The 133,072-nt window shown below is 44.3% G+C and overlaps 1 protein-coding gene across 6 annotated transcripts; it reads right to left on the bottom strand.

The window, feature by feature from the left end:
* Window positions 1-34,623: 34,623 nt before the first annotated feature.
* LOC115093880 (STE20-related kinase adapter protein beta-like) lies at window positions 34,624-114,462 on the bottom strand. Of its 6 annotated transcripts, XM_029606268.1 has the most exons (13): window positions 114,178-114,462; window positions 109,545-109,601; window positions 91,407-91,487; window positions 87,411-87,513; window positions 85,538-85,640; window positions 66,807-66,928; window positions 64,504-64,612; window positions 61,050-61,173; window positions 55,779-55,950; window positions 52,025-52,129; window positions 48,732-48,970; window positions 44,822-44,864; window positions 34,624-34,899 (listed from the first exon to the last, which is right to left on the bottom strand). In XM_029606268.1, the coding sequence occupies exons 4-13, from the start codon at window positions 87,462-87,464 to the stop codon at window positions 34,756-34,758; spliced, it is 1,215 nt and encodes a 404-aa protein (XP_029462128.1). In that variant the 5' UTR covers window positions 87,465-87,513; window positions 91,407-91,487; window positions 109,545-109,601; window positions 114,178-114,462; the 3' UTR covers window positions 34,624-34,755. The 6 variants fall into 6 exon arrangements, with proteins under 6 accessions (XP_029462128.1, XP_029462124.1, XP_029462125.1 ...); XM_029606264.1 differs by lacking the exon at window positions 87,411-87,513 and having other exon boundaries at window positions 114,145-114,462; XM_029606265.1 differs by lacking the exon at window positions 87,411-87,513 and having other exon boundaries at window positions 114,284-114,462.
* Window positions 114,463-133,072: the final 18,610 nt, after the last annotated feature.

Here is a 133,072-nt window from a genome sequence, read left to right as displayed (position 1 = left end):
ATTTTTCACTTTTATATACCGAGGTTCCTGTATGGGATACAGATCATCCCGGTTTACAATAAACTGCAACTTCGCACAAAGGCAGTACATAAAACAAGTGAATACAAGAACTGGTAAATAAAGCAGGAGCTGGTACAAAAACATAACCAAAACATAGAACAAGTGAATACAAGAACCGGTACATGGTACTTAAAATTGAATGATCTTTCATATGAACCGGTCCAGGAGACTGCAACAGTGGAATTAATGGGAGAGTTTATATAATCGAAAGTAAAACTGGTGTCGTATGCGGGTAAAAAGTTAGGTGCGTGAGTTATAGGATGAGAAAATATACTGGGTGAGTGTACATAGGAAACTGGATGAGACTGTATTAAGCCAAAGTCAAAGTTAAGTGAAAGTACATTAGGAAATGGACAAGACTGTTATTAAACCAGGGCCCAGGTTAAGTGTCAGGGAAGGCTTGGATGAAAAGCCAAGTCTTTAGGTTTTTTTTGAAAGCCGAGGGGCATGGTGGCTATATAACAAGAGCCTGTTTGCATTGGGCACAACAAGTGCCTGTGGGTATGTCGGACTAGACACTCAGAGGGAGAAGAGGAATGGCTGAGGCTGGTCTCACCCTCTTGCCAGATTTGTTTTATGACTCAATTAGGACTTCAGCTTGGGGCATAGTCGCTTCTGTGTCTGTGAGATGCCTGCTAGGGTTATATGATTGGTCAGTGGATGTGTGGTCTAATGTGAGGTTATGGGAGCTACCCTTTAAGGGGAGGACTTCTCTTTGGTGAGGTTTTGGTGAAGCATTACAGGGATTTCCAGGTCACTTAAGCTGACAGAGGATAGGCCTAGATATTCTCTTAAGGCATTCCCAGTAGACTGAAGTTCAGAGAGGATTGCCACTATTGGCTGGAGAAATAGTTTCCGTCATTTATGGCTTCTTTTCTGTAGTAACAGTTTGGGCATAAACTGCAGTCCTTTCACTTGGGCTGCAAGGGTGCCAGAGATGATGTCAGCAGGAGCTTGGGAGGAAGTAAAGTTGTGCAATGAAAGTGTGACACCGTGCACAATCTTTGGACAGATTCAGTCTGGACTCGAGCTATTCTTTTGCAGTTTTTATTAATTACAATCAAAAATTAACAAAACACAAACTTGCTTACCTCAGCAAAGCTGTAAAAAGAAATGCAGCAGTTTATTCACACAAGTCGTTAACAAAGTTCCTGCTTTCTCCTAGTCTCATCTCGTCTGGGGCCTCCCTTTCCCTCTGGGCCCAGTTATCTTATCCCTCTGCCTAGGGCAAATATCCTGCAAGCAGGATTCCCTAATGGCTGTCTTAAGGTGGACCAGGCTAAATGCCTGGTCCTAGACCTTTAAGGATTGTCTAATGTACACTTCTGTACAGAGTGTCTCTGGGTCCACTCTCTGCCATCAAGGAGAAGGCTTGGTTCTCCCAATTTTACAAAGAGTGGACACATATTGTGCAGACCAGTGAGTTCTATCAATTATAAAAAAAAAAGCTTTGCATTAGTGTTTGCTTGTATAACGGGTGGCTGCGTTCATAGTTTCCCCTCTGCTTCCATCACAAAGAGGGAAGCGGTGTGGGTGACTTGGAACTGTCTTCTCCAACTGGCAGTGGTCATTCCAATGCCCAGAAGTGCATGGGGTCAGGCTTGCTACTCCTATTTCATGGTTCCAATGAAGGGAGGCGCCTTTAGACCCATTCTGGACTTGAAGAAAGTGAATGCATGTTTAAAGATTCCTCATTTTCAAATAGAAACTCTGTGTTTGGTCATTGTAGTGGTTCAGAAAGGAGAATTTCCTTATGTTATTAGATCTCTCTGTAGCATACCTTCACATTTCCATATAGGTAGACTACCAGAGATTTCTGAGTTTTGCCGTACTGGGATGCCTTTTTCAGTTTCAGGCTCTATCTTTTGAATTCACAACTGCTTCTTGAACCTTCTCCAAGGTAATGGTGGTGGTAGCAGCAGTGCTCTGAAAGGCAGGGATTCCCTGTACGTACCTGGATCAGTCCAGACCGTGGGTTATGTCCCCAATCCAGCAGATGGAGTCAGCCCAAAACTTCGAGGGGGTGTCACCATAAGTACTACTACCCCCTCTGCAGGAGTTCAGTATCTTCTGACTCCAGCAGATGCGAGTAGGGGAATCTGGGCTTGCTCCCGATTTCCTGTAACCTATTCTGTTTTTTTCCCTTAGTTGGAATTTTTCTTCTCTGTCTTGTCTTGGATCAAGTTGTGCTTTATTTAAAAAAAAAAAAAAAAAAAAAATTAACTAATTAATTGGGGAGGCGGGGCTCCTTCCTTGTGCTGGCTCTCTGTCTCCTTTGTTTCCTCAGCACGGCCTGTGTTCTTGCCGGGGTAAGTTGTTTTTCTTGCTTTGCTGGGCTGTAGTTTTATTTTCAGCTAGCTGAATTACGACTGCCGGTGTGACCGGCCTACCAGCAATTTTCCTCGCTCCCGCGGCCATCTTGTGCGCTCCTCGTGGGCTGCAGGGAGCAGGGTGCTCGTCTTCAGCGGGTTGCGAGGCCAGGACAGGCCCCCCCCGCGGCGCCGCTTGTTTTCTCCGCGGGTTGTGCAGGCCGTCCGGGCCCCCCCGCAGCGGCGCACCGTCTCGCGGCCCCCCCCCCCCTCCCGTCCGGAGACTCACCGAGGGACTTTAGTATCCGGGGGTGGTTCCTCTGAACGCCGGATATGCCGCGGCCGTCGCGTTGCTCGGCCTGCGGCGAGCCCGGCTCGCGCATCTCCAGGGAGGGCATCTGTGCCAGGTGCCTCCCAGGGGGGGAAGGCACGTCCGGGCCCCGCACTCGGTTTCCATTGTCAGCTTTGCCCGGGCGCCGTGGGCCGGCCCCTCCCCCATTCTTGGCGGGAACGGCGGCCATTTTGCACGCGCTGCGACGCGAGGAAGATCGGACAGCGCTGGGGGATGGGGAGGCTTCAGGGGATTCTCCCCCGAACCTGCTTCCGGAGGAAGATCCGGAGCTGGACTCACAGGAGCAGGGCCCCCCGGGTTTTTCCCCCACGGAGATTCCCCCGAGTAGGCCGGGGTTCTCCCCAGAGTTTATTCGTCTGATGCACACAGCGTACCTGCAGGAGCTGGCAGCTCCCACGGGGCCTCCGCCCCCCAAACTACCGCGCCCTTCGTCCCTCTCCTCGGCCCCCCCCCCTCCGGGGGGCGTGGGGGCCCCACAGCTCCCCGCAAACGTCCGGCTTCCTGTGGGCTCGGGGGGGGCTGGCTCGGACCCAGTCTCCCCAGGATCGGACCCCGCCGGTTCGGGACAAGGGGAGTCGACCTCGGAGGGAGAGGATCCACGCACGCTGCGACTATTTCAGCGGGAAGAGCTGGATGACCTAATCCCACAAATCATTCAGGGGTTGGATCTCGATCCCCCGCCGGACCCGCCAGCTCCAGTCGCGCCCTCGGTTGTCACTTCTTCGAAGAAGGGGGACCCGGTCCTGGCGGCTCTTCGTCCGCGGGCGCGGGCTTTTCCCATCCACGAGTCGTTCCTGCAACTTCTCACTCGGGAATGGGATTCCCCGGAAGCTGCGCTAAAGGGCAGCAGAGCCATGGAGAGGCTGTACCCGCTGCCGGAAGATTTTCTGGATCTCATCAAGGTACCCAGGGTGGACTCCGCGGTGACGGCGGTCACGAAAAGGACGACCATTCCGGTGACGGGTGGAGCGGCGCTGCGGGATACGCAGGATCGCAAGTTGGAAGTATTCCTCAAGCGGGTCTTCGAAGTCTCCGCAGTGGGACTGCGGGCAGCGATGTGTAGCTCTCTTGCCCAGCGAGCCAGCCTTCTCTGGGTAAAGCTACTGCTCACTTCCCAGGTGCTGCCTCCCGGGGAGGCCGCCCAGGCGGATCGGCTCGAAGCCGCAGTGGCATACGGGGCCGATGCCTCCTACGATCTATTCCGAATCCTTGCACGCTCCATGGCCTCGGTAGTGGCGGCGCGCCGACTCCTCTGGCTCCGCAACTGGGCAGCGGACACGTCCTCCAAGTCGAGCCTGGGTTCCCTGCCCTTCAGGGGTAAGTTCCTGTTCGGAGAGGAGCTGGACCAGATCATCAAGTCGCTGGGGGAAAACGCGGTCCATCGCCTGCCGGAAGACAGATATCGCTCTACCAGGTCGTTCCCGTCCTCCCGGACCAGAGCGAGGGCGCAAAGACGCTACAGGAGTTACAGGCCGGCGGTCTCCCGGCCCCCTCCCTCCAGGGCTCAGCCATGGTCCCGTTCCTTTCGCGGGCGCCGCCCAGCGCGGGCCGCGCCCACGGCGGGACAGCCCTTGCCCAAATCCTCTCAATGATGTTCAGCTCGCCCACTCCGCCGTTCCCAAGATCGGGGGACGGCTGGCATTCTTTTACGAGGAGTGGGCACGGATCACCTCGGATCAGTGTGTTCTGGACACCATAGGACACGGCTACGCGTTGGAATTTGCCCGCCCTCCGAAGGGACGGTTCATCTTTTCTCCCTGCGGGTCGGCCATCAAGCGACGGGCGGTGCAGCTGACCCTGGACAGATTGTGGGAGATAGGTGCCATTACGCCCGTACCCTCCGGAGAGGTGGGCTCGGGCCATTATTCCATCTACTTCGTCGTACCGAAGAAAGACGGTTCCTTCCGCCCCATCCTGGACCTGAAGGAAGTCAACAGATCCCTTCGGGTGGCCCGGTTCCGCATGGAAACGCTACGTTCGGTGATCGCGGCGGTTCATCAAGGGGAGTTTCTGGCCTCCTTGGACCTGACGGAGGCCTACCTTCACATTCCCATTCGCCAGGAGCATCATTGCCTACTACGGTTCAAGATCCTGGATCAGCATTTCCAGTTTGTGGCTCTTCCGTTCGGATTGGCAACGGCCCCGCGCACCTTTACCAAGATCATGATAGTGGTGGCGGCTGCCCTCCGGAAGGAGGGGATTCTAGTTCATCCTTATCTGGACAATTGGCTCATCCGAGCGAAGTCCTTTCGACATGGACAGGCGGCGGTGGCCAGGGTGATAGAGTTTCTGCAGTCCCTAGGATGGGTGGTGAACTTCTCCAAGAGTTCCCTCGTGCCCTCGCAGCGCTTGGATTTCTTGGGGGCGACCTTCGACACCCGACTGGGAGCGGTTTTCCTACGGCAGGACAAGGCGCACGCCCTACGGGAACATATACAGCGATTCTCTGCATTACCAGCTCCCACCTCCTGGGACTATCTTCAGCTCCTGGGGGTGATGGGCTCCACCATCGACATGGTTCCTTGGGCTTTTGCGCACCTCCGTCCTCTACAAAGAGCTCTCCTGTCCCGTTGGAAACCGCTCTCGCAGGACTACCAGGTGATTCTTCCGCTGCCCCAGTTCACCAGGAACAGCCTGAACTGGTGGATGGTACCGGGGAATCTGGCTCGCGGCGTGTCCCTCGACCTACCAAATTGGGTGGTGGTGACCACCGACGCCAGCCTCGTCGGCTGGGGAGCCGTCTGCGACCGAAGCGCCACGCAGGGGACGTGGTCCGCGGAGGAATCAAAGTGGTCCATCAATCGCCTGGAGACCAGAGCGGTCAGATTGGCGCTCCTCCATTTCCTGCCACTCCTTCGGAATCAGGAAGTCAGAATCTTATCGGACAACGCGACCACGGTGGCTTACATCAACCGTCAGGGCGGCACTCGCAGTCCGCAGGTCGCGCTAGAGGCAGCGATGCTGATGCAGTGGGCGGAACGGAATCTGCGCCGCCTCGCGGCCTCACACATCGCGGGCGTGGACAACGTCCAGGCCAACTTCCTCAGTCGCCAGCTCCTGGACCCCGGAGAGTGGTCGCTCTCCGACACGGCCATGCAACTACTCGTCCGGCGGTGGGGCTCCCCCCACCTGGATCTCATGGCGTCCGCACAGAACACCAAGGCGCCTCGCTTCTTCAGTCGCCGGAGAGAAAGGGGAGCGGAGGGCGTAGATGCTCTCGTGCTCCCGTGGCCGGCCAATCTGCTCCTATATGCGTTCCCACCGTGGCCGCTGGTGGGAAGAGTACTCCGACGAATAGAAGTTCATCAGGGGACGGTGATCTTCGTCGCACCAGAGTGGCCAAGACGACCTTGGTTTGCGGATCTCCTCCACCTGGTAATCGATGGACCCATCCGGCTGGGACATCTTCCCCGCCTCCTACACCAGGGACCGGTATTTTTCGACCAGGCAGAACTCTTCTGTCTTGCGGCCTGGCTTTTGAGAGGCGCCGCCTCCGCCGACGAGGGTACCCAGAGGCGGTAGTGTCAACTCTGCTGCGGTCTCGGAAGACTTCGACGTCGGTGGCCTACGTGCGGGTCTGGAAGGTGTTCGAACTGTGGTGTACCGACTGGAACACAAGACCCACGGAGGCGTCTGTCCCGCAGATCCTCCAGTTCCTACAGGCGGGAGTGGAAAAGGGGCTCGCTTACAACTCCCTTAGGGTTCAAGTGGCCGCCCTTGGCTCCCTCCTGCGGGGAGGGGGATCTTTGTTACACCATCCGGACATCCTCCGTTTTCTCAAGGGCGTCAAGCACTTGCGGCCTCCATTGCGGGATCCTTGTCCCTCTTGGAGCCTCAATTTGGTCCTACGTTCCATGTCCGGACCTCCGTTCGAACCACTGAGGAGTGCGACGATCAAGGACCTCACTCTCAAGACGGTGTTCCTGGTGGCCATATGTTCCGCTCGGCGTATTTCGGAACTGCAGGCTCTGTCCTGTCGAGAGCCTTATCTACGGTTCACCGATTCGGGCGTTTCACTTCGGACTGTGCCCTCCTTCCTCCCGAAGGTGGTGTCCGCCTTCCATGTGAATCAGACGGTGGAACTGCCCTCCTTCTCCTCGTCTGAGCCACGGACTCTTCGTCTCCTCGACGTCAAGCGCACTCTGCGGATCTACCTGGAGGCCACGAATGACTTTCGGACTTCTGACCATCTCTTCGTCCTTTGGTCTGGTCCCCGGAAGGGATCCCAGGCCTCGAAGACTACGATTGCCCGATGGCTGAAGGCCGGCATTGCCGCCTCCTACATCGGGACGGGGCGGACTCCTCCACCCGGTATTGTGGCGCATTCTACACGCTCTCAGGCGGCCTCCTGGGCGGAGAGCCGATCGGTGTCTTCGCAGGAAATCTGTAGAGCGGCCACCTGGAAATCGTTACACACGTTCTCGAGACACTACAGACTACACCTCGCCTCGTCTGTCCATGGACACTTTGGCGAACAGGTTCTACGAGCAGGCCTCGCAGAATCCCACCCGGGTTAGGGAAGCTTGGGTACATCCCACGGTCTGGACTGATCCAGGTACGTACAGGGAAAAGAAAATTATTACTTACCTGCTAATTTTCGTTCCTGTAGTACCATGGATCAGTCCAGACGCCCACCGCTTTTGGGTTCTACTCCTGCTCGGCTGTCTTGGGGTCTGACTTGACTCAGCTGTTATACAGTAGTGTCTTCTTGTCTTCTCTTACTATCTTCTCTCACGTGTTCCCCGTTTCACTATTTGTGATTGTTCTTTCCTTGGGGATCGACACGAGTTGTGACCTCCCATCCGTTGGTGGGATGGTACAGTTTCTCTGTTTTAAATTCAGCGGCTCATTATTGCCGTCTTGTTTTAACTTGATCCAATTCAGGGGGTTTCTGATTACTCGGGCTTTGATATTCTCGATACTGAACTCCTGCAGAGGGGGTAGTAGTACTTATGGTGACGCCCCCTCGAAGTTTTGGGCTGACTCCATCTGCTGGATTGGGGACATAACCCACGGTCTGGACTGATCCATGGTACTACAGGAACGAAAATTAGCAGGTAAGTAATAATTTTCTTTTATAGTTCACCTGTGCCTGGTGGATTCAGGCCAAGTCAGAGGATGAAGGATGTTGGGACACCTCCAGGGTGATTCGGCTGTTGCAGGACTTAGATTGGGTAATGAGCTTTCAGAAAAGTAAGCTACAGCCAACTCAAGTTCTAGAATATTTAGGAGCCTAGTTCGACAGTGAGCACGAGAAGATGTTCCTCATGACTGATATGATAAACAAGCTTCAGATGCTGGTGAGACAATTTAACAAATTGGAGATTACCAGGGAATAGGATTCTCTTCAGGTTCTGGATTTGATGGCTTCAACCCTGGGCTTGGTCACTTGTGGTGGCTCATATGCACTGTTGTCATAATGGAACCATCAGTCTCAGGAGTATGAGATTAGATTACCACTTCTTCCGATGACCAAGCACAGTCTGACGTGGTGGTTCTCAACAATCGAGCTATCCAGAGGAACGGAACTGGAAATTCCGGATTGGATGATTATGACATGTGCAAGTCTCAGTGGCTGGGGAGCGCAGTGTCAGCAGCACACATCACAGAGCCTCTGGAATGTGGCAGAGAAGTATTGTCTGCAGACCAGTGCGATCATAAGAGCTTTTGAGATTTCCTGCCTTTGGTTTAAGGGGAGGCAGCGAGAGTGTTTTCGGGTAGCTCGATGATGATGGCAAGCAGATCCAGGAATACAACAGATTGCCAGGCAGACAATGCTGAGGTGGCTTATCAGAGCAGACACATGGTGGATCCTGGAGAATGGACGTTGTTGGACATGGCATTCTCTCAAATTCTAGTCATGTAGGGTGTTCCTCTATTCCAGTGCTTCCCAACCCAGTCCTCGGGGCACACCTTGCCCGCCATGTTTTAAGGATACTCACAATGAATAGGCATATGAGAGATTTTACCATTGCCGGCCCCTCCCTATGGAACTCTCTATCCATGTCTCTTCGCCTTGATCCCTCTTTACCCAACTTCAAAAAAGGCATCAAAACCTGGCTTTTCTTGCAAGCCTACCCTGACTCCAATCAGACCTAAACCCCTTTTACTGCTGCCTCTCTATCCCCCACCACCTGCTAATCTTTTGATGCATCTTACGGAAATGTTGATTTTGTAAATTTGTAAATTGTCATGATATATCAGTTGTTAACACAGTTCCTATATTTTCTCTCTCCCATTACACTTTACTACCTTTTTCCTTCCCGCAACTTGTGCGCTTGCTGTCACCTGGCCCCCATTCTCTCCTTTTTCCAATCCTGCTCCCCCTCCCTATTATTTGTAATTTCTCTTTCACTCCTTCAATGTTGATTGTAAACCGGCATGATATGTCCTATGAATGTCGGTATATTTTAAAAGCATTTAAATAAATAAATAAATAAATAAATAAATAAATAAATTTGCATACAGTGGAAGCAGTGCATGCAAATCTCTCATATGCATATTCATTGTATATATATATCCTGAAAACCTGACTTGTTAGGTGTGCCTTGAGGGCTGGGTTGAGAAGCACTACTCTGTTTGACTAAGCGGAGACCCAATTAATGTATTTGTCTTTTTAAATCTACCTCCAAGAAAGGGGGGCTATCCCAGAGAACACTGTCAGCGAAATTCTGTATATAAGACTGTAATGTGTAACTAAGAAACTGAGAAGACTTTGATATGTCATCATTAGACGCTATAAGTCACTCCCAGGAAAACTGTATCTTTCCTGTATTTCCTATTCTGACTTTACTTTGCTTGCTATAATAAATAGTATTAATTGAGAAATACTAAGACTGTGAGTGTTTTCTATAACAAGGTATTAAATTAAGGTTTTAAGTGGTTAATGATCTATGAAGTGCTGGCCTTCTCTTTGAACTCTCTGGGTAGGCAGCCCCAGATAAATGAACAATAATCAATACAATAACACATTCCTAAAAATTGTAAATATTCAATAATGCAATACACTAAATAGTTGTTGCTTAGAACAGTTACTATACATCTACAGTATGTAACCAATTAAGCCTATATCATTACTAATGATCATTTAAAAATCTATGTGGTTCAGATATTGATTTGATGTAGCAAAAATGACATGAGGCGGGTAGCACCTTATAGACTAACCAATTTATTGAGGCATGAGATTTTGAGGGCAGAGTCCACTTCATAATCTATAAGGTGCCACCCGCTTCATGTCATTTTAAAAATCTGTTACAAAATAATATACTAAAATGTTCCCCTACTTGCCTCTGTAGTACATGCAACTTCTCATAGGGCTAATAAAGACAAAAACACTTTTCTTTCTCCATTATAAAATGTTATCCTCCTATACCTTCCACTGTCTAAAAAAAAAAAAAGCCTTTCCCTGATAAACAGCTATGTTTCAATAATGTCTTCATTAGTCTTACTTTCAGAAATGCTGGCACCTGCAAACTCCTGTGTTAGGCCTAGATTCATCAAACTATCACATGCGATAGGAAGAGGGGCGTGTTTTATGGTAAAAGCATACTTTGCGATAAATAAGCTATCATAGCTTATATCATAGGTATTAGCGCAGAGTGCAATAACTTTTCACACTTTGCGGTAAGTGCCACAACAGCTGTAATTCCTACCTATAACCACTGGGGGGGGGGGGGGGGGGGGGAGAGAGAGAGAGCGCCTAGCCATAATGCCCTCATACTAGGTAGGTATTTATACCTCTATATGAGGTCCACCTAGTTACGTGAGGTGAGGTTTAGGGGCCACTTTGACATTCAGAGTGAGAAATATGAACAGAACAGTGCTCTCTTGTGAAGATTTGATGACCTTCGGAGTGAGGAAACTCACCTAAAGATGAGATTTGTGCAATGTTCTCTCAACCTAGCTTGATATTACCCAGGTAGAGAGGCCCATAACGCAGCTTGGAAAATAACCCCCAAATTTGCTAAAAATACAATTAATAGGAACATTAGAATTGACAAAACTGGGCTGCACAAAAAGTCATTTTGGTCACAAATCCTGTCTCCAAGAGTAGCAAGAAGCAGATGCACAGAGCAAATGCAGAAAAATAGGATATGCCTAGAGTTGTCCAGCCACTGCCCTATCTTTCCAGCTACTAGAAGTCATGAAATAGGCATGAGTTGAACCTGGGGTTATGTTCCTGAATGTTATATCAGTAACCTATGATTGATTTGTTTTTCATCGATAAATTCTAGGCCCCTTTAACTGTAGATATATTTGTCTCCAAAACATCCTGTGGCAGCAAGTTCCACAGGAACTGTGTTATGTGAAGAATGTCCTTTTAATTGTTAGAAAACTGTCATCTGAAAGTTTCATCAGGTGCCCTCTAGTTCCTATATTAATCAGACATGGGCTGCATTAAGCAGTTGCTCTCAACAGGTGTATCGCAAGGTCATGGAAGGTGTGTCATAGAGCCAGCAGAAGGCTATTCTTTCCTCATCAGTCTGGACAGGAGTTGGCTGATTTCTCCTTTATTGGGTATGAGAGGAAGCTGCTCTTGCTTCCTTCTCCTCTTCCTGGCTCAGTGGAAGGTTATTCCCTTCTCTTTCACCCAGATCAGAGCGAGATATCACCAACTCTTGTTCATATGGGCCTGGCAGGACACCAACTTACCTCTGCCTGGGCTGCCAGTGAGGCTGCTGCTGCTCTCTTCACCCCATGGGGCCTCGACATGAAAGCAGGAGCATGAGGAAGAGAGGTATGTGCTTTATAGATCCGCTGCTGCGGCCTCGTCTTCCTCTCCTTTATTTATTTATTTATTTTTAACTTTTATATACCGACATTCCTGTATAAAATACAAATCACACCGGTTTACAATAAAACCATAACTTCGCCTGTGAGCGTTACATAGAACAATTAAATTATATTAAAAGCATACATTACCTTTGTCAGAAATGTAAAACAATTATAAAGTAGAAATTGTTAACAAGGGAATAAAGATAACAAGGGGAATATTAAAACTAGGGGATGCACAAACGCCTGCTGGCTTGGCGCTTTTAACGGATCAGTTCTGTGAGCAATGACATCGGGGGAGGGGTGGGTCCCTCAGACCTTTTATTCTTTTCAAATTCATCATCTCTTCCCAGTTTCAGTGCTGTTCTTTTCTTTTTTTCAATTTTTTTTTGTCTTTTTTACCTCAGATGTGAACAGGTGATTTCCAGATAATGGCCAGCTCTTCTGCTGCTGGTAAAGCAGGAGGGAGGACTCTGGATTGGACTGAAGGCTTATGCTGAACCAGAGCCCATTTTAATACCAAAATATGCAGGCAACATGAGGTTTGTAAATATATTATAAAACAAGCCACATCCTGGTTTCTTCAATTTAATCTCCCCTCTTCAGTGCAGTGGAAGTGTCAGAGGCTGTTTGTGCTAAAGAAGATGACTTTTCTTTAAAAAAATAAAATAAAATAAAATACTGGAGCGATAAAAACAGTTGATATAAACTTTTACAATCAACAGTTGATCGATCTTGAGATTTACTTACTGTAAGTCTTCCTGGATCCTCAAGTTGAACATGGGTGTTGTCTCATGGTAAGGAAAGGGGCTGGCAGTGATCAGCACAGCCTGACCAAGTTTCCTAGAGCAGGAATGGCCAACTCCCATCCTCAAGAGCCACAAACAGGTTTAATTTCAGGATATCTACAATGCATACGCATGAGATTGTCTACATTGTATGCAAATCTATTTCATGCATATTCACTGTAGATATCCTGAAAACTAGACCTGTTTGTGGCTCTTGAGGACCAGAGTTGGCCAGCCCTTCCATAAACCTTAGGCAGGTGTATAGAACAGTTTGAATACGGCACGTCTGCCAAACTTATTTGAGTGCTGGCTCAGGAAACAGTGATGTCATTATTTAACACTATGCAGAAATATTCATTACATAAAATATAATCAACATAATATAATGAAGTTTATGAGTCCAATATTCAGTTGGCCATTTAGTGGACAAGTTATCTGGTTAGAGTTAGCTGGATAACTTGTCCTGGATATTTAGTGGGGTAACTGTCCCACTGAATTTCCCAGATTAAAGCTGTACAGCTAGTAGCAGCCGATAACTTTAAACATAACCAACTATATTCAAAAGAATATCCAGTTATCTATAATGTTATCCAGCCTTGTGTGGCTGGATAACCAGCCACTTAACCATTTATCTTCAAAAGATAGCTGATTAAGTGGCAAACCAAGGGGGGGGGGGAGGGGAATGGCAATGGCAGGCCTATGGGTCTTGACTAGAATTCCCCTCCCCTTCCTCTTTCAACCCAAATTCCATGGATTGACTTTGCTGCTTTCCCCCAAAGAGCCAGGTTGCCCAAATCAGAATTTTTAAAAAATAAATATGGGCTGGGCTTGATGCCAGCCTCTCCCCCACACCCCCCACTTAAGTTCCAGATTTAAAATCTTTAAATCTGTGGGCCCCCTCCTTTCCCCCACCCTAACCCTTACCTGCCCTGTACCTTATATTTTGATTTCTCTTCAGGCCGGATCGCGGTAGCCTCCTACCCAGTGCATCTGGTGTAACTAAGGAACTGCATTGAAAGTGCAAGCTTCCACCGTAGCACTCAAAGGAGCTGCGTTGGAAGCGCATGCTTCATATGTAGCTCCATAGTGACACCAGATGCGCCAGGCCCAGGTCACGGTATGAAAACGGTGGACTACATATGTGTTATGATACCCCTTTCTTCTCCTTGAATAATAACGCAAATTCTGATCCTCTCGCCATCTAATATATGGACCCCATGTTTTATGGAATCTGGGGAGAGTATCATAATTCTGAGCAGTTAATCTATACATAGTATGTAAAGTAGCTAGTCTGAGTTGAACATTGAGTTTTTGAAGGACTCCCGGTTTATGCCACCAAACAGCTAATTCACATCTTGCTGCTACAATTATAAATTGAATCAAGTGGCAAAACCTCTCATCCACTGTGTCAAGATCTATAAACAGTAGTAATAATCTGGGATTTCGTTCAGTCCTACATCCTGTAAACTCAGAAATTAAGTCTAACACCAAGGACCATTAAGCGATAACTTTTGGGCATTCCCACCAGCTATGATAGAAGTGACCTTGTTCCCCACACTTGCACCAGCACCTGTCAGTCAATCCCAGAAACAGGTTCAGGTACCAGTGATATAATAATTTGTAACCCTTCTCTATTACTCCTGAGGACACCAGACCCTTCCCAGTCATTAGATAACACAGTTCCCAATCAGAAAGCTCAAGGTGCACATTCATATCCTTTACCCATGCTAGCACATGTTTGGGTTTTATAGCAACCTCTCCCATCAGTAACACATATATTTTAGAAATAGCTTTATGCACTATGGCCGCTTTAGAACAGTATTCTTCGAACTGTGATTTATTCCTTCTACAGTTGCAGGAAGGCAAATCTATCCTTTTCTGTAAGTGGGTATAATTGAGATAACGCTTCAAAAAAAGAGTACACCGAGCTCCCATCCCATAACTGTTCTATCCGAAAAATCCCCTTACTCCTCCAAAATTGTATAGTTGATTTCTCCATCCCAGGTGGAAACAATGAGTTAAGTAAAAATTATGAGCAGGATCAAAGAAAATGATCCCCTACTAGTTGTTTCCTATACTACTCCTAAGTGGCAAGCGTGAGCTGAGAAAAAGGTGAAGCACACAACAAGAGTGCGTTGGTGCTATTATGAGACCAGATTAAATATTCCATTGAAGGTAATCCCACAAATTCCTGCTTCATCACGGTCCACAATTTGTGTGCAGACTGACTATGCCATTCAAAAATGGCTTGCAGCTGAGAAGCAGCATAATAAAGGGCAAGGTTAGGGACCCTCAAGTCCCCTTGATGCTTAGACTGATAGAGCACTATTCTCGCCACTCTTGGTAGTCTTCTCTTCCAAATAAATCGAAAAAGCTTTTGCTGCCAGCCCTGAAGGAGTCTGGGTGATATAGCTATCGGGAGTGTCTGAAAGAAGTAACAAAACCTGGGCAGGATGTTCATTTTAATAATGTGGACTCTATCCAGCCAGGAGAACTGTAATCTGTCCCATTTGTCCAGGTCAGCAAATATACCCTTCAATAAAGGACCATAATTGAGATCAAATAACTTCAGCAAATCTGTACCAGCCTCACCCCTAAGAATTTAACACTCCCACCTGCCCACTTGAAGGGTAAAATTCTCTTCAAGTCGGCTGTATTTCCTATCGTCAGATTTAAAATTTCAGATTTATCTTCGTTAACCTTAAATCCCAAGACTTCCCATAATTCCTCATTTCTCCTAATAATATAGGAAGCAATATCTCAGGATCACTGATTGTAAATAATAAATCATCCATAAATAAGGATATCTTATAGGAGTACTCCCCAATGTGAACTCCTGCAATTCTGTCATTGGACCTTATCTGGATAGGAAAGGGCTCCAGCAAGAGAGCAAACAACAAGGGAGAAAGCGGACACCCCTGCCTAGTGCTACACTCCTCCTCAGAAAAGTCTGAATATCCTCCATTAATCTGATTGCTCGCTTTTGGGTGATGATATAAAGCATTAACCCAAGTCAGAAATCCCGACCCCAACCCAACTGATGGAGTACTTGAAACAGGTAAGGCCAATGCATCCTGTCGAATGCTTTCTCAGTGTCTACCGCCAACAGTATAGCAGGGATATGCTGACGCTGAGCCCACCACCTTATATTTAACATCCTACGAACATTGTCAGCGCCCAGTCTACTGGGGACAAAACCAGATTGATCCCCATGAATATGGAGAGAATCTTCAGATCAAGATTTATTAGAGAGATATGGGTCTATATGACCCATAAAGTGTAGGGTCTTGCTCCCCCCCCCCCCCCCCCCAGCAATGACAGTGATCCCAGCCATGTTTGCTCCCTGCAGTAACTGGTCTCCTCCTCTCAAAAAATTTAACATTGCCATGAGGGGTTGAACCAGGGCCTGTTTGCAGGATTTATAAAACCTGGCCATGTACCCATTAAGCCCCGGCACCTTCCCTACCTTTAGCTCCACTGTTACCTCCTCTTCCCTAATCTTGGCATTTAAATGTTCCCTTGCTTCCTCCAGTAAACAGGATAGTGATATATCGTTAAGGTAATTCACAATATCAAATTCTTTATTGGTGGTGCCTGATGAGTACAACTCAGCATAGCATTGGGCAAATCTGTTAGATATTTGTGTGCTATCATATATAAAAGTCCCTTCCCTATTTTTAATTTTAAGAATCTGGTTAAGCAATTGCTGTTCCTTTAGGCACTTAGCTAATAATTGGCTGGCCTTATTACCAAATTCAAAGTATTTCTGCTTCGTTTGTTCTAATTTATACGCTAACTCAGCTGCATCCAGAACTTTTAAGTCTTGGTGGGTAGCCTCAAATATTATCACCACACCTCTTATGTTTAATCTCTAACTTCCCAGGATGGGTTAACAGCTGAATCCTGGCCCTGTCTCTCTTTTTTTCAAGTAAGTGACCCTAGAAATCAGTTTATCCCTAATAACCACTTTTATCCCTTCCCAAACTACTGCGGGGCTCACATCTCCTGTCTCATTAAGCTTCAAATAGTCCTCTATGGCATCAAGGAGGGTGACAATGAAGGACTTATCAGCAACTAAATCTTCATTGAGCCTCCACGACTGTTTTGACAGCTCTCTACCCACCCGTAGGCATAAACACACTGAAGCGTGGTCTGTCCAAGTTATATTGCCAATATCTGTCTGTTCGAGCTTCTCCGCTAACCTTTTATCTAATAGAAAATAGTCAATTCTATAATAGGACATATGGGATTTAGAATAAAAAGTATAATCCCTCGCTGTTGGATTTCTCAATTGCCACATATCCATCAAGCCCCAGTTGGCTATCAGGTTCTTTAACTTTTGTCTTTGCAACCTTGAAGTAGCTTGGCCCCCTCCCGAATTATCTAGATAGGGATAATAGTGGGTCATATTAAAGTCTCCACCCAATATGATATACCCTTCTGCCCAACCACAGCATAGTAGATAGTGCATCTAGATAAGAACCCTGGCTAGAATTAGGTGCATACACATTAACCAACGTAAACAGTTCCCCATGAATCAATACTTTCAGAATCAAAAATCTACCCTTCGAATCCCAAAGCATTGATTTAACATCCACTAACAAATTGTGGGCAAACAAGATAGCCACACCTCTGTACTTAATTCTCCTTAGATGCTGCAGCAATGTATTGTATTGGGAATTTTTTTTAGAGTACATGAGAGAACAGTGTTGCGCCTTAAGATGAGTTTCCTGACAAAATTACATTAGCCTTCAAAGTATCCATGTCCTTAAACAATAGTTTCCTTTTCCCCAACATATTCAACTCCCTTTGTGTCAATTGATACTATGTTGCTCACCCCCATGGTATCAAGTAAGGTACAAGATACCCCAACGTGCTGTCACACGTACACTTTTTTGTTGGAAAACAAAAGTAATCAGCAACCAAGAAAATCTATAGCTCCTACCCACTCCTCCCAACCCCCAACCTTGCCACCAACCCATTCCCCCAGTTGCACCGAAACACCCTTCAGATAATAGAAACATAGAAACATAGAAATGACGGCAGAAGAAGACCAAATGGCCCATCCAGCTTGCCCAGCAAGCTTCACACATTTTTTTCTCTCCTACTTATCTGTTTCTCTTAGCTCTTGGTTCTATTTCCCTTGCACCCCCACCATTAATGTAGAGAGCGGTGATGGAGCTGCATCCAAGTGAAATATCTAGCTTGATTAGTTAGAGGTAGTAGGGGTAGTAACCGCTGCAATAAGCAAGCTACACCCATGCTTATTTGTTTTTACCCAGATTATGTTATACAGCCCTTATTGGTTGTTTATCTTCTCCCCTGCCGTTGAAGCAGGGAGCCATGCTGGATATGCATCGAAAGTGAAGTATCAGGCACATTTGGTTTGGGGTAGTAACAGCCGTAACAAGCCAGCTACGCCCCGCTTTGTGAGTGTGAATCCTTTTTCCTTCTCCCCTGCCGTTGAAGTTATGCTGGATATGCGTGAAGTATCAGTTTTTCTTTTCCCCTGCCGTTGAAGCAGAGAGCTATGCTGGAAATTCGTGATGTATCAGTCTTTCTCCCATGCCGTTGAAGCAGAGAGCCATGCTGGATATGCGTCGAGAGTGAAGTATCAGGTACATTTGGTTTGGGGTAGTAACCGCCGTAACAAGCCAGCTACTCCCCGCTTTGTGAGTGCGAACCCTTTTTTCTTCTCCCCTGCCGTTGAAGCAGAGAGCTCTGCTGGATGTGTGAAGTAACAGTTTTTCTTCTCCCCTGCCGTTGAAGCAGAGAACTATGCTGGATATGCATTGAAAGTGAAGTATAAGAATGGAGTGATCAAGCTAGTTGAAAGGCATCAGGAATAGAGGAAGGTGGAGGTAGTAATTTGGTTATTTGGTTTGGGGTAGTAACCGCCGTAACAAGCCAGCTACTCCCGTCTTTGTGAGTGTAAATCCTTTTTTCCACATTTCCTCTTGCTGTTGAAGCTTAGAGTGATGTTGGAGTCACAGTAACCATGTGTATGTTTATTGAATAAGGGTATTGTCTCCAGGCAGTAGCCATCATTCTGGCGAGTCACCTACTCTTCATTGGCGGCCTCTTGACTTTATGGATCCACAGTGTTTATCCCACACCCCTTTGAAGTCCTTCACAGTTCTGGTCTTCACCACTTCCTCCGGAAGGGCATTCCAGGCATCCACCACCCTCTCCATGAAGAAATACTTCCTGACATTGGTTCTGAATCTTCCTCCCTGGAACTTCAAATCGTGACCCCTGGTTCTGCTGATTTTTTTCTTATGGTAAAGGTTTGTCGTTGCCTTTGGATCATTAAAACCTTTCAAGTATCTGAAAGTCTGTATCATATCACCTCTGATCCTCCTTTCCTCCAGGGTGTACATATTTAGATTCTTCAATCTCTCCTCGTACGTCATCCGATGAAGATCCTCCACCTTCCTGGTCGCCCTTCTCTGTACCGCTTCCATCTTGTCTTTGTCTTTTTGTAGATACAGTCTCCAGAACTGAACACAGTACTCCAGGTGAGGCCTCACCAAGGACCTGTACAAGGGAATAATCACTTCCCTTTTCTTACTCGATATTCCTCTCTCTATGCAGCCCAGCATTCTTCTGGCTTTTGCTATCGCCTTGTCGCATTGTTTCGCAGACTTCATATCATTAGACACTATCACCCCAAGGTCCCTCTCCTGCTCCGTGCACATCAGCCTTTCCCCCCCTATCGAATACAGTTCATTCGGATTTCCACTCCCCATATGCATGACTTTGCACTTCTTGGCATTGAATCTCAGCTGCCATATCTTCGACCACTCTTCCAGTTTCCTTAGATCCCGTCTCATTCTCTCCACTCCTTCCGGCGTGTCCACTCTGTTGCAGATCTTAGTGTCATCCGCAAAAAGACAAACCTTACCTTCTATCCCGTCCGCAATGTCACTCACAAAGATATTGAACAGGACCGGTCCCAACACCGATCCTTGCGGTACACCAATAGGTACCTCGTTGTGGAGGACTGATCTTATCCAAGTACAGAAACTATCACCCCATTCCCCTCCACAACAGAAAATGTGGCCTCATCGCAATTACACAAACGCTAGCCCCTAATTATCCAAAAGATTGCAAATACAAATAATGGCAATTCACTGAAAAGGAGAACAAATTAGTATTGTTATAAAATAAAGATAGGTCCCAAAAAGCGAGCTTCTCACCCACTCACTGTTCCAGGTGACAAAGGGCTATTCGAGTATCTCCGCAGTCTGTGTCCTGATCCAGATTCTCTCTGCCAGCGGGCCTGGTCCTCTCTCCGTTTGGCTCTTCAATTACACTTGAGCTTTTCTGCAGGAGATGGTCTTAAGCTGCTGCCACTGTCTTAACCTTAGTGTACTTGCCTTGGACAGAAATTTGCAAACCAAAAGGAAATAACCAGTGCTATTTGATGCTTGCCTTCCTCAGAGTAGTCAGAACTCCACAAAATTCTCTTTGCTTTCTGATAGTGATCGCAGATAGGTCTTGAAATACTTCAACTTTTTGGCCTGCCACATTACACAGCCCGCTTTTCTTGCCAGCTGTGCCACTCTTTAACAAAACTGTTAAAACAAGCCACAATGTCTCTCGGTAGGTTAACTCTCAGACTCCCTAATGCTCTATGAGCTCTGTCCAGTTTAATCTCAGGGGTCTGCGCTGCTTCTTCACCACCCTCCAAAATTACTGAACAGATGCTAGTTACTGTTTGGAAGCAATCAACAAATTCAGGAAGCTCCTGCACACCCCAAAAACGTAAATTAGCCTGCCGGAGCCTGTTTTCAAGATCAAGTTTGTCCTCTTAATTCCTGCATCATGGTCAACCGAGCAAGCCCCTCCTGTCGGGACTTAAGATCTGGGGCCTGCTCATCCAAACAGGTTTTCACTTCCTCTACACTATTCCCCAGAGCTACAACATCCTCTTACACCTCAGATAGCACCACTCCGAATTCCAAGTGGAGGGATGGCATATATTGTCTTAAGTCGGCAAATCAACAGAACTCTGCCCACGAGGGTAAGCTCTCATTGTCATCCCTCAACGGTCTCATGGTTGCGGTTTGCATCCATTGGCATATGCCCTGGGGCCTCCTCTCCCTTTAGGCCCAGCATACCGATTACCTCCCTGCTGGTGAAGGAGAAATGCTTGAGGTCTGTTGATTTTTTTTTATGCAGCACCATCTTGGTATCTTGCCGTGACCGAGAGAAACAAGCTGGTCTCAGGGGCCGTTAGTGCCGCAATTGCGGCCAATTAAAAGCAGAGAGACGGGAGCTCGGGGATCAAGCAACCATATTGGTTGAGTGACATAACTTCTTCTAATCATATCTTTGATCAAATATCTGGAGGAGAGAAGGAGCAGGGGTGATATCATACAGACTTTCAGATGCTTGAAAGGTTTTAATGATCCATGGTCAACAACAAACCTTTTCCATTAGAAAAAAAATCAGTAGAACAAGGGGTCACGATTTGAAGCTCCAGGGCAGAAGACTCAGAACCAATGTCAGGAAGTATTTCTTCAAGAAGAGGGTGGTGGATGCCTGGAATGCCCTTCCGGAGGAAGTGGTGAAGACTAAAACTGTGCAGGATTTCAAAGGGGCATGGGATAAACACTGTGGATCCATAAAGGCTAGAGGATGGGAATGAAAAGAAGAGCCATGGAGGTGGAGTACTGGAGTGGAGGCTACTACCTGATGATTACTACCCTTACTCAATAAGCCTTCACAACTCCAACATTGCTCTCTGCTTCAACGGCAAGGGGAAATGTGGAAAAGAGGATTTGCATTCAGATAACAACCAACAAGGACTGATCTTCACAATCTGGGTAAACAAATAAGCATGGGGGTAGCTTGCTTAATACAGCAGTTACTACCCTAAACCAATTAAGCCTGATACATCACTTTGAATGCATATACAGAGTCGCTCTCTGCTTCTACGGCAGGGGGAAATGGGGAAAACAGGATTTGCATTCAGACAACCACCAACGAGGACTGAACTTCACAATCTGGGTAAACAAATAAGCATGGGGGTAGCTTGCTTAATACAGCAGTTACTACCCTCGCTGTCCAGGTCGGCCCTCTCCGCACTCTCTGCGCTGACCCGTCGAGGTCAGGGGAGGTGGACCTGAGGCAGGGAAGGCAATCGTGACTGGAGCCCTCCCCGAACGGGACCGCCCCGGACCGAGACGCTTAAAACTGAAAAAAATAAGAAAAACAAAACAAGAGCGCGGTAAGCCCACCCACACCAACCCGACGTCAGCCAAAGCGACCCGGAGCCCTTTAAAGGGCACTCGATGGCTATAGGCGTCGCGCGCCTAAGGAGCATGACAAAGGGGCCTGCCCCTTTGTGCGCTCCAGAACGCGGATAAGCCAGCCTTTCTTCCCCCTAGCATCCTGAATCCCTCTCAAACTCAAGCGTTCTGGAAGAAGGACCCCCAACACTATCAAGCAGCTTCCAACTCACAAACAGCTCGCCAGCAGACGAACGCTCTCTAAGATCCCATCTTTTTCCAGCATTCAATCCAGCTTCCTCCAGCATTCATCCAGCTCCCTCCAGCACCGTAGTGCAATCTTAGATGCGACCGGGTTAGCAGACACTATCCCTTAAGCAACTATATTGTGGCAGCAGTAGCATCGATCTGGGCCCAGGCCCTCAACACACCATCGGCTCTCCCAGCACAGGCCTGTATCCTACACTAATGTCTGCTTACAGGATATCTCCAGGGCCTCTACGTCAACCTACCTATCCCTACTATATAAAGATGCACACCTTCCCCATCATCAATAACCTCTTCAGAAACCGCACTAAATCCAACACCTTTCACACCATCCAACAGAAGAGGCTGATTCCCATTATGACATCTCCACTCACAGAACTCCTTGGCCTCTCTTTTTTCACTAACCCTGTTCAATGCCCAATCTCTCACGAAAAAAACCCATATCATCAACGATTATCTACTGGATGCCAAACCTGACATATGCACAATTACAGAATCGTGGCTGAAACCCACCGTCACAGCTTTAACCAACCAACTTCCCACACAGTTATATTTATTTTTAATTTTTATATCGATCCCCAGACCTAAAAAAAAAGGGGGGGCGGCCTACTCCTAGTTGCCAAGAAAGATCTAAGATTAACCCTCCATCTTTCAAATTCAGCATCTAAACTTGAATTCTCTGTCTTCAAATCCAAACACCTTCAAATATGTCTAATCTACACCCCTCCGGGGCTCCTAGATTCAGACCCTTCTCACCTTACTGAACGTATTGCAAAACACATCAACACCGATGCCCCAGCTATAATCCTGGGAGACTTCAACTTACACGTCGACGCTACTCCTCAATCCCCCAACTGTGAAACACTACTCTCCACCCTTAGTTACATGGGCTTCAAACAAATCATCAATAGTCCCACGCGCAAAGCAGGACACACTCTGGACTTAATCGCCTCCAAGCCTATAATGCTCACCTGTCCCTTGGTCCGACCACTGAATGATCCCTACAGTCCTCGATCATCGAGCTCCCAGCCCTTTCTTTCCCAAAAACAACAGTCCAACTCAGGAAACCCTGTACCACGGAAAACCTCAGCTCCCACCTCTCCAAAGAACTAGCACAGTTTGATCTCTCTGATGCAGCTGCAGCCACTACTCCTGGTTCAATATCACCAATAAAGTGGCAGAGCAAACCTGCCCCATAACTACAAAAGTACTACACCGCAACCCTGACAAAAGGAAACCCTGGTTCACACCAGAATTGAAGACTCTCAAACAAGAATTAAGAAGCAAAGAACACAGATGGTGAAAAAAAACTCTATCCTCAGAACAAAGAGAGATTTCTTCGCCCAAAAAATCCATCACTTTATCTTTGACTCTAAAGCCCTATTCTCATACGTCTTGGCTCTCACTAAACTTCCAACCTTCAGGAAAAGACTGAAAACATGGCTGTTCATGAAAGCATTTCCGGACCCTTAAAGATTCACTACCATCAAATGCAGCATTACTGAACATTTCCTATTAAACTGAAAAAGTCACTATCTACCAATCATTACAATGTTTTACTTCTTGTTAAACTTTTTATCTTTCCTCTAACTCTAATCCCAGTTAGAATGACCCCCGTTTTATTGTAACTTTTTCTTCCATGCACTTGTTTTACTTTTTAATGTATACTCTTATGTTGTTAGTTATTTACGTTATAATGTATTTCTCACCCCTTGTTTTATGTAAACTGACATGATACGAACTCCGTGAATGCCGGTAAAGAAAAATACAAATAAATAAAAAATAAATAAATAAATAAACTGTCTCAATCAACTATCCCTGATGATCAAGCACTAAGCAAAGCTGCAGAACTTGCCATTTACTTCGAGAGAAAAATTACCAACCTGATAGCCCCACTCATCTCGACCAATCGCCAGCCCCCCCCCCCCCCCTCTTCTATCCATCAAGATTCAATATTTGAAACTTTTGAGCTGTCATCTCTGGAGATAGAAAAGATTCTCAAGAAGCTCAAACCATCTTCCCACCCATCAGACCCAATACCGTCAAATCTACTCATATCCATCCCTAAAACCATTGCTGAAATCATAAATTGCTCCCTATCACAAGGTCTAGTACCAGACTCTCTAAAGCTTGCCATTCTCAAACCCCTTTTAAAAAAACCAAACCTGTTGGCAGTTGATCCTGCAAACTTCCGCCCTATGGCTAACTTACCATTTATTGCCAAACTCCTGGAAAAAAATAGTCAACAAGCAACTCACAGAATACCTCGACCAACACAAGATCCTCGCCCCTTCTCAGTTCGGTTTCCACAAATCGTTGAATATCGAATCCCTCTTAATCTCGCTATCAGATACCATCCTCCTGAGCCTAGAAAATAGACAACCTTATCTTCTCGTTCTCTTAGATTTATCTGCGGCCTTTGACACAGTGAACCACTCAATACTCCTAGATCATCTAGCAGAAATAGGCATCACTGGATCTGTACTCAACTGGTTTAAATCATTCCTAAGCAACAGGTCATTCAAGGTCAGAATTAACAACAAAGAATCCCACCCAGTCAGCTCCACCCTCGGAATCCCTCAAGGATCATCTCTCTCCCCAACTCTTTTCAACATCTACCTTCTCCCGCTCTGTAATTTACTTGCAAATCTAAAGCTAACTCACTATATCTATGCCGACGACGTTCAAATACTCATCCCGATCACGGAGTCCCTTACCAAGACCCTCAGCTTCTGGAATAGCTGCCTTGAGTCAATCAACCAATTTCTCTCCAGCCTCAACTTATTTCTAAACACCAACAAGACAGAGATCCTCATCATCTCCCAGGACGACAACTACAGGCCAACCCACATTCCACCCACATCACAATTAAGTTTCTCCCACCAAGTGAGACACCTGGGTGTTATCCTGGACAACCAACTAAACCAGAGCTTTCCAAACTGTGTGTCGGGACACGTTAGTGTGTCGCCTGCAGTGTGCAGGTGTGTCGCGCAAGCCCGGTCAACTCTGATGCGAGTTTGGGCTTTTTTTTTTCTAGAGATTCACTTTTTTTTTTCAGTTTATGGGTTGCTTATTATTGGGTGATTTTTGCTGTCAATCGCGTTTTTTTGGGGGGCTTGGTGGGTGGAACGAGCCCAGCCATCCTTGCATTGGCTGCTGCTGCCGATGAGGCCTGGCCATGAGGAGTACTGACTGCAAGCAGCAGTGTCTGGTGATCATGGAAGGGAGTGAAGCACTTAACTGGCAACAATCAAAAAGACGAGGTACATGAGTGTGGGGGCCAGACATGTGCTGGGGGGAGAGAGATGAGTGAGTGGGGGGCAAACGTGCTGGGGGGACAGACATGTGCTTGAGGGGGAGAGATATGAGTGTGTGGGGAGGAGAGAGATGAGTGTGTGGGGGACAGACAATTTGTTTTATTATTGTTTCTCATAAATTATAACAATAACATGAATCTTGGAATATATATTTTTAATATAAATTTAAGGTTTTCATTAGATAGGTTGTGTCGTGAAACATTTTATTTATGTATATATTTAAGGAAACATACATAAATTGTCGAAATATGTTTCGTTCGTTTAACCTTTAACCTCTGGTTTGCTAGTAGACTGAATTACTGTGTCGTGAAATTATGTTTGTCTAAAAAGTGTGTCACCAACATGAAAAGTTTGGAAAGCTCTGAACTAAACCTTAAAAAATTTGTCAACACCACCACAAAGGAATGCTTCTTTAAATTACAAGTCCTAAAAAAGTTGAGACCCCTCCTCCACTTTCAGGATTACCGTACGGTACTTCATTTCATCATCTTTTCAAAAATCGACTATTGCAACTCCCTCCTTCTCGGACTCCCAGCTAACAACATCAGACCCCTGCAGATGGTACAGAACTCTGCTGCAAGGATTCTGACCAACACCAACAAAAGAGATCACATTACCCCTATCCTTCGAAACCTTCATTGGCTACCCATCAAATTCAGAATTCTCTACATAGTCCTAACGATAATTCACAAAGCCTTTCACAATCTCTCCCCACTCAATCTAAGTATCCCCCTTCGGCCCCACTCTTCATCCAGACCTGTTAGAAGTTTCTACAAAGGCACTCTTTACGCCCCCCCCCCCCCAGCCAAGACCTCCTTGAGGAAACGCGCTCTATCACCTGCTGGTCCCCCACAATGGAATGCTCTCCCCCCTGACCTCCGTCAAGAACCTTGCCCACTGACCTTCAAAAAAAAAGCTCAAAACATGGCTATTCAGTCAAGCATTTCCCTAATCTGACTATCGTTACCACATACAAAGACTGAAACATTTTGGCTACTCCAATGAGCTTCACTCCTTTATGGATATTTGTTCTTCTTTCCCGTATTGGACGATCGTTCTCCTTTCTCATAACAGGACACTTGTAATAAATCCCCCCCCTTCTCACCCCGGTTCCCCTTTTGGTCAGTCTCCCCCTCATACCACTGTCATAACTTCGAGATTTGTCATCTTGACTACAGTTCAATGTATGCTCTGTAGTTTAATTATTTGTTCTTTATTTCATATTAAGTTTTAATTTAATATTTATTGGTAACTTTAATATTTGTTAACTTTTAATTCAATTTATTGTTGGTGCTATACTCGAATATCATATTAGCAGTTTGTATTTAACCCCAGGTATTTATCTTCATGGATCACAATTCCGCGTAACCCCTGTTCTATGTAATGCTATTATGCATCCACTGTTTCAAGGTAAACCAATGTGATCTGTATTTGATACATGAACGCCGGTATAGAAAAATTCAAAATAAATAAATACATCACTTTGAATACATATACAGCACTGCTCTTTGTTTCAACAGTAGGGGGAAATGTGGAAAACAGGTTTTACATTCAGACAACATCCAACAAGGCATTGATCTGTGCAGTCTGGGAAACCAAGCATCGGGGTAACTTGCTTGATGCGGCGGTTACTTAACCCTTATGCTCACCTTTGATGCAACTCCAACATTACTCTCTGCATCAATGACAGGGGATGGCAGGAAATTTGAATCAAAGTTACCAAAAAGGGCCCTGAACTTGGTGGTTGATGAAACAGATAAGTGTGCGAAAATAAATGTGGGAGCTTGCTGGGCAGACTGGATGGACCGATTGGCTTTTTTCTGCTGTCATTTCTATGTTTTGAAGATATATGGTTAAGTGGCTGGTTATCTGGCCACAGAAGGCTGAATAACTTTAGACCTGCTCAGAAGCAGGTCTAAAGTTATCCGGCTGACCCAGTCAGATATACCTAATATTTGGCTAGGTTAGCTGGATATCTCAGCCCCTCCCTGGAATGCTCTCAAAACATCTTTTTTTAATCCAGCTAAAAATTCTAGTTACCTGGCTAGAATTTAGACTTGATAAGGGCTGAATATAGCCAGCTATGCCATTTAGACAGATAACTGTTAGGCTATCCATCTAAATGGCTTTTGAATATGGACCCCTATATCTTTAAAATCTCAAAGTGGAAGATGTGAGCAACTGGCTCATTCCAGAAGTGGGTGGTTTTCCTCTTATTTTCTGCAGTTGTGTACTGGTCAACTTATTGTATAATCACATGGAAAACAGTCAAAACATGTAGTTGCTTTATTTCCAAACTACTTTCTACCTCAGGGCTTACCAAACCAATTCTGGGGACCCAATATCCAGTGGTGTTTCAGGAAATCCACAATGAATTTTCATAACATAAATTTACAAATATTGGAAATGCAGTTTATGCTAATTTCTCATGCATATTCATTGTAGATATCATGAAATCCAATTGGCTGTGGAGGCCCCAGGTCAGATTTGAGAAGCCCTGATCCACCTGCCCTTCAAAACTCTAATGCTAGGGTTGCCAGCTGGCTCCAGATTTTTAGGACAGGCTGATCTGGTCCTGGTTTTATCCCATTGCATGTAAGGACTTGTAGTTCTGTCTTTCCTATTGCATGTCCTTAGAAGAGCAAGACTACAAGTCCCTGCATGCAATGGGGTAAAATTATGACTAGATCAACCTGCCCTGAAAATCTGGAGCCAGTTGGCAATCCTAAACAATGCCCATCGTACAAACTATTGCACAAAGGCTATGAAAAATTCACACAGACCCATGTAAAAACATATCCCTACAAGCATTGGTAAACGTTACATATTTAAGGCATCAATTGATAATAACAAAGAAAGACAACCTTTCAATTGACAATAAATCAGACAACCATGTCAATTGAAAGGTTGCCATTCCTTTGTTATAATTAGTTTATGGTGACCATTTGTACACTTCTCTGTGTACTTAAAATATCAATTGATGACATACCTGTTTTAATAATGTGATATGACCTCACAATGTAGTTCTACAACACCAAAAGTGAAACAAACTCGAAAGACAACAGTTGCCTATACTGAAAAAAGGCATTACAAACATTTTTTATTCTGTTTAATAAGTTTAGTATATTGCATCTGTGGCAATATTAGTTTCACAACATTCTAGAAGTGCAATAACACACTCAAAGGTTTGTTAGTTTCACAATAATCACAGTTTTTGGAAGACAAACGTATCAAGAGGCAATGGTAAGATTCCATTCCTGTTTATAGCAGTACAATTTATGGGCAAGACATCACCATATACCCCAAACCGAGAAAATCAAGTCAAAACAGTTAACTATAATAAAAGGATTATGTCTAACACTTCTAATATGAAAAGCTAGCTACACATCTTTGGTACTTGTAGTTCAATTTATAAGCAAATTAAGGAAAGCAAGGCTTAAGCCATTTTGCTGCATCCATCACATTGAATAGAAACATTTTTTACATAGAAACTAAAAGTGAATCCCAACCTTAGAATGGGAAGCAAAGTATATTTACAGAATTGCAGAAACAATGCCCAGTAATCTTCAAATACTGTGGAAACAAATGATTTTTATGCTGCTACATCCCAAAAAGTTTGAATGCATGAATAATTCAGTTGTAGGACACCACCTTGTATGCTACACTAAGGCACTAGTCACAGCATTCCCTGCTTTCCTAAGCATTTTTCTTACACCTGTTTGGTGTGTACCTTAAAGCAGTAGTATAAGCAACACTTTTGCAGAATTCATTTGGCAGTTGAAATCAGTCTCTTTAAATTCTGGCTTCTAATTTAAGATATTCAGGTTTAAAGCTCCTCCTTCATAGCTGCACCCAGCATTGTTAAAGTAAATTGACACTATTGACCCTCATCAGAAACCTCCTGCAGTTATCATACAGATTCATATAAAGCAGGAACAGCTGAACAATATATGTAGGATAGGACATTTTGAAAAATGAGATGTGGCCATCAGTAAAAGTTGTGCAAGGATGTTGTGTAATCTTCATAGCACTGGATGGCTGAGTGGATTAGTACAGGGAGCATTGGTTGAAAGCCAATTCAACTCAGAACCCTGGTGCCTGAAAATATTTTATCTGAAGATCATTTAGAGGGGTATTGGAAATGTTATGACTTCAGTTCAGTTTCCAGTGGATAGGCATCACCCAAAAGCAATATGCACTTTTGCTGGCAGTCGTAGCAGCCAGGTTAAATATTGAATGGGCATAGAGAATAGATTACTCTCATTTTCAGAGGTGATCTGTCAAGGTACAGGCTGAAGGACACACTGGAAGAGAAGTATGGGGGAGCTTGTTTACACTAAATTTCTCACACAAGTCAATATTACAGGCATGCTAAAATCTTAAATGCCAGATTGCTGTGGTAACGGTATTGCAGCCCAGTGACTTGGCTTGCTTGGCATGGAGAGAGAAATGAGACACAGAAAGGTAAAATGAAAGAAAAACGAGAAGAGTCAGAAGATGAGCAAGGCAGAGAGAAAAGCACCAGGAAAATGTAGACAACATATAAAAAAGATTTTCAATGTATTGGATTTTTTTTTTAACTTTTGACAGTTTTAAAATTGTTCCCAAAATGGTGTGAAATTACAGATGTAGCACTGCTCTAATCTGATTAGGTTTATTTTATTAAATGTAATATTTATAAATGTTTCAAATTCTATGTTGGTTATTTTTGAGGGGAGGGGGATTGAAGTTGGCAGAATGTAGGAGGTATTGGGTGAAGTGAGTGAGTGACCAAGAGACAGGCACAAGGAAGAGGAGATAGAGTTATAGAGGACAAGAATAGGTTGAAGGAAAACAAAATGCATAAAAGGGAGAGGAGATGGTTGGAATGACTGAGTGACAGGAAGAGGGAACAGAGGAGAGCAACTGGGAATGAAGGCTTTTTTTCTTCTATTTACAGGAGGAAAGAAGTGGGGAAGGAATGAGCCTGGAGAAGATTATACAGGCCGATACAGTAAAACCCGCGGGAGAGCCGGCGCTCCGAGGCGAGCACCCGCTCTCTCGAAACATGCCCAGGCCACTCTCCTGGGCGCGTGATCAAGTATTTAAATGAGGGCCCGCGGTAAAAGGAGGAGCTAGGGACACTAGCGCATCCCTAGCGCCGCCTTTTTGACGGAAGCAGCGGCTGTCAGTGGATTTGACAGCCGACGCTCAATTTTACCGGCGTCTGTTCTCAAACCTGCTGACAGCCACGGGATCGGAAAATGGACGCCGGCTAAATTGAGCGTCCGTCTTCAGATACGTGGGCCGATTTTTAATTTTTAAAAATTTTTTTTTAACTTTTGGGGCCTCTGACTTAATATCACTATGAATCGCGCGGGAATAACTAATAGGTCCATCAACAGGCATTTGCATGTTTCGGGGGAGGGGGGGGGGGGAGGTTGGCCGTGTGTTTGACGCGCTATTACCCCTTACTGTATAAGGGGTAAAAATAGCACATCGAAAACACACGGCCAAACCGGGGCTAAAGGGGCGCTTGGCTGAGCGCACCATACTGTATCAGCCTGATAGAGATCAGCCACTCTGCTCCCCCCCCCTCCCCTCCTGTTGTGTAGGGAACAGGAGAGGATGTGATCCTGAAGCAGACACTGCAGAGCAAAGCACAGATGCAAAAAGAGGTTGAATTAGCACAAGTTTGAAACTTGTGAGCAGTATTGCCAACTGTCAAGGCTTCAACCCTAGTTCTGATGAACAGCATTGCTGCTGCTTATCAAACTGGCTTCCTTGGCTCTGTGGTCTTTGCCCCTAGTCATCACTCTGGAAGAAGGGGAAGGGGCAAGAGAGTGAGGGGTTTGGGGGGGGTGGAGGAGAGTTATTGATCAAAGGGAGGCAAAGGAGACTGAGGGGATATGGGGGAGGTTAGAGGGTGAGTGAGCAGGAATGTGAGGTCAAAAGAGTGGGTGAACAGATTGGCAGGTCTGCAAGTTCTGTGGAAGAGAGTGATAAGGGAATTGAAGGTGCTGAAGGGTGTGAGAGATGATCAAAGTTCGTGGGGGAGTAGTCTGTTAATGAGGTGTTTGGAGGGTTGGGGAAAGAATGAATTGAGGGGAGGGGATAGAAGAGGGTGAATGAGGAGAACATGCAGTGCTGCTCCCTTACTTTCTCCCCAAGGAGTCAAACAGTAGGCCATGCTTTTGAATTTTAGGCTGCCCCAGTCCTAGGGAGAGTGGGCAGTACATGCTAGTCTGCCCTCACTCCCACAGGAATACTGAAGGGGGCACAAGGACAACAGGGGAATTTGTGGAAGGGGTGTGTGAATGGGGGAGCTGGATTCCCAGAGCAGAGAGGAGGAGGGAAAAGAGAAAGGGCTCCATTCTCTACCCTTCTCCTTACCCCAATGATCCTTCAGCTGTCGTTTGCCCAAAAATACTTATCAAGTGAAGAGTGGCTGGGGGTGGAGGATCACTAGGATAAAGAGGAACAGTGGGAAAAGTGTATTCACATATGTGTTTGGGAGAAAGACAAAGCTCCCATCCTCCTCCTCCTCACACAGTTCCACTTCTTCTTTTTCTACAAATTAAGCCACTCCTTTATGCCACTGTCCAGCTGCCTTTGCAAGGCAGAGCTCATCCAGCTGGTTTCTAAGAATTTGACATGGCTATGAACAAACTTTCAGCCCGCTTTCAGCATCCTCCCTCTTCTGCATTAGAGAGGTAAAAGTTCTGTCAGCTTTTGAAGAGACTGAGACATGACAGGCCATATAGACACTTGGGCCTCAATATTCAAAGCTGGCTGTCTAAGTAAGTTAGCCAGATAAGACTTATCCAGTTAACTTACATGGCTGTGTTGCTGAATATTCCATAAGAAATCGCTACTAAGCCAGACAATTTAAATATGGCTAAGTTAGACCTACTCTATAGCAACCCCGCCCCGATCTGTCCATTGCCCAACTGCAAGATATCCAGCTATTTACTTATCTGGCTAAGTGGCTGCCCCCGAACATAGCCACATATTTAGCGGCTATTGTTTAGCCAGAAAAGTCTCTATTTATCCAGTTAAGTAGCACTAAATATTGACTTTCCTGAGTCTAACCTAGCTTTTATGGAAAGTAATATGATAAGATGATTCTTAAACTAAACTAAACACTCATTGTTGAAGTGCCCCTCTTCACTGTGGTTTGACAGCTATATTTAAGTTATTCCTGGGCAACAAGACACTGCCCACTAGTAAAACTTCTCAACTAAATAGAGATTAATATAGCAGTTATTGCTCCGTGAGGTGGAGCCCAGCTATACATCAGTCAGTGGCAGCAGGCTCCAGCATTAAGCATTAAGCAGAAGCTTCTGCTTTCCTTCTCTGGCACTGTGCGATCAGCACTGGAGAGGAGACAAAACCAACATGGGATGCTAAAACTTGGTACTGGCTGCAACTATGATTGACAATTAGCCAAACCCCACAAAATATATCGTTGCCATGTGTTATCTTTCTGAGAAATTTATTTTGGGGTGAAATTAAAATGTATTACTTGGCAGCATCTGGCTATCAAGTAACAAGTTGCAAAGGGCTGTGAAAACCATGTTAATGACAATAAAAATAATGTAGAAATACTGCTAGACATTTACAGAGCATACAGCCAACACCTGGCAGATCACTAATGAACCAAAGGACATGTTTCATTAATTGAGTCTTTCCCCATCCCTGCCTTATTAAATCATAATGATGGTTGACAGTCTACTGACTTGTGCAATGCTTCATGATTTTCTTCTGTTAATTCACCTAACAAGTTCTATACCAGGCTTTCCCTTGAAGCCTTGAAAATATGAAGCAAAGACGTGAGGAAGATGAAATACAAAATCTGTTTGGCTCATCTCTAGGGCTTTCTTGAGGTTCCTTGCTTCTTTGCATCAACAAAATGCTCATTGGTACCAAATTGCATTGGTGGATCTTCGTGATGAGGAAACCTAGCCACCGGAAACTGAACTGAGCAAACCAACTCATTTCACATAGGCTAGCAAGTGGCTTTTAGATCATAACAGCATTCAGTCCCTACTGATCTTGGCCAGATTTGGACTGGTAACCTAAATATGAAAAGCTTTGTAACTCTCTGCCAATTGCGCCATCCAGTCCTCCAATTACAACATAATTTTGACTCCCTCACCAGAATATTTGTGGGCTAAAATATTGTGTTTGGCACAAGCTCTCAAATCTTCAATTTGAAACTTTGATGAAACTAATAAGCATAATAGTAAGATATGAGACCTGCTATAATCCAGAGGGGGAGCAAGAATGGCAATTATCACCTTTTGCAGTGAACCCTTTAAATCTTCTAGTTAAGTAAATATGACCTATTAAGCGGATCAGTGATAAATACTGCAGGCTGCGATTAGAACATGAGCTCTGCAGAATTATTAATGAACTCCAAGGTAACTCATGCACTTGGGCCCATCTGCAGTCATTTCAGGATTTCCAGTTCTAATTCCAATTGTTTTAAGCAAAAGCAGTGCTACAAATCTTAAAATGCACAGAGGTAGGAATTAAAATCTAGCATTGACTCCCAAGTTCTCTCTAGGGCTTGAAGCCTTTCTGCAGATTTGTTTGTCACACTACACGAGACCCTCTTATTTCTGTAAGGGAAATTATATCATGATGGGATACCAGGTGTACAAAATGATAATGTATTCTGTAGCTGGAAGAATATTCCATTTGCTAATAATGTGAATTAAAACCTTGTTTATGAGTATGTATGTTCTCTCTCTATTCAATTAAAAAAAACAAAAAAAGTTGGTTCTCACATGGAAAAGATACATGTAAGCCCACTGACCTAAGTATAAGACGACCCATGTGATGCCATTAACACATGTTACTACAAGGCTGTGGAAATCCCAGGCACCAGACTGCACTGATGATTAGAATTTTTAGCCTGACAACTGGTGCTCCTGGTCCTGAAGCTGCTCCTCTTCTCCCTCACCCAGTGCTCACTTCCTTTCTTGTTTGTTTAAATAAATGTATTTAGAAGTAAGGCACTACAGGCATGCACGTCCTTTGTACACAGGAAGTGGCTACCAGGGAGGACAAAGAATAGCTGCAAGGACCAAGAGTGATGCTCTTGTGTCTCCATGCTCCAGTGACCAGATTCCTTCCCTGCGTCTGGATCAGCACCAGTGTGGAGAGAAAAGAGGGGCCAGCAGGCTGGCCAGTCGATAGAAGAGGAGAAGGAGGAACCAGCAGGAGAAGCCAATCGCTGGTCTTTTAGCCACCTGCAAATTTGGCTTGGCTCCTAGATTTAAATACAATTTTAGCAGCCATTTTTTATGGCATTTCCAGTTCAGAGAATTTCACAGGAAACAATTAGAATTAAAAGTGGTCAGTTACTGCAAGTGGTAGGTCCACTGCATAAAATTTGGTAATTTGGTTGAACAAGGAAGAAAATCTTTGAAACACAGTCTCTGCTCTGCAGTGAATCTCAGAACTTCTACAGTAGTTGCACTCTGACAGTGCCTCCTTCTTTGACCCAGAGATGGTTCTTAAAAAGTCTAACAGAAATGTTCTCCAGTGCTTTAGTTGTATATTCAAGCACACCTCTGGTGTATACTCATCTAGTATAGTACAGGGAAATCAAGTGAGGAGCTGCCACTGCATTAGTACATAGGAGGTAAAATGGTTTGAAATATTCCTCTAAAATTCCCAGTCCATATGCTCTTCACCGGGAGCAGTGCTGCCCGACTCCTTCCAAGGGACCTCTCCCAGAATCTGTGTTTCCTTCTGCAGAATGGTAAGAGGCAACAGTGAGAGGAAGGAGCCCGTTGTTTGCTCTGTTACCTAAGAAAGAAGAAAGGAAACCACGTAAATGAGTATTTCCAAGAGGGCTTGCGAGATTGAATTCTATCACATTTCACTAAACTCAAAACTTCAGCACCCTTGTTAACAAAAGTGAGTTAAGCATTAACACACCAAAATATGCACTATTTACCACAGGCCCCATTATTTTCGGTGGAGCCTGTTTATGGATAACTCACATTTTGGTGCATTAATGCACCTTTGTGAATACAGATGTACGTTACTAAAGTAAAACTACTGTGTCATTAAGTTGCAAGTCTTTAGGCAAAAAGGAGACCAGACCTTTCACATCATATCTGGTCAGCACATCAGTAAAAAGTATGAATTTTAACTGGTCTCAAACTACAACTACTATATGCTGATGTTCGGTTTCATGCCTGTATCAAGTTGACTAACATAGTAACTGCATTACTTTTATTCCCCTATCATAAAACAGAGTCCAGTAAGATTGTAACTGTGGGGTGCTTGCTGTCAGAGATTATGTATGAAAGAAAGAACAATTTGGCTCTGCAGCAGTGAGATCCAGAAAGTCAGGGCAGGATTATCCTCATGGAACTCTATGCTGTTGCTGAAAGTATGCATTCGCAAATCAAGCTGTGCTGTAGAAACCCAGGAACATTCCAGCTCACAAAAGAACCTGAACGCTACACCTTATTCTGTACAGCAGGAACAATCTTGGAAACGCTTCTTCCACAGCTGTCCCTCCCTGACAGGTGCTGCCAAACTGCTGGCTACAAGTCTAGAACTTGAAATGTCCAGAGTGTTTCTAGCCAAGCAAATATATTTTATTTTTTTCAATAAATTTTCAGTCCTCGTTTAAGAGTTCTCTCAATGTGTTTATAGTACATCTTCGTATTTTATACCCTAAGAGGCTAAAAGAATCCTCTTGGACATCCGTAAATTTCCATTCTTGGATTAGTTTCTGGAAGAATATATCCATTTGTAGATTACCATGTGGAGAGGTTGTGGAAATATCTTCATACCCTCCTGGAAGAGGTGATAAAGACAAGAATGGTAATGGAATCAAAAGTGGCTAGAGGATGGAAATGAAGAAATGGGGTAACCTGTGCTAACTTTAGGTGTCTTTGGTAAACCACAAAAGAAAACACCTCTCAGTAGTCAAAAGCACAAAACAGGAGGTGAACAACATTATTCTTTAAAAAAAAATTTTCAAAACATGATGACCAGTAAACCCCAATCCAAAAGGAGAGCGGTATCAGAATGCTAAGGGACTGTCTCTTGCCTGCAATGGCCTTCAAACAGTCTCAGACAGAAGCACACATCATCAAATCATTTACCAATCTCCTTTATTATAAGCTTCCAATATACTAAATAGGCTTTTCCTGTACGTACCTGGATCAGTCCAGACTGCTGGGTTTTGCACCCCCTCTAGCAGATAGAGACAGAACTGTTTTTAAAACAAAACTCCGCCTTATATAGGAGAGTCCGGCAGTATTTCTCTGTCTCTAGCAGATGGTGGAGGTGCAAAACCTACAGTCTGGTCAGAGTTTTCATTTTGGGGAGAATTAGTCAGATTAGTTGATAGATTTTTTTGTCTGGTTGGATTTAGGAGTTTGGTTCTTTAAAAAAAAAAAAAAAAAAAAAATAAGTGTTTCCTGTGGTCCGCCTCCCAGAGGGTCGGCAGGCTCTGCAAGGGCCATCCCCTGCTGTTTTGAGGCAGCTGCCAATGAGGGTTGAGGACCCTATTGCTAACTTTGGGCAGCGTGGGTGCGATACTGGGGAGCCCGGCTCACTCCACACAGAAAGATCAGCACCCTGGACCATTTCAGGCAAGTCTCAATTTAAAAAAATAAATAAAAAGTTTGAATTTTTGCTTTCAGTTTGGTCGGGCCATCTCTCCCTCTCTATCTCTCATCGCGGGGAGGGGGTGGGGGTGTTTCGCCGTTTTTTAGGTATCGGGGGGCGGGCTTAAATTTGATTTTTCTGTGAATTTTATTCTGACTGGCTCCTCCAATGCCGCGGTCGACCGCATGTTGTGCGTGTGGCTCAGCCCGCATGCAGCTCTCCCGGGAGGGATTGTGCTCAGCAGGTTAACCGGGGGGGGAGAGGGATCCTCCGGTGCAGAAAAGGTAAAAACCGTGCAGAAATACAGGTTGCCGCGAGTTCCCTTGATGTCAGCAGGGGCTGTTCAGCCTGCACTAGATCCCTTTCAATTAAGCTCAGGAACAGAGGCCATTTTACAGTCGTTCTGCTCTGCTACTCAGGCAGCCATGGAGGAGGGGTGTTTTCCTTCTCAACATTCTCCTCAGCCCAGGCTCCCTGAGGACAGGGAATCGCTGCAGCCTGCTTCTCCTGGCCCGGAGGTCAGTCTTGAGGGGACTTCTGATACCTCCTCTGAGTCCTCCATTATTTTTTTGCATAAAGCGTTTAAAGCAAAGAAAGCAGGGAAGCTGCATGAAGGGGGGAAGCCTGACCCCCTAGAGGTCAGGCTTTCAAGCCCAAGCCTGTCAAGCCCAAGCGTCCCCTCCACACTAGGGGTCCGCAGGGGGATACGGATTATTCCGGGCTGGACTCAGATCTCGGAGATCCGGATTCCCAACCCCAGATCCCGCATGGAGCGGATGAGCCGGATCCAGACCTGCAACAGGCAGAAAGAGGCTCCCAGGCAGTGGAGGGTGAAGACCCTAAGGTGGTACGCCTTTTTCGTAAGGAGGAATTGGCACTGCTTATTCCAGCTATCCTCACTGAGCTGGGTATCGACAGCCCTCATGAAGAATCCTAACTCGGTAAGATGGATCCTGGGTTGTTGGACCTGAGAGGTCCTACTACAGCCTTTCCTTTTCATTTCTCAGCTACGGATTTGTTGTTTCGGGAATGGAATACCCCGGATCTCGGATTGAAAGTCAGTAAGGCCATGGATAAGCTATATCCTCTGCTACAGGAGGCCTTAGAGATGCTGCAGGTCCCTAAGGAGACACGGCGGTGTCTGCTATCACCAAGAAAACCACGATCCCTGTCACAGGAGCAACTGCGCTCAAAGACCTACAGGACAGAAAGTTGGAGGTACAGCTCAAAAGGATTTTTGAGGTCTCTGCCATAGGGGTTCAAGCGGCTATTTGCAGTAATTTTGCTATGAGAGCCGGGCTCTGCTGGGTACAGCAATTGCAAGCCAATGCCGATGTTGCGATCCTGCCCGCGAGGAGCACGGGCAGGCTCTTACCTCCGCGGCCAGTCGGGCCGCTGACACTGTTTTCCCTCGCAGCAGGTCTGCCGCCATCGCCAGGCTCCTCCCCGGCTGTCTCCGATCCAGCGCGGCCGGGTCGGGCCGCTGGGAGCTCCCTCATGCCGCTGGGGACTGTTACTGCTGCTCCTGCTTCCCCGAATCAGCTGGGGCCGTCCCTGCAGCTGTTTCCACGAGGCTGGGGTCTTCAGCCGGCAGGGAGGCCATCCCTGCTGGTGCCTGCTGCAGTCCGGGTCCTCGCCCGGCAGGGAGGCCGTCCCTGCCGGTGCCTGCAGCCTGCTACAGCTCCCAGCTTGTCCTGCAGCCAGTCCTTCTACAGCTTCCTGCTTCTGTCTTCACGGCGGGGAGCCGCTCCAGCAGCCTGCTCTTCGTCCAGCTTCAGGGCAGGGCTGCTCCGCTCCTGCCTTGCTTCCTCGGCCTTCCACGTGGCTGAGGACGCCACCAGCTTCCAGTTCTCTCTTCTCCCAGCTTCCTAAGGCGCGGGCGTGTGCCTCTCTCCAGCTTTTCAAGGGCCAGCCAGGTGTGGCCCTCTGCTGAACCTCCCTGGGCGTTGTCCTCTTCAGCCCTACAAAAGGGCTCAACGTCCATTCCAGCTTTGGCTTTGCAAGGAATTGGTCACTCCTGGGATCCTGCTGTCCTTCGCTCCAGGAGACGTCCTTGTTCCAGCACTTCTTCAATATCCTGTGTTTCCTGTTCTGTGTTGGAGCTCCTCGTCTTGTCTTCTTGTCTACGTTCCAGTCCTGATGTTCACCTGCTGTTCCTGATGTCCGTGACCCAGCTCTGATGTTGCTTCTCCTGACCCTGACATCCGTGATTCCGCTTTGCCTTCCTGAACCCCTGGTTCCTCATTCCTGAATCTTCTGTACGCTTGGTACCTCGCGGCAAGCCATGTCGTGGTCCGCGACCAGCCCCACGGGTGGGCTGAGTAGGGTGCTTCATGATGCAAGCCTTGTACCTTGTTCTTGAGTCTTCTGAAAGCCAAGTACCTCGTTCCTGAATCTCTGAAAGCCAAGTACCTTGTTCCTGAATCTTCTGTACGCTCGGTACCTCGCGGCAAGCCATGTCGTGGTCCGCGACCAGCCCCACGGGCGGGCTGAGTAGGGTGCTTCATTATGCAAGCCTTGTACCTTGTTCTTGAGTCTTCTGAAAGCCAAGTACCTCGTTCCTGAATCTCTGAAAGCCAAGTACCTTGTTCCTGAATCTTCTGTACGCTCGGTACCTCGCGGCAAGCCATGTCGTGGTCCGCGACCAGCCCCATGGGCGGGCTGAGTAGGGTGCTTCATGATTCAGGCCTTGTACCTTGTTCCTGAGTCTTCGGAAAGCCTAGTACCTCGTTCCTGAGTCTTCGTCTGTGCCTGAGTCTACGTCTGTGCATCCCAGAACCTCGTTCCTGAGTCTATGTCTGTGCCTGAGTCTACTTCTGTGCATCCAAGTACCTCGTCCCCGAGTCTCGTCTGAATCGCCATGTTCCGGTCTCCGCTGCTCTGGCCTGCCGCTTCTTGCCGTATCCTGCGGCAGGTCCGAAAGGGCTTGGAATGGTCGGAGGACTGCTCATAAGATCATCATTGCATTGTTGGTCTTCCGAAGCGTGCAGGTCCGGAGGAGGGTCAGTGTCTCCAGTCTTCAGTCCAGCCTCGCTCCTGTCCAGCCCATGCTCGGGCATGCCTCGCCTACCGTGGCACCTCTTCGGAGTTCCTCTGGGGTCGAGCCGTGGTCCATGAACACACATCTCTTGGTAAGTGGGACCGCTCTCCTAGCGCTCCACAACAGCCGGCTTCTCAGAGGAGGAAGCTACCCAGGCTAACAGTTTGCAATCTTTGGTGGCTTATTGCCTTCCACGACCTCTTACGGACATCAGCCAGGTCCATGGTGTCGGCGGTCTCCGCCTGGAGGCTCTTGTGGTTAAGAAACTGGTCAGCGGACATGTCGTTTAAGGCTCAACTGGGCTCTTTGCCTTTTAAGGGTAAGCTGCTCTTTGGAAAGGTCTTGGAAGATATGATTCAGTCCCTGGGAGATAATAAGGTGCATTGTTTACCGGACAGAACTCGCTCGCGAGGTTCCTTTTTGTCCCGTGCCAGATTCAGAGGTAATCGGTGGTACCGGCCAACGAAGGCGCCCACTTCTTCCTTTCGTAGGGGCCGAAGAGTCAGCAGACCTGGTTCGGTTCAGCCTTCCTCAGGGTCCAAGTCTTTTCACTGAAGGGGCACCGGTCCACTCCTCTGTGCTGGAGGCAGGGGGCAGACTGTCTCTGTTCTTCAAGTAGTGGGCCAAGGTGACTACAGATCAGTGGGTGCTGTCCGTGATAAACAAGGCTATGCTTTAGATTTTGCACGGCGGCTCAGAGATTGGTTTCTCGTCTCCCCCTGCGGGTATGCCGCAAAGAAAGCAGCGGTGCGGGAGACGTTGCAGTGGCTTCCACAGTTACAAGCCATAGTCCCCGTTCCTCCAGAGGCACCAAGAAAGGGTCGCTTCTTCATTTACTTCGTGGTGCCAATGAAAGAAGGTTCCTTTTGACCCATTCTAGACCTCAAGAGCGTGAACAAATGTCTAAAGGTTTATCGCTTTCACCTGGAGACTCTACGGTTGGTCATTGCTTTGGTAAGAAAGGGAGAGTTTCTAGCGTTGCTGGATCTTACGGAAGCTTACCTGCACATAGGCATCCATCCAGACCACCAAAAGTTTCTTCAGTTCTGTGTTCTGGACCAGCATTTTCAGTTTCGGGCTCTACCCTTCGGTCTGGCAACCGTGCCCAGGACATTCACCAAGGTGTTGGTGATGGCGGCAGCCCATCTCTGGAGGGAAGGGCTCCTGGTTCATCCCAACTTGGACGACTGGCTGATTCGAGTGAAATCGGAAGCACTGGCCAGGGATGCGATTCACAGAGTACTACAGCTTCTGCAGTCGCTGGGCTGGGTAGTCAACCTCTCAAAGAGCAGGTTCGTACCCTCTTAGTCCTTGGAATATTTGGGAGCGCTGTTCGACACTCAGAAGGGATGAGTTTTTCTTACCATGGAGCACATCTTCAATTTACAAGACCAGGTGAAAGGCTTGTTACTCAAGAGTACTCCCAGGGTCAGTGATTATCTGCAGATTCTCGGGTCCATGACTTCAACATTAGAGCTGATGCCCTGGGCGTTTGCTCATATGCAGCCCTTGCAGTACACATTACTGTCCCGTTGGAACCCAGTGTCCGAACTGTTCCTCCTACCTTTGCCACTTACAGAAGCGGCGTGGGACAGTCTAGCGTGGTGGCTAGTGACAGACAATCTATCCTGGGGGTTCCTCTGGAGGTGCCCGAATGGACAGTGGTCACCACGGACGCCAGTCTCTCTGGCTGGGGAGCGGTGTGCCAAAGGAGATCAGTACAGGGCCTATGTTCTCCCGAGGAATCTCTGTGGTCGATCAATCGGTTGGAGACTCAGGCAATGCGATTAGCGTTGCAAGCATTATGTCCACTTCTGCAAGGGAGAGCAGTCCGGGTGTTGTCTGACAATGCGACCACGGTGGCATACATCAACCACCAAGGAGGAACCAGGAGCCACCCTGTGGCTGTGGAAACGAGTTGGTTGATCAGCTGGGCGGAACAACACTTAGTCAGCATCGCGGCGTCTCACATTGCAGGCGTGGACAACGTACAAGCGGATTTCCTCAGCTGGCATCATCTCGATCCCAGGCAATGGGAGTTGGCGGACAACGCCTTTCAGCGCATATGCGTAATGTGGGGCAGACCCAGCATGGATCTCATGGCAACTTTTCGGAACACCAAGGCTCAGAGGTTCTACTCTCATCGACGAGAGACAGGAGTGAAAGGGGTAGATGCCCTGGTTCTACCCTGGCTCGTTGACGTTCTTCTGTACATATTCCCGCCTTGGCCGTTGATCGGCAGAGTACTCCGACGGATAGAGCATCATCCAGCACGAGTAATTTTAGTAGCGCCGGAATGGCCGAGACACCCTTGGTTTGTGGACATTCTCAATCTAGCGTAGGCAGGTCTGCTACGGTTTCCAGAGGTTCCAGATCTACTTCACCAAGGACCCATTTGTTTGAAAGAAGTCGATCACTTCTGTCTAGCGGCATGGCTTTTGAACGGCACCGTCTAAGTGGCAAGGGTTATTCTCCTGCGGTAGTTTCTACTCTCCTCTGGTCACGTAAAACAGCCACTAATCTCGCGTACGTTAGAGTGTGGAAGGTTTTTTAGTCCTGTTGTCTAGAACGGGACGTTTCGCCAACCCGAGCTTCAGTGTCGGATATTCTGTGTTTTCTTCAAGATGGTCTGTCTAAGGGCTTATCGTGCAGTTCCTTACGAGTGCAGGTAGCAGCTCTTGGTAGTTTGCGGGAGTCAGTACAAGGCGGACCGTTGGTGGCACATCCGGATGTAGCACATTTCATTCGAGGAGCGAAGCATTTGCGACCTCCGATTAAACAGCCTTGTCCATCTTGGAGTCTGAATTTGGTGCTTATGGCCTTGTGTGCTGCACCCTTTGAACCTCTAAAGAGGGCGACACTGAAGGATATTACCTTGAAGGTCATTTTTCTGGTCGCCATTACTTCGGCTCGTAGAGTGTCGGAACTCAAAGCTCTTTCCTGCCGGGAACCCTTTTTGAGGATCTCCGATTCAGGAGTTTCTTTACGAACGGTTCCTTCTTTTCTTCCGAAGGTGGTGTCTTCTTTTCATGTCAATCAATCAGTGGAGCTTCCAGCCTTCGGGGATCTAGACCGGTTGGATCCTTTGTCCAGGGAATTGCGGAAGCTGGATGTTCGCAGGGTGTTACTGCAATACTTGGAGGTTACTAATGAGTTTCGTATGTTGGACCATCTCTTTGTGCTATGGAATGGTCCTTGATGGGGTCACATAGCTTCTAAAGCTACCATTGCTCGATGGATGAAAGAGGCTATCAGCTCGGCTTATTTGCTGCAGGGTAGATCTCTTCCAGTTGGACTCCAGGCTCACTCTACTAGATCACAAGCAGCGTCCTGGGCGGAGAGTCATTTAGTTCTCCACAGGAGATCTGTAGGGCAGCTACATGGAAGTCCCTGCATACTTTCACAAGACATTACAGATTTGATGTGCAAGCTGCAGAATCGGGAGGATTTGGAGAAGGTGTGCTGCGAGCGGGCCTCTATGGATCCCATCCCAGATAAGGACAGCTCTGGTACATCCCAGCAGTCTGGACTGATCCGGGTACGTACAGGGAAAGGAAAATTAGTTTCTTACCTCATAATTTTCGTTCCTGTAGTACCACCAATCAGTCCAGAGTCCCACCCGAGCGGAGTTATGCAAGTGGGGGAGAGCCTGCTCATTTTTCTTTCTGGAGAGATTTGGTTTGATTAACCTCGAGTGGTTCTACAAGTTCAGATCTTCCAGGGGTTCAGTGACCCGGTTGTAATTATTTTCTAGTTCAAGAGTTAGTGTATATAGTTATGGTATCTTATGGGAGCCATCATGCTTTGTCATTACGAAATACTGCTGGACTGTAGGTGGCACTCTCCTATATAAGGCGGAGTTTTGTTTTAAAAACATCTCTGTCTCTATCAGCTAGAGGTGGGGGCAAAACCCAGCAGTCTGGACTGATCCATGGTACTACAGGAACGAAAATTATCAGGTAAAAAACTAATTTTCCTTTATTTGAAAATCAGCAAGAATCAAAAATTTAGAGTCCAACTCAGAAAAATACAATATGGATCGTGTTTTGGCACAATTATTGCCTTCATCAGGGGTTACATAAGGTTATCACATCCTCTCTACAATGCACCCCATGTGGGTTGAAACATGGCGATGAGCACACTTATCACTTTCCCTTCCCCACCCACCCCTTATCATCATCACCTTTCCTCTGCTACCCTTCGTCACAATCATTGCCTTCCTTTCTACTCCTTGGGATCACCTCCATCCCATCCCTTCCTTTTTCCAGGCACTTCCTCTTCCCTTTTCCTCATTGCCTGGCATAATCATTTCCCTTCTCCTCCCCCCCCCCCCCCCCCCCCCCCCCCCCCGGCGACACCAACGTCTGTCCCTTCTTTCTCTCTTATCTCCTGGCATCACTGCCTTCCCATTTCCTCCCGCTAAAGCTGGAATCACTGCTGTTCTTTCCCTGCCATCCCCACTTCCCTTCTCTTTCCTCCTTTCCCAGCATCACTGTCACACCCTTTCCTGACCTTACCGTCTTCCCTTTCCTACGTGGCATCAGCTCCATCTAGAAAAAGGAATCAGGCTGTCAGGACTCTCTCTGCTGAAGTCAGGGTCCTCAGGGCTCCCATAGAGATCTGCCAGCTTTGCGCAGTTCTGACTTCCGCAGAAAGCTGGCAAGGGAGATGGCAGCAGCAGGTAAAGCATGATGCTCATTGGTGCCTGCTGGGATGCAGGGGAAAGATAGAGGATGACTTTGGTGCTGGCAGCAGCTATGGCCTTCTCCCATCTTCTTCTCTGCAGGGGACTAATATTTTGCACTGCACCCGAGGTTCTCCTGTGGCACAACGAATGGAACTTCTGCTCTAGTGGTAAGATAGTGTTTCACATACACTTTAAAAGGCCTAGAGAAAGTGTTTCCTCCTCAAAGTGAAAAGTGATAGTGTATGCTTATTTTATACTTTTTCCCAGAGCTAGAACGATTGTCAGTATAATAACTTTTACAAGTACTATCTTCTTTTCATCAGATTTTTCTACAGGCTGATCTTAGAAGAAGACCAAACTGGTTAGCTCACCTGTTTAAAGAAAGTATGTGTCAGCAAACTGCTCGCTGATGGCCTGGAACACAAAATAGAATCTGTCATGAAAAGAAAGTCACATGGGAAGAGCAGTCTACTTCTTGAAAAAGTTAAGCCCGCAGGAGTACGCTTTAAGCAGCGATAGAAAAATATTATTATGCATTAAGCTGGCATCCATGCACAGAAGTGTCAGAAATCGGACTGCATGGAACACAGAGAAGCAGAATATGATGGTAAATCAGGACTGTAAGGCCCACCCAATCTGCCCAGTTTACTTCCTAGTATAATGTTTTAGATCAGGGATAGGCAAATCCGTTCCTGGAGGGAGACAGACTTTCAGGATACCTACAGTGAATACGCAAGAGGCATTCTTGCATGCCTTGCCTCCGCTGTATACAAATAGACCTCATGTGTATTCATGCGGGATATCCTGAAAACCAGAAATGGCTGTGGTACTCCGGGACCAGAGTTTCCTCCCTCCTTTCTTAGACCCTAGCTAACCTCTGGCTTTCCCCTCACTGCTTTGTTGCTAAGGATGCTCTGCTGTTTTTGCCTCCACCAACTGAACTGGGAGCCGGTTCCATTCATTCACCAGCCTTTCTATGAAGAAGTATTTTCTAACATTACTCCCAAGTCTTATCTCCTTGAAGCCTCATATCCTGACCTCGTGTTCTATAACTTCCTTTCCACTTAAAAGTATTTGCTTTTTATGCATTGTATATAACTTTGAAGTATTTGGATGTCTCTCTCGCACTGGCCCAAAGTATGCCAAGAACTCAGATCCAAGGAACAGACCTTGCTGAGAACATGGTCAAACGCATAACTTAACTTGAAAAATAAAACACCTAAACAAAAGTAAAAGAAGGTAGCACTTTGTTTGTTAAGAAAAATGTTTCTTATTTTTTTTCTATTTTAAAAGAACCTGAATCACAAGAGGCACAGTCCTACGGTCCAAAGATAGATTCACATGAACCCCTGCACCTAAGAATTCCATTCTCTTGGGGTTTTAACATACAGTTTTGCAGTTTGCAAAACCTGTTGCCAACATGGCCCTTACACGGCATGTGTTTTTCATATGAAGATAGACACCCTTCCTTCACCACTGGGAATACTGGTGCTCTGACCGATGTCTCTAAGTTACTTCAGAGACCAGAGGCAATCAATCACAGGTGACAGAAAGATATAGAAATAGTTCCATTGGTCTTAGTTGCCACCAGCCTGATTCAAAAAGAATTTCCAAGCACAATTCAATATGCTGCCTATATATATTACAGCTTTCGAGCTCCAGAAGAGGGCTCTTTAGCACAATGCAAGTGTTAGGCAGAAAATTTGAATGTTTAAGATCATAGCCAACATACCCTGCGCCTTAAGAGAGAGGTTCATTCTGGTCATTGTATGTGCAAAACAAACCCATCTGGAGACAGAAACTGGAGCGAAGACTATTCCTCATTCCTTTCCCCACCTCAATTCAGCAAAAGACTGCTACAAGAGGAGGAGGTATGGTAAATATTGCTGTGATGTCTCAGTTAAATTCCCCAGCAGTCATGCTTTGTGGGAATCACTGCTCAGGGAGTGTAACAGAATTAATAAAACGGAGTACTCCTGGTAACAGGTTCGGTTGGTTATGGGCTGCCGTGTGTACCAGCTTTTATGAAATCAATCCACTGAGGTGTCCCGCAAAGTGAAATTGCTTGCCGTGCTTGTATTAATAGGTTTTGATGGTTTATGGGCTTGGGTTTGCCTGGAATTGCGTTGGATTGCCTCTTGAAAGGGTGGTGTGGTTGCCGTCTTGATCAGCTTGGATAAAGAGCAATCATAAATTGTAGGGGAGACCCCCTTTTTTATTTTTTATTGTTATTGGACTAACTCGGTACTTCTAGGACCAGCGTTTGAGGAATACGCTCCCTTCATCAGATCCGTGCAGAGTCGAGGGTGATGTCCTGAATATACAGGAGGACAAGTCAATTCTACAAAGCCTTGTGCTGGTGTAGGCTTAGGATTCACTCTGCTCAACAAATGGTCCTTTTTCTCAAGGGAATTTTAATTGACCACTACCTTATGATGATAAGATGGAACGTCCTCTGAATTATTTTTTTTATGTTTTTCCGTGTGCTGACTATGGAGCGAATATTATAGATCATGAATTAGAATCTAAAAACGGAAGGGGCAAACAATGGAAACCACCTCCCCCAAGCTCTCATGAAAATGATCTGCCCCCACCTTTCTGAAGATCATGAGCACCGCTCTGTTATTAATCTCTGTGGTCCTAAACCGGGCTTTTCCTTCCTCGGTAGGTTCTCGCTCCTTGTCACAAAGAGGGGAGGGGGGGGGGGGGGGGGGGGAGTTGATTGCTTAGTGCAGCTCATTTTAAAACACATCGGAGAAAATTCTGTTTTACTCAGCGCATAGTTAAGCTCTGGATTTCTTTGCCAGAGGATGTGGTTACAGCAGTTAGTGTAACTGGGTTTAAAAAAGGTTTGGCTATTTTCCTAGCGGGAAAATCCATAAACTGCTGTTATGGTAATTAATAAGCAATAGTAGCTTGTGATCTATCTAATCATTAGTTTGGGTACTTGTAGCCTGGATTGGCCACTGTTGGAAACAGGATACTGGGCTTGATGGACCCTTGGTCTGACTCAGTATGGCATGTTCTTATGTTCTTCTTATTTTAAATGTACCATGAACAGCATCTAATTTGAATTTTGGTTTTCTTGGTGTCTCTCTTATCTTGCTGCTCTCTTTGGAGCATTTCCTAAATCATGTTTTATGAAACTTCAGTTACAATAGAATGGAGGTGTAGCCTAGTGGTTAGAGCAGTGGGCGGGAAACCAGGGTTCAAATCCCACTGCTGCTCCTTGTCACTTCACCTGTACCTACAAAGTACCTGAATGGAATCCACTTCTGAAAGGTGAAAAATAAATAAAAATATAGCTCTTCTTGTTTTTTGGAGGACTGATGAGAATAATTTAATTTCTTTGCAGATGACATGTATAAGGAGTTTGTATTGCTTCACAGCAGGGAAATCTTGTGCACTGACACCATATGTCTCAGCTTTGCAGATTTAAAGCTGTTGACAACAAACCTTCATTTCTAAGATATCAGGCTTTTCCATATTGGTTACCTGCATCAAAACAGTTTGCTTTTTCACTTCCTGTGACTGACAGCCATGGACATTGCCACCAGGGGCAGTTCTATAATGAGGCAGCTGCTTCAGGTGGCAAACTTTGGAAGAGGCAAAAACTGCCCCCCCCCCCACCTCAACTCCTCTAGCGGCCGCCTCATCCTGCCACCAAAACAACAAAGGACCCGGAGACCTCCAATGGATAGTCCTGGGGGAATTCTGTGCTACTGCGAAGTGCAGAATTTGCACAGAATTCCCCCTCCCCCTCCCGTGCAGCCGGGGTCTCCTCCATCTCTGTACAGAAAATGGCAAAGATGGAGGAGACCCCGGCATGCCACGAACGGAGTACGACCTGCTCGCGGCAAAGATGAAGGCCCCGGTGAGTATGTTAGCAGGGGCGGATGGGGGGGCAGAGGGGGCACCATCTCATCCCTCACCTCAGGCAGCAGATTGCCTTGAGCCGCCCCTGATTACCACCAAAATAATTCAAGACTTTTGCAAGCTCAGATGGCCTCTCTTCTACCCCCACTGCTCTTTTTGCTGCATTTTTTTAAAAATTAGGTATCAATAAATTATTTTAAAAAATCATGGAAAATCAGAGAATGATTTCAATTTTTATGATTTCAGTTTGCAAGTCCACTCTTTTAAACCTCACACTCAAAGTGTCTGAATGAGTATTAGGGTATCCATATTATATATCTTTAAGAAGTAACCACTATGTTATACTAGCAGCCCCTATCTTTTATAGTGCATTTTGTAGCTATGTAGATATCATGTAGTCATTACCTTTTTTCTGGGTCCTGTTGCAAGCAGATTTCTACCAAATTGTAAAAAGCAGGAGAGAAAGTTGATGTGGAGGGGGTATTCGCTCTCTCACTGGTGTGGGCAGTATCAGAGACCAGCTCACTCTCTCCAATGCCTGAATCCACTCCCGATTGAGAGTTCTTCAATCTTGATTCCTCACGGGGGAAGGTATTAACATCCAACGGGCAACAAATGGGGCCCTGCAGCTTCTGCAGCAGCATCTGGGAGAACAGAAAGCAGCATAATAACGCCAAGTAACCCAACACTTCCCAGGAGGATCCAATAGTTTACCCTGTCATCTTTAAGCTAAGTAACAGATAACTGAAGTCCTGTCTTCAGAGGGTACAACAAAATTAGCACTGAAGTAGAAATAAAATTCAGTGTGTCCTAGGGATTCTTTGTCCAGAGCAAACTGAGATTTACCTTTTGTTTAACGATTTTTGTCTTTCCAGCATTAATGATGCAAAGTGCATGCATTAATATGTTGAGGTTTTTCTCTTATATATATATATATATATAAATATATATATATATATTTTTTTTTTAGCTTTCTCACATGTGGGAATTTTAGTTTTTAGTTTTTTGAAACCACTTCGCTTGCATTTAACTTCCATTCTCCAGTGCAGTCCATTCTCTAGTCCCAGGTCTTTGGGAGCTTTGATCAGGTTTGGTTTTCTGAATAATCAAAATATGCAAATATAGCTTAGAAATATTCATTGGGGATATCCCAAAACTAAAACACCTGGTTAAAGATCCTCTGTGCTTTCTTGAATTCTGTTACTGTTTTGGCTCCTGTTACAGTTTACAGTGCTGCTTGACCTGATAATTCTTTTAAGGCACTAGGAAGATGGGAAGGGATCAGTCACTTGTCTTTTTTATTTTTTAATATTCAGAAAGCCAGTGGGCAGCAAAGTTACCCAGAAAACTATCAGGGTAACTTCAGCCGAGCATATTCAGTGGACCTCTTCAGCAGGATAACTTCTCTGCTTACTGACTTACTGAATATTGACCTTATAGTGTTATTTCAGTATCCTAAAATATGTATATCAATGGAAAAGAATTGTGGTTGCTGTGTTAGTACTTAAAAGGGAACTTTAGGAGTACAAAAGAATGGAAAACATTTGAAATAAGGATGATAAAATATTTTGAAAAACACATAAGGACTTAATATGGACAGTGGTTTTTTTCTCATCCACTATTAGATTGTTATTTATTTATTTGATTTATATTCCACTTTTTCAGGTACTTCAAAGTGGATTACATTCAGGTATTGTAGGTATTTTAGCTGGATAAAACTTATCTGGATAATTATAGGCACTTTCAACTGTAATGTTTTACTGTTTATTCACCTTTGGCATTCCCACTCTCTCCACCTGTACTGAGCTGTAATTTTCAAAAGGAGTTACACATGTAAATGTACCTACTATTGTAGTAATTTTCAAAAGCCATTTACCTGCGTAAAATGCATTTATGTGGGTAAATCCTATGGACAATACAAAGGAATATATTGTAGCAATTTTCAAAAGCCCACTTACTCGAGTAAAGTACATTTACACGTGTAAAACCCATTTTTAAGCATGTAAATGCTTTTGAAAATTAGGCCCTTAACACGCACATGTATGCTCCTAATTTTAAGTCTTTACACAGCAACAGCTATTCGTGCATTTTCCTTAGGAATTGTCAGCTTTTACATGCGCTAGTGAGCTCATTTTATAACATGCGTGTGTGAAGGAAATTACCAGTTTTACCAATTAGTCCACCAGTTTGCCAAGTCTATTTCTAGGTCATCAAGATCCCCTGGTTCTTTAGCCTGCACTCCCCCAGACTCATGGCTATAAATAGATTTATTTAGACTTACACCTGATAAATAGCAGAAGTAAATATGCGCAGGTATGAGCCCTATGTGCACTGCGTTTGCAGGATATAAAATCGCAACTTACATGCATAAAATGTTGGCCCCACCCTGGAGCACTCCTGACCCACCCCTTTTTTACATGATCAAAGAGATTCTCACATTGGTACTTGCGCGCGTACGTGCAAAGTTTATAAAATAGCCCTACTGCACCTAAGTGATATTTGTGTGCACGTCTGCGACTTTTTGCGCACGCATCTCTTCTAAAATTTACCTTTTAATTAATACTATAGTAAATGATAACTTTCAATGCAGCGGACTCTTTAATCCTCCTTTGGCTTTCTAACCTTCAGTAGCTAAGAACAGTGCAATTCAACAGCAATATTCAACAGGAATTTGATCGCAATGAATCGATTTTCAATACTAGGGTGGGAGCAAGATGAGAAGTACTGAGACAGTCTTTACAAAATACAACAAAATCAGTTAAAACATCAGATGGAGTAAACAGTCCAAATAAAATCAGTAAAATTTTGAGAAAAGATATTAGTGCATCTCCCAGTACACTAGTGTCTATGATCACTATAACACTACCATCACAATTTGTACTTACTAGCAGCTTTGTTGGCAGTTGCAGCAGTCAGCTACATTTCAGGTAATGGATGTAGTTTTTCCTCTCACATTTATTGTGAGAGGAAAAACTCCATGCACCATGTCAACTGCAACCAAGTTAACCCCACAATCAATTTGATAAAAGGACTACCATAGTCCATGAAACAAGGCTTCTCAAATCTGTGCTGGTGACCCAACAGCTAGTTGGGTTCTCAAGATCTCCACAGTGAATATGCATGAGATAAATCTACATACACTGGAAATGTAATATATGCAAATTTATCTCATGCATACTCATTCTGGTGATCCTGAAAGCCCACTTGGCTGTAGGTTCACCAGGACAGGTTGGGAAATTCTGCGATAGTTGATTTTATCAAGTGTAATAAGTACTCTCCCAAGAAGTATAAAATCTTTAGTACCCTCCCAAAAGGAGGGAGAACACAAAGATTTTAGTGCTGCTCAACATACGCACAGTGCTGCATACGTTGAACAGCACTATCGACGTAATAAGTAGTAAGTAAAGTCATGAAAAAATCATTAGTGACACTATCTACAGTGCAAATTTTGGATCAGCTTAGACTTTGCTGTTCCCTGATAATCAGCATGACCACCACCAATTTATTAATAAAGTCTGAGCGCCAAGGAGTGAAAGTGCATGGATAACAATTTATCTTTTTACCCCAAAAGATGGCTCTTCCAGAACGAGGTTAGGGCACTGCCACTATCACATGCTGTACATATATAAAGCACATTTCCAAAACACTAAACTCGCTTAAAAAAAAAGAATCTTAAAAAGAGGCATTTAAGGCATTACCTGAGTCCGCTGCAAATCCTGAAAAGGTACACGCCCTCTGGCCAGTTCACAAGCAGTAATTCCTATGCTGTAAATGTCAGATTTCACATTATAGCCAATCAAATCCTGTACAAGAGAGCAATACATTCAGAAACTGATTCATCCAGGGCCTGATTCAAAATTTTAAAAAGGCAAATAGGAATCTGAAAAAAAAAAAAATTGCAGTCCCAGCTTTCATCAACATACATGGGTCACTACAACGCCAAATTCATTTACTAACAGCAGTTTAGAAAAGATGTTTATTTTTGACATACACACATCATATGTATTCATATGGGGGAATGGGGAGTTGGGAAAATATTGATATGAACGATAAAAGACGTCACAAGTTTCAATGCGAAAATGTTGGAGAACATTTAATACATTGTTCTGTATCTCAACAAAATGTTAATAAAAACTGAATTAAAAAAAAAAACTATTAAAAAATTAATAGTGGATGAAAAGCCATAGCATCAAAAGAAAAAGAAATCACATATTAAAGGCTAAGTTTATAGCATGCCCTTTGGGGAAAATTCATAAACCTGACCCCACACAATGGGAAGGCCTCATTGTAGGGATAAGTCACATGAAAAGGTCCGATTTTTCTCCTATTCTGCAGACAGAATTTGCTTACTATTAACATTTTTATGTTGTGTTTGGCGGTCCACAGAATGGGCCCACAGACCGCCACTCTTACCTCCAGCCCCGTGCCCTCAGCAAATGCCTCCGCTGGGGCTGGCCCCCGAATGGCCGCCGCATCTCAGAGGCCTCCGCAGCGGAAGGAAGTGAGACGCCGGCTCTGACCCTGGGCTTCTCTAGACGCACGCATGTCGACTTCCTGCAATTTAAAGGGCTCCCCTCCTATTTAAGGTTCTCTTTCCGTGTACTCCCTGCCTCAGCACTAGGTCGTCTCTTCTGAGAAGTTCTTCACTCCCCACTTCTGTTCCTGGCTCCTGATTCCTGCTGTGTTCCTGAGTTCCTGTGTCTAGGTCCCAGTTCCATTAGCTATCTGGTTCATCTTGAGTTCTTGTCTTCCTCTGCCTCCAGTGACCCTCCTTGCTTCTATGGCCCCTCGTCCTTTTTGTTCCTCATTTCTTCGGATTGAACTTTGATGCTGCTTTACCTCCGCCTGCCACTGACCACTGCCTTTTTACCGTTTTTGACTGAACACCGCTTGGCCCACCCTTTGCCTGAACCACGACCCTGAGAGAACTCTGCTCGCCTTGATCACAGCCTGAACAGACTGATTGCCTGACGCCTGCCTGGACTGCTGCTTGACCTGACTCTGCTTTCCTCTATGCTGGCCCCCATCATCTTCCACATGACAGATCTTCTCCCCCACAGAGGCATGCACCTAATTCCAGCCAGTCCCAGCACCCGAGGGCTCAACCTAAGGGGAATAAGGGCTGGTATTAGTGAAACTCCAGCTGGGCCTCTGCTTCAGCCAGCTCTGCCAGCCAATGGTGGGGACCTGCAGAGCTCCTCCTTACAGGTTGCGCCATTTCCCATTTGGCCCAAGATTCCACTTCTGCAACATTTTATATTACAGAAAAACACTATGGAGCAAATTTTCAAAGGAGGTGGGAAGTGCTGAGCACCACCATGCAGAAGGTCCCTAGTTCGATTTCCCCATGTCAGGTCTTTTGCTCCCTGGGTTGGCTGGTGCTGGGGATGCTGCAGCGGCAGCCTCAGGGCCCTTGAGAGGAAGGGAGTCATGGTCATTGCTCGGGGGTGACACCTGGTGGCCAGACACAGAGCCCAGGATTGCAGGGGCCTAGAAGGAGCCCTGGTGCAAGGCCCCTGGCCCAGGGCCATCACTGCAATGATTGAAATAAATGTAAGTTGGGAGGGGATTAAAAATAGAGGGAAAAAATCCCCAGGTAGTTACAACTGAAGACTCCTGGCACCAGGAGACCAGTCCTGGTTCCAACTGAGCTAGAAGTACAAATGAGCAGGAGAAAATTGCTGTGTTAAAAAAAAGCTGCTAATCCTTATGCCCTAGCTTCATTGCAGTTGTGTCATCATACTTCAGGAGCGAGGCATGCTTACATTCAATAACCAAGGTAACACAGAAAGTCTCAGGAAAAATGGGACAACTCATATTGATGGTTCAGCGACAAATAGAATCAAATTAAACAAAAAAAAAATTGTTACGCCCGGTCACAGACGGCTGCGACCACTGTTACTCACCTTATGCCTTCCCACTTCGACTCCTCTGGGGAAGATTGGCGGCCTCCACCAGCTAGCGCTGGCCTGCATGCCCTAGTTCCTGGGTCTTCCCGCACGGCATGGACGCTGCCGACCGCCATCTTGCCCTGGGAGTTCCTTAGGCGCACGTGCCCTCGGGCCAGTCTTATTCATGTCATGGCGAGAACCTCGGGGGCATCCCCCCACGGATGACATCATTTCTCATGCACATTTAAGCTGGCTGGCCCTGCCTGCCTACGACTTGGCAACGAGTTCCCTTATTGCTGAATCTGCTCACTCCGTACCTGTGTTCCAGCTCCTGCTTCCTTGACGAGAGATATTCCAGGTATCCGCTACTCGGAGGCCCTATCTCGTCTCTGGCTATCCACTTCTCAGATGCCTTGCTTCTTGGACTGCTACTTGCCCCGGTCCCTGGGGCTTCCTCTGGAACTTCGCTCTACTACATACAGTGAATACCCCACTCCGCAGACCATTGCTGTACCAACGCTACTGCAGACCATCATCGGTGTACCCCGCTCTGTGGACCACTGCCTTACCAACGCTACTGAGGACCCTCATCGGTGTACCCCACTCTACGGATCATCTCTGTTCATCTCTACAGAGACTTTCTTCTTCACTCCCCACTCCGCGGGCATTGTCACTCTGTTTCTTTAATAAAAAGACTCAAGGACATTCTAGCTAGACCGGACGTCAGCTCCCTGTGCTGACGCCCTGTGGCTCCACCCACTGGGGTCACCAGCTCTAGCTCTTCTGCCCTCTCCTCTCCACTCTCTCTCTCCAGTACATGCTGCTCTGCGCACTCCTAGCTGAGACCTCGCTTCCCGACGGTGAGGCTCATGGTGCTTCTCCCCGTGGGCGGTACCATCTCTCACCTCGGCCCAGGGCCCATATACTCACATATCCTAACAAAAATATAGATCTCCAAGAGTATAACCATGAATCTACAAATGAAAACTGAAAAAGAGAAAGGTATCCAAAATAGGAAAAATTTCAAAAACAACTGCTAAATGGGACTTTACCTCCCAGAGCATTAAATGAAAGAAAAAACAAAAGACAAAATTAAACAAGCAAGCAAAGAGAATAGCAAAGCGTTCTATGAGCCATATTAGTCTTGGAGAAACCGTGAGTCTTTGCAGATTGCGATACTTTCTAAAAGACCAACCAGAAAGATGATGCAGTACATGAGCTCTTCAAAGCCTCTCTCCATGAAGCTACACACACATTAATGTTGCTAGCAGTTAGAAGCATGTCCATTTTGTTCTTCAACACCTCTACAGGAATTGCCTCAATTAATCCTATTAATCCCATCCATTTTGAAGCTGATCTGCACTGTAAAATGCTTTTCCCTGGTATTTTAAGTACATTCACTCTTGAACAGTTTCAATCAAATGTCTTCTAATCTTGCTCTCACACAAGTCATCATAGGCACATCTTAATTATATAAAATTTAGGAATGTTACAATACCGCCCCTTCACACCAATCTTGCAAAGTAAACCTTCATTTTTCATGGGCTATAGGTTTTCTAACCTGTCTCAGTAGTTCTGGACTCAGCCATGGAAGCACAGATGTACTGAAGTTTGGGAAATCGTACACAACCTTGGACTTTTGACCCTTGTTGACCATACTATAGAGACGATTCAAACCAGACAGAGAAATTAGGCCTTCACCAGATATCAGAATGTGGCTACCTTTTACATTCCTGAAACAAATAAAGAAGAGGCATTTATTTAAAAATTATTTATCATTACAGTGGATTACATTTATAACAACTCCTGTTACAATCTGTAGGCTTATATGGTCAATATGACATCTGCTGAACACATTCATCACTCTGCAGCTCCTCATTACCTATGCTCTCGTTTCACTCCTTACACCCTTCCTCATGAACTTCGTTCAGCGGGCAAGTCACTCTTATCTGTGCCTTTCATCTGCGCCGCCAACCCCTGACTCCATGCTTCTCACTTTGCTGCGCCGTATGCTGGGGACAGACTTCCTGATTCGGTTTGTCATACGCCCTCTCTGGCCATATTCAAGTTCAGTTTACAAACTCACCTTTTTGAGGCTTTTAAATCCTAAGCACGTCCCTACAATAAATATACTTCCCACTTGTTCATCAAGTATGTTTGCTTTGACTGGATCGTAAACTCCAGAGAGCAAAGATTGTTTCTTATGTATCTTTATAGCACTGCGTACATCTAGTGGCATTTAAAAATGATAATTAGTAGTAACAATTTAATTTGCTGTAATAAAAAAGTGTGTGCATATAAAACCTGAGACCAGCATTCATTAATCACACAGAGGCTTTTCCAGGTAACGTTTGGAATTGCCTGGACAAAAATAATCATAGTACTTGAACTGTAAAGTGCCTTAAGCTTGGATTTGGAAAAAGCAAGTAATTAAATCTAAAATCCACATCCAAAAGTACTGAAAATTCCTCCTCTCTTCCTGGCTAACTTTTGTCCAGGTAATAATTACCTGGAGAAAAAGAGGCAGTGTTGGAGGCATTCTGGAAGAGTGTGGTTACATTTTAGCTGGTGAGTGCTGATATCCAGCCCTAGCCAGATAATGTTAGCCAGGGAAATCTGGTTGGAAAAATACCTGTCCTTTATCCAGGTAAATTTAGCAGGACGCTTATCTGAGCAAGTTCCCCATAATATCCAGGTAAAGTTATCTGATTTTATGGCGGGGTATAAAAGTTTTAAAATAAATAGATAAAATACAATAACTTTACCCTGATAGCTTTCATGCTCTCCAGCCCCACCGTACATCATCCTAGCAATGAATTCTCACACAAAGGGGCGGATTTTCAGAGCCCTGCTCGCCTAAATCCGCCCAAAACCGGGCAGATTTAGGCGAGCAGGGCCCTGCGCGCCGGTGAGCCTATTTTACATAGGCCTACCGGCACGCGCAGAGCCCCGGGACTCGCGTAAGTCCCGGGGTTCTCCGAGGGGGGCGTGTCGGGGGCGGGCCCGGTCGTCGCGGCATTTAGGGGGCGTGGAACGGGGGTAGGCTGCGCGGCTCGGCGCGCGCCAGCTATACAGAATTCATAGCCTTGCGCGCGCCGATCCGGGATTTTAGTGGATACGCGCGGCTCCGCGCGTATCCACTAAAATCCAGCGTACTTTTGCTGGCGCCTGATGCGCCAGCAAAAGTACGCCTATTCGCGTTTTTTGAAAATCTACCCCAAAGAGAGGGTAGAAATGGACTTTTCTAGTCATATACAATGCTTAGAAAAGTGTTTCAGAAAACTAAGATTTGTCACCAATGTTCTGAAAACATTCTGTCAAATCCATAGGCATTATCCTACATTTGTAAATTCATCATCAAACAACATTCAGAACTATGTGCACTTGTGCATCTATTCAGGCATCCAATTCTAGTTACTCTAAGCTGTGTTCTTATCCACAATACATTAATGCTAGTCCTTTAGCAAAATTCTCTCATTTATTTATAACATTTGGGTTACATAAAATTGTAGAAATGTGCAAAAATGTAATATCTGAACAATTGTTGTTTCTGCTCACTACTTAAAACTATTTTGGAGACCAGCAACACATTGCCCACTACAGTGGGCAAATGTGCTTCACCCAGAATTTGTGTACTACTCACAGAAAACAAAACAATAAAATACTATTAGAAATATACGTTCATATTATCAGAAAACAGAGTAACAAAAAGTCAACTGAAATGTTTATCAGTATATACCATGCAAGCATCAGAGAAGGGGGGCAGGGAACAGTTATATCTATAAAATACGTACAGCTACTATTAGAGGCCTCTCTGAGCTGGAAGAACTGAAGTCCCGCTTAATGATAAGAAAACTACAAGAATAAACATTTCTGATCATCATTCAGAGTAATTAAATGTGGTAAACAAGGCCTAGTATGGTATAAGAGTGCCCATTCCTTCCCTGGAATTATGTCATACGACCATTAGAGGGCACGCCAAAAGAAATGGAAGGGAAGGAACCTGCTTGGAAACTGGAGACTCTGGGAAATGTAGTTCCAGGTAGACAAGACCTGAAAAGACAGGTATGGCCAATGAGGCAGCTGAAAGAGAAACAAACAGAAACCAGAGAAGAAGGAGCTAAAAGACTGCCATGGAGACCGCACTCTGAAAGCCACTCAGGGGGCTGAGGCCCACCAAAATCAGGATAACCTGAGTGCCAGCTGGTAAGGGGCAAACTAGGAAGAGGCTGGAGAAACCCACCTTGTGGGGCTTTCGAAAGATGGCACTGCAGCATGCAAAGGTCTGGCTGGCTGTTTACAGAGAAGCTGTGTTCACTGGGGAGCAAAAGCATCCAGAATATGAAAGGAAAATTGGTTCTTACCTGCTAATATTTGTTCCTGTAGTACCACAGATCAGTCCAGACTCCTGGGTTTTGCCTCCCTTCCAACAGATGGAAACAGAGAAAAACTTCGCATGCACTACCTCTTAACCCGGTGTGCCACCTATAGCTCCTCAGTATATTTCTGTTTCCAGCAGATGGAGGAGGTGCTAAACCTGCAGTTCTGTACCTAAAGGAAAAAAAAAATAAAGGAAGAAATAGAAGAGGATAGATTAAGTGATATTCCCTCCCAGGAGGTTGGGACCATCCCTCCTAGTTTTTCAAAGGAGGATGAGTAGGGGTTGGGGACCCTTCATAGTTCGCTGACTCACGCCAGGGGTGACAGCTGGTGCTCCGGTTCCCTCTCCTCAGGAGACTTGGGAGAAGCCTCTGCCAACTTCAGATAAGGATATTAGTTGCTGTTTCTTGTCTGTCTTTTCTAAAGTTTATTTAAAAAAAAAAAAAAAAAAAAAAGGGAGGAAGTAGGCAAAGGAACCAATAGCCTCCATCAACCAATGTGATATAGTGGCCTTTGACGCTTTCTGACCCTTTTTCCATAGCACAAAAAGGTGATCAGACAACCTAAAACTGTTCATGACTTCAAGATACTGCAACAAGGCCCTTCTCACATCCAGGCGTCTTAATTCCTTTGCATGAGATCTACCACGCTCTAAATTTGAAAAGGCCGGAAGCTCCACTGTCTGAATTAAGTCGAATGTTGAAATGACCTTTGGCAGAAAAGACATAACCAACTTCAGAGAGACTCCAGAATCCGAAATACTCTAAAATGGTTCCCTACATGATAGGGTTTGAAGTTTAGAAACCCTTCTGGCTGAACAAATCGCCACCAAGAAAACCACCTTCAAAGTCATAGCTTTTATAGTGGCCCTCTTAAGAAGCTCAAACAGTGTTTCACACATACCCTTTAGGACCAAATTAAGGTTCCAATGACGACACATCTTACGAACCATGAGGTGCAAATGCTTCACCCCTTGGAGGAAACGTACCACATCTGGATGCGCAGCCAGAGTTGTTCCATGAGCCTTGCCCCACAAGCAGCCCAAGGCCAACACCCGCACCCTCTTCCCTGCACCATCGTCTCATCCACGCATTGAAACTCTGGAGCTTTGCCTGCCTCTGGGGACCTGCACGTGGAACAGGAAGCATTTCAGAGAATGCCACCCTGGAGGTTCTGGATTTCAGCTTCCTATCTAAAATCCTAAATTTGGCTTCCAGAACCTCTCTCCCACATTTTCCTATGTCGCTGGTGCCCACATGTACCACGACAGCTGGCTCCTCCCCAACACTGTCTATAATCCTATCGAGGTGACGCGTGAGGTCTGCCACCTTCGCACCAGGCAGGCAAGTTACCAGGCGGTCCTCACGTCCACTTAATTAAGAAACTGAAGGTTTAAATGCCTCAGTCTGTTTTCAATAAATTCTACCCTTCTATTAAGGATCCCACATTCTTGAATGAGAGAAGCATTAACAGACTGCAAAGTTTTAATATCTTTCTCCAGGACTGTAATCCTTACAGTCACCTCTTGATATTAAACAGCAAGGTCAGATATTAAGGACTCCAACCTATTAAAGATAAGATTCACTTTCATTGAGCATTCTGAAAGGGCTGTCTCAAACTTCACCATAAGATCCCATAGTGTATCCAACGTTACCATCACCAGTTTCTTAAGCAGTAAACTCTCTCCGGCTGCTGAGTGATTCAAAGGCTGGGATTCATCCCTGGGTCCTCCAGATCGAAACAAATGAATCCTCCATTGTTGCCCCAGAGAGCCCCCATGTCTCTGAAAGAACAGTGTTTGCACCACCATCCTCCGAAGCTCCCTTTGATGCAGCGCTGCCAATGATATCCGTTGCTCCGAGAGGAGTGGAGCCATGCTCTGCTGGCGGTAAGCTATCTTCTAGGGAGGTAAGAGATGCTTCTTCACCAGCTGATACCGGCACTGGGACCAAATTCCCCCATGACAGAAATAGGAGCCATGAACTCAATGATAGAACGCTGGTCCAGGGAAGGTAAGAGCTCAGAGAGGAAAACCTTGACCTTTCCTTTCATTTTAGAAGGCATAATTCAAGCAAGAAACGAAACGCAGGAAACATGCAGGGCTCAGCAGAGAGCATGGCCGCATCATGCCACCATCTTGTTCCACTCCCCTGATACACCAAATATGAATGATTTGACCTTAGTATCTCAGGAGAAGTGGATCTGTGGTATCAATCTGTGAAGTAACAGACTATGAGGAGAAAGACATTTGTGCTGAGCTGTGGGGGTTTTTTTTAGGAAGTAGTACTGTATTTTCCTGTATTCTTGTGCAGCTTTACGCCTCTCCTTGTCCTGTGGAGTTCTTTATGTGACAGTCATCAGGAAATCATTAGGAGACACCAGAGAATATGACACCAGACCAGACCCGCTACTGCACATGGTCATTTAACTATACACAGCTCCTTCCTCATACCTGTGAATGTAGCCATTTTGGTGCAAATAGTTTAATCCTTTCACAGCTCCATATAGAATGTTTCCAATTAAGGCCTCGTTCATTCCTTCTGGGAAATAGGTTTTCAGGAGATGACCTGCTGAGCCTAGGGGGGAAAAAAAAGTAATCTTTAAGTGTGAAATTTTGAAGAACTCAGGTTGTCTGCAAGGTGCACAGGCACGCACTTACTTGTTAGAGCACACTGCAATCAATTTTGAAAAGGAAAAGCGTCTGCATTTCCTTCTGACAAGCAGCAGCCTCCAACTACGTGTGCTAAAATCACCCACCTACTTGGCGCTTGCTAGTAGTGTGGGTGGCAGAACAGAAGCAAAACAGCGAATGTGCATTTGCCGACTGAATGTATGGACACTGTTTTACTCCCCAACCTTAACACCCCTTCGGGAAGGACTCTCTAACTCAGCTGAAAGTAAGGGCAGTATGGAAGCCTGCACATACTTTTAAGAACATAAGAATATGCCATACTGGTTCAGACCAAGGGTCCATCAAGCCCAGCATCCTGTTTCCAACAGTGGCCAATCCAGGCCATAAGAACCTGGCAATTACCCAAAAACTAAGTTTATTCCATGTTACCGTTGCTAGTGATAGCAGTGGCTATTCTCTAAGTGAACTTAATAGCAGGTAATGGACTTCTCCTCCAAGAACTTATCCAATCCTTTTTTAAACACAGCTATACTAACTGCACTAACCACATCCTCTGGCAACAAATTCCAGAGTTTAATTGTGCCTTGAGTAAAAAAGAACTTTCTCCGATTAGTTTTTAGTCTGTAAGAGGAGAGAAAAATTTTTTTTTAAAGAAAGGCTAATTTTCCCTGATGAATCACTATTTACCCATGGGAATGGCTTTAAAAATCACCCTCTAAATGTTAAATTGCCCCTGAATCAACCCTGTGCCACATTTTTTTTTAATTTTTTTTATTTAACTGGGTAATGACTTACACAGCTAAAACTTATTTGGTTGGAGTGGGAGGGAGATATTTAATCCCTGTGTGTATCCAGCTAAATCTAGAACTTGGTTGGTCACAAATCCTTTTGAATATTTCCTCATTTAAGACATCATTAAAAACACATTTCTTCCAGAAAGCTTTCAATTCCCCTGCTAGTACTGGTTCTAGTATTGCTATGTCTCCCATCCTGACCTCCTCACCTAGTGGCACTTTCTGTATTTATTTTGTAGCAGAGTTGTGTTTAGTGTTATTTCTGTTTTACCCCTATGTTTTATGCCTTTTATTATTTTACACAGATTATGTTTAATATTGTGAACCGTTTTGATTAATTTTCAATTGTAAAAGCGGTATACAAACACTTAAATAAATAAATACAACTCGGCGCACTGGGACAAAGGCCCGGTGTACCTTTTACCTGCAGCCTTTATGGCCTTTGCATCAATTCTCAACGCAAAAATACATGTGTGCTTGCTCTTTGAAAATTGCTGTAGGTACAAAGCACGTGCAGTCACTTGCACCCGCTTATTGTTCGAGTTGAATTTTTCGTGAAAAAGTATGCGCGAGAATTTTAAAATGCAAACTGCATGCGTACTTTCCCTTCCCTAATCCGAATGTCTGTGGCAGCACCTACTCACAATGTGGCTAAAAAGGAAAAGTTTTCCTCCAATGAAATCACTTTGAAAAAAGTGTCCTCATATTTCTCCCAAATTCCCAGATGATTACGTACAATGTGAGAATTATGAATATGGTTTCTCTCAGCTAAAACTGAAAACAAAAAAAACAAAACAAAAAAAACCCAACCCACCCCAGGAATCCTCTTGACTTTGTTAAAAACAATCACTACTTAACTCCTCACCATTTCTTCCCAAGTCTTACTGTTTTTCACTTTAAAAAGGGGGGGGAATTCTGTAACCTCGCACATAATTCAGCCAGCAAACGAATGCAGAAGTTGCACCGATTTTCAAAGCAGATCTACATGCACGAAGACCGCTTTGAAAATTATCTCGGCAAAATCGTGTGCACATAATTACGCCTGTCTGATGCACACAATTCTGCCAGGAGAATTTACATGCATAATTTTTAAAAATAAAAAGGATGCATGTTAAGTCCCAACCAAGCCCAGACTCCACCCCCTGAATGCTTCTTCCCTGTAAGTATAAGAGTGTGTCTGTGCATAATTTCACATGCTTATTGGTACCACACTGTTCTAAAGGGTCATTTCTGGGGGTAAAACACTACTTTACCCTCTGACGTCCCTTTGAAAATTACCCTCAAAAACTGCAAGGAATCACTTTCAGGTCATTCTAGTATATGATTTGTCTGACAGTTGCTACATTAAATGAACACTGGGGTTCACAGCTAATAATTTATTTGGATTCCTAATGCAGGGCATCTGTAATTCCTGTAAAATGATTCCTCCTTGATAAGCACTTCTCTAACCAGGCCACGTGGATGAAGAATACAATCAACACAGAAATCCTATGACACACTGTGTATTTTCTGGATGGATAAGCCCCAAACTCATTAACCACAGTTTTCTGCATGCATAAAACACTCCTCCAGCTGAAAGTTTGTCTGGCTAAGGCTCAAATAAATTTCTCGCAAATCAATTCTCCCACTGATAGTGAATTACCCTGGGATCTAACCTCACTGCTTGGCTGCAGGCTTTTCTGGGACTATGACGTGAGTTTTGAATGCTTTCCCACACTCCATGCACATTCTGATCTCCTGATTTTAGGAAATGAACTCCATTTGAGCCTGCCACTGATCAACATGTGAGCATTATTTCTAAGCTGCCCCTTCACTGGATGAATGGTGCTGAATAAGCACACACAGTCCTCTACCCTTACCGACATCTACATACCTAACTCAGAAACTGACTGCACATTAAAAAAAAAAAAAAAAAAGTGGAGTGTCTGTAATAGTATTTTTCTGTGAATTGGTGTATGTACTGTTACTTGCATAGTATGTAAAAGGAAAAATTACATGCTGTGTTTGGGATGTTTACATTATCTTTTGCCAATATAAAGATTTAAGATTTAAAAAAAGCAAAACAAAAAACTAATCAAGCACAGCAAGTTTGTCAATTTTCCTACCTACCACAAACCCTATCTGTCGCATGTTAAGGAGCTAAGGATCCTCTGTGCTTGTCCCATACCTTTTTGAGTTCTGATTCTACTTTTGCTCTCACCAACTCTACTGTATGCCTGTTATATGCATCTACCATACTTTCTGTGAAGAAATGTTTCTTTATATTACTCCTGAGTGCATTTCTTTCCAGTCTCATCCATGACCACCCTTGTCCGAGAACCATTTTACCAGATAGGTATGCACATTTATGCACTTAAGTCTCACCTCATCAAGCCTATAATACAGACCTAGCAGTATCAAGATATTAATATGAAGTTGTCTTCCAGAGAGGATTAATTAAAGACTCAATTTTTTTTTTAACTTAAAACATAAATTCTCACCATATGTCATGAAGGGAGAGATGACCCAAAGCCTGCTCCCAGTTGTAAACGCTGTTATTGGCTTCAAAATGTTGGGGTGCTGGAAAAAGTGGGACAGGACCACTTCATTCTGGAGTGTCAAATAAAAATATGTGCGATAACATTCAGTTTCAACACAACATGTTAAATCATTTGCAGCTTCTTACTAACTAGATTAATCTGGGGAGGATGAGGAATGACTCTTATTTGGTGTACAGGCCATTGTAGGCCAGAGGGATGAACTAGGACCACAAGCATGTCTGATTCAGGCTCCTCCTATCTCAGTATTCAAAATGAGTTGCAAACCCTCATCACCAATTGGGCTGACTTTCTGAGGCTCATGTAGTCACTTTTAATGCTTCTCTTCTACAAGGTTCTCAATAACCAGAAGGTACTTCTGCCCCTGTCAGTTCTATGTTTAGCACTGTGTAAATCACTGGGGTAAATGTGACCATGGGGTTCTAACACCCAGCCTAGGTTTATAATATCACAATGAGCAGAGACAGTGAATTTTCCGAGGTAAAGTGCACTAAGGGTACACTACAGTTCCTGAGACTGGAATCTCATCAGTCACAAAGTAATGCAAAAAAAAAAAAAGTCTTTCTGCTAAGCTCTGTATTAAAAATCAGCCACGTCCTTGAGATAATATTAACTACACTCTGGAAGTAAGGTGGACTGAGGAAGGAGTCTCATCATAGCAAAAAAACAGAGTTAGAAGCCAAATGTCCGATCTGGATTCTTTATTGGACAGAGACAAATATCTTTTAACAAGCCCGACTCAGGCCGATCACACAAAGGTTTCAAAGATAGTTTGTTTATTTTTAAACTTTGTTTCTTTTAACATATTCACAGACCATTTGATGCATAATCATAACTTTCAACCCGGACACTCAGAAATTCCAAAATGATTAAGCTGAGGTAAAGGCAATACATTTTTATTAACATACATCCAATATTTTCCCAAATTCACAGTTTCATATATATCACTTTTCAGGTTTACATGTTACACCACACACACACATATATATATATATATATATATATATATATATATATATGTTACCATTTTAAATTATGTTTTATTATGATTTCTATTTTCTTTATTAGTATGTCTTATTTGTTTATATGGTGTAGCCCCTGATGCAGCCCCATTGTAAGAGGGCAAAACTCGGCCTGAGTCGGGCTTGTTAAAAGATATTTGTCTCTGTCCAATAAAGAATCCAGATTGGACATTTGGCTTCTAACTCTGTTTTGTTGCCTCCACGGCTTGGTTAGACAGCCTCCCTTGCTGCTTCATCAGTTCATCATAGCAAAAGAAACTGAATATGCTTTTCATGGTAATGGGGGGCCATGGAGCTAGCCAAAAACGCTTAGTTTTGGTATATACTTCAGGATCTTTTTTGGATATATGATTAGTATTTATATAAGCACCTTTCTTCTAAACAGGGCCGGCATGTCCTATTAGGCAAACTAGATGGTCATCTTAGGCACTGACCCTTAGGGGGTGCCGAAGAGTAGCCATGTGGGGGCCACGAGCAGCAGAGGAGTAGAGATTCGGCAGACGCAAATGCAGTAGGAGCCAGAGCCAAGACTGGGGAGGTGGGTGCGACTGGGGGATGGGATGGGCGCAAGGTAGAAGGCTCGCCTAGGGCGACCAATACCCTTGCACCGGCCCTGCTTCTAAGCAGGACATTTTACAATCACATACTTTGAAAACATTTAAGTAGCTATCTCCAAAGTGCAAAGTCTGATAATTTTGGTAAAGCTATGCTAAGCAGTGGGTAATAGCTAGAAAAGCAATTGTTCAAAAACATTTTAGGAGCAGATGAGGACAACCATGGACTACTTAACTGGAAACAGGAAATAGTTCTTTGACTATTATAAAAATTGGAGACATCACCCTTAATTGAGTAAAGGAGCATCTTATGAGTATTTTGCTATCACACGTCCTCAGGTATTATGCAGCACCCGGGTTTAAATGAGGTGCCCAGCCTTAATTATCAGATCTGATTAAGCATCAATAAGAATTTGTAACCACCCCAGATGGTCCATTGTTGCTAATCTATGAAGCATAATATCAGGGGTGAAGTCCTCAGGTTTTTTTTGGCTTAATATTTCCTGCTTATTATTTGGCCTACAATTATCTGTCCCAGTACTCCCAGATACTTTTGGCACTTGGTAGTCTCTTGTGCATATCACAAGGTAGGAACCAAGCCCATACAAGCACCAATGGTCTCTGTCTACTATCCTTATTATAGAAACTTTAAATAGGCTTCTTCCCTTACCTGTAGGATATGTACTTGTTCTTCCGAGCAGCTTTCCAGATCTGTAAGTTTCACCGTCACCAGTGTTCCTGTAGGTATGTGCCGTGCGAGGTAGACTGAAGTTAAATTGTCAAATCCTCTTCCTGTAATCAGACACAAAAACAGAGGTGCTGCTAGATACATAAAAGACTCAGGGCATGGGCCCATTCAATCTCCCTCTGAGAATTTGATTAAAGTTCAATAATCATGATTAGTCTCCACTTGTCTCTCGTCTCTTCATGAGAACGATCCTTTACATAAGAACTAAGAATTGCCATACTGGGTCTTATCAAGCCTAGTATCCTGTTTCCAACAGTGGTCAATCCTGGTCACAAGTGCCTGGCAAGATCCCAAACAGTAGACAGATCCCATGCTGCTAAGTAGTGGCTTTTTCCAAGTCTACCTGGTCGATAATTTATGAACTTCTCCTCCAGGAACTTGTCCAAACCTTTTTAAAACCCAGCTATGCTAACTGGTTTTATCACATCCTCTGGCAATGAATTCCAGAGCTTAACTGAGTCTTGAGCAAAAAAGAAGGTTCTCCAATTTGTTTTAAATGTGAAATTTACCAACCACATGGAGTGTCCCCTAGTCTTTGTACTTTTTAAAAGCGTAAACGATCGATTCACATTAACCCATTCTAATTCACCTATGATTTTATAGACCTCTATCATATTATCCCTAAGCCTTCTCTTCTCCAAGCTGAACAGCTCTAACCTCTTTAGCCTTTTCTCATAGGGGAGCTAATCCATCTCTTTTATCATTTTGGTTGCCATTCTTTATGCCTTTTCCAATTTAACTATATCTTTTTTGAGATGTGGTGACCGGAACTGCACGCAGTACTCTAAAAGGTGAATTTTAAAAGCTGTTTACCCTTCTCCACTGAGAAAACTGATCATTTAATCCTACATTCTGTTTCCTATCTTTTAATCAGTTTGCATAGACATAGAAATTTATTTATTTTATTTAGCCTTATTTATATACCGTTTACCAGTGAAAAACACCGACCAAAGCGGTTTACAATAGTAATAATAAAATAAACTTTAAACCCAAACTATATTAGAAATTAAATTGGTTGAATAAAAATAAAAATTAAAAATTAAAAAATTAACAAATTAAAACAAATTAAGAATAAAAATACAATATATTATGTAATCAATAAAATTAAAGTGATATCATAGAAAGAGTTGGCCACTTACAATTAAAAACTAAAAGATCAGAAATAAATTAAGCAGACAAAATCATTTTACATATTTAGTAGTATTCAAGAACTAAAAAAGGATAATTTGACCTTACTTAATTTGGCTATGGGGTTCGAATTCCTTAAATGCTTCCTGGAAAAGGTAGGTTTTCTATGCCTTCTTAAACTCTTTTCGACTGCATATTAACCTTAAAGGATCTGGCAAAGCATTCCATAAGATGGGACCAGCAACTGAAAAAGCTCTATTCCTTGTCACGTTCAGCACAGCATTTTTTACTGAGGGAATTTCTAATAAATTCTTGCCTGTTGATCTGAGCTCTCTCTGAGGTTTATATAGTCGTAATGTGGAACAAAGCCAAGTGGAGTCAGTGATGTTTAACAAAGAGTGTATCAACATGATAATTTTATATTGAATTCTATATTTGACTGGAAGCCAATGTAGTTTATACAAGATTGGTGAAATATGTTGTTTTAAAGGAGTACCAGTAAGAAGTCTGGCGACAGAGTTTAAGACCAGTTGTACTGGCCTGATGGTGTTTTCTGGTAGTCCTATATATAAACCATTACAATAATCTAGGCCTGACAGAATCAGCGCTTGCAATACTGAACGATAATCATGGAAAAATAACAGAGGACGTAAGCGTTTTAAAACGTGCAACTTGAAAAATGAATTTTTTACCACTTTGGAAATATGTTGCTTTAAAGAAAGATTAGAATCAATCCACACTCCAAGATCACGTGCTAACTTAGTGACCTGAATCACTTCTTTACCTAAGTTTACACTGGTCGGAGGAGCATTGGTGGGATTTGATATAAAAGGTAGGCAAAGAAGTTCTGTTTTCTTTTTGTACAACTTTAAACGGTTATGGGCCATCCACTGTTCAATTGTACTAATGTATACTTGAATCAGAGAAAAAGTATCAGACCAGGAAGATTTATAAGGGAAAAACAGCTGAATGTCATAGAAATGATGGCAGAAAAAGGCTTACGGTTCATCCAGTCTGCCCAGCAAGTTTATGGTAGTTTCTGTTGAGCCACACAAGTCCCCCATTCTTATCAGTTTTCCCAGCCATCAAAGTCAGGGCCCTTATTGGTTGCTGTTAAGAGTCCAAATTCCCTGTTACCTTCTGCCGTAGAAGCAGAAAGTAATGTTGGAGTTGCATCTAGATTTTCAGGCTTTTTGGTTAAGGGCAGTAACAGCCGCATCAGCAAGTTACCCCTATGTTTATTTTTCCCAGACCACAAAATTCAGTGTCCTAGTTATTTGCTGTCTAGATTTAATTCCCTTTTCTTCCTTTCTCCCTGCCATTGATGCAGAAAGCAATGATGAAGTTGTGGCTTATTTCTTAAGGGTAGTAACCACCACACTAGCACGTTACCCCCATGTACTCATTTCTTCGTTTTTATCCTCTAGCCTTTAGAGATTGATAGTGTTTATCCCATGCCCCTTTGAAATCTTTCACCGTTTTCGTCTTTACCACCTCCTCTGGGAGGGCATTCCAGGCATGTGCCTCCCTCTCCGTGAAGAAATATTTTCTGACATTGGTTCAGGGTCGTCTTCCCTGGAGTTTCATTTCATGACACCTAGTTCTATTGATTCCTTTCCAACAGAAAAGGTTTGTCGATTGTGCATCATTAAAACCTTTCAGGTATCTGAAGGTCTGTTTCATATGTCCCCTGCACCTCCTCTCCTCCAGGGTATTCATCCTTAGGTACTTAGTCATTTGATGGAGACCCCCCACCATTTTGGTCGCCTCCATCCTGTCCCTTTTGAGATCCGGTCTCCAATGCTAGCTCCCAATGGCGTATTCAGTATAAGATGAGCTACTGGATCATAAGTTGCTTGGAAGTGATTCACCTGCATGGGAAAATTCTACACTATGTTTAGATAGCTGAGACTGAGCTTTTTTTTTTTTTTTTTTTTTTTTAACTATTTATAATTTTCACAAAATTAAATACAAGAGTATTGTGTAAGAAAAAAGTTATCAATCAGATGACAAAGAAAAGAGAAAAAAACCGCAATAAACTGTCAATTACTTATATAAACTACACTATAAAATGAGGGAGACAAAAAAAAAAACTAAGGAGAATTCAAAGAAAAAAACAATAAGAAAATCCGTATCTGGAAGATAATCCCCAAAATATAAAGCAAGATAAGACCCACAATCCACCTACCCCAAACACGTTTCAAGATCCAAAAGGCCCAACAGCCCTACTAGGAGCTCTGGAATTAATAAAGAAAACGTTGAGAGGATTCAAAGAAAAACTTTTCTGAAACAAAATTTACCAAATATTTACAAGGCTATTTAAGGAAAAAATGAGCCCCCATATCTATAACCTCTTGACACATTACTAAAACTTTTCTTCTACATTCCTGGGTAGCTAGACAAAAATCAGGAAATATCTTAAATTTGAACCCTATACACAAAACTTGTGCACTGTGAAAAAACAGCTGTAGAAGCAAGTCACGATCCTGCTGAGAGGAAATGTCATTAAGAGAGGCCCTATCTGCTTCATCTACCACCGTAGATTCCAAGATAGCTGAAATATCTGAAGGAGCACTCTCCTTTTGAGATGGTACCTGGCCAGCAACTCCAGCTTCTGTTCTTCTATTATCAAGAAGTAGAAAAGCTTCCTGATGCAGGGCACAACTCTTTGCGAAATCCAAGGTTATACGATTTAAATAATTCTGCTGCAGAAATCATAGAAACCACTGGAAAATTTAGAACTCGTAGATTTAACATTTTGACAACATTTTCTAAAATTTAAATATAGAAATTGTGGCTCACAAGCTTATCTTGTAAAAGTACTGATTGAACATCAGACAATTTCTCAGTCTTTTGATTCAAATTTATAATTTGCTAAGAATGGGCCAAAATCAATTATTAATAAAGTTAATTGTATTTATCTATTTTATCTGTTCTCTGTAAGGGCTTCGCCCATAAAGTTCATGTTTTACTGTGAACCGATGCGATGTGCAAACGGACATCGGTATATAAGAGACATTAAATAAATAAATAAATAAATAATAGAAAAAGTCAGAGAACACAGGGTATGCTCCATCGAGAATAAGACAGTCCAGATACTATCCAAGATGATGGAGGATGGCTTGTGTATAAGAGGCCTTACAACTGGAGCCTCCGAGGACATACCTGAGTGCTGGGTAGAAAACTCGGGCACCGGAGATACAGTATTGTTCCTCAAGGCTACACTCCTCAAGGCTGCATTCTATGTCTCCCTCTTGCAGCTGGCTCCGAACTCCACCCTGGTCAGAGTCTGGTAATGTTGTTCCTTTAGCCATCAAGGCCACCCTCCACTTTGTGCTTCTTTCCAAACCAGAGTCAGTGGGAACCTCAGCAGAGACTGATGACGCCATCAACAAAACTGCCAGGGAAGGAGAAATCCTGCTGTCGAGAGTCAGAGAGACTTCCTTGAATGCCTCTGGCTGCTGTGCTGCTCCTTCTGATGCCAACAGGGATGAAAGAAAGAAGTCTGGAATTGCAGCGTGACATGTCGGGACTGGCTGAGGGATAGTAGGTGGCACATGCCACAGCTTCCCCTTTCGCTTCACTATCGTCAAGCCAGAAAAAAGAAAAGGTAAAACTATTATGCGATAACAGAGCTCCTTTTGGCTAGTCTTCTCATAACGCTATCTTGATTCCAACCCTGCTGATCCTGAGCTTTGAAATCCTCACAAAGAGGCCTAGTGGATATTCCATCTATCCGTTTTGTAAAGCTCACTGGTCCGTGAGAGGACTTTTTCTGTTGCAGGATCAATGTTGTGGAACATAAGAACATATGAAATTGCCATGCTGGGTCAGACCAAGGGTCCATTAAGCCCAGCATCCTGTTTCCAACAGAGGCCAAACCAGGCCACAAGAACCTGGCAATTAACCAAACACCAAGAAGATACATTGCCTGTATCACTGTGTCTGTCCACTTGCACTAAAGATTTCAAGACGATGCAGTAAACATTTTTTTGAGCTAGCATTTGGCACTTGAAGGCTTACCGTGGAGGTTCTTAGCCATGGATTGAGCTGCTGTTTTTCACTGCTCGCACTAACTCATTGGGCTTTGCTGTTATATGTTTAATGTCTTGAGCTTCAGCGTCACCATTTCTTTAGCATTGACTGTGAATGCTTTACACCGCTCAGGGCTGTGAATGGGCAGCATATAAGAAATGCCATATAAGTAAATAAATAAATAAGATCCACAACAGGAAATTGCTTCCTAACCCGTGACTTTTTAATTTTCTCAGGAATCTCTCATGGGAGAGTTTGTCAAATGCCTTCTGAAAATACAAATACACTATATTCATCAGCTCATCATTAGCCACATGTTTAGTAATTCTTTCAAAAAAAATGTAGCCAATTTATGAAGCAGACTTCCCCTTATGTAAATCCATGCTGACTATGTCCCATTAAACCATGTCTTTCTATATGTTCTGTAATTTTGTTCCTATAGAATAGCTTGTTCAATTTTTTTCTTGTGCCTGAAGTCAGACTCACCGGCCTATAGTTTCCTGGATCACCCCTGGAGCCCTTTTTAAAGATCTTTGGTTAAATTGGCTACCCAATAATTTTCAGGTACAAGAGATAATTGTAATGATAGGTTACAAATTACTAGTAACAGATCTTCAATTTCATTTTTGAGTTCTTTTACATCTCTGGGATGCAAACCATCTAGTCCAGGTGATTTGCTACTCTTTAATTTGTTAATCTGCCCTATCACATCTAACAGGTTCACCTTGATTTGTTTCAGTTCTTCCAAATCATTACCATTAAATACCGTTTCCGGCATGGGTATCTCCCTAACATCCTATTCAGTAAACACCAAAGCAAAGAATTAATTTAGTCTTTCCGCTATGGCCTTGTCTTCCCTAAGTACCCCTGTAACCCCTTGATCATCTAATAAAGTAATCGACTCCTTCAAAGGCTTCCTGCTTCAGATATATTTTTTAAAGTTTTTATTACGAATTTAACCGGTTTCTTTTCAAATTCTCCTTTTGTCTGTTTTATCAGTGTTTTACCACTAAATTGCCAATGCTTATGCTTTCACTTATTTTCTTCAGATGGATCCTTTTTCCAATTTTTGAAAGAAGTTCTTTTGGCTAAAATAGGAGCCGGCTATCATGGTAGATGTCGGCACCAACGACGTAGGAAAATATGAGAGAGAGATTCTGGAAGCCAAATTTAGGATTTTAGGTAGAAAGCCGAAATCAGGAACCTCCAGTGTGGCATTCTCTGAAATGCTCCCTGTTCCACAAGCAGGTCCCCAGAGGCAGGCAGAGCTCTGGAGTTTAAATGCGTGGATGAGACAATGGTGCAGGAAAGCGGGATTCAATTTTGTAAGGAACTGGGGAACCTTTTGGGGAAGAAGGGGGAGACTTTTCCGAAAGGATGGGCTCCATCTTAACCAGAGTAGAACCAGGTTGCTCGCGCTAATTATTAAAAAGGAAATAGAGCAGCTTTTAAACTAGAACAAGCGGGAAAGCCAACAGTCACTTAGCAGTGCATGGTTCAGAGGAATGTATCTTTGAAGGATACTAATGAAACAGGAGAGTTAGGGCATCCCAACAGAGAGGTTCAAATAAAAGCAAATGAAGTCCATGTGTCTATAAGTAAAGAATCACCTGAGCTAAATTCCAAATTATCCCTATCAACTGAAAAGCAAGTTGTTAATACAAACAAAAAACACATTTTGAAATGTCTATATGCCAATGCCAAAAGTCTAAGAAGTAAGATGGGAGAGTTAGAGTGTATAGCAGTGAATGAAGAGTTAGACATAATTGGCATCTCAGAGACCTGGTGGAAAATGGATAAACAATGGGACAGTGCTATATCAGGAAACAAATTATATCAGAATGATATAATGGAGGATCAGCTTGGTGGGGGTGTGGCACTTTATGTCTGGGAAGGTAAGAAGTCCAACAGGATAAAGATCATACAAGAGACTAAATGCTTACGGTAGTAGAATCTATTTAGGTAGAAATCCCTTGTGTGTTGGGTAAGAGTATAGTGATAGGAGTATACTACCGTCCACCTGGCCAAAATGTTCAGACAGATGATGAAATGCTAAATGAAATCAGGGAAGGTAACCAATTTGGCAGTGCAGTAATAATGGGTGATTTCAATTACACTAATATTGACTGGGTAAATGTAACATCAGGACTTACTAGAGACATAAAGGTCCTGGATGGAATAAACAACTGCTTCATGGAGCAATTGGTTCCGGAACCAATGAGAGAGGGAGCTATTTTAGATTTAATTCTTAGTGGAACACAGGATTTGATGAGAAAGGTAACGGTGGTGGGGCCACTTGGCAACAGTGATCTTAACGATCAAATCTGAACTAATGACTGGAAGGGGGACAATATATAAATCTACAATTCTAACACAATTTTCAAAAGGGAAACTTTGATAAAATGAGGAAAATAGTTAGAAAAAAACTGAAAGGTGCAGCTGCAAAAGTTTTAAAAAAAAGTGTAAAACAGGTGTGGACATTGTTTAAAAATACAATCTTAGAAGCACAGTCCAGATGTATTCCACGCATTAAGAAAAGTGGAAGGAAGTAAAAGGATTACCGGCAGGCTTAAAAGGTGAGGTAAAAGAGGCTATTTTAGCCAAAAAAAAATCCTTCAAAAATTTCAAGGATCCATCTGAAGAAAATAGGGAAAAGTATAAGCATTGCCAAGTTAAGTGTGAAACACTGATACGGCAGGCAAAGAGAGAATTTGAAATGAAGTTGGCCATAGAGGCAAAAATTCATAATAAAAACTTAAAAAAAATATATCCAAAGCAAGAAACCTGTGAGGGAGTCATTTGGACCGTTAGATGACCAAGGGGTTAAAGGGGCACTTACGGAAGATAAGACCATTGCAGAAAGACTAAATTAATTCTTTGCTTCTGTGTTTATTAATGAGGATGTTGGGGAGATACCAGTTCCGGAGATGATTTTCAAGGTTGATGAATCAGATGAACTGAACCAAATCACTGTGAACCTGGAAGTGCAGTAGGCCAGATTAACAAACTAAAGAGTAGCAAATCACCTGGACCAGATGGTATTCATCCTAGGGTACTGAAGGAACTCAAAAATGAAATTTCTTATCTATTAGTTAAAATCTGTAACCGATCATTAAAATCATCCATTGTACCTGAAGGCAATGTCCTTTCATGGATTACAAACTGTTTAAAAGACAGGAAACAGTGAGTAGGATTAAATGGTCAATTTTCTCAGTGGAAACGGGTAAACAATGGAGTGCCTCAGGGATCTGTACTTGGACCGGTGCTTTTCAATATATTTATAAATGATCTGGAAAGGAATTTGATGAGTAAGTTAATCAAATCTGCAGATAATACAAAATTATTCAGAGTAGTTAAATCACAAGCAGATTGTGATACATTGCAGGAGAATCTTGTGAGACTGGAAGATTGGGCATCCAAATGGCAGATGAAATTTAATGTGGACAAGTGCAAGGTGTTGCATATAGGAAAAAATAAGCCTTGCTGTAGTTACACAATGTTAGGTTCCATATTAGGAGCTACCACTCAAGAAAAAGATCTAGGCATCATATTGGATAAGACATCGCTGGCTCATTGTCCTGCGGCAGTCAAAAACGTAAACAGAATTTTAGGAATTATTAGGAAGGGAATGGTGAATAAAATGGAAAATGTCATAACACCTCTCTATCGCTCCATGGTGAGACTGCACCTTGAGTACTGTGTACAATTCTGGTCACCGCATCTCAAAAAAGATAGTAGCACATTTAAAACTAATTGGAGAAAGTTCTTTTTCACTCAACGCACAATTAAGCTCTGGAATTTGTTGCCAGAGGATATGGTTAGTGCAGTTAGTGTAGCTGGGTTCAAAAAAGGTTTGGATAAGTTCTTGGAGAAGTCCATTAACTGCTATTAATCAAGCTGACTTAGGGAATAGCCACTGCTATTACTGGCATCAGTAGCATGGGATCTTCTTACTGTTTGGGTACTTGCCAGGTACTTGTAGCCTAGTTTGGCCTCTGTTGGAAACAGGATGCTGGGCTTGATGGACCCTTGGTCTGACCCAGTATGGCAATTTCTTATGTTATGTTCTTACTTCATATTTTAACCATGCTGACAGTCATTTGGCCTGCAGTTTAATACATGGAACACATCTGGTTTGAGCTTTAGGATAGCATTTTCAAATATCGTTCATACCTTAATCTTTGTAGCTGCACCTTTTATTTTTTTTTTTCCATTTTCCTCATTTTATTGAAGTCTCCCTTTTGAAAGTTAAATGCTAGAGCTGTACATTTTAATTGTCCTTCCTCCACTCATTAATTTCAATTTCACTGCATTATGAATTATTGTTGTCAAGTAGCCCCACTAAGAATACCTTTCATGCCAAATCCTGCATTCCACTAAGAATTAGGTCTAAAGTGGCTCTCCCTCTCATTGATTCCTTGACCAGCTTGTACCATGAAGCAGTTATTTATTTCATCAAAAAACTCTCTCTCTCTAGCATGTCCTAATATGACATTTACCCAGTCAATATTGGGGTAACTGAAATCTCCTGTCAAATTATTATTTTCTTTGCTGCCAAATTTGTTAGCTTCTCTAATTTCTGTTAGCATTTCATCATCTTTATGTTCATTTTAGCCAGGTGGACAGTAGTATACCCCTACCAATATACTCTTACCCATGACGCATGGAATTTCAACCCATAAAGATTCTACTGTGCATTTAGTCTGCCTGTAGAAGCTTTATCATGGTGGAATCTTATGTTATCACTAACATATGGGATCCCCCACCACAAAGTTGATCCACGCTATCATTGCGATATAATTTGTACCCTGGTATAGTATTGTTCCATTATTTATTTATCATTTCTTAAATACCGATCATCAGAAACCAGATCTGGCCAGAGCAGTTTACAATAAAATACAATGTATACATATTTATAAACAAATAAAAAATAATAAAATACATAATACTGAAATGGCTTAATCTATATACTTCAAGCCCCATCTATCTGTGCTGTTCTCAATTTAAAATTTGCCCAGGATAAGTCGGGCCTTTAACTTTTTTCTAAAGTTGAGAGATAGTTATGCTCCTCATCTAACTCCCTCATCTTATTTTTTTAGACTTCTGGCATTAGTATACAAATATTTTAAGTTTATCTGTATATACAAATTTCTTAGCAGTTAAACAGGGATAATTTAGAATCTTTTTAATCCAATTTGTTCTTTTCTTATAAAAACATGGGCTACTTTTGCTTTTATTGGAACCTCTCTAATCGGGATATTCTAACTGCCGTTTCTTTAATAACCTTTAAAGATATCTCCTTCTAAACTATACACTGCTGCACAACTGTCAGCTTACCCCCTTGTTCTAGTTAAAAGCTGCTCTATCTCCTTTTAAGTGTTAGCATCAGCATAGGCTCCCCCTTCCCCAAAATGTTGCCCAGGACCACAGGAAGCTAGTGTTACTGAGATCCCGCTTGCCTTACAGGGATGATTTTTTAAATCAGCATCAAACCACAGTAGAAGAGCCAAGGGGGAGTACACCATACTGGTTGATTCTTACACAGTTTCTTATCAAAGGACTCTCACCAGCTGTTTTAACATTTGGTGAGGTGCTACTTGTGTGGCCGGACTGCCTGATTTGGTCCCTGCCCCCCAGACCTTACCTGGGCAGAGAGGTATGGTGTAACCCAGGGACAAGAAAAATAAAAGGACAACAGAGAATAACTAGACTGGTGACAACTGTGTCTCAGAATTGCAGCAAGGGGACAACTGGGCACTGTTGTTTTTCCATGTGGAGTGGAGAGATGTCATAATAAAACTGTTTCAGTTTAGATCCAGCATGAGAAAGTGCTGTTGCAAAAAGCAGCAGTATCAGATTACAAGAGGCACAGGGGGGTTAAGTTACTACAATGAGCCAATGGGGAGTCAGCTTACTACCCGGAGAGAGGAGAGACCATTATTATTATTATTATTTTTTTTTTAATTCTTATATACTGACATTCCTGTATATGATACAGATCACACCGGTTTACAGTGTAACAGAACAGTCGCATGGGAGCGATACAAGGAACATTTGAAACATTTGAAACAAGGAACACTTACAACCAATAGAGTAAAAACTTCAATCGGTGCAGAGCAAGCTAACAAAGGCACGAGGCTGTGTGTGAGATCAGGGAGTGAGAGCGTATTGAAAGAAGGGAAGAAGGAGGGAGGAGATAAGATTAGAGCAGAAAGAGCAGAATAGAAAACAATTGTTCTGTTCTCTTATCCAATTCCTCCCCTTCTGTTCTCCCCACATGCTGCCTGCAGTGTCTGCTCTCTCACCCCTCCTCTTCCTGTAGGGTTAGGAGGGGGACGGGTGAATCTACAGAAAATACTGCAGAGCATAAAACTATTGCTCTGCTCCTTCTCCAGGCCCTCCACTCCTGTTCCCTACCTAAAGGGGAGGGGATGAAGCAATAAACAGAACAATTTGAAATTCAATGTATTGGCCAACAGATTTGGGACACAAACCTTGTGTGCCTATGGTTAGTGAGGCCCATGCACAAAGGTAGAGAAGATACTTTGTGAAACCACTGAGACTAGGTTAGCCTGATGGTGTACAGACTCATTAACATGTGGCGTTTACAACAAATGTCATGTTACTCACAAATTCAGAAATGTGCTTTCATGTGATACCATCAGAGCAAGGGTTTAGTGCATAACATTGCATCAACATTTTAATGTGAGCCCTGGTTGGGACGTAGTGGGCAAGTACTTGCCCTACAATTTATTTAGTACATAGACCAGAGTATAGCAGCCATCTAGGGACTACTCTAGCGCTTTTTCTGGCAGAATTTTTTGGGTAGACCATTCACCCTGCTTCAGCAGCCATCCAAAGTGATTTCAGGATCACCACCGCCAAAAAGAATGTAGCTAGAAAATAGGTTATAACCTGGAAGACTTTAGGAACTGATATGAAGTGCCTAATATTTCCCCATTTCAATATTTTAAAGTAAGACATTTCATTCATTCCTATAAAGATCTGTCGTTAAGATGCCTGTCACTACTAAAAGCCTTAATGTATTAGTTGGGGGGGCGGAGAGAGCTGGACAAACTCATTTCTACCCTACATGCCATCTTAATGTTGGAAGTTGAAGGCAGAGACTACCCCTAGGTTAGGAAATGGGAGTTTGACTCTGATGCGCAGCACTCAAAAGATGACTGAATTGACAAAATAGGAGGCTCTCAAGAAGACATCAATCTGTCTCAGTTTTAAAGAAGCAATATAATATTGTCACCAATTATACCTGACTTCTCACAGAAAGCACAAAACCTAGCTAGAAATACTAGGTTCCTATTGAAAGGGGACATTCTGACATGTGATGGGAATGCTACCAGGTATAGTCATTCTGGGAATTTCAAGTTGATACAAGAAATTACAGGTATGTCTCAACCCTTTGACTATATACATACATCTATAATATAAATCGGGCTTGGTGTCCGTCAGTGCTCGCTATATTGGGCTGCATGTTTCCCAGCCCACCGATAGATGGCGCAGGCAGCTGAAACAGGCGACAGGTAGGAAGGACAGCGGCCATCGCGGGAGAGGCAGAATATAGCAGAGGAGACCCTGGCGTGCCGCGAACTGAGTGCATCCCGCACCACACGCTCCAATTCGCAGTGAGGAGGAAGGCCCGGTGTGCTGTTCGCCGTGAAAAGGGAAGGTCCCCATGTGCCGTGATCGGCACGCCCGGGCCTTCATCTTCGCCGTGAACGGCGGGTCCCGCGGCATGCCGGTGAGAGATGTTTGTCGGGGAGGGGAGGGTGAGAGAGAGCAGGAGGGTGTGAGAGAGAGCATGGGGGGGGGGGGGGGGGGGGAATGCCGGTGAGGGAGAATGTGTATGTGAGGGGGGGTGACAGAGAGCATGGTTGGTGAGAGAGAGCATGGGAGGTAAGAGAGGGTGGGTGGGGGGATGCCGGTGAGAGAGAATGTGTGTGTGAGAGAGGAGAGGGGGTGTGGGGGAGTGTGAGAGACAGCTTGGTTGGTAAGAGGGGGAGTGCACGGGATGCTCGAGTGTGGGTTTCAGAGAGGGAGTCTATATGAGGGGATTTGTGTGTGTGTATGTGTGCCAGAGAGTGAGGAAGCCTGTATGAGGGTGTGTGTATGTGGAAGGGACACTCTTACAGTGAATTTCTAGGGAAATTCTGTTCAAAACAAGAGCAGATGTGCCAATAAAAAGGCTCGCTGCCCGGGCGTAGAATGAGTACAGTTGCTAGTACATATATATATATATATATATATATATACACCATGTATATATATATATATATATATGTACTATATATATATATATATATATATATATATACCATGTATATTCCAGCTGTATATATTCCATATATATATATTTCCATGTATATTTCCGCTGATTATAATCCATGTTTCTGTATTATTAATTTATTGTTTTATGTTAATTTATAGTTTGTAATTTTGTTAACTTATTGTTCAATTACTTAATTCTGTCCTATCTTCCGACATCCATGTTTTTACTCTCCCTGTTTTAATGTAACTTCTCTTTTCCACTTATACGTTAATTGGTTTTTCCCCTTGTTCTAATGTAAACCGGTACGATAAGACCTGGTCTTGAGTGTCAGTATAGTAAAAGAAGTTAAATAAATAAATAAAATAAATAAATATATATATATACACACACACACACTCACACACATATATATTGTTTTCTTGTAGTGGTATCAGTTTTATTGCTACATTAATTAAAATATAGCAATAAAACTGATACCACTACAAGAAAACAAATTAAAATACTAACATACAATATGTCACAGCTGCGTAGGTCAATCTGGGTAGTCCCAGGGCAGGAGCAGTACAGGGCATATGTAGGTGACCCAAGATCAGGAGCAGCACAGGAGCCAGGAACAGGGTAGGATATGGGCAACCCCCAGGCAGAACAGTATAGGACTCATGGACAGGGCAAAGCAGGGTCTTCTGCCTGACCAGTCACTTCCCCATTGGGTTGTGCCCACAGGTTCTGGTGGCTGGAAGGACTTAGCTGGAGGTGGACTGGAACATAAGAGTACAGAGCACGGAAGGACACTCATTGACATTGGACAAACTACAGAATATCTGGAGGAGTCCATAAAACAAGGAGCAAGGAGTGCACCAGAGACAAGCGGGTATTACAGAGCAGGACAACACAAAGCACAAGACAAGACAAGGACAGGACATAACAGAAAAGAGTACAAAGAAAGGCAGGCAGGGCTGAGACAAGGTAGAAGACAAAACAGGTAAGGTAGAAGGCAAGGCACATAGGGACTAGACAAACAAAGATAGTAATCAGGCAAGAGAGCCACTGGAAGGCCACACAGGAACAGGACTAAGGAACAGTATTAGGGAGACCACAGCAAGGAGTCTCCCTAATACCAAGCTGAGGCAAAGAGCTGTGAGTGAGGCTGGCTTTTAAGGCATGGCCGTGCTGAGTCACGTGTCTTTGAGGTAGGCCTGCGCAGCTCAGACTGTAGCCCATTTAGGGCCTTTGCAGGCAGGAGAGTAGCACAGCGGTCAGGATCGTTATACAATAAGATTAAAAAAAAATCATCAGTAATAGCAATAACATGATATAAATTAACAAACAATAAAAATTATCCATAAAACAAATAGCCAATGAGGGCAAATTCAAAAACAAACAGCCACATTGGACCCCAGTCTCATATAAAATGGTCAACCTCCAAATAAAAGGTCAATGAGGTACAAAATTAAATATGCTGAAATAATCACATTGAACCAAGGACAACAGAAAGCCTTTTTGGTTAGAAGAAGAGAGGCAACCTAGCTCTGCCCCTCTGCTCCCACTGCCAGTTTCTTACTTTACATTTACAGTTAGTCACTCTCTCTTACATACATTCGTTGCACAAAATCAGAGTAGAGGTATTCATTTTCCATACCAACAAATAAAATGCTCAATGACAGAAAACCAGATATAGTGGGAAAGGAGAAAACAAGAAAAACAGCATTACTAATAGAAGTGCCAGTATTAAGAGACTATTCTGTTCTACGGATGGCGAGAGAGAAGCTCATTAAGTACCAAGAGTTGTAATCAGTAGGGGTGTGCAATCGTTTGACGTATTGGCAATCCGCAACATATATGTCCCTATTCGTTGTATTCATGGGGTCACAAAACGTATGGGGAACCCTCACGAATACAACGTATCTAGTGAATAAACCCACCACCCTCCTGACCCCCCCCAAGACTTACCAAAAGTCCCTGGTGGTCCAGCGGGGGTCCTGGAGCGATCTCCTGCACTCGGGCTGTCGGCTGCTGGTATTCAAAATGGCGCCGATAGCAATGGACGGCCGGCGCCATCTTGTGCTCCTACCATGTGACAGAGGTCGACCAATGGCACCAGTAACCCCTGTGACATAGTGAGGGCAAAGGCTATCAGCGCCATTTTGAATACTGGCAGCCGACAGCCCGAGTGCAGGAGATCGCGCCAGAACCCCAGCTGGACCATCAGGGACTTTTGGTGAATCTTGGGGGGGGGGGGGGGGTCAGGAGGGTGGGGGGTTGTAGTTCAGTGGCGTGCCTCAGGGATCTGTATTGGGACCCTTACTTTTCAATATATTTATAAATGATCTGGAAAGAAATACGACGAGTGAGATAATCAAATTTTCAGATGATACAAAGTTAAATCACAAGCAGATTGTAATAAATTGCAGGAAGACCTTGTGAGACTGGAACATTGGGCATCCAAATGGCAGATGAAATTTAATGTGGATAAGTGCAAGGTGATGCATATAGGGAAAAATAACCCATGCTATAATTACACAATGTTAGATTCCATATTAGGTGCTACAACCCAAGAAAGAGATCTAGGCGTCATAGTGGATAACACATTGAAATCGTTGGTTCAGTGTGCTGTGGCAGTCAAAAAAGCAAACAGAATGTTGGGAATTATTAGAAAGGGAATGGTGAATAAAACGGAAAATGTCATAATGCCTCTGTATCGCTCCAAGGTGAGACCGCACCTTGAATACTGTGTACAATTGTGGTCGCCGAATCTCAAAAAAGATATAATTGCGATGGAGAAGGTACAGAGAAGGGCTACCAAAATGATAAGAGGAATGGAACAGCTCCCCTATGAGGAAAGACTAAAGAGGTTAGGACTTTTCAGCTTGGAGAAGAGATGGCTGAGAGGGGATATGATAGAGGTGTTTAAAATTATAAGAGGTCTAGAACGGGTAGATGTGAATCGGTTATTTACGCTTTCAGATAGTAGAAAGACTAGGGGGCACTCCATGAAGTTAGTGTGTGGCACATTTAAAATTAATCGAAGAAAGTTCTTTTTCACTCAACGCACAATTAAAAACTCTGGAATTTGTTGCCAGAGGATGTGGTTAGTGCAGTTAGTATAGCTGTGTTTAAAAAAGGATTGGATAAGTTCTTGGAGGAGAAGTCCATTACCTGCTATTAATTGAGTTGACTTAGAAAATAGCCACTGCTATTATTAGCAATGGTAACATGGAATAGATTTAGTTTTTGGGTACTTGCCAGGTTCTTATGGCCTGGATTGGCCACTGTTGGAACAGGATGCTGGGCTTGATGGACCCTTGGTCTGACCCAGTATGGCATGTTCTTATGTTCTTTTGTTCTTATGGTCAGACCAGCGTTCCAACACCACTGAATGCTAAGCAGCTTGAGCCTAGTCTCAGTTTTAAGTGAAAAGTGCAGGGCCCACCAAAGAAAAAAGCTCCTCCCCTAATTTTAACCCATTTTAAAACACACACAACGAGGAGAGTAGTTTAAAAAGTTGCTTGACTAGGATATTAACCATGCATTGGGGATATACCAATTTCCATCGCATTGCATAGGTGTTCTACCTTCTGCAACCCATTTATTGACTGTGGAATATTATGCTAGTGCAGCTGAGCCATCATCGTCTTCTTTCCATCCTATCTGAATTCATCCTCTAAAATTCTGACATTCATTCATCTGCTCCTGCCCATTGCCCTCGCTCTTCTGTCTCATCTCTCTCTATTCTGTTTTCACTCTCTCTCTCTACTTTGTGCTTTTCCCGTTCAATCTTCTGCTCTTCTTTTCCAGTGGCCCTGTGAAAGAGCCATAACTCTTAACGTTTCCAGTAAGTGTGCCTTCTGCTTCTATGTATGATTTGTGGATTTACTGATCCTCTTCACTTTCTTATGGCTTCAGTGTTACAAAGCTTCACTGTTACTTATTTGTACCTGCAGGCTGCAACCTGAAACTCCTAGTAATGCTACTGCTTATGTGCTCTCTTTAGCTCATCAATAAAAAGAAAACAGTTCAAAGCCTTTGGATCCTAGATTAAAGCAGTTATCTCCTCCTCTGGGCAGTATCATAGTGAAGTAAGAACCTCCATCATAAATGCACTGATTGGGACCAATGGGATGAGGAGAAGCCCCTTCCCTGCTTACGTCCTTTTTAGAGCACCGTCAACATGCATGAGACTGCACCAAGCAATTCACAGAGCCAGTGTACATGGCACAAGCAGCTTACAAGGTAAACTTCATTTTGGAGAAGTTGTGTGACTCACCCAAGGTCATAAGGCAAGGTAAAGAGGGGGAATGAATCAGTGCTTCCAAGGCCCCAGCTCTGCACTACGTTATAAAGCTGCCCTGATCTTTAAGGCTAGCAAACACCATCAATAGCTGAAGTGAAATACAACATGGCAAACAATTTTCTTTGTTGAAGACTGATCAGGACTTTTTGCTCTGATAAATTTCCTGTACAGTCACTGTGTCAGAGTGATTAATTAACTAACTATTACTGATCATCATTACCCCTTCTAGTTAGACTAGCACGGATTGGGTTAGCCTACCACAGGCACAGAAAAACAGATTCCCTTTTATTCCCCAGAACAAAACAAAATAAAAAGCATGGCTGACACCCAGATGGTCATTTGTGTATCAAACCTTTTGGAGTAATAATGGAAGAGCAGATTTAAAGTTGTGACACTTTAAGCTCTTGCCTTTCCTACAACACACAGTGCAGGCTGAAGTAGTGCTGAAATTCTCCTATCATCTGTCGTCAGAGCCTACTTTTCAGCAAAGGACAACCTGTGAGCCACTCAACTCCTCCCTGCTGGCTCATGTTTGTGCAGTGAGAGAGGTAAAGCCTAGCGTCTGAGAATGGCTGGTCTATTCCTTTCTCACAAAGCTAATTCATATACAACATTGACAATGGGTTCGGTGGCAAGACAAGTATGAGGTCATAATCAAAAGCTCATTTTTAACGAATCTCTACTGTTGAAAATTGAGCTTGACTTGAAAAGGTGAGGACGTGGTGGTGGGGAGAAGTTTCAAAAAAATACTTGACGTTTTTCCCTAATTTCAAAGTTCCCACAGACTAAGAGTGTACGTTCTCATTTTCCAGTCTTAACTTCATTAAGGATTCCATCAAGAACCATCACATGGGTCATACATGCCACAGCTGGATATAGCACATCAGAGGTTAAACAAAAGGCACACATTACCTAATTCCATCTGGAATTCATAGTGGGAGACAATGGTCGAGCATGCTGGCATTTCAATCCATCCACGAAGTGGAGGACTCCAGGACACAGACTGCTCATCTGCCTAGCAAAAAGAATACAAGACAACACAGTCTGCAAGAATCCACTTCGTTTTTGAAACAGAAAGAAATGCAGCCTCAGAATTAGGAGACTTAAAACGCCATGAGCTCAGAAGGGTTCATAGGAAATTATTAATAGCGAGGCACCCAGGATCGCCTCTGCTTAATATGTTAAACTGACTGCCTGAGAATTATCCTCCCTCAATGGGACAAGAGAGGAGGGCCCTCTGCACGAAGCTGTTGACAGGAGCCGGACCTGGGGTGGAAGAAGCAGGAGGAAGGCACAAGGTTGGGAGGATGGCGGGAGTAAAGGGTGGATACTGGAGTACAAGTGGCAAGATCCTAAAGACATGAGGAAGACTGGGAGAGAGAGGATAATGGGGAGGAAGCCTCCCCCAAGTTCCACCTCTCTCCCCTTTCTTCTGAGGCAGGGGGAGGGATGCATTAGGGATCCCTAACAGCCACACCCACTCGATAAAAACAAACACCAGTGTGGTTTCAAAATAAAATCTTGCATTGAGAAACCAAATAGCCAGCACTATTGCAAAGTGTTCTGCACAGCAGTGCTTCTCAGCCCGTGGACTGGCAGCGGACCCAGCAGCGTTCCTGCCAGTTCACGGAGCAATGGCGATTTCAGGAGGAGGAGGAGGGGAGGGAGAACGACCTGCCCTGCACTACAGCCTGCAGAGACTTTCGCTACCTCTTTTTTTTTTTTGCCAGTGTCGGCCCGGTCCTGAGGGGAGCAGCTGCAGCTGAATGTCAATGAGCCAGCATTGGGACTCTTGGGGCCCGTCTCCCGCTCAGAAGCCAGGAGGGGACGGGGACACCCAGGGAGGGGAGCTGGCTCAGGCTCATTCAGCCCCAATCGCTACCCTTTCAGAGACTGGGCCTTGGGACCAGCACCAACATGATAAAAAAAACGGCCACAGAGTGGGGGTATTAATTGTAATGCTGCTGGCTGGCAGGACAAAGGGGAGGATTTCGTATCTCTTCTTTTATTTTAATGACAAACAAGCAGCTAGCTGATTCTGGGGGGAGGGAAAGAGAGGGATTTTTTTTTTTTTTTTAATGCTCAAGAGAGGAAGGGATTTTTTTTTTTAATGATCAACTGGGAGGAACAGGGAGTATATTTTTTTCTTTTCTGAAAAGGACAATACGTGGCTAGGAGTCATGAGGGAACGAGAGCTTTTTCTTTTTAGAAAACAAATTCCTTAGACTACTGGCTAGTTACTTTCTTAAAATGACACAGACCAGCTGTGGGGCTGCTGCATGAGATTAAAGACCGGGTGGGGGGGTAGTGTATCCTCCTTCCCCTCCCCCCCTTCCATGGTTATCAGCACCACAACTGGTCCCCCTAATTTAAGTAAGACGTCAGGACCTGGTATACAGAAGAGGTTGGGAAACACTGATATACAGCACAAATGGTAATAGTAAAATAGGTAAGGCAAAGGACGTAAAAGGCAAAATAATATAACTATCATTCTCTTGTCAAACAGAAGACAGTCCTTAAAAGAAAAAGCAGGCCATTGGTAGGCGCTGCCAGTCACTAGCCAGAGAGAGCAGGTGTAAAACCAAAGTCTTGCAATAGGTTAAGCATCTCAGAGCACCCGGCTGCTCCACAGGCTTGTCCGCTACATGGTGCCGTGGGAAGCCTCACGCCCCCACAGAATGGATGTCCATCCAGCCTCGGCTCTGTGGACTCAGTGCAAATGGTAGACAAAGGGGGTTGCTATTTGCCAGCTCAGTGGATTCATTTCAGGAACACGAGACTCAACCTCTTCCTCCGATCCCCCAGAAACGGCCGTACTCGGACTCCTCCCATTGTGCATGCCTGCCTCTGTCTGAAGTGGTGCAATGTGCTCTGGACCCCAGAAGCATCTGTTAAAGCAAGAAGAGGCGGGTAAATATAAAAGTGCACTTCAACTGAGCTGCACCCCCACCCCCTTCAAAGTTGGTCCTCTTCTTGAGGGTCCCTCTCCCCCTTTGCCAGCAAGCACAATGACCATGCAAAACTAACCCACTGTGTTTAGAGATGGGGGGCACCCCCGGACTTGGGACCTTGTCTGGGGTTCGTAAGTACTAACCTGCTGCTTTGTTATACAGTTCTGCTGTGGTTTCCATGTCCTCCAGGATCCCAAAGATGTCATGAGAGGCCCCATGATGGCACACAACCTTTCTTCCACTCTGCTCAGCTGGAAAGGACAAGGCCTGTTCCCTCCAGTTGTATTTTTCTGACACAGTATTCTGGCTGCCTTCTCCCGGGTGGTGTGTTTGCAATCCTGGTGCAAGTGTTTGATTTACTTGACAGTTCTGGATGCCATTCCTGAACTGGTGACATTTGCAGCTATCGCTGTCCATGGGCATGCTTTCTTAGCCAGGGACTTTCATGTTGGATCTTTGCTGATAAGGTGCTGTAAAATGTCTAGAGCACATTCCAGAGTCTTGTCATCCTCTCTGCTGTACATCCACAGACTCGCTATTGTCTCACCAGCACTGGTGCGTGCTCAGTTCTGCCTCCTCCAGCTCCTCTTCCTGTTATTGGTCAGTGCTGATGGGCCTGTCGTCTTCCCAACCATCTACTCTTGTGCCATTCTCCTATCGCTTCCCCCCTCCTCCCCATACCTATAACAAAGGACTCTCCCTTTTCTCCTCTACTTCCATGACCGCATTACATTCCTCCTCCCCCCTTCCACATGAACTCCAGTCCACTGCTCTTCCTTGCTGTCATGACCTGTGCCCTCGTGCTCATCCCACCATTCAGCCTCCTAACCACACTCTCAGCAGTTCTACTTCTAGCACACCCATGCAAGTCCTAACACAAACAACATCGGAGATAGATCGAGACAAAAACAAACACCCACCATCACAAAGAGCAAACAACAGAAAGGGAAACAGGAGAGGAAACAAGAAGAACAAGAGAAACTGCACTCTTCTTAAATCTTCTTCTGTCATCTGATTCTATGCCTCCACGCTTAGGTTCAGTTACTTATCCCTGTGTCCACAAAGCATAGATGGCCAGAGCCTGTGCTTGCCTCCCTGTTATATGTTTTTGGCCACAGAAGGAAAAGCCCCTATGCAGATGAAAAGTTGGGAAGAACTCAACCAAAAACATCCAGACTTAAGCAGAGGGCAGAAGCTTGCTGCATGATTCAAACAGACCAGGAGAAGATCCCTAGGAAGAGGGACGAAGGGTCCCATTAAAGCTCTTGGATTCCATTACCCTCAGAAACTGGCTCTTTTTTTCCCCCCCCTATAACATAAATACTTTAAGAGTCTGGACTGAAGGAGTCTGAGTGAGGAACAAGTGGCACCATTTGCTCATGGCCTGGGATCTTTCCCATAAACACACTAAGGAATCCTGGCGGAAAACAGACCCTCAGTGCATGGCTTAAACTGCAGGTCTTCATAATGCCGTCGTTTATTTGATTTATATTCCGTCTTTCAGATACCTCAAAATGGATTCCATTTCTCTGTCCCCAAAGGGCTCACAATTTTTTGTACCTGAGGCAATGGCGGCTGAAGTGACTTGCCCAAGGTCGCAAGAAACAGAAGTAGGATTTGAACCCTGATTTCCCTGCTTCATAGCCTGCTGCTCTAACCGCTAGGCAACTCCTCGAATACGATGGCCTCTGAAAACAAGCCCCATGCTGAATGCGAAGTCTAGCTGGGTTTGCATCACCTGTGCACATATAAACAAAGAAGCTTCTCTGCCTGTAGTCGTCCGCTCAGCCACTTGCGCCACCCGCATGGACTGCTACAGTAGTGAGGCTGTCTGCTTCCTTCTGCCTTGCGGCTTTTTTCGCATACAGGAACAACAAGTGAAAGTTCCGGCTCCCGCTGAATGGCAGCAGAATCTGCCATAAAAAAAAAAAAAAATACCCCCAACGGGCTGTGGAGACCCCCACTTAAGAGCTGGTTGTCTCCACAGTAGCAGCAGCACCCTCCCAAATATATTTCTGAGAAGGAAAAATGCCAGAGGAGTTTGACTTGAAAAAGGGCAGGCCAAACTTCCCCACGGCTGCAGATTCTACCACGACAGCAAATACCCTGCCCATGCTCGGAGAGTTTCCAGAAAGGAGAAGGCCCATGCCCTGCTGCTCAAGGCTCTGTAATCCCTCTGCTGTAGCAGCCGCTGAAAGACCTAGGCTGGCTATACTACTTTTTCCTGATAAAGCAGCTTTACTGCTGCTGCTGCTGCCTAGCCCAGCCAGTAAGGAAATTAAACTCAAGTGCTAGGGGGTGAGAGCGGCAGGACCAAGGAGGAAGGAGAAGTGGGGGAGGGAAGAAGGCAACAAACCCACAAGCCTCAGGTAGAGGAGGATCCTCTTATGCCTCCTGGACCTCGCAAGTCTCATCTGGCCTTCACTGGAGGCCTGGAAGCTACCCACAAGATCCCGAGCCACTTGCCAGGCCCTGCTCAACCAGGTCCCGCAGGAAACTTGGAGGTCTCGAGTCAGGGCCTGCTCCATTAAGGGGAAAAAAAAAGGGAAAAAAAAAATAATTCGCAAAAATTGTTGCCTAGGAGCCGAGATCCTGCTCTGCAAGGGTCAAACAGCATGCTAACTGTTGTTCTGGTAGCAAGCTCCGCCAGGACAAGGCCTGAAGACCAGAGACCCGGCAGCCAAAGAATGCTTCTGCACCAGTTCTGCATGTGTCCACCAGCTGCTGGAGACAGAGAAATACTGGCTGTTGCTCATGTCGTCACTGAAAAACGGATGTGCCCTCTGCCTCCATCTGCTAGTGGGCAGTGATGACACATGCATCTGGGCTGGTGCACGAGGATGCTAAGGAAGAAGATGTTAAAAGGCACAGGTCCCAGTACCAAACACTATAGTACTCCACGAATTCTTTTTGTTCTATTGGGAAAGCTGACCTTTAGTCCTAGCCTCTGTTTCCTATCTTTTAACCAGTTATCAGTCCACAGTAGGATACCGTCTCCAATCCCACGACCTTCCAATTTCCTGAGGAGTTTTGTCAAATGCCTTCTGAAAATCCAAATACACTATATTAACCAGCTCACCTTTATCCACATCTTTATTTATACATACAAAAAAATCCAACAGATTTGTAAGACAAGACTTTCCTTTGCTAAAACCAAGTTCAACTCTTTCCCATTAGGTCATGTGTATCTATATAGCCAGTAATTATGTTTTAAGAATAGCTTCTATCATTTTGCCTGGCACAGACATAAGCCTTACCGGTCTACAGTTTCCCCAGTCACCCCTGGAGGTCTTTTTAAAATTCAGTGTTACATTGACCACTCTCCAGGCTTCAAGCATGGCTGTTTTAAACGATAGGTTACAGACTAATCTTATGCTGTAGGGGGCTTAAAGATCCCCTTGATTTTACCTGTAAGCTCTCTACCATCTCCTTTTTTTTACATGAAAAGAGAGAACACAAAAAAACATATCCCCTAGAGGGATGCTGCACATCACCTCTGCTTTAGACTTAATCTTTTCAATCTATAATCACCTTTGCACTTTTCTGGGACTCTCCATCCCCAGAACTGACTTGGCCACAGATTTAAATCAGGTTCTCCCCTTAGTCTAATGCTGGATAATGGGCCTTCATGAAAATGAAGAGGCTGGTTAATATAATTTCTTTACTGTGACAATGCACTTTGTCTAGTGCATGGACATAACTTGGAATGCTCCTCAGCTAATCAGGCCAAAAGTTTTCAATTAAATGCTCCATCAGTAATAGAACTGTAAAGATGTCAAGAATATGAATTATTCTAAACTCAATGCAGTGTCATTCATTCTGTTTCTTACCAAGTATTGATGGATGCTGGTCTCAGACTGTTTTTCTGGCCTTATGGATTCAACTGGCGTCCGTGTGATACAGAAACAATCCTGAAAAAAACCCCCAAAAAACATTCATTTCCACATAGAGAATAAGTGAAGTGCACTGCAGTTTCTGCACGTCTGTTAATAATTAACAAAATGTGATCCATTCATTGAAATCTTTGCAGGATGTGATATCTCTAAACCAGGATGAACCATTATCAATCCCATATCTCTAAACCGAGCACCAACACATCTGTACAACAGTAACTCTTCCAACCAAGGACACTCAGACTACAACAGATCTCTGTTAGCCCTCAAAGGGGATTTCAAAAACAAATAGGGAAGACGGACATGGGAACTGAAATACATTCATCTATTAGATTAAGAAATAACAGACCAATAGATTTAGATCTGTAACTGGACCAGCCTCAAAACAAATCTGAAGAAATGTTTTAAATGGCTGAATTCATCCACAGAAAGATTTCTCTGCTTTATTCTTCAAAATTTGTCTTTCAGTGCACTTTTTTTTCCTGGTCAGTTCTATTGTCTGTGGCTGCCACATTTTGTTCTCCGTTTCTACAGTAATTTCAGTCCTCCCATCTCATCCCTGCAGTTAGTAGCAGAGGCCGTACTGAGGGTCTCCGGCATCTAGGGACCAATGCATCTGTGTTGCCTACCCCATGCCCACCCCCCAATCCTTTTTTTTTTAACAAATGCTTAAGATCAAGAAAGTCAGACTAATAGAAACCCCAGAAAAGGAATGAACTGACAGACTGTTGTTGTGAACAGCCTATGGGGCAAAAGCTTCCCTGCCTGCAGACAGGCCACCAACATTGCCCCTTCTTCCCTCTGTGGTACTGAAGCAAACAAAAACATTCTCTGATAAAGAATAAGACCAAGGGTCAAGGACTGTGATGTAAAATTTGTACACTCTTCCAAAATTTCCAATTTTCCCACTTCTTACCATCAAGAATACAAAATAAAAATGTGTCCTTTTTTCCCCCAGAGGTGAACACATCCCTGCAGCCTCATTACAGTGCATTGCTTGTCCCCTCACCAAATACAGAATAACTGACCACAAATTAGAGAAACATGGAGACAAAAGCTGAACTGGAAACCCCAAAAAGCCAGATTCTGCCTCAGTATAACACCAGAAACATAAAAACAATTGCATTTCCCTGTATTGTAAAAATATAGAAATACTCACATTCATATTTCCCAAAAATGACAGAGAAAATCAAAACTCATCCCACTTCCCATCTCAGAGAAATAGAAGCAATAGCAGTCTCACCTTCCTACCCTTCCAGCCCCAGCCCCCTCTCCCCTCCCAGACCACAGTAGTCTTGTTTCCCAGCCCTTTCTGCCCTTCTAGACTCATATGCAGTGCAATAATGCAAAACCAGAAACATCACCATTCCTCATAAAACAAGACCAAGAAAATCCATCGTATCAATAAACCATACTAATAAAGTACAATATTTCAAAACAGAAGACAAATAGAGCATCTAATAAATAATAAGGATAAAATAAACTATAAACATTTCCCAAAAATCAACAAAATGTTTCAAAACAGCAAATATATCAAATAGTACCCAATAATTAAAACTAATGAGGATAATGAAACATTCACCTCTCTATGGGGTCAATTCAATACAGTGCGCTTAGCCCAGCGCACTGTATAACCCACAGTTGGACGCGGGTTGTATAGGCGCTAACTAATCCCCTTATGCAATAAGGGGATTAGTTAGCGCCTTTTCTGTACTGCCTCCTACTTAATAGCGTTGGGATATTAAGTAGGAGGAACAACTCTTTAAAAAAAATAATAATTAAAAAAAAAGTTTAAAAGAAGCGCTGGCAGTGGGGTGCAGGAAGCGGACACTCAGTTGACAAGCGTCTGTTTCCTGAACCCCTGGCACATGCACGTGTTAGGAAAATGGATGCTGATAAATTCAGCATCCATTCTCCGAACCTGACTACCGGCACCAGAGGGAGTGTATAAAATCAATATTAAAGTGTCCGGCACTTAATATTAATTTATTCACTCCTTCACTTATTGCCCCATTGGTCCTTTTCACTGACATTCTGAGAAGCCAGGAGTGAAAGAATTGGCTGAATTATTTACCATAAGGATAAAACATCACTGTATGCCTTGCTCACATTTGATCAAAACTGAACAAGTAGGAGGCACTGCTGTTGTAAAGCAAAAAGGTATCACAATCTACTTTTAAAATAAATAAATAAATAAAAGGGCCAGCCTGATAATTCTGACAGTGAAGAACACTATTACAGAGAAATTTAGTCATACCTTTTCATTTCCTTTTTTTGAGTCCTACTAGACTAATTCAGACAAGTGAGTTTACTCCACCTCCCAGCTGATGGAGACAGAGGACACGCCTTTTTCTTGTGACATCATCACTGGATAAAGGGAGTTATGACCTGGGCCCTTGCCAATAAACTTCTGTCAAAGCAATGGAGTATCTTACTCTTATCAGGAGAAGGGAACCTCTACCAGTATCCTCTACACAGAAGAAGAGAGGAGAAATGACAAAACAAGTAGTTCAGCTGCTTCCCTAAGGAAAGGGACACAATCCTTATGCCTCCCAAAGGATAGGCAAGGAAAGAGAGTGAGAAAGAAATATATATGTGCAACTGCTGTGTTCCCAGATGGGTTCTGGACTGCTCTAGCAGGATTCAAGGAAAGAAAATTAACAAGTATGAGTAAATTTCTCCTTCCTTATCATCAAGTGGGAATTACCCAAGATGGAGCCTGCCCTCTTTAACATGAGATTTGCTCCTCTGACTGATTCAAATGAAAAGGCAACATCACTTTTGAGAGAAAGGACAGAACTACTTCAGTAGGTAACTACTTCAGTAGAGAACACCAAGCAAGGGTCTTTGCAAGATAAGACCTGTAATTTCAAAATATGTTTGGCTGAGCATATGGCCACCAGAAAAATGTTTTCAAGAAAAGATCCTTCAGAGAAGCTTGTTTCACAGGCTCCAAAGGTAAACTGTGTACCAGTGTACAGAGTACCAACTTAAGGTCCTACTAAGGAACAAAGGACTGAAATGGAGGGAGGATACACTTGACCACTTGGAAGAAGCTGGTTACATCTGGATGCACAAACACAGAACTACCTTTGACCTGACCTCTGTAGCTGGAAATGGCTGCAAGCTGCAATTTTAGAGAACTGAATGATTGCCCCCCTGAAGGAAGGCTAGGATGGCCACACTATCTGCAGTATAGGGTAAAACTGACAGCTCCTCATAAAAGCTCTAAGAGAGGTACTAGATCCAAATAAACACCAAGGAAGTTGAGTTCTTATGGGTCCTTTGCATCACTACAATAACTAAAGGGGAGTACCTCTTCCTGCACAAGTGAGCCCTCTCAAGGACCAGGCCATAAAACAAAATAGAGATGAGTCCTCCATCAAAACTGGGCCCTACAATAACAGACTGCATCTGTCAGGCAATCGATGAGGGGGCCCAGCTAGCAGTCTTTTTAGGTCTGCATACCAATGTTTTCTTCACCAGCTACTAGTATTATTATGGTCAAGTAGTCCTCTAGACTTTGTATGGTCCTGCTTATGAAAGGCCAAGGTAGGAAGACATAAATAAGCCTGTTCTTTGGTCCGGTAGAATCAAGGCATCTATTCTGCTGGAGCCCCATTCCTTCCAATGACTAAAGAACCTATCAAATTTGGAATTCCTGTGGGTTGCCATCCGATCCATAAATGGAATGGCCTCCACTAGTCCGCTATTAACTGGAAACAGTCCTGGCTGGTTTCCACTCCTTGGGATCCAGAATGTTTCTACTGAGAAAGTTGGCTTGCACATTTTCAACTCTTAATTTGTGAAACAGATTTGTCTCCTGGAATGCTGAGTATCCCCTTACTCATTTAAATACATGACTGCTGTGGCATTGTCCAACAGCACTCAAACCAACTTTCTCTTCACTAAACGGAAGGAACTGTACCAAGGCTAACCTAAGAGCCCTGGTTTCCAGCCTCTTTATGGACCATGAGGCTTCCTCATTGGTCCAGAGACCCTAGTCATCTGATTGCAAAAGTGGGCCACCAACCCACTGTACATGCATCAGGAGGGAAAGTCAAAATTCATTCTTTTTAACAGACATGAGAGCATTCCCACTACTTCAGACTGTCCCTTACTGGCAGTAGCACATGCAGATGAATTTCATAATTCTGAGACTTGGGAGACCAACAGAACAGCAAGGACAAGTTAAGGGGACATGTGAGCTCTGGCCCATGGAATTAAGTCTAAGGTGGCCACCATAAGCTCCAAATGTTGGAGACAGTTCCACACTTTGGGTACCCTTTGAGACTGAAATGCTTGCACATGCATTACTATTTTATTGACCCTTTTTTGGGTTAGGGAGACATGTCCTATTTTCTATTGAACTAGGTACTCAAGAACTATAAGGAATGGGAGGGACTTAGCCTTCTCTTTGAAAAGTTTACCACACAATCTAGGCATTCCAACCTGTACAATTCTGGCAGATGCCAACTGGTTGTCTTTGAATGATTTGGCCCCAATGAGTCAATCATCTAGGCAGCGACGCATCATGATGCCTTCCTGAGGAGGGCCGCTGCAACTACAACCTTCACCTTGGTGAAGGTCCTAAGAGCTATAGTGGAACAGTAGAGATGAAATGGAAATGTTGCCCTATAGCATAAAACTTGAGAAATCTTTGGTGATCTTCTCGAATGGGAATATGAAACTAGGCCTCCACCAAAACCAGGGATGAAAGGAACTTCCCTCTCCTTACTGCCATTATAATGGCTCTTTTCTGAAATAGGGAACTCAGAGGCATTTGTTGTTCCCTTTCAGGTCCAATATAGGACAAAAGGATATTTTCCTTGGTCCTGGTCAGGACAAGAATCACGTCTTCCAGTCTTTGAAATTCTTCCATGGTAGCCCTTACCACTTCTTTCCTGGCAATCGACCTGCAGCTTCAGGGAATATTCCTTCTGCACAATATCTAGGACCCACTGATGCAACGTGATGTAGGTCCACTCCCAGCAAAACTGCTGAAGATGAACACCCATCAGAATTACTTCAAAAGAGACCCACTGAATCTCACTGGGATGGTCAAACACCTCTTGACATCCCAGGGGTTTCACTATTTGGTTTCTTGGCCCCACAAAAGAAGCGATTCCTACCAAGAAAGTGAATCTCCCCCACAAGGGGGACTGCTTCCCTGGTCTGAATCTTTTAGACTCCCCGGAAGAGACTGTAGCTTCTGGCACCCTGAGGCCAAAAACTGCAGTCTCTGGGCTTTGATTTTCCCAAAATTTTAACTGGATTTTTCAGCTCCTCACTAACAGTAACTTGCCCCTTAAAGGGCAATTTATTGAGGTAAGTTTTGGATGCAATGTCTGCGGCCCAATTACAGAACCATAATAGTCTTTGGTCCGCAACCACTGAGGCTACTGAACGAGAAGAGACCCTCACAAAGTCATACATGGCGTCCACCTAAAAGGCAATGCCTAATTTCAAATATGTTGACCATGGACTCTCAGGAAGTTGCTGAATCCAGCAAACCATGGCCACAGCAAAATATTCTCCACAAATAAAGGACTGCATGCACAGCCCCACTGCCAAAAAAGCTTGTTTTAGGAGGGCTTCAATATTCCCATCCTGCAGATCCTTGAGAGTCGAACTGCCTTCTATTAGTATAGTAGTCTTGCATGTTACAACCAACACCAGAGTGTGCATCAGAGAAACTAGGAGGTGGCACTCCTTATACGCCACAGGTAAGGGGTACAATTTGTTCATAATCTTACTCCCCTTAAGCCCTCTCTAAGGGGATACCCACTCTGCCAATCCTATACGTTTTAAGGTTTTATGGAGAAGAAAGGCCTTTGGAAGCTTGCAGATTCTCTCCAAAATCAGATTTCCCTCCATAGATTCCAATATCTTGAGTGACCAAAGAACTTGAGTAATGAGAACTGTTGTTTCTTCCTTATGGAAGACTCTTCTGAGGATGAGGGCTCCTTGGTTATTAGAGAGTACTCCCCTTCCCCCATAGAGTCCAATGAATTACCATATCTAACTGCTAATGTACACCTGATTCCCTACCTAGGGGATACAGAGGAGGTGAGGGCAGCCAGGAAATCCATGGTACTTGGAGCTATCCTTGGCTGCTTCAGAATTAACCCTGACAGCAGGAATGGAACCCTTGACAAACTCCCACCAGACCTCAGCATTGCACAGAAAATCCGGTGCATAATCACATACTCTGGGAAAATACTCCCTGGCAGATGGTAACCACACCCCTGGGGAGCCCCAAGTGCCATCTCTACTTTTAACTTAAGGCTTTCATTGACTTAGCTTTGTTTTTCAGCTGAACAGTTTTTGGCTGTATGGCTCAGCATGTTTTTTGTTAACTTTATGTATGGCTTTAAGCTTGGCTGGTCTCAGTATGGGAGGAACTGATTTGGGTATTATGGGGGAGGCTATTCCTGGGTAATAGGTAATGGGTAGAGGGCATTATGTGTCCCGCTCGGGGCATGATTTTAAAAAGCACTGCCTTCGTTCCCCTTCATCTAGCTTTAATAATTCTCTGTCCCTTTGCCTGATAAACTGTCAGGCTATTTGGTGTAACGTCCTGGCTTTTATAGATGTACTTAAAGACCTCTCCCCTGATGTACTGTGTCTTACAGAAGCCTGGCTTCTTCCATCAGACACTGTATTGTTACACCAGATCCAGTTCCTAGAATATCTTTATTTATATTTATAAACCGCCTAAAGCGGGAACTAGGCGGAGTACAAGTAATACAATCATAAATCAATTTACACAAACACATCGCAGAAAACATGAGACCAGCTCAGTTACAGCTAACACATACGAATTGTTCATTAAAAATTATCAGATATTTTCTCTAAATCTAGGCCAAATAAACCTGGCAGAGGGATACTGGTGTTGGCAAAATTTCTATTACAGCTGAAGGTGGCTCCCCAATGGAGGTACTTTTTCTTAAATCTGGTTTTAACTGGGATCTATGTTTAACATATTGTCCCCCGAATTTTTAGAACTAAATCTCTCAGCTTTTTTACAAAGGCAGACGTAAAAAACAAACATTCTTGTCTTGGATGTTTTTAATTTGCATGCTGACACTATCCCCTTATCTAGTGCTTGTGATAATTTCCTATCATCAATGGAAGCACTAAGAACTAAGTACCACAAACTGGAGAGAGGTGAAATCGTGGGATATATTCTTTAGAGTTTGTGTGTGTTGAGGTAATAAGCAAGCCAGTGATAGTTAATTCTAGTGTCTGTCTTTCCCACCCACTCTACCCTTGATTTTTAGGCAAGAGACACTTTCTCATTAAAAATCAATCAGGCTCTTATCTAAATCATAATATTGTTCCAGCCCCTTGTAGGACACTAGCTGATTAATTAATAAATTCACCTGTAAATTTAAAGTACTCTAATTCCAACTCCCTTAGTATCCTAAACTTAACTAGGAACTCAATAAAACTAAGATGAAGGCAGGAGTCCAGCAGCAAGAGGTGATGTTTCCAGTCTTTTGCATTGAGTGTCATATGTATGATTTTTTACCCACCATTGAGAAATTGTATGTGTGCACTCGGTGCAAAGAGCTCCTGGCTCTCAGGGAATGAGTCCAATCTCTGGAGGCTAGAGTAGCAGACTTGGAGGAGCTAAGGTAGACACAGAGGTACATTGATGAGACCTTCAGGGACATAGTAGCCAAGTCCCAAATTCAGTCTGTCAGCCCCAGTGCTGCCTTGGATCAAAAAGGTCTCCCAGTAGGAGAACATCACCCTGGTGTAGCAGGAAGTGATCCTGTAGCAAGGACCTGGTCTCCAGGTGATGTATTGTCCTCTAACACTGCGGACAAGTCTCCCAGGGCTTCTGCCCAGGAGGGAAGGGTTAGGCCGGCCATCATAGTTGGTGACTGAATTATTAGAAATGTAGATAGCAGGGTGGCTGGTGGACATGAGGACTGCCTGGTAACTTGCCTGCCTAGTATAAAGGTGGCAGACCTCACGCGTCACCTAGATAGGATTATAGACAGTGCTGGGGAGGAGCCGGCTGTCGTGGTACACGTGGGCACAAACGACATAGGAAGATGTGGGAGAGAGGTTCTAGAAGCCAAATTTAGGATTTTAGGTAGAAAGCTGAAATCCAGAACCTCCAGGGTGGCATTCTCTGAAATGCTCCGTGTTCCACACGCAAGTCCCCAGAGGCAGGCAGAACTCCAGAGTTTCAATGCGTGGATGAGACAATGGTGCAGGGAAGAGGGATTCGGTTTTGTAAGGAACTGGGGAAACTTTTGGGGAAGGGGAAGACTTTTCCAAAAGGATGGGCTCCACCTTAACCAGAGTGGAACCAAGCTGCTGGCACTAACTTTTAAAAGGGAGATAGAGCAGCTTTTAAACTAGAACAAGCGGGAAAGCCGACAGTCACTCAGGAGTGCATGGTTCAGAGAAATGTAACCTTGAAGGATACTAATGAAACAGGAGAGTTAGGGCATCCCAACAGAGAGGTTCCATTAAAAGCAAACGTAGTCCATGTGCCTATATGTAAAAAATCACCTGAGCTAAAGATTTACAAATTATCCCAAACAACTGAAAAGCAGGTTGTTAAAACAAGCAAAAACCACACTTTGAAATGTCTGTATGCCAATGCCAGAAGTCTAAGAAGTAAGATGGGTGAGTTAGAGTGTATACAAGTAAATGATGAGATTGTCATAACTGGCATCACAGAGACCTGGTGGAAAGAGGATAACCAATGGGACAGTGCTATATTAGGGTACAAATTATATCGCAATGATAGGGAGGATCAACTTGGTGGGGGAGGGGAGGGGTGTCACTTTACGTCCTGGACGGTATAGATAGAGTCCAACAGGATAAAGATCATACAAGAGACTAAATGCTCAGTAGAATCTATATGGGTAGAAATACCATGTGTGTTGGGTAAAGAGTATAGTGATAGGAGTATACTACCATACACCTGGACAAAATGGTCAAACAGATGATGAAATGCTAGGAGAAATCAGGGAAGCTAACCAATTTGGCAGTGCAATAATAATGGGAGATTTCAATTACCAACTTTGATAATGAAGGGCAAAAAATGTTTTTAATTTAAACCCACCTGTGTGAAGGTGTCAGCAAGCCTGACATTGTTTATCTCAACAGACACCAATCGATCTTTTAATCATTCACCTTCATATGTTTATTTTATTCCAAAATTGTTTTTTGCTTTTTATATTTTTTATAGACTCTTAAATATTTTTTATGAAAAAAGCCCAACATGATCAAATTTAAACTAATAACTGGAAGGGGGACAATAAGTAATCTACACCTCTAACACTAAATTTTAAAAAGGGAAACTGATAAAATGAGGAAAATAGTTAGAAAAAAACTGAAAGGTGCAGCTGCAAAGGTTAAGAGTGTTCAACAGGCTTGGACATTGTTTAAAAATACAATCCTAGAGGCGCAGTCCATATGTATTCCGCGCATTAAGAAAAGTGGAAGGAAGGCAAAACGATTACCGTCATGGTTAAAAGGTGAGGTGAAAGAGGCTATTTTAGCCAAAAAAAAATCCTTCAAAAATTGGAAGAAGGATCCATCTGAAGAAAATAGGATAAAACATAAGCATTGTCAAGGTAAGTGTAAAACATTGATAAGACAGGCGAAGAGAGAGTTTGAAATGAAGTTGGCCATAGAGGCAAAAACTCATAATATAAACTTTTTTAAATATATCCAAAGCAAGAAACCTGTGAGGGAGTCGGTTGGACCATTAGATGACAGAGGGGTTAAAGGGGCTCTTAGGGAAGGTAAGGCCATTGCAGAAAGACTAAATTAATTCTTTGCCTCCGTGTTTACTAATGAGGATGTTGGGGAGATACCAGTTCCAGAGTTGGTTTTCAGGGGTGATGAATCAGATGAACTGAATGAAATCACTGTGAACCTGGAAGATGTAGTAGGCCAGATTGACAAACTAAAGAGTAGCAAATCACCTGGACCGGATGGTATGCATCCTTGGGTTCTGAAGGAACTCAAAAATGAAATTTCTGATCTATTAGTTAAAATTTGTAACCTATCATTAAAATCATCCATTGTACCTGAAGACTGGAGGGTGGCCAATATAACCCCAATATTTAAAAAAGGCTACAGGGGCGATCCGGGTAACTATAGACCAGTGAGCCTGACTTCAGTGCCGGGAAAAATAGTGGAAACTATTCTCAAGATCAAAATCGTAGAGCATATAGAAAGACATGATTTAATGGGACACAGTCAACATGGATTTACCCAAGGGAAGTCTTGCCTAACAAATCTGCTTCATTTTTTTGAAGGGGTTAATAAACATGTGGATAAAGGTGAACCGGTAGATGTAGTGTATTTGGATTTTCAGAAGGTGTTTGACAAAGTCCCTCATGAGAGGCTTCTACGAAAACTAAAAAGTCATGGGATAGGAGGCGATGTCCTTTCGTGGATTACAAACTGGTTAAAAGACAGGAAACAGAGAGTAGGATTAAATGGTCAATTTTCTCAGTGGAAAAGGGTAAACAGTGGAGTGCCTCAGGGATCTGTACTTGGACCGGTACTTTTCAATATATATATAAATGATCTGGAAAGGAATACGACGAGTGAGATTATCAAATTTGCGGATGATACAAAATTATTCAGAGTAGTTAAATCACAAGCAGACTGTGATACATTACAGGAGGACCTTGCAAGACTGGAAGATTGGGCATCCAAATGGCAGATGAAATTTAATGTGGACAAGTGCAAGGTGTTGCATATAGGGAAAAATAACCCTTGCTGTAGTTACACGATGTTAGGTTCCATATTAGGAGCTACCACCCAGGAAAAAGATCTAGGCATCATAGTGGATAATACTTTAAAATCGTCGGCTCAGTGTGCTGCAGCAGTCAAAAAAGCAAATAGAATGTTAGGAATTATTAGGAAGGGAATGGTTAATAGAACGGAAAATGTCATAATGCCTCTGTATTGCTCCATGGTGAGACCGCACCTTGAATACTGTGTACAATTCTGGCTGCTGCATCTCAAAAAATATATATTTGCGATGGAGAAGGTACAGAGAAGGGCAACCAAAATGATAAAGGGGATGGAACAGCTCCCCTATGAGGAAAGGCTGAAGAGGTTAGGGCTGTTCAGCTTGGAGAAGAGACGGCTGAGGGGGGATATGATAGAGGTCTTTAAGATCATGAGAGGTCTTGAACAAGTAGATGTGACTTGATTATTTACACTTTCGAATAACAGAAGGACTAGGGGGCATTCCATGAAGTTAGCAAGTAACACATTTAAGACTAATCGGAGAAAATTCTTTTTCACTCAGCGCACAATAAAGCTCTGGAATTTGTTGCCAGAGGATGTGGTTAGTGCAGTTAGTGTAGCTGGGTTCAAAAAAGGTTTGGATAAGTTCTTGGAGGAGAAGTCCATTAATGGCTATTAATCAATTATACTTAGGGGTAGATCTTTAAAAAATACGCGATCGCGTACTTTTGTTCGCGCCTGGTGCGCGATTTTATAAGATACGCGCGTAGCGTATCTTATAAAATCGTGGCTACGCGCGTAGCCACGCGTATCTTATAAAATCCGGGGTCTGCACGCGCAAGGGGGTGCACATTTGTGCAACCTGCGCGCGCCGAGCCCAGCGGCGCTGCCTGTTCCCTCCGAGGCCGCTCTGATTTTGGAGCGGCCTCGGAGGGAACTTTCCTTCGCCCTCCCCCACCTCCCCCGGCCCTATCTAAACCCCCCCCTACCTTTGTCGGCAAAGTTACGCCTGCTGAAAGCAGGCGTAACTTTGCGCGCGCCGGCCGGCAGCCCCGCTCATGTTCCGGTCCTGGGGGCTGGTCCGGAGGCCTTGACCACACCCCCGGGCTGGCGCCACGCCCCCGGGCTGGCAGAACGCCCCCGGATACGCCCCCTCCCGCCCCTTTTTCGAAAGCCCCGGGACTTAGGCACACCGGCGCACGAGGGCCCTGCGCACGTAAATCCAGAAGGATTTACGCGCGCAGGGCTTTTAAAATCCACCCCTAAGGGAATAGCCACTGCTATTAATTGCATCAGTAGCATGGGTTCTTCTTAGTGTTTGGGTAATTGCCAGGTTCTTGTGGCCTGGTTTTGGCCTCTGTTGCAAACAGGATGCTGGGCTTGATGGACCCTTGGTCTGACCCAGCATGGCAATTTCTTATGTTCTTATGAGTGCCAATAAAGGAGTTGGAAGCTGGCAATATCCATGCCATCACGGTACAATCCCCTGCCGCCTGCACAGTTGCTTGCTCCCCTTACCCCATGGGAACAGAGGAGTCCAAAAGCCTGAGATGAATAGGCAGGAGGCGGCCCCATTTCAATGTCGCATGTGGGGCAGAATGAGCTCACCATGCTAAGAGCATAGTAGCTCCACAGGCAGCACATCGCTGGCCATGGTTCATTCCAGCAGCAAGCCAGAGGCAGACCAGGAACATGGGTTATGGGAGAGAACTGTGTAGAAACTAGCAGATGGCTCTTGACATCGGCTGAGATTGCTTTGCAGCACTCACCTCTTCAGAAAGAGCCAGGCCCCGCAGATGCTGCACAAACACTCTTTCTCTTTGAATCCCTGCTTCCTGTAAACCAGCTCTCTCCTTTATTTGCAGTAAAACCTTACGAAGGGTTTTGCCACAAAGGAAGGGGAGGGGAGAGAGAGAATAAGTGAGGGGAACTACCATTCCACTGGTGAAAACAAAAGGCCCTAGGAAGTAAAGCTATTCAATAGGAGAAACTGGCTCAAGAAGAGGTATTGCTGAAGGAGCAAGCCAGCCTTTGCTTAACCTGGATCTTGCTGCATCAATCCATACATGTCCTTCATCTGCTGGAGACAGAGACTACTGTAAGAGCCCAGACTGCACCTCCATTCATCCAGGGATGTGATGGAAGAAAAGGTACATCCTCTGCCTACATTAGCTGGGGGCCAGAGTAAACTCATTTGTCTTGTCTGGTGTACTAGGATAATAAGGAAGGGGAAGTTTTCACAGCCACTGGGAAGGAGGGAATCTCAGTAGTCAAATGCAATGGACACCTATAAGAGGAATTCACATGGGACCCCAGGCTCCAAAAGGAGATGCAGCCTGTGGTTCCCTACCAAGCACTCAAGCTATGATGGACGAGTTATAGAGGGTGGAGAATGATGCCTACTCAAGGAGTCAAAAAAAAATAAAAATAGATAAATGAAAAGGCTCAAGGCATCTCAGGCAGCGTTACTAGTCAGGCAGATTTCACACCCAATTGGGCTAGTTTTGGAGATTGACTGTGGGAAATTTGGGGCTTTTGTGGATTGCGTTTTTTTGGGCTACTTTTAAGGGCGTGTGCGTTTTTTTGTGCGCTTTTGAGAAACCACGTTTTAAAACTCCATCTTCTGAGTTCTCGAAAATGGGATTCCTTATTCTCCTGCACATCTGCCTCTCTTGTTAACTTTCTAAGGCCGTTCAGGGGTAGAGGAGACTCTCCTGGAACGGTGCCCTCCCTGGGAGCTGCGGCTTCGCTATTTCATTCTTGCATAAGCTATCTCCTGAAAAACTGAGGTTTTGATAGGGAAAGCACCATGGAGGGTGATCCAACAGCAATCGCTCCCTGGGGGGGGAAAACTGGCAGCGATTTCTTTTCTCAAAGAAAAATTTAGAAAGTGCCATCACATAGGGGTAGATTTTAAAAGGCCTGCACGCACACATGGACGTGGCTATTTTATAACATGAGTGCATCGGTACGCGAATGTTATAAAATGCGGTTCCCGCGTGCACATTAAAATCTGGTGCGCATGTGTGGGCAGGTGGCTTCCTCTGCGTGCGGGGGCGATTTTAAAAGAATCGCGTGATGACGAGATCAGGCCTTTGCCCAGTTCCCTCCCAGGCCGCTTCAATAAAGGAGCGGACTGGGAGGCAACTTCCCTAACCCTATCCTTTCCCCCCACTCTTCCCTGACCCCTAAACCTACCCTAGCTATCGCCAATTTTTTTGTTTTTATGCTCCTCCGGAGCAGAAGTAAACTCCGCATGCCGACTGGTGAATAAAACGAGAAGCTTAGGAGTGAGTGCCGAGGTGGTGACCTGGATTGCAAATTGGTTGACGGACAGAAGACAATGTGTGATAGTAAACGGAACTTTCTCTGAAGAGAGAGCGGTTTTAAGTGGTGTACCGCAAGGATCGGTTTTGGGACCGGTCCGGTTCAATATCTTTGTGAGCGACATTGCGGACGGGATAGAAGGTAAGGTTTGTCTTTTTGCGGATGACACTAAGATCTGCAACAGAGTGGACACGCCGGAAGGAGTGGAGAGAATGAGACGGGATTTAAGGAAACTGGAAGAGTGGTCAAAGATATGGCAGCTGAGATTCAATGCCAAGAAGTGCAAAGTCATGCATATGGGGAGTGGAAATCCGAATGAACTGTATTCGATGGGGGGGGGAAAGGCTGATGTGCACGGAGCAGGAGAGGGACCTTGGGGTGATGGTGTCTAATGATATGAAGTCTGCGAAACAATGCGACAAGGCGATAGCAAAAGCCAGAAGAATGCTGGGCTGCATAGAGAGAGGAATATCGAGTAAGAAAAGGGAAGTGATTATTCCCTTGTACAGGTCCTTGGTGAGGCCTCACCTGGAGTACTGTGTTCAGTTCTGGAGACCGTATCTACAAAGACAAGATGGAAGCGGGACAGAGAAGGGCGACCAAGAAGGTGGAGGATCTTCATCGGATGACATACGAGGAGAGATTGAAGAATCTAAATATGTACACCCTGGAGGAAAGGAGGAGCAGGGGTGATATGATTCAGACTTTCAGATACTTGAAAAACTTTAATGATCCAAAGACAACGACAAACCTTTTCCGTCGGAAAAAAATCAGCAGAACCAGAGGTCACGAGCTGAGGCTCCAGGGAGGAAGACTAAGAACCAATGTCAGGAAGTATTTCTTCACGGAAAGGGTGGTGGATGCCTGGAATGCCCTTCCGGAGGAAGTGGTGAAGTCTAAAACTGTGAAAGACTTCAAAGGGGCGTGGGATAAACACTGTGGATCCATAAAGTCTTGTGGGCATGAATAAAGAGGAGGCAGCAAAACACTGCACGGAGCGGCAGTAGCCACAGAGGCATTCACGGAGCGGGATGCCAGTGGCCAGTGGTTTGTGTTCCACCTTCACGGAGCGGAAGTATGGAGGGCTGCCATCTCCAAAAAACAAAACAAAAAACAAACAAACAAACAAGAGGTGGGTAAGAGTATGGGGCAGGGGTGTGGCTGCTTGTTGCGGCGGTTGCTACCCCTGATTGAGCTGGATGTTCACTGGGATGCGGATACGGCGCTGCTCTCTGCATTGGTGGAGGGGTGGAAGGGAATTGGGGCCGGAGGGTGCTGGAAGCCAATAGTGACGGGTGGGAGGGAGAAAAAAAAAGGGGGGGGGGGGAGATTAAAAAAAAAAAAAAATGGATAAACTGCGTAGCTTGCTGGGCAGACTGGATGGGCCGTTTGGTCTTCTTCTGCCGTCATTTCTATGTTTCTATGGCTGCCAGCATGCGCTTCCCCGGGACAATGTCTAATGGCGCTGTCCTGGCCTGCTCCCCCCACCCAGACCCTTTCTTCAGGCCTGGCACTTCTGCATGTATCGGGAGTTACACGCATGGCCGGGCCCTTTCTAAAATGAGATCAACACGCAGGGCCCGGCCACACGCATAACCCCCATTATTTGTGTGTGCAGGCCTTTTAAAATTGACTCTGCTCCTTGAAAAGGTATTATTTAAGGAAAGGTTGGCAACACGTTAACGAGAAATGCTCAGTGAAAAATTCCTTCTCTTTTAGGCTGTGTCTTTATCCCTACTTTCCTCCTTTGTTGCTGGTGATGCGTTTTACCAGCCCAAGGGCGGGTTTGTGTGCCTTGCTGTTTCATACATTGCATCGATCCTGCTGAGGATTATACAATATGGATGTGCAGGGCTTTGGTAATTCAGGTGCAGCATTAGGAAATCAGGTTATTAAATCTAGTTTAAACATACTACAGATAACATTTATTCACAATGACGATTGTGCAACACAACGAAATGTTGATTAGAATTTCAAGAAACATTTTTGGTAGATTTTTAGAACAAATGTTTATAGGGCAGGGATGTAAATATTTTCTTTCATCAGCTTTCCTAGCCAAATCATTTATTTGTTCAAGCCTTCTTGTTTTCTTACCGAATCAAAGGGGTGACAGACCCTGCAAGGATGATCATATCTTCCAGGAAAGTTTGTATTATGTAACCACAGAATTTGCTGGCAGTCAGGCTGAGAGAGCGGGAGCTGATTATAAAATCACATAATCTTGCCACAAAAGAAACTAGGACAATCTCAGCCTAAAAAATTTCACTGTAATAGATTTTGTTTTTAAAGGATGTTTGAACAGAGCAGGCTAAGGAGAGTAAACAAATGGATGTGCAGATCTGCTTTTTTTTTTTTTATATCCATAGTTATTAGACGCAGGATTTTTTGTCAATTTGTCTGCATGCAATGCAGGACTTTGTGTAGAAATCTTGCATAACTAAAATTTGATTTGCATTGTTTAGTTCTGTATAGTGGTTATAGCCTATAATAGGAACTATAAATTTTGGGCTAGATTTTGTGATTGGTTGGGCTATAAAACTTTTTGGCATCTGGCAACACTGATCTCAGCTTTGGAAATCCCCATCATAAATAACAATGAATGGGAATGTAGCATGGTACAAAGAGGCTGGAAGCTCGGTTATATAGGATGGTGAGCCAGACCAAAACACAAACAGAGAAGAAACGTCTAATTCATTTGTTGGGATGATTATTAATATTTTTTAAAAATCCAGTTCAGAAGTACAATCCCTTGATATACAGAAGAGACAAGTTCCTGTAATTTTTCTGTATACTGAAATTCCATATATCAAAACCTATTTTCCCATTGACTTCCATTAAAAACCTGAAGATGCATTCCTGTATACACCTAGGAAGGAGGTGCCTTTAATAAGTCTCCTGTTGAACAAAAAGTGCCTCCTCCAAGATATAAATGAATGTGAAACACTATTTTCAGTTATTTTATCAGTCCTTGACTCTTTGATATGTTTCTTGTTCTTTGTTCCCATATTTCTTCTAACAAAATTCCATTATAGTTCATTTCAATTCTGTAAATCAAATTTAGGCCCCCAAAAAAACTATTCAGATTTATTTCAAGAAGTGAAACCTCTCCTAGGCAGTGCCACCTTAAAACCAGAAAAAAAAACAACCTCTTAAATCCAGACAAAGAGAGGAGCTCCTTGTTTCTCTGAAGTTCTTGCATTTCTTTTAAAGGCTTAAGTGCTGAAAAATGTTAATTTTTCTGACTTTATTTCTTACTCTTCCTGCCCCACACCCACCCAATCCCATCTTCTCCTGATATATCAACTTTGAGAAAGTGAAGATATGATTTCCTGCTTCTTTACCACCACAATAATCCTCCCTTTTCTGGTTTTTTTCCCAACAATTCCTTTATGGATTTTTTCTTGTAAACTATTTCTTCATTAACAGGTACCACATGTACTGACAAATAATCAGACTAACCAGCAAGAGCCAACAATCATCGTCAATATCAGCTATTCCAAACAAAATCCCACCACCATCGTTTGAAACCCACACCTTTTGTATCCAAACCTCCCATTTCCCTTTGTACCCACCCCTTCTTCCCAAATGATCCTTTGATTTTAAGCAAAACCTCTTAACTATTTGTCTGCATGTCTTGACTATAATTTAAGCTTCAAAGAGCAGGGATTGACTTGGACATACGTCTGTACAGTCTGTAGTGCTATATTAAGGGTCCACAAAAACAATCCAGGAAGGCCACAAACCAGTGGTTTTCAGGATGTCCTCAGTGAATATGCATGAAATGTATCTGCAGGCACTTCCTCCACTCTATGGAAATATCCCTCATGCATAATGGTTTGTGGCTCTCCAGGATTGAATTTGGAAATGCCTGTGTTAATATTCAGTAATAGTATTAGGGTAATAAATTATGTCAGGACCCTACCAGGGTGCATTAATCCCAGTGTGCTGAATGGGGAGAGCACCAACCACATGATACAAACTAGCATGAAGAAATACAGACTTACTTACCAAGCAAGACATGGAATCTCTTTAGGTCTTTGAATAATTCACATGAACCCATTTGTCCTATAAGCAGAGATCACAGAATTAGTTTACTCCAAACCAAGGAAGCCTGGAGCTAATACTATTTTCGTATAAGTATAAGAACAATAAAATAAAATACAGCCACAGATAAGAAAATTGTAGTTTGGGTGTGTGTATAGTTTTTTTGGGTTGTTGTTTTTTTTTTTTTGTTTTGTTTTTTTTAACAGAATCAGTCATCAAAACAGTGGAGTGCCTCAGGGATCTGTACTTGGATAGGTGCTTTTCAATAAATGCATAAATGATCTGGAAATGAATACGATGAGTGAGGTAATCAAATTTGCAGATGATACAAAATTATTCAGAGTAGTTAAATCACAAGCGGATTGTGATAAATTGCAGGAGGACCTTGCGCGACTGGAAGATTGGGCATCCAAACGGCAGATAAAATTTAATGTGGACAGGAGCAAGATGATGCATATAAGGAAAAATAACCCATGCTGCATTTACACGATGTTAGGTTCCATATTAGGAGCTACTACTCAAGAAAAAGACCCAAGCATCATAGTAGGTAATACATTGAAATCATCGGCTCAGTGTGTGTGTGGCAGCAGTCAAAAAGGGCAAACAGAATGTTAGGAATTATTAGGAAGGGAATGGTTAATAAAATGGAAAATGTCATATAGCCTCTGTATCCCTCTATGATGAAACCACACCTTGAATACTGTGTACAATTCTGGTCACTGCATCTCAAAAAAGATATAGTTGCGATGGAGAAGGTACAGAGAAGGGCAACCAAAATGATAAAGGGGATGGAACAGCTCACCTATGAGGAAAGACTGAAGAGGTTAGGGCTGTTCAGCTTGGAGAAGAGTTGGCTGGTGGGGGGGCGAATATGATAGAGGTCTATAAAATCATGAGAGGTCTAGAATGGGTAAATGTGAATCGGTTATTTACACTTTCAGAGATTGACTAGGGGGCACTCCATGAAGTCAGCATGTGACACATTTAAAACAAATCAGAGAAAATTCTTTCACTCAACACACAATTAAGCTCTGGAATTTGTTGCCAGAGGATGTGGTTAGGGAGGTTGGTGTAGCTGGGTTCAAAAATGGTTTGGATAAGTTCTTGGAGGAGAAGTCCATTAACTGCTATTAATCAAGCTGACTTAGGGAATATCTATTGCATGGGATCTACTTAATGTTTGGGTACTTGCCAGGCACTTGTAACCTGGATTGACCACTGTTGGAAACAGTGGCCACTGTTGGAAACAGTATGGCAACTTCTTATGTTCTTATGCATAAATTATAGCAGTGACTAATGTACAACCGGTATATTTGAGGATTGCCACTTTCACTCAAGATAAAATACCAAATTTCAACCAATAAATAATTTAATTTGAGTAGCACACTTCACCATCAGGAGCTACAATAATTTCTAGGGTTAGCTATCATAGCTATGCACAGAATAATCATTTTAGTTATGATGTGTATAATTGTTTTCTTTTATCATATTCAAAATCATTTTCTGAGGAGGTATGTAATTAAAGCTGCTGAAATTAATTGCATGTCAGCACTAAGTACAATGAAGAAATTGCCGAGAACACTTTTTTTTTGTAACATACCATATACAAATTACACTGATATGAAGTTAGACCCAGAACTATTCCAGCCTACTTTCCAAGACATGCACATGTGTCCAGGATATGTGGATATGGATTGATAAAAAATAAAACCCACCCTACTCAGAATCCTCATGTCCCCCCTGACATAACCTCAAAATTTCATGTCAATGATCCCAAACAGAAAAGTTATTAGAGAGGACACACAAATGATCTCATAAACCTTCTTTCTCTTTGGAAGGTAGGCTAAAAAAATACTTCTGTTATTACATATACAAGCATATACCGGTAGTTATCAAAACCAAAGCATTATTGGTTCAGATAGAAACTTATTGTTGTAGCCTGTTTAGTAGGTCCAGTAGTTTAATTCTAATAGCCAATGTGTGGCAACAGATCAAAGGACAGATGAAAAATTGCTAATACAGCTGTATTTCAGTTTGTAACATACAGGATTATTTTTACCTATCTCAGGAGAGTAATCTTTAATCTAAAACTAATGTACATCCCCAAATGATGTCATGAAATACACATTAAAATTGCTAGGCACCAAAAATCGTATAGGGTTCACTAAATTATTTAAACCAATCAATTACCACACCAGGTGGAAAGTGTCCCATATAAATGCTCAACAGTATCTTTGGAATATTAAAAAGGAAACATCCTCTTGAAAATACAATTAATTTCTTTTAACGATGTTTTCATTACTCAAAAGAATTTTTTAGGAAGGAAGTGGATTGTTTCATAAACTTCAATGCACTACTGACTTGTAGTGCCTTGTGTGGATTTTAATCATGAACGTTCCACCTCCTACCCAATGAAGTTTTTTTTCAAAGTTTTTTATGAATTGCAGTGTGCTTTAAAAAGATATAATAACTATTCTTAACGGCAGTGTTGGTTAAAGTCCCGCATCATTCATTATTAACACCAACCAAGTGGTTGAAAATTACCCTTGCCGTTCAATGATAACACAGACTCCGTTTGAAAACTTACTGTCCACCCGACAAGGCCTTGTTTCTGACCCAACAGGGTCTTTCTTCAGGGGAAGTCGATCGGCATTATTAACATGGTCGGATGTTACTTATCTTGTGCTTGTTATCCTTCAAATGCCTCACCAAAAGGCTATAGGATGCTGCATAAATCAGAGATTGTAGAGGAACCTCCTTCCTTCACTGCTGAATGATTCTTTAAAGTTTTCACGAGCTGAAAAGCTTCGTTGCTCTACCATGTTGAAATGAAGTTGAACGCTCTCCACCAACGCTCAATGCTCTGCGGGCTCAGAGGGATTTAAACTCCATATCCTTTTGTGCAGTGATCTGACCTATCATTCTTCAGACATAAAATGAACGTGATGATGCAGAAACTTAAATCAGATTTAAATCCCTCTGAGCCCGCAGAGCATTGAGCGTTGGTGGAGAGCGTTCAACTTCATTTCTACATGGTAGAGCAACGAAGCTTTTCAGCTCGTGAAAACTTTAAAGAATCATTCAGCAGTGAAGGAAGGAGGTTCCTCTACAATCTCCGATTTATGCAGCATCCTATAGCCTTTTGGTGAGGCATTTGAAGGATAACAAGCACAAGATAAGTAACATCCGACCATGTTAATAACGCCGATCGACTTCCCCTGAAGAAAGACCCTGTTGGGTCAGAAACAAGGCCTTGTCGGGTGGACAGTAAGTTTTCAAACGGAGTCTGTGTTATCATTGAACGGCAAGGGTAATTTTCAACCACTTGGTTGGTGTTAATAATGAATGATGCGGGACTTTAACCAACACTGCCGTTAAGAATAGTTATTATATCTTTTTAAAGCACACTGCAATTCATAAAAAACTTTGAAAAAAAAACTTCATTGGGTAGGAGGTGGAACGTTCATGATTAAAATCCACACAAGGCACTACAAGTCAGTAGTGCATTGAAGTTTATGAAACAATCCACTTCCTTCCTAAAAAATTCTTTTGAGTAATGAAAACATCGTTAAAAGAAATTAATTGTATTTTCAAGAGGATGTTTCCCTTTTAATATTCCAAAGATACTGTTGAGCATTTATATGGGACACTTTCCACCTGGTGTGGTAATTGATTGGATGAAATACACATTAGCATACAAATACTGAAAATCAATCCACTTTTCAGTTCTGGGTCCTGATATAAGTATTTGTACATGATATTATCTACCCTGAAATGTTTGCAAGTCTTTTTCTTAAAACTGTTAAAATGTAATTTCCCAATTTCTCCTATTCTGCTACCAAAACCTCGCTAAACTGTAAACCGATGTGATGTGCAAACGAACATCGGTATAAAAAAAAGATTTAAATAAAAAAAAAAATAATTTAAATTGTTTTGCTCCTTCTGATAATCTGAGTTTTTGTGTAAAATAATGTGTTTGCCATGTTAGTCCACTTTTATTTGTTACTAATCATTCTAATTCATACTAATAGATCAAAATGATCTGGAACGCCTAAATAAACAAACAAACAAATAAAAAAATAAAAATAAATAGCTTTAGATGCTGGTAGGCAGACTACAAGCAGCAGGTGTTGTCTTGAGTGCAGTCCAGTCAATGCACATCCTTATCTTGATTTACATTTAGTTTGCATAATTCTAGGTTATTTACATGTTTTATATACCGCTAATTTCCAAAATAAATTCATAAGATATTGCTTGAAAAGTTTATCTTTCCTTTGGAAGTTATGCAACAATTATACATTTGGTGTCTTTCTGGGAAGGAAAGCTCGTTATGATGGGATTCACAAAATATTTTGAAATAGAGTTCATATGCTTTTGGACAGTACCTTCGTTCAATACAACCTCAAAATATTCAACAATTGTAACATGCATACATCCATCCCGGCCCTGAAGTACAAAATCTAGCTAACAATTTTAGTAGTAACTTACATGACAGCTCCCAAGGGACCATTTCTATGCAGTAATAATAATAAATAAATGGTCCTAAATGACATATAGCCCTCACATCTCGAAATCCTGCTCTCGGTCCCTTCCTTACCCTGACGGGACTGGACGCTCGGCGCAGCCACTTCCAGACTCCCCAGGAACTAAACCCAGCACCAGAATCGAAATCCCCGCAAAAAGACGATGGAAGCAGCACTAACTCCAAAACGGGACAACCGGCTGTGTTAGCCACCTGTAGACAAAGTAGATGGGCTCCGGATCAGACCCGCCGAAGCCGGGGAGGCAGGCAAGCAAGCAAGCAAAACTTCCAGCTCCGCCTCGGCAGATAGAAAGCCAGGCAAGGGCATAACATCATCAGAACGCGACATAGAAGCGAAATCACAGTCCTGGCACCCTGCCGCCAAACAGACCCTTACTTATGACCCGAGTTGGGCGCTCCCGCTCTCGTCGCGTTGAGATGACGCACTGAAGCCGTCCCACCTCCTGTTTCTGTGCGGTGCCAGTTGGCCAGCCGCTGGCGGTTGGTTTTTGTCCAGTGACGGGAGCCGCGAAGAGTGAGGCTGCGACGACCGGAGGCATCTTCTGTCCTTTTTGCTCTCTCATTCCGGTACGGAGCCCGTCCCAGAGAAGCGGGTGAGAAAGGGGAATGGGGTAGATAGCGGGGCCCGTGAAGAAGGGACGCTGGTGACCTTATTTTTAGACAGCAGGACGGCAGGGAGCCTGATCTGGCGACCGCCTCCTGTTCCTTAGCCCCCGTCCTGCCCTTACCGCTAGTTCTGTGGAAGAAGGTCCCCTCCCTATTCTGCTCCACTCCCAGTCCGTTCAGGTTTAGTTCATTTGGCTTCACACCCATCAAATTCTTAATTATGTATGTATTAATTTCTATTTACACTCAAGGATGTTCTTTCTGTGATTATGTATTCAGGAAGAAAACATCTATGAAAATATTAATTTTGTTTGTGTTTGCTCTTAATAAAGGAGCTGACGCCAAAAAAAGTATTCTGTAGGCACAGAATGGAGAAAAAAAATCCTTACTGACTAAAAACCCTCTTAATTCAATCATCCAAGGGTAAAAACTGCCTGCCTTCCTGTCTGGGATTAGTGTAGAATTGACTGTCTGGTCTCCCAGGACGAATGCAAGCAGGGAGAGGCTAGAGGAAATATGCTTCCATTACAGTATTAGCAATACGTAGGAAATAGTAATGACCCGAAAGAAACCTATGGGTTGTGTCCCCCGTCCCCCCCCCCCCCCCCCCCATCTAACCTATATTATCATCTTCACTGTGTTTCTTGCTTTTAAGTGGAGGTTGAGAAGATAAAAATAGTAACAATTTTAAGTTATGGATTACATACAAAGGATTCTTAGTTGAAACAAAAGTGAAAGGGAGATAGAGATCAACTAAGGACTGTAACTGTCATTATGAAAGAAAACAAATTGGTAAACTGGAATAAACCTTGCAGCCCTTATTTGCCCTCATAGTTTATTTCTGATTAAATTCTGACATAACTATATTCAGGTAGAGCTTCCTTTAGTTATTTTATATTTTGGAGAATGGTTAAATGTTATTAGTATAGCATGTATGAAAGGGCTGGCTTTATGTATGTTTCACTGATAAAGTCTTGGTTTATCTTTACCTAATATGAGAAAATGACCAAAGCCAGTCTGCCCAGCAAGTTTCTTATGGTAGTAATGTTGCTCCGAGCAGGTTATCCTCTTGTTTCTGTTAAGGGTAGGAACTGCTGCTCCATGCAAATTACCCCCAAACCTTATGTTAAGGGTAGCAATATTCACACATTCATGTTCTTTTTGGCAAATAAGTCTTAGGAATTATGAAAGCCGCTCATTAATTATTTCTGTTTCCATACTTTTTGAAGGAAAGAAAGTCAGTACTTATCCAGTTATCTGGCTGTGGTTAGCCATTGCCACTTAGCCGAATAAGTACGGACTTATCTGGTTAAGTAGAGACAGCTATCCAGCCAGATAAATACTGACTTATTCAGCTATGTGGCAGTGACTGACCACAGCTGGATAAGTCCATACTTAGCCAAACATTTATTTATTTATTTATTTATTTATTTATTTGGGCATTTTATATACCATCATTCTAAAAGAAGATCACAACGGTTTATAGAATTGACATTCATATTCATGGTCAATGATCATGTGCTTTGTGTTAGTGTTTACCTTTCTAATTCAATATCACAGCATATATATATTTTAGTTCATAGTTAAACATATTCAAAGTACCATAGAGGTTCTTAACTAGTTTAGTTCCAATTCATTCATTCTAGGTTTCCATCTCAATAACAACAGATACTAATCCTACTAGTTATATTTTTCAGTCATTTATTATATAATGTAAATTCGAACAGCACTATCAGGAACTTAGCCAGCTAAGTGGAGTAGGAAAGATTTCTTTTTTCAGATTTTTTTTGTGCCTGCACAGTAGCACTGTAAATTGAACCCCATCTCTGACCCAGGTTAGGCCATCGCATCTCTCTGCATCAGGGAGTACTACTTAATAGGGATGTGAATCGTTTTAGGACGATTAAAATTATCGTCCGATAATTTTAATATCGTCTTAAACCGTTATGGAACACAATACAATACAGATTCTAACGATTTATCGTTATAAATCGTTAGAATCGTGAGCCGGCACACTAAAACCCCCTAAAACCCACCCCCGACCCTTTAAATTAAATCCCCCACCCTCCCGAACCCCCCCCCCCCAATAACTTAAATAACCTGCGGGTCCAGCGGCGGTCCGGAACGGCAGCGGTCCGGAACGGGCTCCTGCTCCTGAATCTTGTCGTCTTCAGCCGGCGCCATTTTCCAAAATGGCGCCGAAAAATGGCGGCGGCCATAGACGAAAAAGATTGGACGGCAGGAGGTCCTTCCGGACCCCCGCTGGACTTTTGGCAAGTCTCGTGGGGGTCAGGAGGCCCCCCACAAGCTGGCCAAAAGTTCCTGGAGGTCCAGCGGGGGTCAGGGAGCGATTTCCCGCCGCGAATCGTTTTCGTACGGAAAATGGCGCCGGCAGGAGATCGACTGCAGGAGGTCGTTCAGCGAGGCGCCGGAACCCTCGCTGAACGACCTCCTGCAGTCGATCTCCTGCCGGCGCCATTTTCCGTACGAAAACGATTCGCGGCGGGAAATCGCTCCCTGACCCCCGCTGGACCTCCAGGAACTTTTGGCCAGCTTGTGGGGGGCCTCCTGACCCCCACGAGACTTGCCAAAAGTCCAGCGGGGGTCCGGAAGGACCTCCTGCCGTCCAATCTTTTTCGTCTATGGCCGCCGCCATTTTTCGGCGCCATTTTGGAAAATGGCGCCGGCTGAAGACGACAAGATTCAGGAGCAGGAGCCCGTTCCGGACCGCTGCCGTTCCGGACCGCCGCTGGACCCGCAGGTTATTTAAGTTATTTGGGGGGTGGGGGATTTAATTTAAAGGGTCGGGGGTGGGTTTTAGGGGGTTTTAATGTGCCGGTTTTTCGATTTTTCGATTTTTAACGATTTTTCACGATATTTTACCCCCCCAAACGGCAACAATACGATTCCCTCCCCCTCCCAGCCGAAATCGATCGTTAAGACGATCGAGGACACGATTCACATCCCTACTACTTAATACCCTAATTTGCATGGGATTTCCATGCAAGGGCATTAAGCAGTGCTCAAATTTTAGAACACACATTCCACAGTCATCTTTGGTTTCCTAGCCAGAAATGCTGATGATTTTCAAAGCAAGCATGAGGTTGATTGGCAGAAAACTGAATGAATTGGCACTGGTTTTTCTTTACTTATTTTTTTGATGTACATGCTTGTTAATGTGCTCAGAATGTGTTCCCCTAGACCAGAGCTTTCCAAACTTTTCATGTTGGTGACACACTTTTTAGACAAACATAATTTCACGACACGGTAATTCAGTCTACTAGTAAACCAGAGGTTAAAGGTTAAACGAACGAAACATATTTCGACAATTTATGTATGTTTCCTTAAATATATACATAAATAAAATGTTTCACGACACAACCTATCTCATGAAAACCTTAAATTTATATTAAAAATATATATTCCAAGATTCATGTTATTGTTATAATTTATGAGAAACAATAATAAAACAAATTGTCTGTCCCCCACTCACTCATCTCTCTCCTCCCCCCAGCACATGTCTGACCCCCACACACTCATATCTCTCCTCCTCAAGCACATGTCTGTCCCCCCAGCACGTTTGCCCCCCACTCACTCATCTCTCTCCCCCCAGCACATGTCTGGCCCCCACACTCATGTACCTCGTCTTTTTGATTGTTGCCAGTTAAGTGCTTCACTCCCTTCCATGATCACCAGACACTGCTGCTTGCAGTCAGTACTCCTCATGGCCAGGCCTCATCGGCAGCAGCAGCCAATGCAAGGATGGCTGGGCTCGTTCCACCCACCAAGCTCCCCAAAAAAACGCGATTGACAGCAAAAATCACCCAATAATAAGCAACCCATAAACTGAAAAAAAAAAAGTGAATCTCTAGAAAAAAAAAAGCCCAAACTCGCATCAGAGTTGACCGGGCTTGCGCGACACACCTGCACACTGCAGGCGACACACTAACGTGTCCCGACACACAGTTTGGAAAGCTCTGCCCTAGACCTTTCATAAACAGTAAATTCATCTAAGGCCTAATTTACTCCCATTCTGTTCTTGTGGGGAAAAAAGCTTAGTAAATCAGAATCTTAATGTTTCTTAAGGATAATTTAGATGTGTTCATCTATTTTATTGTTTGTTTACATAGAAGAGATTTAGATCAGATGCTCTGAAATATAACAAGTTAAATGTAACTGTATTTCCACTATAGTTTCACAATATTCTCCGATTATTTTTATTACTAAATCTTTATAAATAGTAATATTAATGCAGATTGGTCAAAATATTACTGTGCTGAATTGCTGTCTCATTAATGTTATGTTTTCATTTCAAGTTATTTTCGGTGTATACGTATTTCTCAGAAATATACCCTGTCTGTTTGCCCCCTGCTGATGGATGTCCCAAAGCACCAACTGCTTCATAGGCTGAACAGAGGCTCACAGGGTACCTGGTGGGAAGGAATGGATTACATAAGAACATAAGAAAATGCCATACTGGGTCAGACCAAGGGTCCATCAAGCCCAGCATCCTGTTTCCAACAGTGGCCAATCCAGGCCATAAGAACCTGGCAAGTACCCAAAAACTAAGTCTATTCCATGTAACCATTGCTAATGGAAGTGGCTATTCTCTAAGGTTCTTTGGGCACTGGGCAGTATCCCAGTCAGCTCCCTAACATCCTTTCCCTGTACGTACCCGGATCAGTCCAGACTGCTGGGTTCCCACCCCCCCCCCCTAGCAGATAGAGACAGAGATGTCTCTATTGATGTGATAAGACTTTCGTCCTGAACGTGGGTATAGTAAAAATAAGTAAATAAATAAATAAAATGTTTTAAAAACAAAGCTCCGCCTTATATAGGAGAGTGCCAACTACAGTCCGCCAGTATTTCTCTGTCTCTAGCAGATGGTGGAGGTGCAAAACCTACAGTCTGGTCAGAGTCTTTATTTTGGGCTTGATTAATTTTAGATTTTTTTTTCTATATACTTTCCTGAATTTCAGGGTTTGTCTCTTTAAATTTTTGTAAAATTTTTAAAAACTTTCTTAAAAAAAAAAAAGGTTTCCTACGGTCCGCCTCCCAGAGGGTTGTTAGGCTCTGAGAGGGTCGTCCCCTGCTGGTCAGAGGCAGCTGCCGACAGGGGTTGAGGACCCTAAATATTTGAGGCAGCGTGGTTGCGATACCGGGGAGCCCGGCTCACTCCACCCTAAGGATCAGCAACCTGGACCACGGTAGGCTGCGTTTTCGCTTTAAAAGTTTATTTTGAGGTAAATTTTCTGTACTTTAGTTTTGGATCGGGCAGGCTCTCCCTCCCTTCCTCTCATCACGGGGGGTTGCCGCGTTTTCGGTCTCGGGGGGGGGGGGGGGAGTTTTGAACTTTTTTCAGCTTTTTTTATCTTCTCTCTGCCTTCCTCGATGCCGCGGACGGCAGCAGTCTGTCTCCCCTGGCCCGGAGGACAGTCCTGAGGGGACTTCTGACACCTCTTCTGAGTTTTCCTTCATTGCTTTTTTACACAAAGTCTTTAAGACAAGGAAGGCAGGCAAGCTGATTCCGGGGGGAAAATTAGATTCCCATAAGACACGGGCGGCTAAGCGCGCCAAGGTGGATAAGGGGACGGAGCCTATTAAAGCTAAGCGCTCCCTCCGCACTGGGGATCCGCAGGGGAATACAGACTCCTCTGATCTGGATTCAGATCTTGGGGATCCAGATTGTCAACCCCAGGTTCCGCAGGGTGCGGATGACCCGGAGCCAGATCCACCACTGGCGGAGAGGGGTTCTCAGGCGGCTGAGGGCGATGATCCTAAAGTGGTTCGCCTTTTTCGTAAAGACGAATTGGCATCTCTTATTCCAGCTATCGTCTCTGAGCTGGGCATTGACAGCTCTCCCGAGGAAACCAAACTCGGGAAGATGGACCCTGTCTTGTTGGGCCTGAGAGGTCCTGCTACTGCCTTTCCCTTTCATTTTTCTGCATCGGACTTGTTGTTCCGGGAATGGGATACCCCGGATCTTGGATTAAAGGTCAGTAAAGCCATGGATAAGCTGTATCCTCTGCCAGAGGACGCCTTGGAGCTACTGCAGGTCCCAAAAGTGGACTCTGCAGTATCTGCTGTCACAAAGAAAACCACGATTCCTGTCACAGGAACGACTGCGCTCAAGGATCTACAGGATAGGAAGTTAGAGGTGCAACTCAAACGGATTTTCGAGGTCTCAGCCATGGGAGTCCGGGCAGCTATTTGTAGTAATTTTGCTATGCGAGCCAGGCTTCTCTGAGTGCAGCAGTTACAGGCCAATGTAGATTTCTCGGCCGAGGAAGCGGCTCAGGTGAACCGTTTGGAATCCTCAGTGGCTTATTGTGCTGATGCCTTTCATGACCTCCTCCGGACGTCCGCCAGGTCCATGGTGTCAGCGGTCGCGGCTCGCCGGCTCTTGTGGTTGCGCAACTGGTCTGCGGATGTGTCTTCTAAGGCCCAACTGGGGTCCTTGCCCTTTAAGGGTAAGTTAAATTTTGGTAAGATCCTGGACAACATGATTCAGTCGCTGGGAGAGAATAAGGTGCATCGCTGGGAGAGAATAAGGTGCATCGCTTGCTCACGCGGTTCCTTCTCTTCTCAAGCCAGATTTAGGGGGAATCGGAGATATCGACCTCCTAAGTCGCCCACTTTGTCCTTTCGTTCGACTCTGGCAAAGCAGCAAACCTAAACCCAGTCCTTTCGGGGTCGAAGATTTGGCAGACCTGGGGCGGTTCTCCCTTCCTCAGGTGCAAAATCCTCCCAATGAAGGAGCGCTGGTCCACTCCTCGATCCCGGCAGTAGGGGGCAGACTGGCCCTATTCTTCAAGGAGTGGACCAAGGTGACCACAGATCAGTGGGTCCTGTCCGTGATAAAACAAGGCTACGCTTTAGATTTTGCTCGGCGCCCCCCAAGATCGGGTATGCCAAAAAAAGAACAGCGGTTCGGGACATATTGCAGCGGCTGCTACAATTAAGGGCCATAGTTCACATTCCTCCAGAGGAGCAAGGAAGGGGTCGGTACTCAATATGCGTCATAGTACCGAAGAAGGAATGATCGTTCCATCCCATCCTAGACCTCAAGAAGGTGAACAAGTATCTAAAGATCCCAGGATTCCGCATGGAAACTCTCCGGTCGGTCATTTCCTCGGTGAGGCAGGGGAATTCCTAGCTTCGCTAGATCTCACGGAGGCTTACTTCCACATAGGGATCCTTCAGGACCACCAACTGTTTCTGTGGTTCTGCATCCTGGGACAGCATTTTCAGTTTCGAGCTCTACCCTTCGGCCTGGCGACTGCGCCACGGACTTTCACCAAAGTGTTGGTGGTGGTGGCAGCTCATCTCCAGAGGGAAGGTCTCCTAATGCATCCCTACTTGGATGACTGGCTGATTCGAGCGAAGTCGAAGGCCTTAGCCACGGATGCGATTCACAGAATTCTGCAGTCTCTACGGTCACTGGGCTGGGTGGTCAATCTATCCAAGAGCAAGCTCGTTCCCTCTCAGTCCTTGGAGTATTTGGGAGTGTTCTTCAACACCCAGCGGGGCCGTGTTTTTCTCACCATGGACCGCATCATCAAGTTACAAGCTCAAGTGCAAAGTCTGTTATTCCAAACTTCTCCCAGGGTTCGAGAATATCTACAGGTTCTTGGGTCCATGGCAATCGACCTTAGAGCTGGTGCCATGGGCATTTGCTCATATGCGGCCCTTGCAGTATGCGTTACTGTCCCGTTGGAACCCAGTATCCGAACAGTTTTTTCTTCCATTGCCACTTATGCAAGTGGCGAGAAACAGCCTAGCGTGGTGGCTGGAGACGAGCACTCTATCCAGGGGAGTTCCCCTGGAGATTCCCGAATGGACAGTGGTCACCACGGACGCCAGTCTCTCTCTGGCTGGGGAGCGGTGTGCCAGAAGAAGTCGGTACAGGGCTTATAGTCTCTCAAGGAGTTTCTGTGGTCGATCAATCGGTTGGAGACCCAGGCAGTACGGTTAGCGTTACAAGCTTTTGCTCTTCTCCTACAGGGGAGGGCAGTTCGGGTGTTGTCGGACAATGCGACCACGGTGGCTTATATCAACCGTCAGGGAGGGACCAGGAGTCATCCTGTGGCGGAGGAAGCGACTCGGTTGTTCAGCTGGGCAGAATATCGCTTGATCAGCATCGCCGATCAAGCGATATTGCCGGCGTGGACAACGTCCAAGCGGATTTCCTCAGTCGACACCATCTTGATCCCGGAGAATGGGAATTGTCAGAGGCCACGTTTCAGCGCATATGCCTTGCGTGGGGAATGCCCAGCATGGATCTCATGGCGACCTTTTCGGAACGCCAAAGCCCCACGGTTCTACTCGCGCCGCCAAGAGCCATGAGCGGAAGGAATAGATGCTCTGGCTCTACCCTGGCCCATAGACGTTCTTCTGTACGTATTTCCACCCTGGCCGTTAATCAGCAGAGTGCTCCGACGGATAGAGCGTCACGCAGCGCCGGTGATTTTTTGTTGCACCAGAAATGCCGAGACGTCCTTGGTTCGCAGACCTTCTCAATCTCGCGAAGGAGGGATGCATTCGGTTTCCAGGAATCCCGGATTTGCTTCACCAAGGACTCGTTTGCTTGGAAGAAGCCGATCACTTCCGTCTTGCGGCATGGCTTTTGAGCGGCGCCGTCTAAGTGACAAGGGTTATACTCCTGCGGTGGTGGCTACTCTTCTCCGTTCGCGCAAAACTTCCACTAATCTTGCGTACATTCGGGTTTGGAAGGTTTTTGAGGCCTGGTGTCTTGATCATGACGTTTCATCGACCCGGGCTTCCGTATCCGATATTTTGTGTTTTCTGCAAAAGGGGCTGTCCATGGGCTTATCATGTAGCTCGTTACGTGTGCAGGTAGCAGCCTTTGGTTGTTTGCGCGGGTCAGTGCAGGGTGGAACTTTGGCAACACAACCTTACGAGGATTCCTTCAAGCAGCTAAACATTTACGTCCTCCGCTTCGCCAGCCTTGTCCTTCTTAGAGTCTGAATGTGGTTCTTACAGCCCTGTGTCAGGCACCTTTTGAGCCTTTAAGGAGGGCAACTCTGAAGGATCTTACATTGAAAGTGATTTTTCTAGTCGCTATCACTTCAGCTCGGCGAGTGTCAGAACTCCAGGCTCTTTCTTGCCAGGAGCTTTTCTTGAAGATCTCCGATTAGGGTGTTGCCATCCGCACGGTTCCTTCCTTTCTGCCGAAGGTGGTATCTTCCTTTCATTTCAATCAATCAGTGGAGCTTCCAGCCTTTGGAGATCTGGACCGGTCGGATCCTCTGTCCCACGATTTGCGGAAGCTGGATGTTCGTAGATCACTTCTACGCTACTTGGAGATCACCAATGAGTTTCGCATGTCTGACCATCTCTTTGTGCTCTGGAATGGTTCCCGACGGGGTCACAAGGAGTCAGGAACAGCGAGGAACAGGAACACGGGAGTGAGATGAAACTCTCAGGAGGGAACGAGTACTCGACCAGCGAGGAGACCTGTTACAAAGGCAAAGCTAGGGAGCGGAGCCCGGGCTTAAGTACTGGTGCTCTGCTGACGTCATCATTCGGGGCTGCGGCTAGGTTCCCGCCGCGGGCCCTACTTAAACACTGGAGATGCGCATGAGCGCCTAGGGAGGGGCGAGGCGCCGTGTAGCAGGGTCTGCGGGCCACGCAGAGAGGCCCGACATGAAGCAATGGAGGTAGTGGCTGGACTGGAAACACCAGGTACTGTAGCTGAGCCAGAGGCATCAGGGGAGGCCTGAGGACAGAGCTGGCGCCCACCGCCGCCAGAGACGAACCAGGAGCTGGAGTTATTGCAGAGAAGTGAGAGGGCCGCGCCACGGGCCTGCCGTGGACGGCACACGTAACATTTAAAGTTAGTTTTCCGGGGATTACTAGTAAGTATTTAGTGATAATACACTCCTTGTCTGAGCTCAGTGTTTTCCTGAGAGGCTTCTAGGAAAAGTGTTTTCATGAGAGGCTTCTAGGAAAAGTAAAAAGTCATGGGATAGGTGGCGATGTCCTTTCATGGATTACAAACTGGCTAAAAGAAAGGAAACAGAGAAGGATTAAATGGACAATTTCCTCAGTGGAAGGGAGTGGGCAGTGGAGTGCCTCAGGGCACTGGGACCCTTACTTTTCAATATATTTATAAATGATCTGGAAAGAAATACGACGAGTGAGGTAATCAAATTTGCAGATGATACAAAATTGTTCAGAGTAGTTAAATCACAAGCAGATTGTGATAAATTGCAGGAAGACCTTGTGAGACTGGAAAATTGGGCATCTAAATGGCAGATGAAATTTAATGTGGACAAGTGCAGGTGATGCATATAGGGAAAAAGAACCCATGCAATGTTAGGTTCCATATTAGGTGCTACTACCCAAGAAAGAGATCTAGGCGTCATAGTGGATAACACATTGAAATCGTCTAGACCGGGTAGACGTGAATCGGTTTTTTACTCTTTCGGATAATAGAAAGACTAGGGGGCATTCCATGAAGTTAGCATGTGGCACATTTAAAACTAATCGGAGAAAGTTCTTTTTCACTCAACGCACAATTAAACTCTGGAATTTGTTGCCAGAGGATGTGGTTAGTGCAGTTAGTATAGCTGTGTTTAAAAAAGGATTGGATAAGTTCTTGGACGAGAAGTCCATTACCTGCTATTAATTAAGTTGACTTATATAATAACCACTGCTATTATTAGCAACGGCAACATAGACTAGACTTAGTTTTTGGGTACTTGCCAGGTTCTTATGACCTGGATTGGCCACTGTTGGAAACAGGATGCTGGGCTTGATGGATTTGGTCTGACCCAGTATGGCATATTCTTATGTTCTTATGTTAACTGAGTACTTGATTGGTTGTCTATTAATAGTTATGTTCATGTACTGTTTAGTTGCCTACAGTTGGTTTTTGCAGAGAATACAGGTTGGCTAATGCCAGTGCAGGGGTATATATATACTGTGATGTCAACTTTGCACCATCTTCATCTCCTGGTAGAGGTGCTTAACCCACTTGTGTGGATTAACTACTCCTGTGGGAATTCTGCGCTACTGTGGAATGCAGAATTTGTGCAGAATTTCTTCCTTCGTGCAGAATTCCTCCCTCACCTTGCAGATTTCTTCATTCGTCGCAGTTCCCACAGATTTCATTACTGCCGCGCAGATTTCTATGCCGCCACGCAGGTTTCCTCCCTCACTGCCCTCGCGATTTCCTCCCGTGTCGGAAAAGGATAAAAAAAACCCCAGAAGCATGCCACGCATGGACAGCAGCCAATCCGGGACAGTGACGTCAGGTGGCGCACGGAGAGTGGAGGCATTGCAGCATGGCACCGGCGGCTGGAGGAGAAGAGGGAGAGAGAGAGAGGGGAGGGGGAAGGGGGAAAGAGAAGAGGGGGAAAAAGAGAGGAGGAGAAGAGGGAGGAGAAGTCAGGTGGCGCTCAGAGAGTGGGGGCATCACAGCACAGCACTGGCGGCTCGAGGTAAGCAAGCAAACAAGGAGGAGAAGAGGGAGAGAGAGAAGGGAGAGGAACAGAGGGGAAGGGGAGGGGGGACAGAGAAAGAGAGAAAGAAGGGGGGAGGGGGGAAAGAGAGGGGCTTAAGAAGAGGCCTTGGCCCTGAGAGTGTATGTTTGAGCCCTTGTGTTTGTTGTGAGCCAGTGGGTAGGAGTCTATCTGGGAGACTGTATGGGGGGGGAGTGTGTGTGTGTGAGAGAGAGTTGTATGTGGGGAGACAAACATGTGTGTGACAGATGGCATGTGAGAGAAAGCAAATATCTCATATCATGTAAGAGAGACAGTGAACAGGGATACTCAGGTGGAGAGGTTAGCAACAACTGCAGCAGTCCCTGCCAGCTTGGTTCATCTGCCAGCAGCAGCAATTGACTCTGCTGGCAGATGAGCCAAGTTGCCAGGGACACTGATTGCACTGAAATGCAAAATAATTTGCAAAGAATATTGTGTTATTTTGAAAAATAAATGTGCAGAATTTAGAAAATGTGTGCACAGAATTTTCAATTTTTTGTTGCAGAATTTTTAATTTTTTGGCATAGAATTCCCCCAGGAGTGATTAACCTGTACTCACTAAAGAAAAGGAAATTATCAGATAAGTAGTAATTTCTCCTTTTTTATTTTTTAACTATTTACATTTACTGTAATTAAAACAAAAAGGAACAGAGGAGGGAAAATCTAGGGAGTAACAAATGTACAAATTTAAAAAAAGAATCCTAGGGAGTTTGGGGAATGCTCAGCACTATGGAAATCTGTTGTCCAGAATTCTCTCTGCTGCACCCAGCATTTTTATAGACTGTAGAATGGCATCCAAAGTCCCAAGCACCTTCCTATTGGTAGGCATGCAAAGCTTTCTGCTCCTCTACCATACGCCTCAGGAAAGCATGGAATTCCCTCCTATGCCCCTGATGATGAGCCTCTTGGTTGCTGAGGTGGGGAGGGTAGCAGAGGAAACAAAGGGTTATGCCTACCGACCTCAACCAGCAAAGGCTGGCTGGTCTGAGTCTCCACAAAACGGGAAGGGGGGGCTCTATGGGGACGGGAAGAGGTTCAGCCATATGAGGCCCAGGGTTCGCCTCTTGTTGATGACCGGGCTGAATCACCATGGAGCGATCACTGCCGCTTCCTTCCTAGATGGTGGACTGGGTAGGGAAGGAGCATCCTGCTCCCCCCCCCCCTCCCCCCCACCAGCGGCGGCTGCTGCATCTGTTTTCTGCAGGGGCTGGGGTTGGACATCGCCATCATCTTTTCCTTCATAGTCATCCTCCTCCTTGGATGATGAAAGAGAGGTGTCTCCTGTAAAGACCAAGTAAATGTGTGTAAGTATGATGTCCAACTAGAGACACACAAGGATTTCTATTTTGAGGGTGACAGTGCACGAGCCCCATCCTGCCAAGCACGCAGCCATTCCAGCCATCTCCTCAGTCCAGGCCCACTTTCTTCAGGTCCTCAATCTATGGGCAAAAAGGAAGGATAGTTACTATATGTATTTCCTCAAAGTATAAGTTGTAAGACATTGGACTCCTGACCCAAACCCTAAGGCAAGCCCTCTCCATTTCACTTCATCTTCTACCTACTTGCCCCTTACATTGTTAACCCTGCTTTCCCCCTCCCTTCTCCTTCCCCCCGCCCTGTGGAAATGAGTGGTGATTCCCACAGATCTGGGGACAAACTAGACTGACTCTAGCCTTCTTAAACAGTACTCTTTTTATTATAATTTCAAACATGCACATCCATAGACTGTCTTCTCCTCAGACAGTGCACACTCTTTACTGACAGTGTGTTGCTTCGCCTCAGTTCACTGTTTGGACAGTGTGGTATATAGGAGCTGCCTTCCTCCTGGAGACCTGACCTGGTCTGGTTATCCCCACCTGGATCCCAGCTCTTATTTCCCAGTCTCTGGTTACAACCTCTGAGCCCCACCTGCCCTGCGGATCCTGCTCATATAGCATACGCTCCTTAGCGGAGGTGTCTAGCTAGGTTCTGCACAGACAAAATAGGGAAATACTAGCGGCACTGCCTCACATACCCTTTCCCCCTCAGCTTGGACCTGTCGGGCCAAGCATCCCTATTCCTTCCTGGATCCCATACAGGAGAGTCCAAGATCTCCCAGTCCCCTTCCTCTGGCTTCCCACCAGCTACGCTTGGGAACAGGGACCTCCTCACTTGCTCACCACCATCTCTTAGTGTTACACTCGACACAGTCACGACCACATCCAGTGTGGCCATTTGTGCAGTGCACACCCCCAGTTCTTTAATTAAGTCCTTACTAGCTCCAGATTTGAATTCTACCCCAATGGAGCTATATGGACCGACTAGGGGAACCACCAGTGCTGGTTCCTCTATAACCAATTGTGCCCGCTTCTGGTATCTCTGATGTAGAGCCCCTCCTTGGCTTCTCTGTATCTTCAGTAGCTGGAGTCTCCACAGCGCCATCCTCTGGGCTCTCCGTGGACTCTTCCTCCAGGTTCTTCGCAGCGCCTCCCTCTTGGCTCTTTGCAGTTTCCTTTTCTGCACACTCTGGCCATTCGCCCATGCCGGTTGCTGACTCCTCTGCAGCCTCACTTGCTGGGATCTCAGCAGTGCCACCCTCTTGGCTTGCCAAGGCATCTCTCGCTTTCCTTTCTATGCCCTCTTCCTCTGGGCTTCTCATAGGAGTTGTTTTGAGATTCCCGGTAGTGTTTGGGCACCTTACAGGGTCTTCATCCGGACTGCCTGTAGTGCCAACTTCCACTTCTCAACACTGCCTCCTCCTGGGCAGTCTGTGTTACTCTCCTTGGGGGCTTTCTGTGACCCCTCTCCGAGGGTTCTTCATGACCACCTTCTCTGCACTTTTCACAGAAGCTATTTTTGGATTCCATATAGTATTTGTACACCCTATAGAGTCTTTACCAGGACCACCTGTAGCGCTGATCTCCAGCCTTGCCTTTGGCACGTTCGTAGTTTTTGTCAGCTCACTCTCTAGTATAGCATTCTCTCTGGCAACTTCCTTCTGGTCCTCCTCCCACTGGGTCATCTCTGCTGAAATTTCTCATAGTTGAGCAACCAGCTGCTGCCATTCTGTAGTACCCCCCTCCTGGTTGCCACTTCCCGACAAGGCATGAAGTTACATTCCACATAGAAGTTGATGATGGCCCAGTGTGCTTCCTGGTTCCATTTTTGCTCAGCCCAGGCCCGCTGACTGCTTGCCAGACTTTCTTGTACCTTTTATCTACCTCCTTGAGATTCTGGATCAGGGCTTGCCAGCATTCCTTCAGTCAAGCTCTTAGACTGCTGCATTCTGAAGCTGCACACCTCTGCAGAGTGACGAGCACACAGCCCTGCTGCATCGGACGTCCTTTACTTTTCTTTTTAGGGCAAAAAAAAAAAAAAGCCTGCTTGAACCAGCAATAACTTGATCACTGTTAAATCCTTGTCTCTCCCAGCAGGGCTTTTCCCTTTAGCCGGTTCAACCCTAAATTTCATGGCGAAATCTTTAAGACCTTGGGGGTTTGTTTTTTCCTCAGTTAAGGCTTCTGCCACAGTCCTTTCACAAACCACCGTGCACTCCTGCACTCCCTGTGCTCTGAACTTAGTTTTAGAGCCGCAGGCCCCCTGGGCTCTGTATAGCGTTTAGAAACAGGTCTTCTTCACATCTCTCTGCACTCCACACAGACACTTTCTTGGAGGCTGGGTTTTATTTCTATGCACTGCTTAGAAAAAATATCCCATGCATGTCACCATATGTGGGAACAAGCGGTGATTCCTACAGCCTGGAGACAAATTAGACTCACTCCAGCCTTCTTAAAAACAGTGCTCTTTATTATAACCTCACACATGCACACCCATAAACTGTCTTCTCTTCAGAAAGTGTACACTCTTTACTTATAGTGTGTTGCTTCATCTCAGCTCAGGGTTTGGACAGTGTTGTATACAGGAGCTGCCTTCCTCCCAGAGACCTGACCTAGTCTGGTTATCCCCATCTGGATCCCAGCAGGAAATGCCGCGGGGCCTACGGCGGAGTTCAACCTACTGGCGGCTGAGGAAGGAAGCACAAGCCGCCGGCAGAGCCCAACCCGCTGTGGCTGAAGAAGAGAGGCGGCTGAATGAGAGGCCCGTGTTTTTGTGTGTGCGCAGGCGCACAACTTCCGCTTCCCCCCCCCGCAAGCAAGAAGGCCATTGAGCCGTAGTGGAGCTCATCCCTCCAAGGCCCGATGACATTAGAAGGCCCAGTATGTATATGTGTGAGCTTGTATGTGTGTGTGAGTGAGAGCCTGTGTCTATGTGTGTGTGAGTGAGAGCCTGTGTCTATGTGTGTGTGAGCGAGAGCCTGTGTGTGTGTTTGTGTCAGCAAATATATGTGTGTGTTTGTGTGAGCCTATGTGCCTGTGAATGTGTCTGTGAGAGCCTGTGTGTTTGTATGTGTGTTTGTGAATGTTTGTGTGCTTATGAGAGCCTAGGCTCTCACAGGCACATACATTCATAATGTATCTTGTGAGGGAGAAGGAGCCTATGAATGTGTTATTCTGCGTGTGTGGAGAGGGAAGATAAAATTTGTACAGCCCTACCTCCCCCAATCCATGATGATCTCAGGAGACTGGATATCAAAAGTTCCCAGGTATGGAGAGCAGGAGATTTTTAAATCCTTATCAAATTACATCCAATATTAAAACTAATGTTCCTACTCTTTGAAATATTTAATATTAAATTTTTTTGGGGGGGGGAATAGAACATTTTTTAATTATTGGATATTTTAATTCATCAGATGTTTTGAAATTTTATTGGTGTTTGGGAAAATTTGGATTCTCTTATTCATTAACTGGTTTGAAATATTTATTCATTTTATGAATATGGTTTTACTATTATGATGTTTTATATTTCTTGATTTTATTATTTAATGTTTTGTGAAGATTGGTAAATGCTCCTGTTTTTCCACTGTTGCTCTGCATGTAGAGGATGGTTTTTATGGGTTCCAGTTCAGTTCTGAGCACGTTTCTGTTTACACTTTCTGATCTCTTCATTCTGTATTTGTGTTCTGCATATGTGACAGAGGTGTGGGGGTGGGGCATGTCAGTTTTTAAAAATATAGATTGCAGGAGGGAGCTGGGCTTTATTTGATGGTCTGGGACACAGACTGAATGAATCGAGGGGGGGTGGGCAGCACAGGGCAGCAAAATACTAGCACCAGCCCTACCCCTAACATCTTGCTCATTTCTTCTCCCCCTCCACCTCCTACCAACCATTCCTTCCCAGTGTTTGTAACCATCTCCCTCCCTTCTTTTCGATCCTCCCTCCAAACTCTCCCCTTGGCTCTCCTAGCCATCATATTCTAGTAATAGCATGGGAAGTCTCCTGGCCATGGATGTGATTCAGGGAATGAGAAGCCTGGGCAGTGAGAACGAGCATGGAAATGAGAGAGAGACTGGTGTGTGTGTGTGTCTGTGTGTCTGTAACAGAGAGATAATGATTATGGGAATGAGAAAGCCTGTGCATGTGAAGAGAGTGAGCATGGGAGTGAGAAACCTGGGTGTGTGTGAGACACAGCAAGGGAGGGAGAAGCCTGTATATGTAAGACAGAACATGGAAGTGGGAAGCCTCTGTGTGTGTGTGTGTACATGAGAGAGATCAGGTGACTGATGTGTGTGTGAGAGAGAGAAATAAAGTGGTTATGGGAATGAGAAGCCTGTGCATGTGAAGAGTGAGCATGGGAGTGAGAAACCTGGGTGTGTGTGAGACACAGCATGGGAGGGAGAAGCCTGTATATCTGAAAGAGAACATGGGAGTGGGAAGCCTGTGTGTGTGGTACATGAGAGAGATCAGGTGACTGGTGTGTGTGTGTGTGAGTGAGAGAGAGAGAAAGAAAGTGATTATGGGAATGAGAAGCCTGAGCATGGGAGTGAGAAGCCTGTATAATCTGAAAGAGAACATGGGAGTGGGAAGCCTGGGTGTATGTGTGTGTGTGTGAGAGAGAAAGTGATTATGGGAATGAGAAACCTGTGCATGTGAAGGGTGAGCATGGGAGTGAGAAACCTGGGTGTGTGTGAGACACAGCATGGAGTGAGAAGCCTGTATATCTGAAAGAGAACATGGGAGTGGGAAGCCTGTGTGTGTATGCATGAGAGAGATCAGGTGACTGGTGTGTGTGTGTGTGTGAGAGAGAGAGAGAAAGAAAAGTATTATGGGAATGAGAAGCCTGTGCATGTGAAGAGTGAGCATGGGAGTGAGAAGCCTGTATATCTGAAAGAGAACATGGGAGTGGGAAGCCTGTGTGTGTGTATGCATGAGAGAGATCAGGTGACTGGTGGTGTGTTTGTGTGTGTGTGAGAGAGAAAGAAAGTGATTATGGGAATGAGAAGCCTGTGCATGTAGAGAGAACAAGCATGGGAATGAGAGACTGGTGAGACAGAGAAAGTGATTATGAGAGTGAAAGCCCATATATGTAAGTAGATCACGGGAGTGGGAAGCTTGTGTGTGTGTATGGCATGAGAGAAACTGTTCAGGAATGTGACTGGTGTGGTGTGTGTCAAAGACTGTTTGGGGAGATGATTGGTGTGGCGAGAGACAGAAACTGGTCATGGTGGCACGACTGGTATGGTGGTGTGTGTGAGAGACAATGGGCACTAAGGAAGAGGACCATGAGTATAGAGCTTAGCCTCTACTGCTGCTTCCGCTGTGTGCTACGGCCTGCATGGAAGAGGAGTAGGAGAGCTGCTGGAGGGGGGTAAGTAAAGGTGGCTTTTTAAGTTTATTTTTCTTGATTGACTGCCATTTTTAATTATTTAATATTATGTGATGTGTTCTTCTTTTTTGAAATATTTTATTGGTGTTTGGAGAATTTTTAATAGTTTTTATGAGTTTTTAATTGTTGGATG

This window comes from Rhinatrema bivittatum, chromosome 6 (genome assembly GCF_901001135.1).
Source record: "Rhinatrema bivittatum chromosome 6, aRhiBiv1.1, whole genome shotgun sequence".
Taxonomy (NCBI): domain Eukaryota; kingdom Metazoa; phylum Chordata; class Amphibia; order Gymnophiona; family Rhinatrematidae; genus Rhinatrema; species Rhinatrema bivittatum.
The sequence above is the reverse complement of the archived record's forward strand: the minus strand, read 5'-3'. Positions and strand labels throughout refer to the sequence as shown.

Bases quoted from the DNA above. Each gene is read 5' to 3' on its own strand.
- LOC115093880 (XM_029606264.1), bottom strand. The intron at 85,641-91,406 runs GTAAGAAACAGA...TCTTTTTGCTAG, and splicing joins CCAGCATCCATCAATACTTG to GCAGATGAGCAGTCTGTGTC. The intron at 55,951-61,049 runs GTATGAGGAAGG...TATTTGTTTCAG, and splicing joins CAAAATGGCTACATTCACAG to GAATGTAAAAGGTAGCCACA.